The 142,923-nt window shown below is 40.8% G+C and overlaps 8 protein-coding genes and 2 long non-coding RNA genes across 17 annotated transcripts; 5 read left to right on the plus strand and 5 right to left on the minus strand.

Annotated features, from left to right (window-relative positions):
* Positions 1-2,151: 2,151 nt before the first annotated feature.
* LOC121713021 (TLD domain-containing protein 2-like) lies at positions 2,152-20,379 on the plus strand. 2 transcript variants are annotated; one of them, XM_042097271.1, is made up of 6 exons: positions 2,152-2,194; positions 16,764-17,006; positions 17,742-17,894; positions 18,263-18,358; positions 18,543-18,616; positions 18,746-20,379. In XM_042097271.1, the coding sequence occupies exons 1-6, from the start codon at positions 2,171-2,173 to the stop codon at positions 18,879-18,881; spliced, it is 726 nt and encodes a 241-aa protein (XP_041953205.1). In that variant the 5' UTR covers positions 2,152-2,170; the 3' UTR covers positions 18,882-20,379. The 2 variants fall into 2 exon arrangements, with proteins under 2 accessions (XP_041953205.1, XP_041953204.1); XM_042097270.1 differs by lacking the exon at positions 2,152-2,194 and adding an exon at positions 13,590-13,823.
* Positions 20,380-21,364: 985 nt separating this feature from the next.
* kcnk15 (potassium channel, subfamily K, member 15) lies at positions 21,365-24,949 on the minus strand. The gene is made up of 3 exons (XM_042097279.1): positions 24,880-24,949; positions 24,252-24,550; positions 21,365-23,897 (listed from the first exon to the last, which is right to left on the minus strand). Exons 1-3 carry the CDS (start codon positions 24,900-24,902, stop codon positions 22,873-22,875), a joined length of 1,347 nt encoding a protein of 448 aa, XP_041953213.1. The 5' UTR covers positions 24,903-24,949; the 3' UTR covers positions 21,365-22,872.
* A 9,809-nt stretch (positions 24,950-34,758) lies between these two features.
* Positions 34,759-41,054, plus strand: ogfr (opioid growth factor receptor). Of its 2 annotated transcripts, none has more exons than XM_042097244.1 (7): positions 34,759-35,123; positions 36,465-36,533; positions 36,648-36,729; positions 36,822-36,900; positions 37,474-37,540; positions 37,764-37,912; positions 38,476-41,054. In XM_042097244.1, exons 1-7 carry the CDS (start codon positions 34,998-35,000, stop codon positions 39,587-39,589), a joined length of 1,686 nt encoding a protein of 561 aa, XP_041953178.1. In that variant the 5' UTR covers positions 34,759-34,997; the 3' UTR covers positions 39,590-41,054. The 2 variants fall into 2 exon arrangements, with proteins under 2 accessions (XP_041953178.1, XP_041953179.1); XM_042097245.1 differs by lacking the exon at positions 34,759-35,123 and adding an exon at positions 35,461-36,370.
* A 392-nt stretch (positions 41,055-41,446) lies between these two features.
* On the plus strand, positions 41,447-65,231 carry col9a3 (collagen, type IX, alpha 3). The gene is made up of 32 exons (XM_042097240.1): positions 41,447-41,776; positions 42,738-42,806; positions 44,188-44,223; positions 44,437-44,508; positions 44,831-44,884; positions 47,871-47,906; positions 48,446-48,469; positions 48,641-48,694; positions 49,916-49,969; positions 50,274-50,315; positions 50,666-50,722; positions 50,834-50,887; positions 51,881-51,934; positions 52,382-52,435; positions 52,954-53,007; positions 53,171-53,224; positions 53,321-53,374; positions 53,514-53,567; positions 53,681-53,734; positions 53,937-53,981; positions 54,653-54,706; positions 54,934-54,987; positions 58,621-58,674; positions 59,117-59,188; positions 61,266-61,301; positions 61,474-61,518; positions 61,656-61,688; positions 62,557-62,703; positions 63,041-63,095; positions 63,205-63,387; positions 63,593-63,670; positions 63,882-65,231. Exons 1-32 carry the CDS (start codon positions 41,711-41,713, stop codon positions 64,064-64,066), a joined length of 2,037 nt encoding a protein of 678 aa, XP_041953174.1. The 5' UTR covers positions 41,447-41,710; the 3' UTR covers positions 64,067-65,231.
* On the minus strand, positions 62,665-63,298 carry LOC121713030. Its single transcript, XR_006032721.1, has 3 exons — positions 63,158-63,298; positions 63,021-63,075; positions 62,665-62,797 (listed from the first exon to the last, which is right to left on the minus strand). It is a non-coding gene; the product is annotated as an uncharacterized LOC121713030 (long non-coding RNA).
* A 479-nt stretch (positions 65,232-65,710) lies between the features above and the next one.
* LOC121713013 (transcription factor-like 5 protein) lies at positions 65,711-79,423 on the minus strand. Of its 3 annotated transcripts, none has more exons than XM_042097247.1 (7): positions 79,271-79,423; positions 77,471-78,163; positions 77,238-77,394; positions 76,980-77,151; positions 76,661-76,853; positions 75,390-75,531; positions 65,711-66,250 (listed from the first exon to the last, which is right to left on the minus strand). In XM_042097247.1, exons 2-7 carry the CDS (start codon positions 78,160-78,162, stop codon positions 66,128-66,130), a joined length of 1,479 nt encoding a protein of 492 aa, XP_041953181.1. In that variant the 5' UTR covers position 78,163; positions 79,271-79,423; the 3' UTR covers positions 65,711-66,127. The 3 variants fall into 3 exon arrangements, with proteins under 3 accessions (XP_041953181.1, XP_041953183.1, XP_041953182.1); XM_042097249.1 differs by lacking the exon at positions 79,271-79,423 and adding an exon at positions 79,049-79,070; XM_042097248.1 differs by lacking the exon at positions 79,271-79,423 and adding an exon at positions 78,599-78,870.
* Positions 72,300-74,705, plus strand: LOC121713031. The gene is made up of 4 exons (XR_006032723.1): positions 72,300-72,365; positions 72,949-73,001; positions 73,553-73,645; positions 73,918-74,705. It is a non-coding gene; the product is annotated as an uncharacterized LOC121713031 (long non-coding RNA).
* Positions 79,424-79,643: 220 nt separating the features above from the next.
* On the minus strand, positions 79,644-97,087 carry si:ch73-181d5.4 (death-inducer obliterator 1). Of its 2 annotated transcripts, none has more exons than XM_042097239.1 (16): positions 96,960-97,087; positions 95,023-95,068; positions 94,028-94,884; positions 93,020-93,329; positions 92,579-92,818; positions 92,223-92,406; positions 86,315-86,747; positions 85,852-86,011; positions 85,555-85,671; positions 85,323-85,469; positions 85,091-85,220; positions 84,508-84,997; positions 84,220-84,373; positions 83,915-84,004; positions 83,633-83,828; positions 79,644-83,502 (listed from the first exon to the last, which is right to left on the minus strand). In XM_042097239.1, the coding sequence occupies exons 3-16, from the start codon at positions 94,867-94,869 to the stop codon at positions 80,255-80,257; spliced, it is 6,741 nt and encodes a 2,246-aa protein (XP_041953173.1). In that variant the 5' UTR covers positions 94,870-94,884; positions 95,023-95,068; positions 96,960-97,087; the 3' UTR covers positions 79,644-80,254. The 2 variants fall into 2 exon arrangements, with proteins under 2 accessions (XP_041953173.1, XP_041953172.1); XM_042097238.1 differs by having other exon boundaries at positions 85,091-85,223.
* A 914-nt stretch (positions 97,088-98,001) lies between these two features.
* Positions 98,002-103,473, plus strand: sike1 (suppressor of IKBKE 1). Of its 2 annotated transcripts, XM_042097275.1 has the most exons (6): positions 98,002-98,058; positions 98,319-98,481; positions 101,259-101,364; positions 101,775-101,917; positions 102,181-102,294; positions 102,480-103,473. In XM_042097275.1, exons 2-6 carry the CDS (start codon positions 98,323-98,325, stop codon positions 102,588-102,590), a joined length of 633 nt encoding a protein of 210 aa, XP_041953209.1. In that variant the 5' UTR covers positions 98,002-98,058; positions 98,319-98,322; the 3' UTR covers positions 102,591-103,473. The 2 variants fall into 2 exon arrangements, with proteins under 2 accessions (XP_041953209.1, XP_041953208.1); XM_042097274.1 differs by having other exon boundaries at positions 98,034-98,481.
* A 7,382-nt stretch (positions 103,474-110,855) lies between these two features.
* On the minus strand, positions 110,856-120,801 carry slc25a33 (solute carrier family 25 member 33). 2 transcript variants are annotated; one of them, XM_042097254.1, is made up of 7 exons: positions 120,613-120,801; positions 116,894-117,067; positions 114,634-114,711; positions 113,366-113,466; positions 113,182-113,248; positions 112,291-112,571; positions 110,856-111,857 (listed from the first exon to the last, which is right to left on the minus strand). In XM_042097254.1, the coding sequence occupies exons 1-7, from the start codon at positions 120,651-120,653 to the stop codon at positions 111,655-111,657; spliced, it is 945 nt and encodes a 314-aa protein (XP_041953188.1). In that variant the 5' UTR covers positions 120,654-120,801; the 3' UTR covers positions 110,856-111,654. The 2 variants fall into 2 exon arrangements, with proteins under 2 accessions (XP_041953188.1, XP_041953189.1); XM_042097255.1 differs by lacking the exon at positions 120,613-120,801 and adding an exon at positions 117,659-118,744.
* Positions 120,802-142,923: the final 22,122 nt, after the last annotated feature.

The following is a 142,923-nucleotide window of genomic DNA, read 5'->3' on the forward strand; positions in this document are numbered from 1 at the left end:
AACAGGATAAATGAGAAGCATCAAAACACAGAAGATCCAGAAACAGCAGGTATACCTTATACCTCTCCTCTGTCGGTACATGCACTCAAACGCTCTGGTGCGCGGCGCGAATGTGTTAGCATGTTGCTATGCTAGCGGGCTCAGACGTAGCCATAGAGATAGGAAGATAGCAGTAATCAAAAACATCCATGTTTTCCTTACTTAAATACAGTTGTACGAGTAGTTGAAAAAAATGTGTAAGGTCACTCAACATGAAACTTGCCGATTTTCCAAGCGAATAAACAGGAGAACTACAATACAGTATGTGGCGCAATAGCACTTGGAAGTACTTCGACCTAGCGTAGTAATATTAATTAACACCTAATTGTAGATCCTATCCACCACAGTTTAGAATTGATCGACCCCTCAGCCTCCCCCTCCCCTCTGAGCGAGAGAGAGGCACACACACAAGAGATGCGCGGATGGGCTATTATTTCAACCGCAACCAATTTTCAAAACCACACCCGCCCGCCATCCGCTGGTTGTTTTAATGTATATGGGTGATGCGACGCTGCTGACGTGAAGCTAGAAAGCTCTTGCCTATTCTAGAAAGACTGATCCAATGCAGCAAATATATGGCTAAAGTCCTACATTGGCTATGTTGTAGCCTATCCCCAGAATATCAGCAGCAAACCCAGTCTCTGCCTCACAAAACAGTCTCCAAATAAAATGCACATCGGCCTGTAGCCTACAATTTTATCATTGTAATAAAAAAACGCAATTTGGCCCATAATTTCAACATGCTGCTATTTAGCCTACTAATTAATGCCTATTGTGATGTTCTGAACTAGTAATAAATGAGGAGGACAGAGGTACTCATTTCATGAACTTTACTGAATCGTTCTTTATGCATCTACAAATGGACACTTGATGGTAATCTGTAGTCTGATTGTCTCTGTAGCGCCACCTAAGGTGTTGGATATGCAACAATACAATTATTAGAACATAACACCTATTGTACTTTATTTTTTGCAAAAAGAAAGAAATCCTTGATAAAATAACAAGTCATTCACATTATAGGCTACTTTACGCAGTCATGTCAGGGTGACACTATGACAAGCCTGTTCTGAAGACTCTCATTCATTTTGACTGCATGGGAAGAGAGCGCGTCTTTTTCAGACAGACAGCGGAATTCATTTTATACCAGCAGGCCGATCGGACAAACTATGGCGCCTCGATATTAAAGAAACAACGACCCCATTCATTCCGAAAGTCCACCGCACAACAGTGCAACGTGCATGTTCACATTTTTAGTAACAACCGCCAAACTTGCTTGCTTGCCTTACACATCTAAGTTTTCTGACTATTTTTCTTACCTTCTTTTTTCCGCTGTGGATGTTATTGAGCTTGTAGAAGTTTTAGCTCTTACGTTCTGAACATCTCGCACTGCCATTGCCCGATGTCATTTCTGAGTCACTCTGAGTCACTGATATTACTCCATAATCTGTCTCTCTTTTAAATGCCTATTCCCTGAATGGTAGGCTACAATTACTATGTGTTTTATATCGAAACAAAATAACCCAGGCAGTCCCATCTACGAGATGTTTACACACACACACACACACACACATTCACCTCCGTAAATAGAACCAACTTGACGTTGACTTCAACCTGTGCTATATCCTAGATGAGACTGCCTGGGTTATGAATGATAAAATTGTAGGCTAAAACTTTGGTGTGAATGGATGATGAGTTTTGCTATGCAGTTACGGTTGAAATAGCCCATCCGCGCATCTCTAATGTATGGGCCTCTCTCTCTCGCTCAGAGGGGAGGGGGAGGCTGAGGGGTTGATCAAGCATGGATTCTAAACTCTGTGGTGGATAGGATCTACAATTAGGTGTTAATTAATATTACTACGCTAGGTCGAAGTACTCCCAAGTGCTATTGCGCCACACATGGTAGTTCTCCTGTTTATTCGCTTGGAAAATCGCCAAGTTTCATGTTGTGTGACCTTACACATTTTTATCAACTACTCGTGCAACTATATTTAAGTAGGGAAAACGTGGATGTTTTTGATTACTGCTATCTTCCTCTCTCTATGGCTACGTCTGAGCCAGCTAGCATAGCAACATGCTAACACATTCGCACCGCGCACCAGAGCGTTTGAGCACGTACCGACACGGGAGAGGTATGACTCAACTCGTGAAAGTTAAGGTAAGAATAGATATTACTACTGACCTTGGGTGGCGTGTTCCTTTAAGTCTGATTTAACAAAATTGGCTTGATTTGTTCTTCAAATGTTTTTAATATATGTAAATGGGTGATGGAACATTTAACACTGTTCTCCTCTATGCTTGATTAGTGTAATTGACAAAGGTGTGAATTGCTGCCAATTGCGGCCAATTTAAAGGCTGTAAAAATGTATGAGGACTATGTAGCATGCTGTGAAGTGTCCTTCAACCACTTACAAATGAAGACAAAAACACATTTGTAATTCTCTCGTGTCTGTCCACCTTGATGAATATATGTAAAGCAAAGCCTGATGACTGGAAAAAGAAACTGTCGGGGGGCTTTTTTGTAAACTATTATATTTGATATTCACTTCAGTATCAATACAGTCACTCATGAATAAGCTTTAGACAGCAATGAGGCATTTTTTATTTTAATTATTCCAGTAAGTTTTCTGCTTCAATGCACACATTTTGAACTATTGCCTTCTGTTCAATCATATTATCCCGCATGTAGCCATATTTCACCGACAAACTGATGAAACATTCTGGAATTAATGCAGATTAGAGAAAAAATATTATGAACCAAGCATTTTGTTAATTACCATTCAATTAACTGACCCTTTTGTGACGGGAAACAATATTTGGCAAAAGCAAAAGAAAAGGATTAAGAAAGTGCTGAACACAAAGGAAAGGAAAGTCAACTGATTTAAAGGACACATGGACTTGCAATTAACCCACTGAGTAACCCTTTAGTTTTTTTCACATGGCTACACTGATCACTAATTACTTCCCCCATAAGTCACATGGAGTAGGCTGTTGGTCATTTCAGTGCAAACAAAGGTGCTTTTGAAAATAGATTGTTGCCTTTTAATTAATTATAGGTGAAAAAATGACCTACATGACTTTGACTTTGATTAGTACCACATTATGGGAGTATAAGTTTAGACTAATTAGTGCATCATTTCCCAACCTTGGGGTCGGGACCCCTTGTGGGATCGCCTGAAATTCAAATGGGGTCGGCTGAGATACAGGGATCTTACAATTGACCAGTACATTACATAAACATAAACATAAATTAAAATATATTTACCGGTACTAAAACCGGTAGTTGATCCTTTTTTACAATCTAGCTGAGTAAAAATAATGTTAGACAGCCCATATTTGATTGACAGAATTATGCTTGATCAATGTTTGAAACAAATTAGCAAAACAACCAGGAGCGCAAGGACATTTGGGGAAAATCAAAGTACCGCTTTCGTCTGGATGTTACAGCAGAAATGAGTTGCGCTCTCACAACATGTCAATGATTGGGGTCACCAACATTTTGTGACATGAAAATAGGGTCACCTGCCAAAAAAGCTTTGGAACCCCTGGCTCCAGTTATATGTGTTTTATTTCGTCATGCCAAAAATCACTAGGATGGGGTAGTTTCATGAACATGCAATCCACCCTTGATGCAGCTAATTAATCCATATTGGTATCCACATGACTGAAATGTATGAGCAATGACTTGAAATTCTGTAAATCTCTCACTTTTCATCAGGGGGTGTCATTACGGACCTCTTGTAATGAATGAATTCCATGGTCTATAATGGAGTGCATTCCCACTCTCATGTGCCACTCATAATGATGGATACAAAGCCATCATCCAAGAGCAAGCATGGAAATGTGCTGGAAGCAGTTTTTCTCATTTTAAAGATGGCTTAGTTTAAATGTCATCTGCTTTGTCAATGCATAGCCTGGGCTTATTATTATGAAAATTCCAAAACTGGTGATGGTTATTGCAGCACCGAATGATCCTTTAACAACTCAAGCTGCCAGTCCTGGCAACCAGAGGCGGACAGAGTACACAGCTGCATTACTTGAGTAAAAGTACAGATACCCTTTGCTAAATTTTATTAAAGTACAAGTAAAAGTACAACAGTCAGATGTCTACTTAAGTAAAAATACTAAAGTACTTGTTTTTAAATGTGCTTGAGTATTAAGAGTACAAGAGTAGCTTACATTTTCTAAATATTGCATTACTACTGTCACAGTGCTTACATTTATGTACAGAAACATCCTACATGGTCCCATGGCTTACATTTATGTACAGAAACATGGTCCCAATAAAACTGAAATAGTCTGGCGAGGTGAGGCCACAGGTTGGCACATTCCCGGGGTGGACCTGCTCCTTCTTCATCCATTGTTTCGTCCATGGTTTCGTCTCTTATCTAAATCTGACCATGGAGTTGACTTTGGCGGAAAGCTGAAGGTGATTGCTGATAGGCTGTCCCAATCAGTGGCGCCTGCACAATCCAGTCACGTTTGAGAGGGAAACAACAAATTGAGGGTTTCCAAGATTTTTCTTTTTTCCTTTTTTTTAGAAGTAGTAACGGGTACTCACGGTTATGGATAGAAATGTAGTGGAGTAAAGAGTACAATATTTGCCTCTCAAATGTACTTGAGTAAAGTCATGAGTACTCTCCAAAAATGATACTCGAGTAAAGTACAGATCCCTCAAAATTTTACTCAAGTACTGTACTCAAGTAAATGTACTCCGTTACTGTCCGGCTCTGCTGGTAACCTATCCAGTCTTCCTGTGCTGTGGTAGGCCTAATAAATGTGTCCAATGTATCAAAGTCACTCAACCTCAGAGGAACTGCAATTATTGATTAGCTCAAGCAGATCAGTCAGTTGTAAATGGTTAGTGCAACTGCAGCCGTCACACTGTTGTCCACAGAGTAGAAATGCGCTTACCTTTAGATAAACTGAGCAGTAATGGCTCAATCCAATTATTGCTTAACCATTTGCTCCGGGACCAAACCACAACATGTGTCTGTAGGGTCTGTGTGTGCTTTAATTACCAGGTTTTCTTTTGATGTTTTTGCTTTGAAAGGCAAGGCTTACTTAAGAAACAATCTCCAAGCCAATATCTGTTTCTGGTTCTACATGAATGAGCAGCTTCAGTCTGCGTGAGAGATGGAAGACGAGAAGAGAAGATGAGGAAAATGTGGTGGAGAGACGGAAGGGGGGAGGTCTGCATATGTAAGCAGCAGAGGGGTGAAATAAATAAAGTGAGAGCATGCAATGCGGGTCAGAGCTCCAGAGCTGGGGTGTATTTCTTTCACTTCTTGCCTTTTTTAAAAGCTGAAATCTACCCCCATCTACAGCTGTTAGCTGCATTCTCTACTCTATTCCCTATCTGACCGAGTCCCTGCACCATGAAGTCACAGAATGCACCGATTGCGAGCTGCTCGGGAGTTGCCCGCAAACACAAGCCAGAAAGTACATCACTGCCACCTATAGAGCACAGCACGTACTGCGTACCCTCTGTCAAACTTTAATTAGCCATCTCTTCCCTTTGCGCCTGTACAAACATTGCAACAACAAGTACAGTCGTCAGAACCAATTACTCTCACATCACAGACCCTAAAACTGTTCAATGATATCTAATTACCTGTAAACCCTCACAACTGCGGTGCATATTACAGACAGAGAGTAATGGGAGCAACTGAATGTCAAAAAATATTTTCAACCTTGCAAGTGAATGAGGGATGCATCTCACATGCATTATTAAAAGGATGTTTGAAAAGAATGTACTGTACATGAAGATGATAAAAAAAATAGTTTGATACTATATCAGCCTCTTACTCAGATGTTAAGCTGCTGTCCATTACAGATTAACAATGCTAAATCAAGTCTGTTTTGCCTGCACTATTCACTTCAAGGTCCTCCCATAAAAGTAAAAAGGTAATCTTAGCACATTAGCCATGATTGGATGACCTCTGATATCCACAGTCTGGGTTCCTGTCAGATTTTTTTGTGAAGATAAACACAATGGTCTGACTGGACAATAACAAACTCCTTATTTTACCAATAAAGCTTCACCAGGCCCCTGTAATGAATTGTAATTTGAGGTTACTCTGGCATAGGTCTAATAAAGTGGTGGGAACAATTGGCTTATCACCAGATTGGAACTGATTCTGGTGATGGGTAGCAGGCTGGCTTGTGAGCCCTTGAGGAAAGTGAAACAATCAGATAAGGATTTTTATCTCACTACTGTCCCAGGTAGGAATGCACTCTCAGCCGTAAAAACATTATTTTTATCGCACATTATCATGGGCCCTCTGAATGTATATGCCTATTAAAAAATCGGTGAAAAGAACTAATCACTCGTTGAACCCTTGGAAGCAACTTCCGTCAGTGGAAGCAACTTCCGTCTGTAGTGATTTTTTCATGGAAAAATGTACCTTAGGGACACAGTAGCTTTATCTATGACGCCATTCCACCGTGGAAATTGAAACAAAAGCCGCATATCTTATCTTCTGTGGAAAATTACAATGGTGTTATGGCTTCCTCTCCATACAACCACATGCTGTGGTGAGGCTATTTACAGACGGAGAGCTCTATATTCAATAGTATGAAGTACCATTGAGTGTGTATGGGTTGGTTGAAGAGGAATGTGAATAAAAGTGTATGGCCTATCAATTCCTGCCTTCGTAGTCAGTCATAGACCTGGGGAGGACTCTTGCACAAAATGTGGCAGTCTCCATCCCTGGAGTCAAGGCTTGGAAAAGAACCAACAGCCACAAAATAAAATAACAGTAATTTCTGTTTGACCTTTTGTCAAGTATAAGTATACTCTTTTGATCCCGTGAGGGAAATTTGGTCTGCATTTATCCCAATCCGTGAATTAGTGAAACACACACAGCACACAGTGTACACACAGTGAGGTGAAGCACACACTAATCCCGGTGCAGTGAGCTGCCTGCATCAACAGCGGCGCTCGGGGAGCATTGAGGGGTTAGGTGCCAGTTACAGGTCCGAAGTGCTAACCAGTAGGCCACAGCTGCCCCAAATTGTCAAGTACAAATGGAAGCCAACACGCCCATTGGATTATTGCAGCTAGCTTCTGTAAAGCTTTCTTTGAAGGAAGAAACATTTCCAGCTCAATTATATCCATATTACAGATATCATTGTGGCATACTGCTTGCTTGCTACATGAAATTCAATTATACTACCAAATAATTACTTTTTATGTATTCACCTTCTTTTCCAAATAAAACGATAAACACATCATTTTCACCCTGGCAAAAGTTCAGCTTGAGTGTGAGGGCCTCGGGGAGGCATACATAAGTTGCCATCATGTCATGTTGCCCCCCACCCCTCCAGCTCCATGGGTAATGAAGCACATCTGTGGTGCCACACCAAACGGTGTCACGGCGGTCTCCTCATCTCCTTCAGAATCATCCCCCCGCTATTCGATGTGTTCCTTTAATGCAGATGCTGATGTCAAACATATGCACACACCCTTTCACTGTTGCCTGTGTGTTGCTTCTCTCCACACATACATAGAGTATACAGTATATACATATACAGTATAGCTTTTCATCATTCTTTTAGTTGTTTTTTTTCTTCTTGTACCCAAACTCCCAGGATAGTGATAATGATAGCACCTTCATAGCCTGGGTGCCAGTTCGAACTTAGTCTCGCCAACAACATTTGAGGTTTGGTCTGGCATTGGTCCATTGAGGACCAACTATGCTCGCCCTAGATCGGGCGGACCAATCAAATCGAGCTTTACGATGATGGACAGGTGACCAACAGCGCCTGATCTATCACGTCATCTGAGCACGCTTAGATTAGGCCTATGTTTGAAACAAAAACGCTGTGGCTAGAAGGAGACATGGCTTTTAAGACCCCATATATTATTTAATGAGGTTTTAATCACTGAAAACGATTATTTCTGAAAACTTTGGCCAAAGTTGAGATGTGGGAAAACTCGTGGTTTCACTTTCATCAAGGGAAAAGAGCGCTGTTGCATTGTGACATGTTGTTCCCTCGTTCGTTTAAAATCTCTGATTGACCACCTGTTCGAGGGATTTGCGACAGCCTTTCCCAGCTGTTTAACATGTTTGTAGCATATCAATGTTCAACAGAATTATTTTTAAAAACAGAGGGGATATAGGCTATCAGTTTTTTTCTTAATAGCCTAGCCTACCCTAGTACGTAGCCTATCTCTTAGATTTCGCTAATGAGTGTTATAGGAGTTATTGACGGCATTAACTTTTACGAAAGACCAGAAAACAATGTTAAGGCATTTGTGGAGTAGAAGGATGGTTCATGTGTTTTCTTCCTACACCTCACGGTAAGCTATTTCGTTGCTCTAGGTCTATCCAATTGAGTGCAGAGGCATTCCCCCCCTGTATCGGTTGAAACACGCCCCATAATTACGTCCCAATGGAGCAGTATCACCTAGCGTTCACGGGCATCGGAAAAACCTTTTTCCCAGTGAAAACATCATCATTCCGCATCATTCACGTCACGTAATGTGTGAGTCAGAGGTCGGAAACTGGGGCTAGATTTTGCTAACAGAGTTGCCCAGTTAGGCGCTAGTCATCACTTTTGTCATCACGTTGTAGTTCATTTGTAGTCCATGTGGCCTTTCATGTCCAACAGTTTTAATGTGAACTTGGGAATTTGCTGTTTTTGTCACTTGAAAACTGCATATATTTCTTTCACAAGCGCCTTACACTATATAACACTATGCAAATACAGTTGTTTATTTATTGATTAGTGAGCGTGTTTTAACCTTTGTTGTGGCATCCGTGTTTGTCACACATTCCGAAGGTAAAGCACATGAACACTTGCTGTGGGAAAAACAAAGTAATCACAGGGGCGGTCCTTGTCATTCCCAGGTGCCATGAATGCACCATTAGACTCATCTTCTGACTAGAATTGAGTACGTCGGGCTAATACCTTCAGGTGTGACATGAAAGAATTCATCAAAGTTTTTTCTGATCGCATAGTAGAAAAACTCAAAACCCACTGTAGCTATTCCCACTCAATTCATGAGAGGTTACACAGATTCTTTATTGAAGTAAATAAAGATGTTTTAGTTAATATTTTATGTGAGAAGGGCTGTAATTGACAACTTATTAGTACTTTCAGGCAGTGGCGCCGCCAGGCGTAATCCTGTATGCACTGTGTGTATAATTTTTCAACGCTTTATTCATGAAAATCATTCAATATTACAACAATAAAAATAACTTGTACTGTCTTAATTGAAACATGCTTTGCACACAAATGATAGCCTATGTTTAGGGCAAAGAGAATGGACATTTCAGCGGTACAAAATATGAACGCCGTCCCAGTCCAGCACATGTTTTTCAACAAAAATAAGTCATGCTGAAAGGCATATATGATTCTAACTGTCTCACTGAATTGCATTATGCACACTCAATTCTCACTGGTATCTGCTAGACAACAAGTACCAAAACATGATTAGTTCATAGATTTCACATGTAATATACATTTTATACAACCCCACCCCCATCTTGTCTGTTCATAATTCTGAGAAATTCTTGAATTGTGTGCATGTGTGTGTGCATGTGCATGCATGCGTATATATGTCTACTGTGTGAGTATGTGTCATACGTAGGATTACTGTGAATGTATGTGTGTGCGTGTGTATCTGTTTATGCACATGTGTGCATATGGAATGGGTTTACATGACCCCTGGAGGCAAACATACGCAAAAAATTGGTCATCCTAGGCCCTAAGGTTCTCAAGATATTCACAGAAAACTGTGTCTGCCCTACCCTTCTTTCGGGGAGTCCAGTCCAGCGGGGGGCTACAGATCAAAACGAAAAGTGATGGTTCCATGCTATCCATGTGGGGTTACATGCCCACCAAGTTTCGTGTACCCCGGTCTTTCAGTGTCCCGGGAATCCTTGTTGGTGTACGGTCACTAAATGTACACATAAATTATTTTATTGTAAGGCCCCCCATGAACAAAAGTCCACGAAACTTGGCATGCATTCGGAGGGTGTCATAATGATCCTACACTTTCAATTTCGTGCAGTTTTGACCATGTCAGCCAGAGATATTGTGATGAAAACACCTGATGTTTTGCTTTTTAATTTTTAACTAGGTGGCGCTATACATGAAATAAGTGGTAATGGGATAGGTTGACATGCCCCCTTAAGACCAACATACAAAATAAAGGTGGACCTCCTAGGCCCTACGGTTCTCGAGATATTCACAGAAAACTGTCTCCGGCCACCTACAGGCCAGTTGGTGTATAGTAACATAAATTAATTTATTGTGTGGCCCCCCATGAACGGAATTCCACGAAACTTGGCGTGCATTCAGAGGGTGTCATAATGATCCTACACTTCCAATTTCGTGCAGTTTTGACTATGTTAGGTCACAGATACCTGCGATTACAACACCTCATTTTTATTTTTTTGTGTTTAACTAGGTGGCGCTATACATGAAATGAGTGGTTATGGAATGGGTTGACATGGCCCTTTGAGATCAACATACAAAAAAATGGTCCTCCTAAACCCTATGGTTCTCGAGATATTCACAGAAAACTGTGTCTGCCCTACCCTCTTTTCTAATCTCAGACATTTTTAAAAAGCTCGAAACACCTCTATGTGTAGGGTAGCCCCGTTCTTTTTTTTTTTTTTTGGGGGGGGGGGAGGGGGGGAGGGTTAGCGTCCCGGGCCATGGTGCGCACTATGGAATACAACCCTAGCGGCGCCCCTGCTTTCAGGAAGCATCAGCAAACATGAAGTATATTTTTAAATGAGGAGGTTCAATGAGTATATTCTAGTTATGTTTCTGTCTCATAAATTATTACATCGCTAGACTGGTCTCATTTCCTTGTTAGTAGAAAACATGGTGGTTTTGCATATTTTCTCATTTTGAGCACATACATTTGTGCAATTAGAATTTGGAATAAAGCAAACTGATAAAGTGCATCTGTTTTCTGTTTGTTTGTTTTGCAGATAGGGACAATATGGGCATAGAGTATCAACATGATGAAAAACCAGCAGTCAAGATTCTAAGATAAATAGTCTGTATTATGGCAACAGTACATGGCGGCAGATACCACAAGTTAGATTTTGGTACTACAATTTAATAATAATTGGAATTGCAATATTTAGCTTTGTGCAATGGTATTTCAGTTAAAACAAGTTTATGGCACCATTAATTGCAGGCTAGCGAAGTTGTGTCAAATTGGGCTCTTTTTAAACTGGGGTACCTGTATTAAAAGACTCTTCTCTAATCAACAATAATGCTAGTGAGATATGCAGATAGCCTAAGCATTGTAGAGTGTGATCATGCAACCCATTTGTTTCTGTCCTGCAGCTGCTTTCGATTATCCTGGAAAAAGGTGCCAACCCAAACATGGTGCTGTGTTCTCATGTTTGATTGTTTCTGCAGGTTCACAAATGGGGGAAGGGATACTTGCAAAAAGGTTCAACAGTTCAACAATCAACAAATAAACAAACAAACATCAGTGAATGACTTAACAAGTTCAAACAACGACTTGAGAATTAACTAAAGCTACAATATGACCCTAAATTAACCCTAATCCAAAACCTGTGTTAAATCTCCTTTGTCAACAGTTAACAGACAGTTTGCTGATTGTGTGTGGTGTCCCAGTATATTCATTGTTACTAAAGCCGATAGCTAATTACACATACATGCGGTAGTATGAATGTACTACTACCTGGCCAACACCCCACACAGTAGTTACACATGGAGTCTTACTCCCTTTAAAAGTATGTGATATATGTAGAAGCCTTCAAATGCTACTCTAACCCTAAAAAAAGAATAATAGGAATCGTATAATATTTTGAGACAAAATGTTAGTAATATTATAGGAATACCAAAGATCCTTAATATATATAAATCACTTTATATAAGGGAGATAAAAGGGAACATTTCACAAGATTCTGAAGTCAAAAGAGAAGGTTAAAGGTTTTGTCTCAGTAATGTCTTCTTCATACTGACACTGATCATTGCATAAGCTATATCAGTAAACACAAACTTGCAATCATTGCTGTCTTTGGCAAGCATATTGATTTGTCAGCTGTCTGATAGTTCGATAACAATTGACCGATCCCAAGCCCCGCCTCCCATTGTCAGTGCCATAGATACACCTGGTCTTCAAACCCAGAAGGATCTTTATTTACAGAGGTTGCAGGGTATGCAGTGATAAGTACGGTACATTAACCGATTTATAAAGGTCAAAAGTGTTTCATGTCGACTTTTGCCCTTTGTGACCATACCTAATTGCTGCAAATCAATGACAATGGATTAGTTATATATTTGATAAGTATATCAATAAGTACCATTGCCACATAATCAGGAGATTGGGAAGTGGAGCCATGCATCAGTTGTGTTGGTTAAGCTTGGCTTTACACACACACGCACACACACACACACACACACACACACACACACTAGACACAAATGTTGACATATCGGCACATACTGCAGAGGCTTTGCATTGTATTGCTGAAGATGTCAAAAAAGATTCTCCAAGAACCAATGATTGAGCAAAGGGACTACTAAAAGACATGACCCTGGACCAAGAGACAGATAGAGAGAGAGGCTGCCATTCTGCCCCTCCATAACTTGACACATCCCTGTAAATCTGCCCGATCAATACACCAGCACATGGAGCAACATGCCGTAATAGAGCACAAAGGGTTAGCAGAGTGTGCAGCCACCTCCCAAAGCCCACTGCGGCCCTGTGCGCACCCACACAAACCCCAACAGTCCAATCACTCACATACGCAATCGCACACACCAACATACCCTTTTAAAGTACACACACACATACACACACACACACACACAACAATCACAAACATGCACAACAGACACCAAATTGCACCAAATGGCCCGGGTGGGTGTTGAGCAGACAGGCATTTTTGCTTGATCCCCCTCGCCTTCCCACCCCACCTCACACACCCGAGACCCATGTGTCACCTCGGCCAGACAGCTGTGTCCATTAAGCTCACCTCCATTGCCGGGCAGCAGGGAGCGAGACAGGGGAGAGAGGGACGGGAGAGAGAGAGAGAGAACGCGCAGCGTTCATACCGACAGTCTGTCGCCAGCAGCCCCCCCCCCCCCCCAGCCTCCTGTATTAGCAAAGCCTGATGACCCGCCGCATGACGGACGGTTGCATGGAGGAACGGAGCTGATGTATTTCTGCACTTTTCCTACGGCCCTCTCCTCCCTCCACCCGATGCCACGGCGGAGTGATTTATGCCAGGAACATGAGTACATTGCCCCGGCAAAAGCGGGGCCCTGGAACGCCGCCACACGACAGCAGGGGGCCATTTGTCTGCGGTTAGCTGTGTGGATTGCGGTAGAGGTTCGGCTCAGTGCATCAATTCCTGTCGCCATGGCTATGACCCCGAGTCCCGGGCTTGCACCAATCAGATTAGTTAGGCGGCACAGTAGCAGGGCTCCATCATATAGTTTGTCTCAGTTTGGAGCTGGGTGTTAAATCAGCCTTGACTGCTGCCCCCTAGGGGACAGCAAACTCTTCAAAAAGTCCTTTGATGAGTGTTGACCCTCAATCTGGAATATTCCACACAGAATGCTGAGGACGATGACTGAGAAGAAAAAATGTGAGGCCGAGAGGGTGTGTCCACCTTCCAGGTCTTCTGCAGGTAGAGGGCTGCGTCTCATAAAGGGGCAGCAGACAGTCATTTGGACTCATACGCTAACAGAGGTCAAGTTCCCATACACATAGCCACAGTTCGAGATCAGACCTGCTCAACCATTCAGAGATGCTGAAATCTTTCTGCTCACAATCCCTGGTAAGTGTATCAACTTTACAGGCCTGCCTCAAGGTTTTTCTAGTACAAGGTTTTAGTTTGAAATGCTTTAAATGGTTTAAGACTAAACCCACACCATTCCAAGCTGTAAATCCTTCTTAAGAAAAATAATTCCTAAATCATGATGATACTTTACTACAGCTATGGTTCTAGTCAAAGTCATTGTGGTTATTTAGGATGTTACAATAAATAGGATAATAGAAGATATCAGTAGTAGATACTGAAATATAAGATGTAGAAATTGTGTCTTAGTTCAGTGATGAGATTAGTTCTCACTCTTTCCCCTTTTTCTGTCTGTGTGTTTGCCTGTGTGTGTGTGTGTTTGTGTATGTGTGTGTGTGTATGTGTTTGCTTGTATGTGTGCATATTTGCATTGAACTTTGCCCACAGCACTGTGGAGAGAAAATAGAGGTGTCTATGTTTGCTCCCGGTCTTTATTGCATACATGTACACACCGACCTGTTCCTGTAATTTACAAAAACAACAGTGCAGAGCCTGGTAAATCCCCAGCATGTGGAGTTGGCCTCTGGGGCTCCTGTTGAAACCCTGTTCCATTTTCTTTTCTATTTGTCCCTTATTTACCAGATAAGAACAGATGGCGGAAACAGACTTAAATTAAGCCCCGCTTTAACACCACGAATGATCAGATTAATAGAGGATAAAATGCTAGTGACACTGATCCCCTGCTTGGCATAGAGAGGAGATTCAAAGCTGCAGCCAAACTTGTAGATTGTTGGGCCTTGATACGGAGACGGCCTAATTGCTGATTTTCATTTGTTTCACAGTTGACTGTCTTTATCTTATGCTTGCTTAGGTTTTTGTGTGGAGGAGTGTGTGATAGTGGTGAGTTAGTGATAGTGGTGATTCTAGTGAAGTAAGTGGCCGTTTTATCTACTAAAACAGATAATAGCCGGAGTAATGTTTGGTCTTCTTGAACCTGCGAGTACTCAACTTGTGAAACAGAAGTTACTTCAAAAGACCTACTTCAAAGCAATGCATTAGATCAGATTGTTAGAACTCCTTCCAAGATGGTTGTCTCTCTCATTCAGATTAAGGTGACACCAAGAAGCATGATTAGATTGATAGATATGAATGCTACTTGATTGCTTGATCACATTAGCTGCTTTGATCATCTAATGAACCAGAGTGAGTGAACAGGATTAAGGGATTTGGTTGGGCTATAGGAGCACTGTGGGGACTCTGGGAGGGAAGGGGAGCGCTTAGGTTTTGTTAATGTTCTTCTCTTGAGTAGTTAGTTCTTTTAAAAGTGTACAAACCAGGAGAAATAATGTGGGGTAATTAAACTCATAACAATGCAGTCGTGAATTCAGATTGTGTAAGTATCATGCAAAAAATGATTGCCCATTACTCATGGTGCCAGTCTAACAAAGGATGACTAATGTCTTGTCAAGTCTTTTGCTTAGTAATATTTTTTCCCATGCCTTACAATGGCTGTTACACACAATGTTGCTTCCAACCCAGGTTTATCTATGGAAACAATTTTTGAACAACTATTAAAACGAAGTTTTCATTCTCATAGTGGCCATGTCATGTGAATGCATGTGTTGGGGGGGGTTCTGTTTCTGTTTTATAATGGGTTGTTCATTAGGCCATTTAAAGAGCACAAACCATCTGATAACTCTCTGTAGACCACCTCTCTCTCTCTCTCTCTCTCTCTCTCTCTCTCTCTCTCTCTCTCTCTCTCTCTCTCTCTCTCTCTCTCACACTAGGAGAAAGAATAGAGGCAATGCAAGTTCATTGGCAAGCATCCACCTCGCCATGTCAGCCTCCCGTCTGCTGCCAAGAGAGACATATTGTGGCTCTAAATGAGCTGGATTGCTGACTGTGTGATGGGCTGGAGCGTCTGTCTCTGTCCGTCCATAACAGCCCCCCACCACTCCACTCTGTCTGCATGGCAAATGGGCAGCGCAGTTTGTGTAAATTTGCTCAGTATGGTGGTGTTTGCAGTGTGTGTTTTGGGTGGGAGGTGTGTGTATGTGTGTGTATGTGTGTGTGTGTGTGTGTGTGTGTTTGGGGGGTTGGGTTGGTGGCGTCTCGCCAACCCTTAAACCCTTCCCTCCCACTTATACACTTCTCACTTATCCTCAAGCAGCCATTTTTACAGACGTGATTCATGGTATGGATTATACGCTTGGGCTGAGGAGGCCCTAATGTGCCCCAATAGAACGGTGTGTGAGGGGGCCGGGGAGGAGGGAGAGGTGGAGAGAGAGAGAGATCAGTTCATATAAGTGAAAAACAAAGCTTCACTGCCAATCCATACTGGAGGCCATTTGCAAGCAGTTCCCCAAGGGGCCCACAAAGCACACAGCCTGCACATTCAAAGCTGTGAGTGTTCACTGAAGGAGGGATTTATCTCTTATGGCTACATCCGCTTCAGGATCTCTGAAATTTACCCTCTCACAATCCACCCCCCCCCCCCCCCTCGCTTTGCCCCCTGCCTCAGAGAGTTACAAACATGTCTCTCAGGGGTGATGGATGTGTGTTTTCTCTTTACTACTGGACCATAAAAGGGAACAGACTCTCACACAAACCCATTACTGGGTCCCCGCTGCAGTAGAGACCTCACAGGCAAATCAAAGGTATTAGCAGAAAGGTTTTAAGGCCTATCCCATTTCCTGGTACACACACCTCCAGTGGCACAGGAGGAGGAGAGAAAATCAAAACAGAGAGACAGACAGACATAGAGAGAGAGAGGAACGAGGGAGTAGTCATCTTCCAGTGTTTGTCCAACCTGTGGTAACAGGTTAATTGCTCTGCCACCGCAGGAGAGAGTGAGATTCTGGAGGGTGGAGATGAAATAGAAATGCTGTGATTTTGAGTAATCGTTGCACTCTGCTAGGGTCTTCAACTCATCAAGCCCCCCCACCCCACCCCACCCCCACCCCCTGTCTTGTTTCTCAGGTCAACCTCTTCCGAGAGGTCAAGGCCCCGTCCTACAGGTTGGTCCGAGGGGACAACGATGACGATGGCGACGAGGACTTCCACATCCTGGAGCTGGACGACATGGAGAGGCTGCAGGGCTCTCTGGAGAGTGCCAGCTCCCCCTGGGACTCCGCCCACCAGCCAGGCCAGAACAGGGCCACCTCCTTTGAGATCACAGTGGCCGACCAGAGCCAGCTATTCCGCATTGATCACATCCAGCAGGTACTGCCATTACCAAAACCTTTAGACATCAGGCATTGGCCCACAAGGCAGGGTTGTGCTGATCCTGAACAGCCATTGAACTTAGTTCAGAATGCAAGTGGCTCTTTGGATGTTGACTTTCTGGTTGTGGTGAGACCACTGAAGGCAATAGCTAAATGAGAGGGAAATCATTTTAAATGAAAACAATTGAAAAATGGAATTGGAATCTGGATGTTTTTGAACTTTAAAGGTATCCAGTGCAGTTTTGGGGGGAAGGAGAGTTGCTACTGGGCTTCCCCCACAGTTGCAGAGAATTTGTATTTTACACAACTGTTGTAAATATCACTCGTGGCTCACACCCTTCCCCCGGGACACAGTACATGTGGATTTGTTTACAAACCGGCAAAGATAATCTCCGAAGAGCCATGTCGACTGAGAAGGTAAAAGTACATGATTTCATTCAAATAATAGGCTATTACACACCTGCCGTAAAGCTTACGCAACTGCCGTAAAGTTGTGATTCTCCGAGTCACAGAAGAGCAAAGTTGCAAGGCTGGTTCTTCGTAGACGGGAAGGGTACGGCTGTGAAAGGCACATGATTCTCCCTATTACATATTAGTTCACCATCAAAATGACCTCGAAGCTGTTATATTAAGGTGAACACCATGCAAAGGATGCCTTTAAATGCTTTGAAAGTTAACATTGCTATTATCCGAATAATCATGACTGTTGTTGTTTCTGTGTGACTTGTGTCAGATCTCCAGACACCTTCCTGTGGCTCTGACGGTGTGCAAGTGGGCACTAGTCTACTGTACGAACAGACACGGCCGAAGTCTTGGTACACTGTACAGGAACATGGGGAAGTGGGACTGCTGCATGCTGATCTTCATCAGAGACAACCGTGGACAGGTAACACAGCAGACAACAGATTCACTTCATAGTCAACTGTAATGTTTGGATAATGAAATGTTCATGATATGTAAAAGGTAATTTTATTGGTTATGCTATGGCCTTATTACACATCGTTGTTCATACTTTTTGAGTGTACAAGTGTACTGTAGTGTGAAAATTGTGTTTCTAACCCTATCTCTCTCCCTCCCTCCCTCTCTCTCTCCTGTGTGTGTGTGTGTGTGTGTGTGTGTGTGTGTGTGTCTGTGTGTGTGTGTGTGTGTGTGTGTGTGTGTGTGTGTGTGTGTGTGTGTGTGTCTGTGTGTGTGTGTGTGTGTGTGTGTGTGTGTGTGTGTGTGTGTGTGTGTGTGTGTGTGTTTCTTTCCCAGGTGTTTGGTGCCTTTTGCACATCTCCTCTCAAAGTCAGCTCCTCCTTCTATGGCACAGGCCAAGGTTTCCTGTTCTCCTTTGCCCCGTACCTGCAGGTGATTCTCTCTAATTATAGTTCCATGACGTGGAAATGTTAAGTCAGGTCTCCTCCAAGGGGCAGCTCTAGAGGATGTCACGTTTTGTTTTGACTTCAGATTTAAATGTGTGTTTTAAACTTTAATTTTATTTTTAACTTAAAAGTTAATGGAGCATTTGACTAAAGTATGTTTCTTTTTCCAGGTTTATAGATGGACATATGCCAACTCCTACTTCATAAAGGGCGGCAAGGAGTTTCTAGCATTTGGTGGAGGAGGGTGAGGCAGACACTGTCACACTGTGTTCTGATGTCTCAAAGAATCTGTGAAATATTGTCCACGGCTCTGCTCAGCGCCATGCCATTAATGGCTCATTGTGAATAACGTTTTCGCATTTGTCTTTCCCAGGGGTCGCTTTGGTCTCTGGCTTTGCGGAGACTTGATCCGTGGACGGAGCCAGAGGTGCGAAACGTTTGATAATGATCTCCTGTCGTCGACCGAAGACTTCTTTATTGATGAGCTCGAAGTCTGGGCCCTTGTCTGACCCCGGCGGATGATGAAACGCCACAACTACACGCCACCACGAGGCGGCGGTGACGGAAGACGAGAGTCAGGAAGCAAAGCAGGCAGCATCAAGGCCCGCCGCTTTTAGACGGTGATTATGAGATTCGCCATTCTCACTGATAAATGAAATGGTGCTCGCTGATAGATGGCTTTCTGCTGAATCCTCAGACATGTTAAATTTGCTGGAAAAGTAGTTTCACCTAAATAAGCAAGCCAGTCTTGGCAAGACTAGTAAGAATGGAGAGCTTTGTGTTTGGGACAATACTGCCTCCTTCTGGTTTAAATTGAAAATGACCCATCAGCAGAGTGGGAGGCATGAGATGAGTGAATCACCACTAGAGAGAGCTCTTATCTCATGCTAGACATAAGTTGTGTGTGTGTGTGTGTGTGTGTGTGTGTGTGTGCACTCTACTCATCTGGCTACTCTTTAGGCTCCTCTGCTCTGCTTCACTATGATATTCTCTGGATCAACACCCACTCACATGAGGGGGCCTGAGGACCTGAGGATTTGTCATTGTGCATTAATCCTTTGAGAAGAGCTGAAGGCGTGACGCTTCGAACGAGCCAACACCACTATCATACACTCATACATAATAACCAGCATTACCACACAAGCAGCGCAAACATATATCATTATCTCTCCAACACCCATCTGTTTTTTATTTAACACACATTCCTGCATGGTTGCGCTTATCTTACACACCTTCTCGATCACTCGTACACACCATGCATGTCATACAACCTAGTGCCGTTAACCTAGGAGTTTTGTTGCCAGGGAAACCAAGCTGCAGTTACTGCATGTGCAGTCATGTTTCATTTTTTAACCGTCACATGGCAGGACTACAGCATGTTTACACTTTAAACAGAACAGTTCAGTGTTTGCTTCCTTGCGATATGAACAGATGGAGACCAACTGTAAACTGCCATTTTAGATTCTGTTCCTTGTTATTCTTACCATTTATGCATGTAAAGTACATAAATTGTGATTAAGGAAAGCAGATGGCTAAGACCGACTGCCCCAGGATAAGCTGATATTCTAGGGCTAGCTAGGCTATATCATGTGTGAAAAGCTAAATGCTGAGAGGTCAGTCTGACTTGAAGCACCTGTTGCTATAGATATTGTGAAGTGCCATGGATGCACTCCACAGAAGACATAGACTAGAGAGTGCATGAATGTGTCACAAGCCTCAAATTTGCCCCTCTGAACATTGAGACTTCAGGAGCAGAATTTCAGGGGAGGCCATGCTCGTTCTGCGCCCACCAGTTTCTCTGCCTCTTCATTGCTATTGTAGATAGTGTAATCAATATGATTTGTTACATCCTCGATGAGAAGTCAATAAGGAGACTGTCCCTCTGTCAAGTTCATAAAACCTCCATCTGTAAGAGAATAAATTGCTGTCATAAAAAGCCTCGTATGGTGTGGAGAGGTACTTCTCTGAAATGAGCTGGAATTTTCAGAATTTAAACGGAGGACTATTCAAAATACAACGAGTATGTGCTGGTAGATTCAAATAAAACTGGGTCCCGTGCCTATGTCAATATCTCCTGGTTAGTATGTGGCAAGAAATGCCCTAACACATCTTTTGCATTTATGTACATAAAAGGGAATGGTATGAGATAAGAGAGAATGATGTGAAGGAGAGAGAGAGAAGAAACATAATGAAGAGAAATGGAGGAGAGGAAGAGATGGAATGCTGAGCACCATCCAATCTCATTGACTTGTTGTCTCTCTGCTGAAGCAAACCAGCCATGCAATCTGCCGACAGGAATGTTTCATTTAGAGCCATGCACAATACAATTTCTCTGAAAGATTTATTCAGGTGGGATAATTGTACAACGTATTCTATTTTTACCTACACAGAGGTAAACCCACACACGCACACACACACAAACACACACACACGGGGGGGGGGGTGTCTTCCCTTTTTCTAAATCTAGGTGTTGAGGAAAAAATATATCACTCTTGAACATACAAAAAGACTTGTTCTTTTTTGGCAAATGAAGAACTTGAATTAGTGGTAATTATTAGAGTTACTGTAAGATCCAAATTAGTATTACTGGTGATTCATTTGGTTTATTTTGTTGTGGTGGTGCTCATAAACACATGCTCTCACTATGCCTACTGTAATCTCCAAAACATAAACCTATATGTTGACAGAACAAAAGGTAACATTATTGATTCCCTAAGTCAGAGTGTGGCCCAAGAGTTTAAAGGAGCAATACATTGTGTTGTGTCTGCAAACACAACAAAACTATCATTCTCTATGACCAATAACATGTGGCAATATCCCCGTACATTGTGAATCCTACATCTTAAGTCTGAAACATGTATTTTTTTAAAAAGAAAATACTGGAAATAAAGCATCCTCCAAGAATGCTGGAAAATATTGGTAAATTTGAACTTCTCCAAATGACATCATTATGGTTGCTCTCACTAGATATTACATTTTTTAACCACAAAAAACGACACATCAAACCTTTAACTCCCCTTGGGGGCACAATACTTGGGGGTATTGTGCTCCTCCACTACGCCATCTCATTATGAAGTTGTCTGCTCAGTCCTACACACCTCTCCCTCACACACACACACACACACACACACACACACACACACACACACACACACACACTCGAAACACAGGTTGAGGCTCCTTCTGTGGCTCTTCAATGTCACTGGCGCAGCTCGGGGAGTTGTTAGTGCCCCCTCTCTCATTAACATTTCTCAGCTAGTGCGGATAACATGGCAGGTGTGCCACACAGTGCCACACAGGATGCCCAGTGCCAGCTGGTTTAGCGTGCCAGCATCATCTGAGGAGAGCACAGGCACAAGCATCTCTCCCCTGCTGAGCAAGAGCGTTCTATTCTTGTCCGGATGTTTACTGACCGCTGTTATTTTAATTCGTCCGAGGACAGTTTTGCGATATGATCAGCCTCTCGTTACAAGAGGTGTTTCATTTAAACAGCACATGACATCTATGGCATCTGTGTTTCCGAACTGCTACAAGCTGCAAGGCTGCTCTGAAGATTGGCAGGTTTTCTATTTGCAGAGAATATGTTAAGTAACGTAAGATGTGCTCACATGTGTGGAATCTAACATCAAGCACATGCAACATTTGGTCAGTCACAAACCAATCTCTGAAAGTACATTAATGAATAGTGCACATTAATACATAGTGAGGGAGAATGTCTGCATATGACCCGCTGATCAGTGCTAGAGACCACGGTAACATGCAGTGCTGAGACAGGGCAGACTTCACAACCAATGAAAAATTAGAAGACAAGATAAGTTATTAATTAGTGCTTAGAGTGGATGGTTAATTTAATGCCAGTGACCTAACTTCAATATTCTCATAGAGTCCTCTCATAAATATGAAAGGACATTTCTGACAGGAGTGTGCAGCATGGTGATGCAGTATGTCTCATCTTTTTAGCCCAAATAGGAAGACTCTCCCCAGTCAGCCCCTGTTAGGGCTTGTGCCAAGGAGATAGAAACACTATGGAAGAAGCTATTCTTTTGGTTGTAATACTAGAGTTTGATCTCTCTATTGCAGCAGGGTGCTGTCGATTAGCATATGGTACTGCCATTGCTACCATTTGCTTATATTGTTATTTCAAAATTGAAAGGCATGTAGATTGATATACAATACCCATGTTCACCCAGGACCGCATTTAACTTGTGTAAAATAAAGGGTATTTTGTGTCCATGACATCTATTTGAGAGTAAAGAGTAAAGCATAAATGCATATTTTCATGTATGCAAGGAAGAATACATTTGGCTTTTGGAAGAAAAGAAATACTGTCAAATATTCTGAATACAGCTTGATGCAAAGTATTTGGCTGTTTGTGTTCAGCTGTACATAGATTTCCATCCGTTTCTGTTGCTACATATTAAAAATATAGTGATATGTACAGTGCAGTATGTAAAATATACAGTATGTACACATACACATAAACAACACTAATGCAGTGAGCTATACGGACTTCCTGCGTGAGCGGGGGTACTCCCTGAAGCTGTGGACCGGGGAGAGAGTACTACCTGGGGAAGAGAGCCCCGTGTTGTCCCTGGGGCTGGGGGTCCCACTCTGGATCCTGTAGGAGATGGAGTTGTAATAGACAGAGTTGATGTGTCCCCCTGTGTGCTCGTGTGGTGAGGGCAGGGGGCTGTCGCATATCCCCAGCTTGTAGCACAGGCAGGAGCAGAGGGAGCCCTGGCCCGAGCGGCTCCGGGCCCTCGGGAGGGCCAGCGGGGGCGGCCGCGATGGCGTGTGATGGTGGTGGTGGTGGTACAGGTGGAGGCGCTGGACATGCTCGGTGTCGTTCTGCTCCTCGGCCGGAGAGGGGATGAGGTTGATTCGGCTGGTGCCCTCCTCCATGGGCAGGAACAGGGTGCTGTGGCTGCGGGCAGCGTGTCCATCCCGACCGTCACCGTCACCACCGCCGCCTCCACTCCCTGCGGGGGGACACATGTCCCCCTGGTGGCCCCTCTTGAGGGAGGCGCGCTCCCTGGCGTCGCGGCGCTCGTCCTCGGTGTTCATGGTGAGGAAGCGCAGCACCACCAGGTTGAGGAAGGCCCCGATGACAGTCAGCCCCACCAGGATGTACATGAAGCTGAAGGCCACGTAGGGCGTCTTCTCCTGCAGGTCGCCCTTCTTCTGCAGCGCCACGAAGTCGCCGAAGCCAATGGTGGTCAGCGTGATGAAGCAGTAGTAGTAGGCGTGGAAAAAGGTCCAGCCCTCGAAGTAGGAGAAGGCGGCTGCGCCGAAACACAGTGTTCCCAGGCACGACAGGAAGCCCACGAACACCATGTTCTCCATGGAGACCTCGGTCCGGCGCATGCCTAGGCACCGCTTGAGCCGGCTCAGCAGGTAGCGCACAAAGGTGTTCATGCGCTCGCCCAGGCTCTGGAACATCACAAGGGTGAGAGGGATACCCAGCACGGCGTAGAACATGCAGAAGACCTTCCCCGCATCAGTGCCTGGGGCCGCGTGGCCGTAACCTGCAGAGAGATGGATCACCAAGGAAACAATGTGTTCGGCTCTCGCGCTTGGCTGGGGGCACATGTCAAAAGCCAATGGATCATGTATCAGACAAGCCAGTGAGACATTGTAGAAGGAGGGACCAAGCATATAAATATGATCACAGTTGTTGTGGACATAGAAACACATTTTCCCATTTATAACATGCATAATACTTGTATTGCACAAAACATATCCTAATAATTTACAGTAAGTACTTTATATTTATTGTCAATAACTGAAAAGTCAATACTTGTCCACACATGTTATGATTGTAAACGGCTGTTAATTGCATTACTTCAGTTAAAATAACCATTTAAAGAAGACAAACTTGCCTATGGTTGTGATCACGGTTATAGCAAAATAAAAGGATCCAGCAAATTTCCACTGTCTGCCGGCGCGGTGAGGCTCAGCCTGCAGAACCACTCGTTCGATCTCCCGGTAGTCATCTTCGGAAAAGCGATACTTCCTCTTCATTTCGCTGCGTTTTTGTTCCAGGATACGCTTCCTGGAGCTCTCCGACTCGGACTCCAGCGCGTCGAACACCGCAGCCCCCACGAGCAGGTAAGAGAACATGCACAGGATCAAAGACAGGGTCCGAACGTTCTGCTTCTTCATCTTGCGCTCAGGAACGCTTGGAGTGCATGCGGGGAGAAGGAACGAAACAAATTAAAACAAAAAGGTTGGAGTTCTACTCGAAACAGGTGGTGCAATTCACTGCATCACTGCCCCTGACGCGTTCAAGCTGCCACGGGGACTACACTCAGTGGACCGAGGAGAATACACAGGTGATGTCAGAAAATAAGCAGCAAAACGGAATTCATTCTTACGCGATTCTCGGTGCCTAAAATATCAGACAAAAAGACACATTTTCAATCAGAGTTTAGAGATAACTAACAGAAAGGGTGGTTATGATTTGCGTTTAATCAGATATCATGGTGCAATGACACTTGTTGTACTCACGCTGAACTACGCCACTCCTCCATGTAGTTTTCCCTTGTAGTGGTGTAAGAAGTAGCCTATCACAGACTGGTCCAATATCCGATGTTTGAAAAGCTAAACTTCAATTCGAGAAAGTAGTGATATTATCCTTGTTTGTTACTCCTGTGAAATATAATAAGCGGAATCATTGTTCAAATGAGAAGGGTTATGTAGTGTTATGCAAAAACATCTAACTCTACTACACAAACCAGCTTCTTAGTAGGGCTAGAAAAACACCCCCCTGTTGAACAAAGGTCTTGTTTGGACCCCCAGTTTTGGACCCTTCCTTCTATTAACTCTTCCTTTTACATATCATATAATTTCCCCAGCAATGCTACACTACATAACACATTAGATAATCGAGGCTGATTTAACAATACAAGTAATAAATACTATGTTTGGCGAGCATGGCATGACGCCAGTCAACCTTTTCCATTGGCCACTCAATTTATTCGGATGGCACAAATGCCGTTAAATATGCATTTCTAGTTAGTCAAGCTCGTCTTGTCTTCGTTTTTAAAACAGAAACATGTCAGACATTGCAGGTGGTGCCTGCAAAGCCAGTGCGCACCCGTGTGCTCAAGGCGGCTGCGCGCCTTCATGTGTCGCTGGCCATGGTGCTGATAATTCTCACATGGTGGGTTCGTCAGTATTGAGTGCAAGCAGTCATGTGGCAGCTCATTACTGTAACTCAGCCTTTTTATGTATCGTGATCGACTGAGGAGTTATGTAACTCTGTTCTCCGTGGATATTTAGGGTCACATATGGGCCAGCTGGGGTTAACGACTGGTGAACGTTTTAGTTTAGTTCTCAGGTTTTAAATGAAACAATATATTTTATCAGAGCAACAGTTCCTCACTTGGCCATATCATAGCACATTCCTTTATTATTGAAAGAGAACTGTTACTATAATTTTGCATGGTGCAGCTGACATGGTGGGTGACAAAGTCCCAGAAATGTCCCTTTAAAATGTCTTTCAGAGGTAGGAATTGTAATCCTCTTAAACCTCACAAAAAATCTCCATGCCTACCTCATCCTACTGACTTCAACACACATCAGTGGCAACCTACCATTAATCCTTTCTTTAAATGTACACGGTGCCATGGATTGCCTTCAAACCTTAATCTGGCTCACCTATGAAAATGTGACAGAAGGCTCATTTATCTGCAAGGTGACACGTTTTGCATGCCTTTATGCCAGGCTATGCCAACACTATTTATAAAATAGCGCAAATCAGCATTGAGAGAGGATGAAACAGGTGGTTGCATCCTCTATACCTTCTACCATCTATCTTGTGCAAAAAGTGAGTAATAGTTTACAGCCAAGTTATTGAAAAGATGAGTAGTGAGGTCAGGTATACTTTTGATTGAGATATTTTTTTCTCCACTTGCTACTTTTTGAGATACTGAAACGTCAAGGTAATATTTAAGGTGCTTTGCTCCCATGGTTACATTATCATTTTGAACTAGTTTTCCATATAGGCCAGACGACCTACACTGAGAGCCACTGGCAGTGCTATTTTAGAACTTAAGGACACCCTCATCATCCTACTTAAAGACAGGGTACAGAAATACTGAAAAAGTATGTGAGAATAAAAATAGATTGTGCTAAAATTCAGAAAGACATGCTATGTCAAGTTTCAGTTTTAGCTTCTTATTTGGGTCTCACAGCTTTAGTTACACACTGTCTCAAACACACTGTCACACACACACACAAACACACACACACTATTTAGGAACCCAGTGTTAACCGCAATATCTCTTTGTAGTGTCACTAATAAGTTGGATGCTGGATGGACAGAGTGTAATGTTCACAGACCGAAGCTATCTGAAGCTATCAGCTGTGTTGCAAAAACAAAATGCTAAATTTATATCACAGCAGGCATTTTTGGCTAAGATGGATGTGAAAATAGCAAATGTAAGACTATTATCGATAGACATGTTAAATTGTTTTTTAAAAATTGTCACCAGCTTTAATCCCTCAGCAGTTCTTTCAGGGAGATGGCATCTGGGATTGTTCTCCTGTCTCCTTTTGAGTATGGCTCTCGAGCACCGCCTAATCCTCTCCTGGGCTTTTTATGTTCCGTGCTTAAGTGCCTAATGATGAGCACTTGGGCCTGTGCCGTGATCCAAACCAGCGCCGACTAAATCAATTACATCTCGACTGATAACTGGCGCTACCTGCCACAGTAATGGCCATCCATCAACCCCCCCACTCTCTCTCTCTCTCAATCCACATGTGTGCCTGTGAACTGGAGAGACGGAGCCGTAAGCAAGTGCGAATAAGATCTCATCCGTCCACAGGCCAACAGGAGCACCGAAGAGAGAGTAGTGAGGGTGCAGGGAGGGAGGTTGTGTGGGGGCTGGAAGAATCAAAGTGTCATTAAAACAGAGATGCTCCATCAAACAGACACAAAACCAGAGGGGCTTGCCAGCAGCCGCAAACCTGGACTGGTTGTACTCGTGCCCCGTAAATGATCAAAAGGCAATCGATGGACTAACTGCGCCTGTTTGTTTAATGAGAAGCCAGGTAGAGGAAGAGCAACAGGAGAAGAAGAGGTTATTGTGTCCGGCCACAGGTAGAACAGAACATTTTGCACTCCCGGCGGGTCTAATAAATCTTCCTTCCACTGCTCCGTATCATGCCTCATGGTCATCAGGCTTAGCTCAGATGCAGTTATTCAAACTTTAATAAAGCTTGCCTCACAGACAAGGACACATAAAGTCTTGCCGTGCATCATATCATTAAATATGGATCACAACCAATCAAGTGCCTCTTTCAAGTGCCATTCTCTGAGTTTAAAACAGCAAAGACAGTGATGATGAATACACTCTATACAGTAGCTGGTCATTTATAAGTAAACACAATCTAGATGTTTCCACCCTGCAGGACTTTCTGCAAATGTCTTCAAAGGATATACCACATTTAAAAATCATACCAAATACAAACATTCATATCAGTATTAAAATTATGCTATGCTATGTCTAAAACAATTCAACAACTACATCTCATGTTTTCATTTTGGATTACTCTGCAGTATTTTCAGTGGATGCCCACTGACACCCCCCCCCCCCCCCCAGAGCTAAGAGTCCATTGGCACCAGACACACAGGAGGGTGAGAAGCACGGCTTTATTTTCCTCCGAGCAAAGCTGATCCACCAACCTTGGATAGAAATGCAAATTTCACGCAAAAGAAAGTGCTTTGAAAATTAAGCCCCCTCAGAGCATTCTAACCAAATTAGAATGTAGAGTGGAGGAGGATGGCAATAGCAGCATCTCGCCAGAAAGAAAGAAAGAGAAAGCAAGAGAGAGAGAGACAGAGAGAGAGAAAGAGAGAGGGGGTTATGGAGACAGACACACAGAGAGAGACAGAGTAGAGAACATCTGCTTTTGCACATGTCTCTTATGACTCATGTCCTGTAATTATCAGCTTCTACTAACATATCTGTCTATCTTACACACACGTCCACTGCTGTGGCAGACTGAGGGACTGTGGGGGGAGGTGAGACGGCGTGTGGGCATATTGACTTTGATTTGTTATGACGTGTGTCGTTAAAACCAATAAGCCATGGGGCTGCCTTTGCCATTAGATGGCATTTTTAGCCCCATCAGAGTCTTATGCAGAATAAACTCTTGACCTCATATTTTTCTGGTGTGACACATACAGCACGGTCACACTACACCTTAGCGCTGGGTGTCAAAGGGATGATGTGGTCAGGCAGAATCTGATGTATATTAATACATACTGTGTACCCCAAAAATTCTATAGTTCCACTTTACTGAACGGAGCAACATTGCTTCTCAGACAAGCAGCATTTTTTCCTCTGTGACCACACAAAAAAAACTGAACTGGTTTACTGAGTCATATAACTGCAGAGTCATAACTGTAGTCTTACATGTTGCATTTTCCCAATCTAGTTTTTTGCATCACATTGGCCTCTGTTTTTGAGGTAACACAAACTGTGGTCATCACTGTCCTAACTGTTGTCACTGCCATGGGAGATAACTGGAATAACATTCCCAAAATGTAATAAATATTTTAGATTTTTCTCAAATAGCCATATATTTGTCCTGAGGACTTGGAACACATTTTTCTCTGATTTGTAAAGGAGTTTAATTTAGCAGCTGTCATACTGCCAGAAGAAGAACCCCCCAGAAAGAACCCGCTCCACACACACACACACACACACACACACATACAGTACACACGCACGCACGCGCACACACACACACACACACACACACACACATACAGTACACACACACACACACACACACAAAATTACACTCCCCTGTGTCTTTGAAGTGGAACATTTGCACAGTCTCTGGAAGCCTTAACATGACAACTGCACCAGCACATCAGAGCTACTTACATGGGGCATTAAAATAACACTCACTTCACCTAGTTTTGTTTGTGTGTCTATTTACACAGCCATCGTCATGGGTTCTATACTACATAAGTCATGTTATGCTCTTTGTTTCCTTTCAGTTCAACTAAACCAATAGCCCTCTGGTTGCCATGAAGGACCAGAGATTTATAATGCTAAATCACATAAATGTCACTTGGTGCACATGGTCCAGATACCGATGAGATTCATGAGAACTGATTTCTGAGTTTGTTGCTTTGGGATTTATTCTGTTCCAAGTCATAACTGACTTTGAGCATGTTCAGGGGTAATACCTATATTACCCCTGAAACACTTGTCTGTTTTATAGTGCAGCCCTCAAATAGTGAAATATCACCATAATCAAGCTGACCTTGCTTTGCCTCTATAAACAGAGACTGAAAATATTTTATATATATATCAGTTATTATAGCAGTTATCTTATTGTGCAAATGCACATTTGGGGATTGGTGTCATATCAGTGGTGATCATTAATATATATGATTGAATATAGCAAATGTATGTATTACAGTAATACTGATAGCACCACTGATACATCAGGAAAGGTCACATTAGAATACATTCATGGTGGATGATATGAGTCTGCCATGATTCAGATCCAATAAACATCATCCTTTATATTCTTCCCATTTTTCAGTTCAGAAGCTCCTTTGATTTATCTCACAGCATTTTGCTAAAGCTATCATTTATTCATCTAGCAGTTTTCCACTTTCTGATTTCGCCAACATCTTTTATTCTTTGCGATCTCAGGCTGGACTCACTCATCCCATCCTTTCTCATTTTCTTCCATAAGCAGCATTTTTCTTTAGAAGAAAGAAAGAAAAGGAGGCTGTTTAATCTTCACTCTCAAGGGCAGGGGGGAATCAAACTCTTTAGAGGCACTTTGAGTTTGTTCTCAAATCAGATTATGGTGTAATCTCATCATTCAGTTGTGCCCAACCTCCATGGTATACTCTGAAGGTTTCCCAAAAGAAATTTCTAAAAAATAAGGGAGTGCATAGGTCAGAAGACTTTGCTCTATTTCCTGAGGTAAAAACTACATAGAACACAATAATTATGCAGTGTGTTGTTCTTACTTTATAAGTCATTTCATATTTCTAGCATAAAAATATCATGCTCATACTTTGGTGCAGTGTGTACAGTCTGCACTGTGTACATGTACTTGAATGTGTTTGTAGCAGTTGTTGAAGACAACATCCAGAAAGTGATATTCATTGGAGAATGGTGAGTAGGACCCTTCATTTGTTTTGTGTGTCCGCTGACCTGGTGTTCGAGAGCAGTATAGTCCTCCTCAAGCCCATTACTCTTGACAGGTATAGCAGTGGTGTTAAAAGCCTTCTTGGAGCCCTCAGCCTTCCTCCCATAACCTCACACTGACACATCATTGGCTGCCAAACCAGGATGGTATCTAGGGCCTTCACACCCTCATGGCTCCGGAGTGAGTTGTATCATGTTGTCTATGACTAACTAGGGAATGGAGAGTGGCTCAGACTGTAAACCTGCAAAGCCCCCTTGAGAAAACAGGGTGAGAGAGAAATTCCACTCCCAATCCCAACAGCATAACATACTCATCATAAACAAACAACCACCATAAGAGAATCTTGAGAGAATACAAAGCCGGAAGACCATTGTTTTAGGCAGCATTTGTTTTTTTTTAATATATGTAAATGATGGAACACATTGGGAAGCTTCTTTGCTCCAATGACAATGGGTCAAGTTGAAAGAAAGATCATCCCAAAACCATGAGAAAGCAGCGAGGTATTTTATTTTATAGGCTATTCCATTTAGTGTGTATGTTCAGAGTAGAGGGCAGAGGAATTTGGAGAAGAACAGTGAGAGGAGTCAAAGATGGAAGAGTGATAAGTGATGTCTCCTTAGAAAGGCAAAGGCATTTAAAATGTACTACTAGGCTATACTTACCATTTGCAAGGTAGGCTTTGCGTACAAATCTCCTGGTAGGCCAAGTAAAACTACAGTAGCTTAGAGAATAGGATCTAGGCTACTAAATCATTATAGCAACTGGCACAACTTTAACCACACCGCTTGACAAAAGTGGACAATAAGATGTAAAAATGTGGTTAATGTTATGTGAAATGTTAAATACAGATCAGATTAAAAAAAAAAAAAAACATTTCTCCCTAAGGTACTGTGATAAATATCTTGACTAGACCAGATAGCACATCATAATAGCACATCATAATAGCATCGAACATTTCTTTTTTTTTTTACAAAATTGGAATATACCTTTAGTTGAAAAACATACCTACAGTTAAAACAGGGAAGGATCACATACCTTACATGCCTCCACCCCCAATAGCTATAAATATAGTCATCTACGAGTAACAGTGACGTTGACAGTCATTTAATCACATAAACATAAACATAAAATTACATCTTAAAGCAGTCTAGCTTCATGAAGTTACAGACTCTGCCAAGAAGCTCAGCTGCAGTGATGGTAAAATAAGTTCCTAAACAGGGAAGGCTGGTGTCCCCTCCTCCTTACCCCACTGTTTCCACGGAAACTAGAGTTAAAAATAGAAACTGAAAGCAGGGGGGCATTCAACATCACAGTCCCCTTGATGGTGAATGATGCTATTTATAGCCTTTCATGGTTCAGCCAGCACATGTAACATGAAACATGGATATACTTTCTCCAATTAATGTCACAAATTGACAGAATGTATGCCTGTGTTCTGAGAGGAATCCAATTATATTCTCACACCATATTCTTTTTGGATAACTCCACTTCTGCCCTTGGTCATTGAAGTGCTATCTTCTAAATCCATTTGTTAACCTGTTTCTCAGTGCCTTATAGCAGGCCCGAATACCATCATCAGCAGAGAGTGTTGTCAGCTGAAAGTGCTTGCTACGCAGTCACTCAGGCGCTGAAGGCCTCCTGATGATGGGTTTTGACAGAGTAAGCGCCATGCATCATGCCTTGAGTGATATTCTGTTCCCTGTGGTGAGGGGCTGGTTTATGGGGAGTGTCCATAGCAGAAGTAGCTATCTTTGCTAAGAAAGAAGATGAAAGTTTGAAGGTGAGCACAGATAAACTATCAATAACTGTGAAATCTTTGAATATCAGTGTTTTCCCTGAAGTATGACATTTATATTTGTGTTACAATATTACAGCTGGCTCGATAATGGTTGCAAAGATATGTAATAACTAATAACAATAATAATTAATAACTTCAGAATAAATTAAAAGCTTTTAAATAACTACAGAGAAAGTATACAGAAACAAATGAGTCAATCATATAATAAATATCAGATGGTTCAGTAAAATTGCAGCATTCATGCCAAGCTCCAGGAAATTATAGTACGACCAACACAGGCTTATACACAAAACTTAATGTTCTACAAAGTTATCTTTTTTGTAGTAGCGCAGGATAGGGTTTCTTGTTATCAATGTTCAAGGAAGAATCATCAGGAAGTGTCAAGGTACGAGGATCAATGTTCAACTTCAAGTTCATGTTAACTTTCATATTTTATGGATCAATATAAATTAAATTCAATTTAATTTAATTACCTACAGTAAGCCTATTTCAATTCTGATGTTCTTCTTCTTGAGCTCACTGACCATAATGAACACTGCATGGTACTGCTGAAACTGCCTTTAAGCAGCATATAAGATGCAGCTTGCAAAGTATAGGGTACTGGCATTTATACTATGTGGAAGTTCACTTCACTGATGCCAAGAGCCATTGGCGCTGTTCAGGCCAAGTGCATGTGGCCATATTTTCCATTTGCTGCTTAGTTTTAATTTGCTGCTTAGTTGGCTGCATTAAAGTTGGCTATTTGTTGGCTGCGTTCAGTGATGAATTTTTTGCCATGCGCTCAACTTTAATTGAACATTGCGCCTACCGGTGTGTCAGTTAAAGAAATTGGTGTGGTCTGATGCATGATCCAAAAATCACTATATTACACCCTCTAAAACATATTATGCCACTGACCAAGAAAAACCTGGTCTAAAACAAAGGGGTCATAAAGCTGTCACCAGATGTAAGCAGTAGCAACAAGTCCTATTGGCCTACTCGTCTGCAGAATAAATATCATTATGATTTTTATTCAGTAATTCGGACATCATTGGGGTAGGCCTAAGTGTTGCTTTTTTCAGGAATTGTTTTTTTTTTTTTTTTTTTCGATTGTAACCCCTAGTCAGTCAATAATGAAATCAAATAATTGTGTAGAACAGTTCTGTCGTTGCCTTTGAGTTCAAATAATAGGCGAGTGCAGATGCATGTAGATTATAGGCCTACTCTGTCACATACAGGTTTAGTAAAGCAAGGTTTAGTGGAGTGTTGTGTAGGCCTAGGTCTTGAATGCAAGCAGATTCCAAATAACTGTCAAACTGACTGGCAAAATAGACACTTTGTTGATGTTGCTTGCTGTCAGATGTCACTCTTATTGGTTTAAGGACGTCCAAAACACACCCATGTGTGGCCTAGTCGTCCACACGTACCAAACCGATCTTTTTTTCCTCCGTCTTCCCTGGAACCGTATCAAGAATATTTTCGTCCAAACGGATCCATCTCAACACGACTCAACACGTTACTTCATACCCCAGGCCTATAGGTGGCACTGTGTCTTTACAGAAATTCACCAAAACTTGCAAAACTTGCGCTTTAAAAACAGACAGAATAGGCTACGGCGAAATGGCTAGTGCAAGGAAACCAGAATTGTTTGTGTGGACTGATGGTGAACTGTCAACTGTAGTCAACTGTAAAACTAATAAACTTTATTTTACGGTTTGTGAAGGGTGCAGTCCCTTCCTTTATTTGGCTAACGCAGGTAGGCCTACTGATCACCTTTACTTTCCTTGGTTGTAGGATAGTCCGTGATTCACATTAGTTTTGGCTATCACCGCAATTAGGCTAGTAAACGCAAGGCTTACCCAAGTTCTAGGCTATTCTGTCGCCTACGGGCTACGGTTTCAGATTTCTCCACTCTGGGACCAGGTTTCAGAAAAGTGCGGTTTCGGGCAGTGCGTACAGGATTCGTTTGGACGCTCGGCCAAGACGAAGCAAAACCTCTGCGTTTAACCTAAAAAGCGTCTCCGTGTGGACAGGCCCTAAGAACAACCCTTTTGAACAAGTGCCTTGAAAAAGGTATAGTAACGAAATTACCTGTCAAAAGTCTAGAACATGTAGTCATTGGCCTAGGCATACTTGCAGTAATCTCTGATGACTGCTCATCTCTAGTGGATGTGCAAGTGCCAGACAAAAAATAACGTCATGTAGGCCTAAGGGGTCAATTTAATCTTTTAAATTCCTTAAGTGCACAATAATAAGGCGCGAATTGACCCGACCGTTGTGGTCATCTAGTTTGCATGTGATATTGAAAACCCCCTGATGAATTAATTCTGATTTTGCCTACTTAATATAAAGGCCAGGCAGACTAGACGTTGCATTAACAATTTTACATCCTCTTTAAGAACCATGTGACAAGAGGGCACCCACTCTGGCCATGCTAGCGCTAATTTAGCAAGCATTAGCCACTGTCACCGGGCCCACGTTCTCTCCTGCATCACTTTTAGCCTACTCTGTGTCCATTCGGCTATGGAATTTTCGGGGATTTGTTGCAGAAGGACCGGGTGGTCATTTTTCGCCTTTAGAGCCAGGAGTGGATCGTCCAAAAGTTGATTTTGCGCATATAAGCAAGTTTCCTGAATTTATACATACACTGCGCTCAGTGATGGAGGACGATTTGGTTTGCGAGTATGATTCGACCTGGGACACTGAGAGCGATGGAGATGACTTTGGAGAAAATACAACGCGGCGGTCAAGCCAGGACAAAACTAAAAAACCCAAGACGGGCTTTGTATGTCTTTCGATATTTTATCTTCATATTGATACGATCTGTGGGTGGTAACTTGTGGAGATTTGTATGAATTGTTGTGGTCATTGGCGTATTCTTAACATTAGCTCTAGGAGATGTAGGTTTCACAAACTAATATTACCGCAAATGTGTGGACCACCTTGCCAGTTGAATTATTGTTTATCAAACCGAGAGGCTTGGTTATATGCAGATATCTAGCTTGCTAGCAAGCTAGTCAGATAGCCAAATGCTAACTCGCTATAGCAACATTTTAGCAGAGAATGTCTATTAAGGGCTCTGGTTTTAGTTATTGTCTGGTCAGTCAGCATTTACACGGGATCTTATTTTTGCTAAACCAGTGTGACATCTTTAATTCATCGTAAAATTACTTATCACGCACTGGTTAATTAGCCATGTCTTCATCTGATCTGTTAGCACACTAGCAATTAGCCACCATTGCCACTGGGAGTTGGTGGCACTCGTTACCGGAAGTGTTCAATCAGCCGAAAGCAAAGCTGCACGAAAATACTTTGTAAATCATGCAGGGTTCCATGCGTTGAGTGTTTCAAGACTAATTTTTTAAATAAGAGGAATTCCTCTGGCTTCTTAGGTCATGATAACGGTGTTCGTCTATCTGAAGGCTGTAAATCGAAGCGCTGGCTAGCTAGTGACCTAGTAGACATAGTATTACATACACATCCGAACAGGAATTGAATTAACATCTTATAATTTCCACGTCCAGTGTTTGGAATCTAATTATGTTTATCCCGCATTACCATCGCCAGTCTATGTTTTAGTAACAGCGTTTTGACACCTTGTGTCAATCAAATGCCTCAATGCAGATGCTTAAAATGGGAAAGAATAGATGGAAGGGCTCTTATCGGCTACGTCATGTTATATGCGCAACGTCTTGCACCATTTAGGACTACCTAGACTCTGTGCTCATGTACTAGTGTCAAACTTTATAGTAAGTTGTTGTGTCTACTACAACTGTCAGCTGCCTTGTTACTTGATCAGTGTGGGGTTAGAGAGGAAGACTGCAGGGCCTCCCCTTCTTATAAGTGGGATGGTGATGGAATGTCCGTTACCCTTGACTCTAGAAGCCATGCCAGAAAGAGAAATGTAGCACTTTAAGAGGAGAATGATTGGTATGGGCAAATAGTGAGGAGTTTAGTTTACTTCCTGTAAATGCAAACCACTGTGGGCTGGCCAAGCATTGGATTTGCCATACGATTTAACCTGGACAAAATGTATGACCATATGCAGTTTTTTTAAAAGTTTTTTTATGAAATACAAATGTTGAGAACTAGCTTTATTATTAATGCATTGTTTTCTCCACTACAGTGGTCTAATTCTTCCTCTAGAAACCTGAGGGCAGCTAAAGATATGCAGAACTACCGACATGGGTATCCAGTGAGTCACACATCTTTAAATCACTGTGTATATTGTCTCTGTCCACCTGTCAACAATAGAATGTAAACGTCTGTCGCCCCACTAATGTACTACAACTTGTTTCTCCTTCCCTAGAACATTAATGATGATGAATGCCCAGAAGAAAGGATGACAAATTTGAAATTCTATCTAAATGAAATCTCCTCTTCTCCTGACGGTGGGTGCTTTGGTTTTAGGATGTATTGCATTCTCATAGAGTCAGCTGTTGGCAAAGTGATGAGTGAATGCTACTCTGATATTTTTTTTCAGATGTGTCAATAGAAATGTTTCATAAAGAATGGAGGACGGACTACAAGAGACTGGAAAGGGTGCATTCCTATATTCAGTGGTAAGTCCTCTGTGTCCTTAGTCCTTACGCCCTCGGATGCATAATTTGAACATATAAAATTACCAGTGCAAATATTGTAGGCCTAAATGAGTTTTGCAGTGTCTGGATACTGTCTTACTGAAGGCAAGAAGTATAATTTTCCACTGTCAAGACCAGCATTATGTTTAGTCTCTTGTCACCTTTGAGAACTTACTATCATGGTAGGTGTGGATTGTTGCTAGTGCATACTCAGATGTGCCACAGTGGAGGCACTAGAACCGGTGGTGCTCTAGATATTCTCACATTATAATCAATCCTCTGTCCTTGCCCAGACAGACAATGAGTCAGTTTGTTATGGCTAGCTGGATCAGTTTAACCTCTGCCCTTTTCTGAAGTGTTCATCTGGGTCTCCTGCTTAGATGGGAACTTTTAACACATATACAAGACTTGACCTGAAAACACTGGTGCAGAGAAAAAGAAAAGTGCACTGGTTTTATCCTCAGTATATCTGTATGAACTGCAGCTTTTTAAAGCAAAACTGTTGAATTATTGTATTATTATAAATATAATTATATTGCTTTCCCCCCCTCTCAGGCTGTTTCCGTTGCGTGAACCAGGGGTTAATTATATGGCGTCAGAACTCACAAAGAAGGAAATACAGGTGGGTGAATAAAACTACCCCCCTGAAAGACATCAAGACTTTTTGGATATCATATGCTTATTAATTACTTATTACAGTTTATATACTTTATACATTATATATGATCTGATTGGATTGCAAATTAATGAAAGGAAGTGAGTGCATTTGTGTGTGATTTATATGGCCTTGAGTGAAATAACTTTTCTACTCCACACACCCCCGCTCCTGGTGGCGATTTCCGCAGGCGTTCAGGGAGAGCGAGGAAGCCAGGGCCAGGCTGGTGGAGTCGTACGAGCTCATGCTTGGCTTCTACGGCATCCAGCTGACAAACAAGAATACAGGGGAGGTCAAACGCGCTGACAACTGGAGAGAGAGATTTGCCAACCTTGAGCGGTTAGTCCTCATCTACTCCGACAGTCACAATAAAGAGTAGGAGGACAAGGCTATTATTAATATGTGAAAAGACACTGCAATCAAGATCTTTTCAGATGCACTGCTGTCGCACCATGTACGGCGTGCCAAGGCCAGCTGATGTAGAGGCTGAGTGCATCCACCACTTTTAAGTTTGCAGGCAGTTTTTAATCAGTTCTGCCTGCTCAAAGGTTCATTTTCATGCACTATGCTGACTGAAAGACATGAATTAACTGGTGGATGCGAAGGTTGAGACTTTCAAATGTATGCTTGGAAGATCCACCCACAAATCTTTGTACACATCAGTGCACATATGTTGGCTTTCCATTTGCAAAAGAGATACCTGTGTACCTGTTAATAGACATAATACCACAAGTCTCTGGATGAAGTTGGCTTGCAGTAGGAAACTTCATTAAGTGTATCTATTCTCTGTTGCTCTGGAGTAATCACACTGATATTTTCTTGCTGATGTGCATTTTAGATGAGAATATACTGAAATGCTTTTGGTATCAATAATTAAAATAGCCATCTCTCTTATTCTCCAGGAATATGCACAACAACTTGCGCATTACCCGCATCCTGAAGAGCCTCGGAGAGCTGGGATTCGAGCACTACCAACCCCATCTTGTTCGCTTCTTCCTGGAGGAGACTTTGGTGAGGAAGAACTTGAGCAGTGTCAAGCGGAGTGTCCTCGACTACTTTGTGTTTGCTGTCCGGGATAAGCGCGAGCGCAAGAGGCTCATTCGCTATGCCTACCAGCATTACGAGCCGAAAGACAAGTTTGTTTGGTGTCCCAGAAAGGTCCAGAAGCTCTTCAAGAAGAAGTCTGAGAAGCGGCAAGAGTTGGCTGCAGGAAATGGGGAGAGTGCGGTTGCAGACGAAGGACGTTCGAGAGGGAAAGTGAAGGACACAGAGCTGGGCAGGGAAGGGAAGCAGATGGACAACGCGTCGGACACACAGAGTCAAATGGAAGAGGACAATTCGATGAGTGTGGATGCAGAGAGACCTTTGGAAGGGTCTCTGGGCGAGTCTGTTCCTGACAAGTCATTGTCGGGGAATCCTCTCCCCAATGGCACGAAGAGCAACAGCGAGAATGGCGAGATGGAGCAGTCCAGCTCCTCTGATGCTAGTCCTGCAAAGGACAAGGAAAGCAAAGACGACAAACTCAAAGACAGCGGTCAGCTGAAGGAGACGCCCAAAGAGCCTAGCAAGAGCAAGCTCGACTCTCAGGAGATGGCTGCGTCAGAGCCTGAGCTTGAGAAGCCACTGAAGAAGAAAAGGGAGAGCGACACAGTGCCATCTGGCAATGGGGTCACACAAGAACCGCCAAGCAGTCCCCACCAGAGCAAAGGCCCCTCTGAGCCCGCAGACGGTCAGCCCAACCAGGGCACCCAGTGTTTAGGGGAGGCATCACCTGCCAAACGCGTCGGGAGGACTGTGGACGAACGAGCTGAAAAGCAACCCAGGACAGACTTTAGCAGTACAACTGATGCAACAGACAATGGGGAAACGACCTCAATAGCGAGTGTTGCGCCTGCGACGCACACATCTGACAAGGAGCCAGAAGCCAACCATCAAACAAATGGAGCTGATGTACGGAACAGTGAGGAGCCGATGGACGTTGAGGTGAGCGGGACTGCTGACCTGCAGAGCTCATGAGCGCTACTGAGGCTAACAGAGGACTCCATATGTACTGTATGCTTATGAGTTTACCTGGATGGACTGCTATTCTCATGAATTTAAAGAGAAGGCCTGCAGTGTTTTTTTCCCGGTCTTATTTATTAATAGACTGCATTGTAGTTGAACTGCTACATGTTAATGTATTTTGTTTCTTAATGTTCCACAAGCAATGGATGAACTTCATTGTCATTTTTTTTTTTCTGTTTAAAAAAATAAGCTGTGGATAATGCACCAAATTTACAGGATGTTATGTTTTTTTTTTCTTGCTGTATTTGGTGACCTCTGTTGATTCTACCTTTTGGACTTTATGGAAAAGTTCTCTTTAAATCGGAAGGCAGTGCATACCTTAATACCATGAAGATGGCTGTGGTACAAGACGACATGTTTTCTCTTTTGGACTAGTGGTAGACTCCCCATGGGAGAGTCAGTGACCCCTCACTAAGCACTTCTTTCAAGTCAGTAGTGCTTAATGATGCATTTCCTCCAAACAGTTCAAGTCTAAAGAAAGGGACAGGAGTCTGTCCATGCCTGGGCAGTCAACTGTGAAGAAATATGCCATTTTAGGGAAGTGTAGATACTGAAGGCCAAGTTCAGCACAATGTGTTTTAACATTTCTTTGTCTCACCATGGAACCAATTGGCATTGAGTTCTTTTGGTCTGTAAAGGTATAATGAAATTGCTGTAAAGATAACTTAATCTTACTAAACCCATCTCTGTAGATAATTCTGTAAGATAATACAATGAATTGTATTTTGATGGTTTTGTTTGAATAGAGTTGCACAACTTGAAATTGATTTTGGTACTGAGGTTGTACAAATGGAGACAGCCATGCCAAAATTAGAGACTCATTGATTGTATTGAGAGTACACAGTATTGAGTGAGGGGTGATCTCTCAATCAAGGATCAATTATAGTCAAGAGTGGATCTTTTGAGTTATTGATGGAGTCAGGGCTCTTTAGCAGCCTGACATATACTTGATCCTTTTGAAAGAGACCACCTCAAGCTTTATAGATCAGAAATATATTATTGAACAACTTGTTGCATTGTGATTCAACATTTTGCTTATAAAATAAGGGGAGTTGGGGTTGGTATTTAATTAAATAATTTTGTATAATTGTTCTCAGCATTACTTTTTTTTTTTTACTTTCAATGTCACGTTAATATGTTGATAGCCATTAGCCAAAGTGAAATCCCTACTGACTTTAGCTCGTTCTCAGGAACGAATGAATAACTTCTTAACTTTTGCCATTGTTGTATTTTTGTTGTTTTCCACGCAGTTCATAGATTTACCTTGAAAGGAATGAAGTCACAATGATGCTTCTGCATAACGTGAAGTCCGGTGTCTCCAGTAAGAGTTTGGGGGATGGGGGATTCCTGTGCACAGCTCCTGTTTCAAAATCGGAAAAATGTTCTACGACAAACAATAAAGAGTGTGCCAACAGTTGATACTTGTTCGTGTTGTGAGTAGTGACAGTACTCACAAATACTGTGAAATTCTAATTGATGATCATTAATCGATACAGGACGATATTTTCATTGTCCAGTCCTGCACCTGCATATGCCATTTGGAAGTGATGCCTTAGCCCCTGCATCTGCTATGTGTTTTGGTTTATAATGCGGCAAGTTGCTATCCAAGGTAAACAGCCAGACTTTTGTTATGGTAGTTCTGGAGCTAATGTATTAATTTATGCGTTAATATATTTGGGGGTTCTGAGAGTTCCAGCACTCCCAATCGTCTCTGGTTTCACCCATCCTATTCGTTAGTCGGCTGTGACCAACATCCCCTGTCCTCGAGCGCGTCCTACTTTTCACTGGTCTGTGCAGTCCTACACCCTCCGCCTGACTTCCCACCTCAGTTCCTTTCCCCATCCTCACCCACCCCCATTCTCCCATCGACCAGGTAGTGCCCGACTGAGTTCAGCCCCTTCGGCTGGAGGCTCGGGTTTATCTGGAATCAACGTGAATCTCATTCAGGAGCCGCACGCCGTGAAGAGAAGGAGCGGTCCCGTCACAAAAAGCCGGGGGGGACAGACTGCGACTAGGACAGGGAACGGGCCGACTTTTTCACCATAAATCGGAGCTGAGGGGAGGACGGGAGCCATGGCTATGTTCTCAGCTCTGGGACTGCTTTTATTATGCCAGCTTTTTACATCATCCCTTGCCCAGGTGGGTGACGGCCTTTCGAGCCCACAGTACTACTGTTCAGCGACAGATAGAGCATAGCTGATTGATATGTCTGACATGGTTTTTCGAATTACGCAGAAGTAGCGCACGTATTTCGAGTTCTTGTTAACAGGCGCGCGTTGCAATAATTCATAATGCATTGCTCTGTGTCATCTTCAAAGTTTCGGAGACCTCAAGAGGATTATCTGATCATATTTGCCTATTTAACGAGTATTACGTTTGATAGTAATGGTACTCCTATGTATGATTGAGAATTATGTGCGTTTGGTTTATCTCAATGTAATGTTTCTTTGCCATAGGCTAATTTCGTTTTTATTCTGGTGTTTTCTTGATTTGTGAAAGTGCAAACGGATTTAAGGAATGTTATGCGCAGGAGATTTTTGGCCTCCCTACAATGACACTATTGTTCCCTCAACCTTCCGCCAGGAATGTGCAGGGAAACACCAAAGCGATACCAATTTTAACGAAATTCCATTAAGCCTTTCCAAAGTTCATATACATAACAAGTAAAAAGGACTTCATGGTATAAAACTTTTTTTAGCAACAATTGTGTACGTTTGGTGCGTGCGTAATTTGGCAACCTTTGGCATCACAGCTTGGGGTTTCCTTTTAAAACTGTCGAAAGTATCTTTATATTTACACCTGTGCTGTCACCAAACATGTTATTTGTACATAAACAATTTAGTGTATCATTGATTTCAATACACAGTGGACTCTGCTTTGGTTATTTTATGTATTTTGGCAATTCTACAGCATTAAATTCGGCAAACAGCACATTTTTGCACACATTTTAGAATGTGCTCATGGAGTTTGCTGTTTTGGAAATAAGAAATCTATCAACTGTCTTAGCTGCTATTAATAATAAATCATTTAAATTATTATGACATTTTTTTTAAATGAGAATTTGCCATTCAATTGTATTTTTTGATATTTTGTTTTTCAGAGACCTGGACCTCGAGGGCCAGGAGGACCCCCAGGGCCTCCAGGAGCCCCAGGGAAAGATGGCATAGACGTGAGTGGCCAGTGGGAGCCTTTTACAGGGTTGGGGAGAGAGTTTTAGAACAGTCTGCCGTTGTCTGTGATGCCCCCTGTGGAAACATCTCAGAAGTCAATCAGCACTAGATAGGAAATTTACTTTATTAAATGCACCCACACCCCCTGAGAGAGAGGGAGAGAAAATGATTATCTTGATCAGATGGTTGCCAACATCCTTGGTTACTAATTAAATATAATTTATTTATGTTTAGCTTATTACATTAAAAGCTGAGCACCAACATCAGATGAAAATTAATTCTAATCTGAAATGTCCAGTTACTAAGCGGAGAGTTACAGGCAGTTAGACACAATTATTTCTCTGGTGTCGGTGATCTGGTCAAATGGACTGCAGTAGGTCCAATTTTATCCAGTCCAGTGCTCCTCCTTTCTCAGAACTTAGAATGCTCCACCCCTACCCCCACCTGAGGCCCCATGGCAACCTCATCAAAGACTAACTGTTGATTGGTGCAAGAGGTGAATCGAATCACTATAGTTGTATTACTGGTTTTAGGATGGAAAAAAAAGTCAAAACATCCAAAGAGGTGTGAGAATTACAGTTAATTTGGTTATGTTAACTAGTGCTAAACTGATTATCACATATCCTTGTTTGCTTTTGTCAAAGGGGTATCATACTACAGAGTTGCAGAACGCCAAATATTCTACTTCTTTCAATAAGACTAGTGTGTCCAAAATTGGAGACCTACTGGGGAATCCATAAAGAAAACACAGTTGGTGTTGCTCCAGCAAATTAAAACCATTTCACCCAAATGTGAATGCTTGGACTCACAGAGGGCTCATTCATGCAGTCCTGAAAGCCAAAAGGGGGCCTTCTTAAATTTCTACCCCCACCTTCCCTACCTCTCCTCCTCTCCTCGCTCCCGTCCCTCATCTCCTGTCCCAGCCCCTGCTCAGCACTGCAGGTTGGCTGTGGCACTGTTTGCTTTCTTCTACAGCCTGCCTTTTTCAGAGAACTTTAGAACACAAACCCCTCCACCTTGTGTGTCCAAGCCCTCTTCAGGGCTGTGCATTATTAGCAATATACCACACAGGTGTGTTAGTGAATGTATATAATTCCTTTCCATTGTACCTATTGTATCATCCTGGCCAGATTTAATTTGGTTTTCATTTATACATGAGGTGATTTTTAGGATACCAGGTGGCCTTTTGTCTGAGGCCACTCTAGTTGTCGGGGAGGGATGCATATAGAGTAGGAAAAGTAGGCACTTACGCTCTCAAGATAGAACATAGAAAAATAACAAACTTCAAGACATCAAAGCATGAAAGAGATCTGTACTCTTGAGATTCTCAGATGGCATGTTTTAAAGCTACCTGTCTTTTCTTCTGTATTCTGATAACAGGGAAAACCTGGTCCAGCTGGGCTTGCTGGAAAGCCTGTGAGTATCCTCAGCTTAGTTTTTTGTTCTTAATACATTTTTCAAAGAAGAACATGTATTGCATTTTAGTGGAAGAGAGAACTACAGCATCTATTTATTTTCCTATTCAGACCAGGTGATGCAGTAATTATATACACACAATGCAAGTGTAATATCTTATTGCATATCCATTATAATATTAATTGAGCCCTTTCAATCTGGACTGTCTCCAAGGGGCCTAAAGGTCAACCTGGAAAGCCAGGGACAGCTGGAAGCCCCGGACTGCCTGGTCTGCCTGGAGTGGATGTAAGTGATCGTGAGAAACAGATTATGATGTGACAAACTCTGCATGACAGAAAGGGGGATCAGCCAAGAAATTAGAAAGAAAGGAACACACACACACACACACACACACACACACGCACACACAGACATACATATATGTGCACACAACAACTGTCATTTTACAGTGAAATCACAAGACCAGTCACATGCCCACTGTAACTACTGTATCAAGTAGCTGTTGTGATCTCGTTGTACCTTATGTGATTAGCTCTGCCATAGGCGTATATGTAGAGCATACTGTGAGTGTACTAATGTTCCAACTCATTCTGTTGAATGTTTGCAGGGATTGACCGGTTCTGATGGCCCTGCTGGCATAGATGGACCTCCTGGAGAAGTAGTAAGTTTCTCATTCTCATTACGTCTATCATTGATCCACTTTTGAAGCACTGTGGTTTATAATGCCTTGAAATGCAGTCTTTCTGCCATCTGCTGCCTGGAAGCTGTTTAACACGCACACGCACACGCACACGCACACACACACACACACCTCTTGGCATTAATGTCATATATATGAGTAATTACATACATACACACACGCACACACCATTTGCATGGTCCTACCCTTTCTCATATCACAACTTTATAAACCAGTCCAGTGTAGGCCATGACTGGCCTACTTATAAGAAGAGCAAATGTGTCTGTATTAACATCAGAAGCACAAATTCTCCCTCGTGTGCCTTAAGTGTAGGATTTTCTGGAGGTCCTCTGAAGGTTTGCTCCTCGAGTCGCACAGTAAGGCTGGATTGTTGAACACTTTTTGTCTGGCAGTTGTGTATTTCATCCAGTCTGTCAGGCTGGATTTGTCGAGCTTCTCTGGGCTCTTTGTATGGGAATGCTTTTAATGAGGAAGCGTGTGACTTTTTTTAGTCGGATTGATCTTGCACTGGAAACAGCGCTCCATAATCTTGTATGGAATGCTGAAGCTTCCCTGCATGAAGCTAAGCTTGAGCTGTGGAAGCCAAGGCAAGGCATCGCTTATGAGGAGTGTGGAAATATTATCCCATGAGGATGAGATGAGGGAAGCGATTTAGATGATAATGTATCTGTCTGCAAGGGAGGATAAGGGAACAGGTGGATTCCTTTACCTTGTTGACAGATATTATTCTAATCCTTTTGCTTTAGATTTTCACAACCATTCCAGTTCAACGCCTCACTTGTTAAATACAGTAATATCTCAGAAGAACAAACAACAGATTAACAGAACATTGTGGATATTTTTGCTGTTCCAATTTCAGGTCAGCAGGGTACAGACACCGTACAGGGGCTAAAAATCTCCTAGAGAGGGCCTGATTAGGGAATGGGTGTTTACACGCTCTCTTAATTAGATGGATTAAATTCTCCTAGCACAATTAAACTGAATCAGTTTGATACCTCTTGGCTGACATTCAGGCTCTTATAAGGTGGGTATTAAGGGCCAGGCCTACCCTGTGACACAGATGTTAAAGTGAAAAGTAGTTTGGTAGAGGCAGACACAACAAAAAAAGAGTTCTGGGAAAACACAGAAAACATGAAGTTGACATTTTGTAAAGCTATATGACTACTGCTGTAGGTGTGTGTGTGTCAGGGTTGTTTGTGTTTGTGTGTGTGCCTGCTGCTTGCTCATTCCTCAATTAACACTCCAGGGGCAGAGGTTGCCGTGGCACTTCTGTGTTATGTGCCTGAGAGGGTCTTTCTTCCTCTCACCACACAGCCACTCCAAACACAGCTGACAGCAGGGTAGGGGGTCTGGGGGGTGGGGAGGAGGCCAGGACTAGGGCCACCTTGGAAATACACCTCTTATCACAACCATTCTACTGTAGCTCATTCAATTGAAAGAGGCTACATAGCAAATAAAGTGTAAAATTGCTATTTCAGTTTTCATCAATGCTGAAAACTAGTGTTACTCAGGCAAGGCAGCTTTTATTATACAGACTGACAAATGGTCTAAAAGCACTTTAATGCATTTGTAAGAGGATTGCAAACCTATTCATGTATGATTATTTATCATATTGTTTGATATAATAGTCACAATAGTATACTTTTGCCATTTTACTATCGGTGGTGTATATTCCTCTGAAATACAACAGAGCAACTGTAGTCAATAGTAATATTAATGGTCCTTGAAAATTAATTAATGAATTAATTGTCCTTGAAATACTGTACTGCATAAAGTGCACTACAACACTGCACTGTTACACCGCAAAATACTCAGACAATAGTCACTGTTTCAGTCATTCAGTCTGTTGGTGCCTTTAATTAACCTTGAAGTTCATCAGTGTTGAGCGTGAACACATTTGCACGTTTGGCTTTATATTCTGCTATGCTTCAATGTGGACTATATGGACTCTAACTGTGTGGATCATGTAATATCCCTGTCTAACACATGTGCTTTTTATAGTGGATTTGCATGTATTTTAGCACTGTTCAGTGTGCGGTGACCCAGTATGCTTCTTCTAATGGTTCATGTCAGGTCACTGCAGCATTACGCACCATCATGGGTCATTTTCATCAAATGCGCAGCCAGTGAAAGGACGGGCAATCACAAAACCAGTGCATCACCAGCCAATGAAAAAATACACAAATCTGTGTATGACTCGGGATGCCTCAAAAAGATCAGTGTACTAAAGGAAACACTGTTGTGTTATTTGTGTGGTTTGGATGGCCATTGTATGGAGCCCAGGAGGTGTCATTGCAAGATATTTTTCCATATTGAGAGAATGTGCGCTCATTTCACTAAATTGTGGTCTCATTTTACTAGATTGTGCGCACAATTTAGTATATTGTGTGCATGATTTACTAAATTGTGCGCTTATTTTACAAAAATTAAAATGAGAGCACAATTTAGTAAAATAATAAAAATAATAATACATTTTATTTATAAAGCGCCTTTCAAAACACCCAAGGTTGCTTCACAAAAGGAATTTAAAAATACAGACAATTTACACCACACAACACAAAATAGCCAGATGCCAGACAGAGAGGCGTACTAGCACAGCGTTCCTGTAGGCACAGACATCAAGACATAGACAAAAAAAAATGAGCACACTATTTAGTAAAACATGTGCACAATTTAATATATTGATAGTACAGTTTAGTAAAATGAGCACACTATTTAGTAAAACGTGCGCACAATTTAGTAAAATGAGTGCACGTTTGCTGGATATTCACCAAAAAATATTTTGCAATGACCCCTCTAGGGTTCCGTACCATTGAAATCCTAATTCAATCCAAATTGAGGTTCATACAAAGAAATTGACTTAATGCAAATTCTTTGACAAATTCTACTCACTCTTGTGTACTGCACATTTTTCTAAACGGATTATTTGTATTTTTTGTTTTCTTAGGGGGAAGCCGGACCTCCAGGACCAGCTGGACCACCTGTAAGTAACCGCTCGTTTGGACCTTCAGTCAATTGTTGAATGCAGTGTTATCCCCTGCGCAATACTTCCCCAAACATTGCGGATGTAGGTTGTTGATGTTTAGGTCATCTCTATCAAAGCCACCTGACCTGACTCCTACCTGTATCTGTTGAGCTCCTCTAATGTCTCTCTCCACAATGAATTTTTCATTTTGGTCCATTTTCCAGGGCACACACTCAATATCATGGATGCATTCATTGTTATTCATTGTTATCACAGACTAACACCACATCAATGTTACGACAGCAGTTCTGTAACCAGCTTTGCTTTGAATGCTTATTGTAGATGCCTAATGCATTTTCAGATGCATTTTCAGCACTGTATATAATGATATCACTTGAGGGTAGAAAGAAGATCATGGGGTTGCTATCCAACCATAACACTATCAATATTCACTGTTACTGATGCTTTCGTATGAAGTTTATTGTATAAAACTCTTGCCAGTCTAGCTTATGTTCCCTTTAATGCTTTTCTCATGACCCTTTCCATGTCTTCCGTAGGGCAGGGGGAGACCAGGAGCCCCAGTGAGTATGCACTCCTCACTTCAATGCAGCAGAATGGCATTGCTGTGTTAGACAATGTGAGATTATGGAGTGAACAGGGATGGCTTTAATCGTGTCTGTGTCTGTGTGTGTGTCTGTGTGTGTGTGTCTGTGTGTGTGTGTGTGTTTCCATGTCTCAATTGAAATGTTTAGGGGCCACCAGGAGCTAATGGATTGCCAGGCGGAGTAGGACCTCAGGGGCCAGCAGTAAGTATCTGAGTTTTGACTTAAACAGCTCTGTGCTGTCTGGTGTTCTCTCCCATTTAAACTGGTTTCCATTCCATTCATTCTTTAGATATGTGATGGGCTTTATACAGTGACAGACAGAGTTGCACACAACCAATAGCTGGGCTGATCATGTCAGTTTTAAACAACACATACATGTTTTTTTTCTTTAAAATGACTAAACAACTACAAGAAAGATGTCTGCAGCTCAGAAATTGTTAAGTAAGGGTGTAATATACCGACTCAAGGTTAATTTTACCACTGGTTACACCACTTGAAAAGTCGAAAGTGAATTGCTAGCCAGGTTAGCTACTGTCATTATAATCAAACTCATCAAAACCCTATTTACTGTATTTTTCACCAGTGACCTTAGTTAAGAATAACAAGTGTAATTATAATTCCATAATGTAATTGACTACAAAACAATGCTGTTGGTTTCATTGTGGCGTTGGTGAGCTGTATGTACATCATTCATACTGTGCTCCAAACTAGTAGTGACACCCCAAAGCAAGTGTCTGTTGCAGAAGGGGGGGTTTCGGCTACCTGATTGAAGAGCAGTCATCCCTCCTCCATAAGAGATGGACACTGAACAATCACAGGAGCTTAAATATTCCATGAGTGCACTGGCATACAGTCATGGTTGTAAAGTGAGGGAGGGAAAGTCCCCCTCCGAGAGTCAGGGCTGATTAAATGGGGTCCTGAGTGACCGCTTAGCATGATTTCACTTGAAGCCCTTTCATCAAAAAGCAGAGGAGAGGAGTTCAAAGGTTTGATTTGGCGTGATTCCCCCTTCTACTCTTGTGAAGCGTAGGCGTGCATTCATTATTCATATCGGAATTAATTTTAATATAATTATGTGTAAATGTTTAATGTTTCACATATAAGGGCAATTTATTGATACCTGTTGTTTGTTATTGGAGTGGTGAAGCAGTATAAAAGTATTTTCATTGTCAATGATTTTTGAAATTGCAAGTGTAGAAAAAACGTGCAACATCAAGAAGGTATTATTTATCAATATTAGGCATGCCAATATAATTAGACTATAGCTAATACACAGTTGCGCATCACACACACACACACACACACACACACACACACACACACACACACACACACACACACACACACACATACATACATACACACACACTCATGTGGTGTGTTAAATAAGATTTTAAGACATTATTGTTTGTCTTCTTTTAGGGACCTGAAGGTCTGCCAGGACTTGCCGGCCCACCTGGGCTTGATGGACCCCCAGTAAGTTTCAGGCAGACGCCATTTTTCTGGTACCACAGCACTGAGCAACATGTATGAGGGTACACTATTTCCAGAAGACACATAGAGTGTTGTTATTTTAACAACGGTTTTATGATGACTTAATCCCAGTTTTTCTGCGTTATTAAAAACATGTCTGACTCCACTATGGTACTGCCATCTTGTGGATAAAGATCATTTCAATCCAGATGAAGTAAACCATGCTCAGTTTGGTGTGACCTAAAAGGCAATTTGGGGTAAACAGGCACTGTTCAATATTCCTCAATTAATAACATCTTGTTTTCAGGGTCTTCCAGGGGCTCTTCCCGATGGTAGCGGTGATCTTTTGGTGAGTTGTTTTGTATGATTATATCTGATTCAACTTCAAGATATACAAGTTGGTTGCTCCACATCACACTGGGAATGACGCATACCGTGGACACACAGAAATTGATAAAATACAGTAGATTAGTCTATACTAGTCCATATATTAACCTAATTAGTCTACTATATTAAGTCATTTTGGATAAAAAGTGTCTGCTAAATGAATAAATGTAAATGTAGATTACCTGAACCCTCATTTTGCATTGTTTGATTAATTTCCCTTCCTCCTCTCCTCTGTTCATACTCTCCTCCCTTCCTCCTCTCATCTCTTCCTCCTCTCCTCTGTCCACCGTCTCCTCTCTGTCCTCTCCTCAGTGCCCAGCTATTTGTCCCCATGGCCCATCTGGTCCTCCTGGAATGCCAGGGTTCAAGGTACCTCTCCACTCTCATACGCTCTCATCCTCATTACTGTCAGAACAGACACCAGTGATGAGTCCACTGTTATCAGTCGGATGAAGTGACCTTTCTGTTTGCTTCCTACAGGGCCACACTGGTCACAAGGGAGACAAGGGAGAGCTTGGAAAAGACGGGGAGAAGGTGAGATTGCCGAGGTTGGGAGATGAGTGAAATCACCAGGGGGATGTGAGAGACCTAAGGGACTATTCAGCTTTATGAGAAACTCCTCTAGCCCTGGATCTATGGACAGTCCCCCCCAGCCTGCAGTGTCCAGACTGTTTGTGCAAACAGCACATGAACCCAGTCAAAAGACATTTCAGCTCAGCAATATCTTTCACTTGGCACACGGGATATTGCCTCTCAATTTGTGGGAATTATATGTGACCCGTGGTGTGACCGCCGAACAGCAGTTGTATCTACAGCTCTGTGTCTCCCTAGACATCTTCCAGTGGAACACAAAGGATATAACCACTCTTCCTCACACACTGTTGTGTGCTGGTCATTTCAGGAGAATATAGCATTTAGAGAGGCACACCTCTGTGCCATGCCCCCTCTTTGACAAATGAAAGGGGAAGGGAAAGTGTGTTGAGGGTCCTAGAGCTGGACTCTATATTTTCTGGATACACTCACTCCATAATCTCACTGGACTCACCAACAACCTTGCTGTTTTCAAACACAATATTTGTCTTCTGTTCCAAAATAGAGGACACCCCCATTTGCCAAGAGATGAATGATTTTTATTCAAAATGTCTAAATATTTTTGTCCTAGTCAGGTCACTTTTAAGACAAATTGCTTTTGGTGAGGAAGGCACATAATCTTAGATAGCCTAATGTTCATTAGCACATCATAGGTTGTGTGTATATCGATGTGTATACCGGAATACATTCATAGTGCTATATCAAAACAATGGACCCTTATTGATTTATTATTTTACCATGTAAATATCTCATCTACACAAAGTAATACAGACTTCACATTTTAGAGTAAATGTATGCTCACATTAATTTCATTCAGTGCCTCCATCTTTGTCAAGATTTTGTGGCACCAGAGGATTTCACATTAAGTACCATGATCTTTCTCGCCATTCACTTTCTTTTTTTTAACAATGCTCGTCATCACCTCTCTCCTCACAGGGTGATCCCGGCCCTCCTGGTCCTCCAGGTATTCCAGGCACAGTGGGTCTCCAGGTATGCTTTTTTCTCTCTCTCTCTTTCTCTCTCCTCTCTCTCCTTCTCTTTACTTCTCTCTCACACTTTCTCCTTCCCTTCATTGTCCTCTTGCTCTTCAATGACAATAAATGCCAGAGCTGCCCTTCAGCCAGAGTGCTGTTATTCTCTGTAGAGCCTGTCTAGACGGCACAATCCACAGGTGTTCTTAGCTCGGATGCAATGCGCCATGCACTCACCTACGCACAGTGAGTGGAATGACAGGACCGTCGTGGGCAGGCCTGTTGAGAACACTTTCGGTGGCCTGTATCATTATCTTCAGACATGGCTTTTTAATGGCTCTGTGTTCTGCTCAGAAAAATCCAGACGGATCAATCTGTGGGCTTTTTGCCATGAGTTGGTATTGGATGGTGATGATGGTTTTGCTTTTTGTGATAAAGCTCAAAATCTAACGTCTTGTCTTTTCAGGGTCCAAGAGGTCTGAGGGGACTGCAAGGCCCGGTGGGGGCTGTTGGAGACAGGGTGAGTTCAGATCCACAATATGGCTCCTCATAATTTGCCACAATATAACATTCCAGTGATCTCTTTAAACGTTTAAGTATAAGTATATATACTCTTTTGATCCCGTAAGGGAAATTTTGGTCTCTGCATTTATCCCAATCCGTGAATTAGTGAAACACACTCAACACACAGTGAGCACACAGTGAGGTGAAGCACACAGTAATCCCGGTGTAGTGAGGTGCCTGCAACAAGAGCGGCGCAGTGAGGGGTGAGGTGCCTTGCTCAAGGGCACTTCAGCCGTGCCTACTGGTCGGGGTTTGAACCGGCAACCCTCCGGTTACAAGTCCGAAGCGCTAACCAGTAGGCCACGGCTGCCCCCCAATATGGCGTTTGACCGCCATATTTCCATATATGCTATGATAGCTATGCTAAAAATGTAAATGTCAGTGTTAAGGTCAAACTTGTAGTGTATCTTTTGAACGGGATGTGTCATGTTGACGCTAGGGTTGAACTGTGTATGTGCCTTGCTTTTTTCATAGGGATATCCTGGCTTCAGAGGCAAGCCTGGCCCTCCTGGAGTCATCGGGAAAACAGTAAGTGTTTGCTTGTGTTTGCTATTTGTGGTTGTTTTCTTTATTTTACACAATGGGTATTAATGGCTCACAGTGGGTAATATTGACATTGCATCAAGTTTTGTGAAGGTTTTGCTTACTCTCAGCAATAAAAAGCAGTGGGTCTGTCATTTGATGATTCCAGGGAGATGCCGGTGAGAGAGGGCCAGAGGGTTTCAAAGGACCAAAAGGAGAGATTGTAAGCATATGAAATGGGTTATTTGAGTCCAATTGCATTTATGTCATTTTGTTTAAGCATAACCTGCAAACATCCTTTTCTTGTTCCCCTTTTCAGGGTAAAATCGGGCCTAAGGGAGTCCCAGGGCCAGCAGGACCCAAGGGGGAGCCCGTAAGAACCTCCAAACCTTTCAGTTACTTAAAGCATAAGCAAACATACAAACAAACAAACAGTACGCCATTTCCTGTCCACAGAGAATAAGGACTTTTCCTTTGCTCAACCCCACTCCCCCCACCTTCTCTTTCTACAGGGCATTCCCGGCAGAGACGGCAAGGACGGCACACAGGGATTAGATGGAGAGAAGGTAAGCTGTGCATTTTTCCGCCTTGATGGAGATGCAGTTCAAATCCTCTGTTGTCTTTCCCAGTGGAGTCTGGTTGATATAACAATCACAGTGCTTCTTCTGTGCGTTGCCAGGGAGATGCTGGAAGACCTGGGGTGCCTGGTGAGAAAGGCCCCAACGGCCTGCCTGTAAGTATACCTAACTGTATTTTTACCACAACCCCCCTCCAAAAAACAAATCATTTAAGGTTGATGGTTAGAGGTATTCTTTCCAGTGGAAAACACTGATGTGACATGGACAAAAATCCTATGTATCTCTTCTGTTGACATCTTTAAGGATGTCTCTGTATGTCTTTGTATGTATGTGACGTATTGTCATTCTATATTACAGGGTTTACAAGGAAGGGCTGGAGCAAAGGGAGCCAAAGGAGGAGTTGTGAGTTATAATCATTTGATCAATGTTATTTGGTCATGTATGGATAATCACTGTCAATGAGTGCACAGAAACCAGAGAAGCCATGACATTTGTGATAGTCGCCACAGAACCATTCTTAATAGAAAAATACTAAAAATATGTGTGATCTTGCTCTTACTGAGAGAAACCTTTGAATGTTTCTTAGCAAATAACAAGCTGGAAATAATTGTATAAAAGTCAAATTTATGCTATTGCCTATTCTATATTCAATTAGCATGGCAATGTAATGACAATTGGCATCATGCTCAGAGATGCTTTTGTCCCACGGCTGCTTCAGATGATATACAGTAGTGTGAGTGAAAATTCATGTTTGAGGTAAATGATAAGTAAGAATTCAGTCAGGAGCATAGAGTAGGAGATATTGTCACAGTGCCAGTGAAACATCACAATCAGATATGACCAAAACTTAACGTGAAATGTAACACATTTCATACACCACAATATGGCCACAAAAATGATGTGCAAAGCATTGACACTAGCCTGCTGACGCTGCTGCAACATGGAGACGGATCTGACGGAAATGTCCTAATAGCGAGAAGAATAAATAAGTGGTTGTGGGACTAAAATATCACTAGTCGTGTAGATGCGGATGTGGCTGCTGTGTCTAACCCCATCCTCTTCCCTCGTGGCAGGGGGACTCTGGAGAGATGGGAGAAGCGGGACCCTCTGGAGAGCCAGGTATTCCTGTATGTATCTGATGCTGTAGGCGGTGTGGGTTTTAATATATGCGAATGGCTCATTTGTAATGATCTCTTGTCATAATTGGATTTGCAATGTGTACCCTCTTTCTAAAAGCCTGTAATTCATTAAACTCTGAATTATAAAACTACCCAGAAACAATGTGATTCACCAAGCCACAAGCATAATATGTTTCCTATCTGTTAGTATATTGATACGCTAATTTTTCCCACAGGGTGATATTGGAATTCCAGGAGAGAGGGGAGAGGCTGGACCCAGAGGTGTGGCAGTAAGTATGCACAGAAGCCAAACACTCAGCCACAACATCCACAGTAACCTGAGGCTTCAGCTCCAAAAACATGCCACCATAGCGTCATTATGGAAATTTGAAGTCCAGGAAGCTTTCACTAATATAAACTGCTCTCTTTAAACCTTTGAAGTGTGCACAATAGTTTGTGCCGTGTTTCCACAAGAGTGTAATCAGTGTCATGAAATTGTATAATTCAAACAGTATTCTGAGAGGTCATCAGGTTGTTTTTGTCTGGGCTGGCAGGGCTAGGGGTCACATATAGGCATATACAAGTTTGAGTTGTATGGTGTGGGCACACTGACTAAAGAAATACAGTAGAGTTTATAGTATAAGTATTTATTATACGGCTCTTCACAATGCAAGTAGAATGCTCCATTGACTTGAATGGGATTTCCGAAAGTTCTAGCGGTCATTATTTCTTGGGAAAGGACCTCTGAAAACAAGAATGACCGCTGTCAATGGCAACGGAGTTTGCGCTTGGAATTTCATTCAAAAGTGAAAGCAGACGGTTGATCAGCTGTGTTCTAAAGAATGTTTGATTCAAGTTCAGCGTGTGTTGCGAACTATTTGTTTCTCAGCAGAAGCCACGACGAAACGGTAACAAATAAGTGTAAAGAGACATATCATGGAGTTTATTTTTTCGTTTTGGCAAGTAGCCTTATAATAAGCGGGATAATGTATAGAACGCCGGTCATTATGGGAAAATAAGTCCCTTCAGGGCGAAACAAGACCCCTCCGCTGGCGCGTCGGGGTCCTGTTCGCCCTGTCGGGACACACTCAGCACACAGTGAACACACAGTAAGGTGAAGCTCACACTAATCCCGACGCAGTGAGCTGCCTGCTACAGTGGCCCTCAGGGAGCAGTGAGGGGTTAGGTGCCTTGCTCAAAGGCACTTCAGCTGTTTCTGCTGGTCAGGGTTCGAACCGGCAACCCTCCAGTTACAAGTCCGAATCGCTAACCAGTAGGCCACGGCTGCCCAGAGAGGGAGTCAAAACCTAGGCGTCTTTTTTAGAAATATAGGTTATACTTATACTTACTAAATGGCAGTAGCACAGTTATCTTTGAGTGCAGTTGTATATATACAGAGTGAGTCTATTGAAAATGTTAATTTGTTCTTTGGGTATCTGCTTTCTGCTTTTTAATTCAGTGCTATAAAGGCACCTATCTAATCTACCATTATTATTCAGTGCTATAAAGGCACCCATCTACTCTACCATTGTTATTTACGGACACGTTTATGATGTGTCATCATATGGCTGAGATCTTCAAGCCTCCCTTGAGTATTTTCAACCTATTGGATTATGCTCTTGGATGAAATTGGGCTACTCAACTGAAAGTCTGACCATTAGTCAATGTGTAAACAGTGCAAAAAGAGTAAGATCGACCATAAGAACATGATACATTCTTCACAGAGAATCATGAATTTTCAACATTTCTCATGCATCACTTAAGTGACTCTATCTTAGATTTTCACAATAGCATAGAAAAATAATTCAACAATAAAGATCCAATAGGATGCAAATACTGCTGCACAGTGTGAGTAAGAGTGTGCCTTGCTTGCACTGTGCAGTTTACTGCACACAGCAGTTACAAGTCAACAAGGATTCAATATTTAGCAGGCCAGGAAGTGCATAATTGAACTGAACACTTCTTATATCTATGGTGAGACCATAACCCTGTTTTCAAAATGCTGCACAAATGTAACAATATCCTTAAATCCGAATCAGCTTTATTGGCCAGGTTTGTGTATACAAACAAGGAATTTGACTCTGGTTGCTCTTTGCTCTCAAAGTACACAATAATCACTTTACATATAAGAATAAAAACAGAAAGGACAGTAAGAGTCAGAAATATTTAATATACACAAATACTGTTAAAAATATACAATATACAATAACACTACAATAAAAATATAAAATAAAATATGAACATTTTCAGCTATGGATTTTCTCCATTCCTTTATGATGGCAAAAGTTTCATGTTCTCATGTTTAAATTACATTTCCAGCAATCTATCATCTTTTACACTTAAAGGGATATTCCACCATTTGGGGAATTACACTCATTTTCCACCTCCCCTTGAGTTAAACAATTGAGTTTTACCTTTCCCCAGTTCATTCAGCTGTTCTCTGAGTCTGACAGTAACACTTTTAGCTTCAGCTCATTGATACAGATTAGACCATTAGCTTATAGGAGAGATGCTAACGGTCTAATCTGATTCAATGAGCAGGAGCTAAAAGTGCTACTGTCAGACTCAGAGAACGGCTGGATGGTAAAACTCAATTGTTTAACTCGAGGGGAGGTGGAAAATGAGTGTATTTCCCCAAATGTTGGAGTATCGCTTTAAGTGCAAAAACGTAGTAGGAGGGTAGTGCAAAAAACTTAAACCCGAAGTAAACCCGACTCAAATGAAAGTAAAATAGATAATTAAATATTGGAATTCTTTGCGCTACTGTATCAATATAATTGCATTCATAAAATATTGCGATAATGAACAGGATTTTCTCCACCACCACTACAATGATGACGTGAGTTTCAGTGGTGATCTGTGTTTCTATGTTTAAAGATGAGCTTGAGTGTGTGAAAGTTATTTTTCTGTTCATTGACATTTTTCCATGTCACTGAATTAATTTTCAGGCCTTTTTTTATCAAATATGTTCAATTCAATACAAAATGACTGTGACTTGCACTCATCTACAAGTCTTAATCATTCTTCTTTGTCTCTACCATCATAACCGACAAAAGAATAGTGTGTGCTGTTGCGAGATGAGACAGGATTAATCTATGATTAGTTTGGTGTCACCATAAATAAAGGACTATTGGAACTCAGCCCATCCAGAGAGACAATTAGTCTTGATTAGCTTCATAAAAAACTACTCTTTGTGATCAGTCATAAGATGGGTAAGAACTTAAATTGTTGCCTAGCAACACATGAACATGATGACATTCTTAGGAGTGCTTAGTGCTGTCCCCTAGCACATTCATGCATGCATGCGCGCGCGCACGCACACACACAACACACACACGCACACTTGTGTATACACATAGGGAGAGAACTGAGGAGGCAGTCAGATGAAGATAAAACACTTCCGAGGCTGCTGTTCGCACAGTGACAACCAGCAGCGAGGCCGCTGCTGCCTCGTGTTGACATTTTCAGACAGAGCTTCCATCAGTCTATGCACCCTTATCTCATTTCAGCACTAGGCTTTCATTATCATAAGTAACTAAGCCATGCCACATGCAACATTCTGATGATGGGACCTTGCTGGGTAATAAAATCACCTGGCATACGAAAGGCTGTTCTTTTATTAGACTCGCCGCGTCACATGGACCAGTAAATTATAGTGGTTAAGCAAAGCTGTTATGAGCGAGCTGTTGGGTGTGAGGATACATCCACATGGAGACAGTCAAAGAGCCACTTTTGATAATTTGTCTTTCATCCTGCCAGCCCATTTGTGAAAGCCGGAATGATGAAAAGAGAATTAGCTGGCAGCAGAGAGAGAAAAGTCAGATGCCTGGAAGGGTGGCGTGAGTTAATGAGGGAAAGTGGTTGATGTCTTCTCCTGTCCGTCCATGATTAGACCTCATAGATACGCCTCATCTGTCTTGCAGGGTGGCCTTGGACCAGTGGGAAATGCAGGACCTGAAGGATCAAAAGGCTACCAGGTAAAGTCAATCAGCTGTGACACATAACCACCATTCGGCTACCAGGTAAAGTCAATCAGCTAGCATGCCACACCCCACCGTCCTGTTTAATACTACCAGGTAGTTAATCAGCTGTGACACGTCCCACCACACTGTCTAATACTATGACGTGTGTTGGTGGGTAAGTCAGGTGTCCTCTTGTGGTAGTGTTCAAATGATAAAACTGCAATGCAATAAAACCACACTAGCAGAATTAATTTGAAGGCTGCAGCTTATTACCTCTATGGTCACTTCTCGTCACTTTCTCATGACCTAACACGTTACCTTACTTGTGACTACTTATTCCTCTTAATCTTGGATGGAACATAAAGCTCCAACTAGCTGCCTCCAACTTGCACTAACCTCATATAGCTGAGTTTTTTTTCTCTTTGTATTACTCTATAAAATGACATTTAATTCACAGGGTGTTAAAGGAGCTCTTGGAGACCCTGGCCTTCCAGGGCCAACAGGAATCAGAGGAGGATTTGGTGAGCGGGTGAGTTGCCAACTGTGTTGGATCTGTGATGAGTCATCATAACTTACACTACCGTTCAAAAGTTTGGGGTCACTTAGAAATTTCCATTTCACTCCATTATAGACAGAATACCAGCTGAGATCAGTTGCATTGTTTGTTTGTTTTTTAAATCAGGGCAGCAGTTTTCAAATTACATTATGTGCTTACATAATTGCAAAAGGGTTCTCCAATGTTTTCTCAGTTAGCCTTTTAAAATGATTAGTAAACAGAATGTGCCTTTAGAACATTGGATGAATGGTTGCTGCTCATGGACAATGTAGATATTGCAATAAAGATCAGCCAATTCGTTCTGCAACAGTCATTTCCAACATTAATGATGAAAACAAGGACTTCTAAGGATTTCTAAGTGACCCCAAACTTTTGAATGGCAGTGTATAAATATATATGTCACACAATATATATGACACACACACACACACATATATATATATATATATATATATATATATATATATATATATATATATATATATGTGTGTGTGTGTGTGCATGTATGTATGTATACACACACATAAACACATGTATACAGTATGTATTGCACTATAGCAGTACATCAGCAGTACAGCAGTTTAGTTATCATGAGCGTAAGAATGTAGGTTTGAATGCTTCATACTTAACAACTAGCCATGTCATGGCCAGCCAGACAACCAAAAATGCTTCACATGTGAAGAATCAACAGTGAACTGGCACACAGTAAATAATTGATAGATTTTTATTATAAGATAGACACATTTTGTTTATATCCTGCTAATATCCAAGCTTCTGTCTAAAGACCATAGCACTTGTTTTGAAAATGATAAATTGTAATGAAGAGAAGCGTTACATTAAAACGATGAAAATGATGACATATTGTTCTGACACATATGTGTTAGTATCACTGACATGTCAGAGAGAAGTATACTTGTATACACATTTCACGATGTTCAATTCAGTGGGTATGCTAATAGATTCATTATCCACACAGGCACTAATTACTGTTGTGCCAATCAACCACTGTGCTGAGAACCAACCTTTAATGTGTCTCCACTCATCTTACTAGTCAATTACTGTAGCTTCCCTCCCAAAGCACTTTACAGGACTGTGAAAGGACATTTGTGAAATCATCATCAGATATTTAATTGGCCACATTTTAGAAGCAACATACATTTGATTGCATACAGCTGTGTGTTTAGAAGTATAGTCTTGGAAACAAAATATTCTATAAGAAAAAAGCAGTTTTCCCTGCCCACATACAAAAAGGTCAAAATAATCAAAGACAACAATACAATCTCAAACAGATAAGAAGTCTTGATCTTAATCAGGAAAATGAAACACTACAGCCATACAGTGTGTAATGTCTGCATCCTGAATATTATAAATGCTGTAGTACTTCAGATTTTGTAGAATATGAGCTGCACAACAAATGTTTGTCTTCACTGAGCTCTGTGGTATTCGGGTTGTGTGCCAATTATTTATTTATTTATTTTTTTTAAATCAAACACATTGCTATGGAAATGTGCCTGTCTTCTTATAACAAAACCCTCGCAATCGTGCACTGAGTGTCTGATACTTGATATAGAGAACAGGACAGAATGGGGAAAAAAGATAACATTCAACCACATAAATAACTACTCCAGATATACCCACACTCAGACAAACATGGCAGCTCAACCAGAGATCCAAGACACAATGGCAGTGATAACATATCACACGTAGAGAGTGTAGAATAGACACAAAATAAAAAGACAAGCGCCTCATCTTCCTTCCCCTCTCCCTCCCCTCCCCTCCCTCCCTCCAGTCGTGTACCCTGAGTTGTTTTCATAAAGCGCTCGGAGGAGAGGTAGCCTTCTCTCAACAAAGCCTCCTCCTGTTCAGGGAGCTGGGGCACGAACAAAGCCCACCTTTATACGGCCTGCTTCAGGGCTCCAGGGCCGCCGTGCTCCCCTCTCTACATACACACGGCACACAACCGGCCCGACCACCACCACCAGGAGCAGCCGCATGTCTGGCTCAAATGTGTTCACTATTTATTCTCTCTCCCTCTCTCTAACACCTAAAGGGTCCTGTTGGAGCATCTGGCCCTAAAGGAGACATGGTGAGGAGTTTATATATATATATTTTTGGTTTTGTGATTGACCTCTGTCTGACCTTAAAGTGAACTTTCTGTGAAGTTAGTTTGTATGAACCAGGGATGGTTCATCAACCCTCTGGTCTAAAGGATTCACACACTTTGTATGAACTCTGTGAAATCTGTTTTCCTGTTTCAGGGTGTGGCCGGAAGTGATGGTTTGCCGGGAGAAAATGGCGAGCCTGTAAGTTAGACATTTGTTTGCTCTCATCAACTGAAATTTTGGATTTTAGACTTGGCTAATGTTATTAGTTAAAGGCAATGAATGGTCTAACCCAAGAGCATATGGTGCACTAAAGCTTTAATTTCTCACTATTTCAGGGTCCATTTGGCCCGGTTGGACAAAAAGGAGAGGTGAGTTTTTCACTCACATACATATCTCTCTCTGTCACACACACACACTTTTCATGTCAAGCACCTCAGTCTCAAAAACACACCGATGTGGTCTCTCCTTGTACACAGTACACCTACAGCAAACACAGCAGCCCTATTTAATGGAATATTAAATTACCCTCAAACGTGTGGATATTTAACAAGCTCCCAGTCTCTTGCCTTCTCTCTTCAAGACCCTACTTTGGGAAGTCATTCACTGAGATTCCAGGGCACATTCCAGGTTTAACTGGATTAAATTATCCTAATGGATTGCTTCTTTAGCTTTCTTAACACAATTTCATCAGGGCCCGTCAGGGGAACGAAGCGAGAGAGAAGAGAGGACGGGGGGATGTGGGGAATCATGCAATATGGCAGCGAAGCCTTCTGCTCAATTAGTGTAATTACAGCGAGCTCTCTGATGTGTCTTGCTCGCTTCTTTGCTCTGTCTCGCACTGTTATTGTTCACCTAATTATTCTGTGAGAAGTGCTGCACGCGGCCACCCACTCCTGTGCCGAGGAGCCGCAGAGCGACTCGCTCATGGGCTTCCTGTGTAGAAGAAGCTTCCCGCTTCTTCTACACTGCCAAACAAGTTACTCTCCTGTGGAGCTTCAGTATGAGAGGGCCCAATAAAGCAGCTGCTGCTCTGACGCTTGGCAATGTGTCCGAGATAACATTACGTCCAGGAAAAGAACAATGAACCCCCAAAAGAGTCACATTTCATATTTCACATATATTCACACATTTCATGTTACACATATTCACTTGTATTCTGGTCTGCTTTGAGTGGGTCTGAAGGAGGGATCTGAGGTTTTTGTAGTTTGTGATGTTGTGGTGCCGTCTGATTGGCAGTCTGGGAAGCGCGGTGAGCTGGGGCCGAAGGGCGTGACTGGACCCCAGGGGGAGATGGGAGCCAGAGGACCCCCAGGAAAGACTGGCCTGATGGGACTGCAGGGAGAGCAGGGTCTGACCGGCATTGCTGGAAAGTCAGGCGTGCCCGTGAGTTATCCAATCTCAACCAGCATCATTCTGTGTCAATCCATCTTTTTTTATCTGCTCACTGTGTAGATGTTTGCATTGTGCAGCTGAAGAACTGAAATTATCGCAATTCATGTTAATTTTATAAAATTACCAGGTATGTCAAAATATTGGTTATAGAAATGGATACCTTGTTCTTATTATTAACCATACCCTTGCCAATCACACACACACACATAGTTCTAACTATGTCTTAAGAAGATAGACAAGACTTGGAGGAAAGATAGATAGCCATAAACTCCTTCTTTAAGACTATAGAGCAAACTCATTCCTTTTACCTCATGTCCTCCTCTTCCAGGGAAAGCTGGCTAGTGAGCAGCACATCAGAGAGCTCTGTGGATCAATGATTGATGGTGAGAACCCTGCATTGTTGTCCAGCAGCTGTAAAACTCTGTCTGTTTAAACAACAGCTCACCTCCTCACACCGACTGATTGTTTGGTTCTGCTCTCTTTCTCTCTCAGATCAGATTGCGCAGTTGGCTGCCAACCTGAGGAGGCCACTTGCTCCAGGAGCAGTGGGCCGCCCCGGCCCAGCTGGCCTCCCAGGGAAGACAGGAGAGGTTGGATCTGTAGGACACCCAGGAGCCCGTGGACCCCCAGGATACAGAGGCCTTCCCGGAGAGCTGGGCGACCCTGGCCCCAGAGGTGACCTAAAATATGGATCCAAAGCAAAACAGGCCTAAAGACTAACCAAAAAAACTCACATGTATTCAGTGTAGCTACATGCTACTGATACTAATTAAACAATCAAAGCAAAACACATTCCTGGGATCCATAATATTCATGTTGTGGTGATTTTCAGGCTTAGTCAGTATTGCTTGGTAACTTTGACCTATGTGACATTCAACAGGTGATGTTGGAGAGCAAGGAGACAAGGGAACAATTGGCAAGGCAGTTGATGGGCCACCTGGTGACCAAGGAGAGGAAGGTTTGTCAATGCCCTGTGTCTTTGCATGACGAGCACCAATGTAAAAGGCTACCTAACCTAGAAATCATAGAAAAATATTGTTTATAGGGACCAGATAGGGACAGCAATTAATACATTATCACAGCAGCTGTTCAGTTTAACTGAGGCAATGTAGCGAGTATTTTGTTTTGGATGGGCATTTATGAACTTATCCTTTGTGCCTTGTGTTTAGGTTTGCCAGGAGTGAATGGAATTGTTAAAGATGGCCGCGATGGCGCCCCTGGAGACCCGGGAGAGCCAGGAGAACCAGGCCGAACGGGCCGCACCGGACACCAGGGCCCATCCGGCATCTGTGACACGTCCGCCTGCCATGGGGCATCCGTGGCCGGGAAGAGCCACAATCCCAAGAACCATTAGACAAATACTCGACCTCATCCCTCCCTCACCCCACCCCAGCCTGGAGACGGCCTATCCCCCCGGTTGGGAGTGGAGAAAGCTGAGTGAGCAAGATCGAGAAGAAAGACAAGAGGTCACTGCGAATTTTTTTATGATTTTTTTTTTTTTAGCCAAACAGGAACAATAAAAGAGGAGATGAGAGAAATTATTTTTAGAATGTATTTTTTAAAAAAGAGTGGGAGAAGATCATGGAAGAGCAAACATCATGGCAGTTGGAAAGAACAGGCCTGGAAAAGTGAGACTTGAAATGGAGACACCATCGAAGAATAGGACAAAAAAGATAGTCCATCACATCAGCGGGGCGAGAGTCCATCAGCTATGCTCTGAGTGACAGCACAAGTTTACTCCACACAGAAAAGACAACTCTGCAAAATGGAGAAGTGGTTACTAACCATTCCAATCCCATCACCGTGTATATGTATGTGTAAAAAAAGCAAAACCTGAAAAAATATTACTTTATTCCCTTCATCTTATTATGCCCCGTCCATCTGAAGCTCCTTTGGAACTTCATAGCTGTGATTGTTGGCAGACTAACTCTTCACCAAGGTGCTATGAAAGTAAACACGTGCTTCAAAGGTTTTTTCACTTCAACCAGAAGAGTTTACCTCAAAGCATGGGCAAATACACAGAAACTGGTCAAACATAAGAGTGACAATGTACAACACGTACATTAATGAGCCCTGCTTTGTGTAAAAACATGAAGAAATAAGTGTTCAGATATTTTGTATATTACTGCACCCACCATATTTTTCATTGAGTTAGTTTAGTTTTTTAATGAAACAAAACTAAAGTGTTTTTTTTTTGTTGTCATTGTTGTGTTTTTGTTTTCTTTGAAACATGTTGGAACAAACAACCCCCCTTTCAAAATGGTTCCAAAATAAAACAAGGAAGTGTCTTTGCAGACGCTTCAGAATCTGTAAGTACTGTAAGTCATTGGCGAATCGTGGGCTTTTTCACTTTTTCTGGCAATTTTCACCATCTCCACTATGTACTGGTGCTGTAACTATTAAATATACATGATTTTAAATACTATTTATTATTTGTGGGTGACTTGTATGTACAGTAAGACGCTATAGCACCATGTTGTAAGAAATATTGAATAAAGCCACTTTTCAGTAAAACAGTACTCTCCTCAAGTAATCAAGTCTATCGGCTGAACTGTATCCATCAACAGAAATAGTTTTTGGCACAGATGACTAAAAGAGATTTATTTTCAGTTGTGAACACAACAATGCAAATAACATGTGTGTGAAACATTGAGTAATAAACAGAAGGAACAACTGCTTGAATAGAAGAGAGCTTATCCCTGTTGATATAAATACAAACACATCATTCAAACTATTTACAGACAGTGGAGGCATCAATGCTTTCTAAACAAATATGTGCATTCTTATTCAAAAAGATGCATTTTAACAAATTAGATCAATGAATTCAGTAAATACAGGTTCATAAATTAGGATAAAAGATATGATTTCAGTGAATAATGATGCCAGTTTCTTTTTAGCCACAGAAGGTGTTACTCCATCACAGAGGGAAGGAAAAAAATGTATTTCTATGGAGAAATACTGCCATCTATAGATCTTTTTAGGAATTTTCTTCTCTTCTACAAAAAAAAAAACGTACAAAGTTGAGTAAAAAATATGGAAGCCTGTAGACTATTCACAATCATGTACAGACATAAAAATGACAGCTGTCTCCTCCTTCCATACAGAACTTCATCGGTACAAGGGTTTTTGGAGTGCATAAAACTAGAAAGGAGGCATTTTAAATAACAAACCACATTTAACCACAAACAATATTGCCACAATACCTCTAAGTCTGCCCAGAAGAAATTAAGACTTGATACTAGTTACAAGATAGAGCACATACGAATAGATTGTTGGGCAACAAATAAATTACAAATAGATTATATACAAATAAGGGACAAGTTAGGGACAGATAAGTAGTCTATACAGATCATTGGCCAGTATTGTTAGGTAACTTCATGTTGGTAGACACTGCAGCTGCTGCATTTTGAGGCAGTCATTCATGTGTGGGTGCACTGTGGTGCTCTGCCACGGTGTCAATAAGCTGGTGCAGGACCGTGGTGGTAGCACTGGGCTTGATCCGCAGTCCTGTCTTCCCACAGAAGGTGCTCTGGAAGTCCTGGGAGACCAAGGGTGACAGATGGACATGAGCTTTGTTGTGTCAGCTGAAGCTACTAACTGTACTAATTTTCTACATGCTGAATGCATTTTTATTGTTATTATTAGGGCCCGAGCACCGAAGGGCGCAAGGCCCTATTGTTTTTGTAAGGATTATTATTCTTTTTTTTTTATTAAGGCCCGAGCACCGAAGGGCGCAAGGCCCTATTGTTTTTGTAAGGATTATTATTAGGGCCCGAGCACCGAAGGGCGCAAGGCCCTATTGTTTTTGTAAGGATTATTATTATTATTATTATTATTATTATTATTATTATTATTGTTATTCCACTTTTTTGCTTTCCTGTTTTTGAGGTGGTTAACATGGTCGAAAACTCTTGAAATTTGGCACACATGTCAGGTGGCACGCAACGCTGTTAGGTACAAGAGCTTGACCCCGGGCGTGGCCCAGGGACTCGCTAGCGCCCCCTTAGGTGACTGATCCTGTGGTTGGCAAATATTTTGAGGTGGTTAACATAATCGAAAAGTCTTGAAATTTGGCACACACATCAGGTGTCACACAAAGCAGCTAGGTAAAAAAGCTTGGCCCCGGGTATGGCCCAGAGACTCGCTAGCGCCCCCTTACGCCTCCTTAGATGACTGATCCCGTGGTGGGCATATACTTTCAGCTACACACACCAAATTTGGTAGGTGTCTGTATCTCCCCAAGATGAATGACTTTCGTATGTACAATGCATTAGCCACGCCCAACAGGAAGTGAGGTATTTGGGATTTTGTGCAGACTAATATGTGATGAAATATGTGATGAATCATGATGCCAAAAGAGGTTCTTCCCATGGGTGGCACACACATCAAGTGATACAGTGAATAGACAGGGATAAAAGCTTGGCACCGGGCGTTGCCCAGGAACTCCATAGCGCCCCCTTATGTCACTGTGACTTGTGGTTGCCATATAGTTTTAGATACACACACCAAATTTGGTGGGTGTATGTAACTCCCAAAAACAAACAACTTTTGTATTAACATGCCATTAGCCACGCCCACAGGAAGTGAGGTAATTGAGATTTTGTGCGTTGTGGACATGATCAATTTTAACGTACTCCTCCTAGACGGTTGCTCCGATTCATGTCAAAGTTGGTATACATGACGCCGAGATGTTCCTGATGATAAATTGTGAAGCTTTTTTTTGATATGTTGTAATTTGACGAAATGGCGAAATTATTAATTTTAATACCCTTCCACATAAACAATAAATGTGTCATAATTCACCATGCATGGCTTGAAATGTTTTATATTTCACTGGTCATGGAAGACCATGTTAATGATAATATTCACATGCCCATAATGCATGTTTGGCATAGCGCCACCAACTGACAACAGAAAGAATGACAATTATACTGATGTCACATGATCAATTTGAACATACTCCTCCTAGACGGTTTGTCAGATTCATGTGAAATTTGGCAAATATGATGCCAAGATGTTGCTGATGTTAAATTGCGAAGGGATTTTTGATATGTTGTAATATGTCATGATTTTAATATCTCACAACATAAACAGGAAATGTGTCATAAAGTCACAGTGCATTGAATGAATGGTCTGAAACTTCTCAGGTTAATAGATATTATGATTATGATGATATTCAGACACCCAATGGGCCTGTCTGGCATAGCGCCACCCCTGGCCAAGTAGGAAATGTGCCAGAAATGGACAATGCCTTAAGTGACTGATCTGAAACTTTATAAAATATTGGATATCATTATTGTGATGATATTCACACATATAATTCATATGCATAGCATAGCGCCACCATCTGGCCAAACAGGAAATATGCCAGAAATGCTCTATGCTTTGAATGAAAGGTCTGAAACTTCTCAGGTTAATAGATATTATAATTATGATGATATTCAGAGACCCTATGGGCCTGCCTATCATAGCGCCACCACCTGGCCAAGCAGGAAATGTGCCAGAAATGGACAATGCCTTAAGCGATTGATCTGAAATTTTACAAACATTTGGGATATCATTATTGTGATGATATTCACATGTGTAATTTCCAAGCCTACTGTAACATAGCGCCACCATCTGGCCAACCAAAAAGTGTATCAGAAATGTTCTTTGCTTAAAATGAATGGTCTGCAATTTCTCAGGTTAACATATATTATGATTATGATGACACCCAATGGGCCTACCTTGCATTACGCCCCCACCTGGCCAAGCGAGTAAATGTGGCAGAAAATAAAATACAAAAGCAAATAGCACATGCATCAAATATGTACATTTCACAAACGCACCACGTCGGTGCTTTGTTGGATTCCGACATGTCACGGGTTGCGGCCCGCAGGTGCTCGGGCCCGCCATTGCCGCTTGATATGTTGTAATTTGACAAAATGGCGAAATTGTTAATTTTACTACCGTTCCACAAAAACAATAAATGTGTCATAATTCACCATGCATGGCTTGAAATGTTTTAAATTTCACAGGTCATTAAAGACCATGTTAATGATAACATTCACATGCCCATAATGCATGTTTGGCATAGCGCCACCAACTGGCAACAGAAAGAATGACAATTATCCTGATGTCACATGATCAATTTGAACATACTCCTCCTAGACGGTTTGTCAGATTCATTTGAAATTTGGCAAACATTATGCCAAGATGTCGCTGATGTTAAATTGTGAATGGATTTTGGAATGTTGTAATATATTTGATATGATTTTAATATCTCACCACATAAACAAAAAATGTGTCATAAATCACAGTGCATTGAATGAATGGTCTGAAACTTCTCAGGTTAATAGATATCATGATTATGATGATATCCAGACACCCAATGGGCCTGCCTGGCATAGCGCCACCACCTGGCCAAGCAGGAAATGTGCCAGAAATGGACAATGCCTTAAGTGATTGATCTGAAACTTTATAAAATATCGGATATCATTATTGTGATGATATTCACATGTGTAATTCACAGGCCTAGCATAGCGCCACCTTCTGGCCAAGCAGGAAATGTGCCAGAAATGCTCTATGCTTTGAATAAATGTTCTGAAACTTTTCAGGTTAATAGATATCATGATTATGATGATATCCAGACACCCAATGGGCCTGCCTGGCATAGCGCCACCACCTGGCCAAGCAGGAAATGTGCCAGAAATGGACAATGCCTTAAGTTATTGATCTGAAACTTTATAAAATATTGGATATCATTATTGTGATGATATTCACATGCGTAATTCACAGGCCTAGCATAGCGCCACCATCTGGCCAGAAAGGAAATGTGCCAGAAATGTTCTATGCTTTGAATAAATGGTCTGAAACTTCTCAGGTTAATAGATATTATAATTATGATGATATCCAGACACACAATGAGCCTGCCTGGCATAGCGCCACCACCTGGCCAAGCAGGAAATGTGCCAGAAAATGGGCAATGCCTTAAGTTATTGATCTGAAAGTTTACAAACATTTTGGATATCATTATTGTGATGATATTCACATGTGTAATTTTTATGCCTAACATAGCGCCACAATCTGGCCAACCAAAAATTGTATCAGAAATGTTCTTTGCTTAAAATGAATGGTCTAAAATTTCTCAGGTTAATATATATTATGATTATGATGACACCCAATGGGCCTGCCTTGCATTGCGCCCCCACCTGGCCAAGCAAGTACATGTGGCAGAAAATAAAATTCAAAAACAAATAGTACACACATCAAATATGTACATTTCACAAATGCACCACGTCGGTGCTTTGTTGGATTCCGACATGTCACGGGTTGCGGTCCACAGGTGCTCGGGCCCGCCATTGCCGCTTGTGGCTATATTTATTATTATTATTGTTATTCCACTTTTTTGCTTTCCTGTTTTTGAGGTGGTTAACATGGTCGCAAACTCTTGAAATTTGGCACACACGTCAGGTGTCACGCATCGCAGTTAGGTACAAGAGCTTGACCCCGGGCGTGGCCCAGGGACTCGCTAGCGCCCCCCTTAGGTGACTGATCCCGTGGTTGGCAAATATTTTGAGGTGGTTAACATAATCGAAAACGCATGAAATTTAGCACACACATCAAGTGGTACAGTGAATAGACAGGGATAAAAGCCACACCAAATTTGGTGGGTGTATGTAACTCCCAAAAACAAACAACTTTTGTATTAACATGCCATTAGCCACGCCCACAGGAAGTGAGGTAATTGAGATTTTGTGCTTTGTGGACATGATCAATTTTAACGTACTCCTCCTAGACGGTTGATCCGATTCATGTCAAAGTTGGTATACATGATGCCGAGATGTTCCTGATTATAAATTGTGAAGTTTTTTTTTATATGTTGTAATTTGACGAAATGGCGAAATTATTCATTTTAATACCCTTCCACATAAACAGTAAATGAGTCATAATTCACCATGCATGGCTTGAAATGTTTTACATTTCACAGGTCATTGAATACCATGTTAATGATAATATTCACATGCCCATAATGCATGTTTGGCATAGCGCCACCAACTGGCAACAGAAAGAATGACAATTACACTGATGTCCGATGATCAATTTTAACATACTGCTCCTAGACGGTTTGTCAGATTCATGTGAAATTTGCCGAACATTATGCCAAGATGTTGCTGATGTTAAATTGTGAAGGGATTTTTGATATATTGAAATATGTTATGGTTTCATATACACAGGAAATGTGTCATAAAGTCACAGTGCATTGAATGAATGGTCTGAATTTTCTCAGGTTAATAGATATTATGATTATGATGACATCCATTCCAGACACCCAATGGGCCTGTCTGGCATAGCGCCACCACCTGGCCAAGCAGAAAATGTGCCAGAAATGGACAATGCCTTAAGTGATTGATCTGAAACTTTATAAAATATTGGATATCATTATTGTGATGATATTCACATGCATAATTCACAGGCCTAGCATAGCGCCACCATCTGGCCAAGCCGGAAATGTGCCAGAAATGCTCTATGCATTGAATGAATGGTCTGAATCTTCTCAGGTTAATAGATATTATGATTATGATGATATCCAGACACCCAATGGGCCTGCCTGGCATAGCGCCACCACCTGGTCAAGCAGGAAATGTGCCAGAAATGGACAATGCCTTAAGTGATTGATCTGAAAGTTTACACAAATTTTGGATATCATTATTGTGATGATATTTACATGTCTAATTTCCATGTCTAACATAGCGCCACCATCTGGCCAACCAAAAAGTGTATCAGAAATGTTCTTTGCTTAAAATTAATGGTCTAAAATTTCTCAGGTTAATATATATTATGATTATGATGACACCCAATGGGCCTGCCTTGCATTGCGCCCCCACCTGGCCAAGCAAGTACATGTGGCAGAAAATAAAATTCAAAAACAAATAGCACACACATCAAATATGTACATTTCACAAATGCACCACGTCGGTGCTTTGTTGGATTCCGACATGTCACGGGTTGCGGTCCGCAGGTGCTCGGGCCCGCCATTGCCGCTTGCGGCTATATTTATTATTATTATTATTATTATTAAGAATTGAAACACTTGCCTTAAGTGAAATTAGAACTACTGTCAGAAAGTATGCAGTTGTAGAAAGTTTCATATTTAAGATACTCTGGGGCCGTATCACAGAAACTTACTATCTAAAGTCTTAGGTTAAGACAGGAAGAGTATAAGGTTTTTTTCTTCTTGATTTCGTATTACAGAAGCAAATCCTAACTAACTTTAGGAATCCGATCTTATCTTAGGTTAGGATGTCCTAAATACTCAATACTCAAAAAATCTACTCCTAACTTTTATGCCTATTACCTGGCAACCATTAACACAACTTTTCACCAGAGCCATACGCATTTCTCCAAAAAGAAGTGTGCTAAGTAGCAGATAAAGGTTAGCTTCTACACTCTTAAAACGAATGTGTTAAAAATCAACACATTTCTTGCGTAATGGTGATTTCAACAAATGTGTTAAATCTCAGCAATTTTCTGAGGAAAACTGCACAGAAGTTCTAGCCTACACAAAAATGTATTAAATGCAACGGCCAATCAAATCATCAGATGAGCCAGATTGCTGTATCCAGATGCGTGAGAAGAACCTGCTGCCTCCTCCTCAGTTTGATTTCTTTACGGTAAGTGAAGCTGACATTAACGTAACAACGTTTATAATTTACTACCTGACCATTTACACTGCTGTGTCGTAAATGAACACGAATATATTAGGTTTAGACCTACTATGTTTTTGCCGTACTGGTGTAACATACTGAGAACATAGTGTTAATCGTTCAATGACTGCACGCTAACGTTAGCAAACTAAAGGATGTTAACGTAGATATAGCTAGCTTCTATCCTACAAAAACGTTGAGTTTCACCAGGCGATAATAGGGCTGTTATAATACAACATTAAGGTTGCTCATTTACGAAAGTAAGCCAATGACACTAATTGATAAACCTATTCAATTTAATGAACACGTTTGTTAGTTTGCTTTCGCATGCCTTGGATGCTAACTAATTTTACTTCAGTCAGTAATGATGATGTACTTGTGTCACACTGCTAGCGACATTTTGTTGCCTTGACATTAGTCGGCTTTACTGACTTTAGTTCGCATTAGTTCGGTAAGATAGGTAAGTTAATGTAATGAAGTTTGGCCAAGTTAGGATGTGTAGGCGATTTTTCACAATACATTGTCTTATGAATACATTTGTCTTTTGTAGGTGTATTTTTTACAACTTGTTGGCGGCGCCATATCGGGACTTACACAACCAAGGTATGATGTATTTGCAAAGTGCATTGCCTTATGCTTAAATTCGATTTTGTTAGTATGTAGGTTAAATGTATTTTTTCACGTTGCCTTGGATGCTAAAGTTGCCTCAGTCAGCAATGTTATACTAGTCATGCTGATGACTTGCATTACTTTGCCAAAAAAGCCAAAGTAACTTGGCTTGTTAGTTCAATAATCCATAAATTAACTGTTTTGAAGTTTGGCCCAGTTAGGACCAGTTAGGGTAACGTCACTTCTGTTGATGTTCAAACCAAGGGGGTAGGCACTATGGGCAGCTACCGTGAGATGAGGTACGAAAAGAGCCATATATGTCAATGTATTAATGCAAACAGGAAGTTGATAGGGTAGTAAGCACAAACCCAAAATTAACTTGTGCATAGAGTGTATTAATTATGTTTCAATGTTTAATGTGTCTTAATTGTTGCTAAAATTTGGAGGAAAATTGAATGTAAAGCTCTGAAAGGGGTGACGGGAACATTAGAGAAGCTTAAATAATCTTATTAGGCTGTCTGGTTTATGTGATTTTTTCTCTGTAGAATCAAAGTGCTTTAGAGGTCTCAAGATGCTCACCTGCCCCTGTGAAATGCAGCGTGAAGTCCACTCTGTCTTACATCTTGGAAATACAGCCAGTAAGTTAACTTTAATGAGTCAACTTTAACTTTAATCAGTCAACTTCTAAAGATTTGTCCTTCTGTTACATGGGATAGGCATGGGGCGGTGGTGGCGTAGTTGCTAAGGAGCTGGACTAGCATGCCGTAGCCTGAAAAGTTGTAGGTTTAATATCTGACTTTCACCGCTGTGCCCTTGAGCAAGGCACATAACCCCGAGTTGCTCTGGGAACAATGGCCTGCGTAAAGTAAGTAAGTAAATGTGTGTTTTGTCTGCCCTTTGTATTTTTCAGACTGGAACAAGCATCAGTAATCTGCAAAATCCTGAAGCCCAGACTGGAGAAAACCAACCCTGCCTTGTCAGCTTAGGACATCCCAGCACATCACCCCAATATGTCATCTTGCCTAGAAGTGATCGCGTTGCAATTCCACTTCTGGATGAGGGCCTAACGTGCAGTCTGGACAAACTGTTTGAACTGTATTGGGTATGCAACCTGGCCTATCCTGTGCAACTTGCCTCAGTCTTTGGGTTCATGCAGCATGTTTATGGCCTGCCGATAACCTCTGGTGGGAAGAGGTCCAGAATCATGAAGCTTGCTGCAAAGCTCCAAGTACTGTGAGTGAAGTTGCCATGTACATTTGTCCAAATGTGAGACAGATCTGGACAATTTTGACTGTACCACTGTGGACAATGTGGACATGTCTGTGTGTGAAAATGTACTCCTCATCAAACACTACACTGACTGACGTTCAAAAAAGTATAACTTGCACCAAAGAGTTGCTTGTCAAAACACTGGACTGCTTAAAAGAAGAAAAAATATATATTTCTGTGCTTAATATGTACTGAATTTGAAAGTAAAGAGGTGCTCATGTTTCTCAGACTACTAACCGTTAAATATTTTGAAGAGCACCTCCACAGGTAATAGAGAAGAAAGACAAAATTTGAGAGATGTTGCAGACATTTTACTAATTTATTTATTAACTTATTTATTTAATAGTGATTCTGAAATCCACATAAATGAGATAAAAAAATGTCATTGTATGATTAGTACCATTACTAATAAAAAATGATGGTACTGTATCTGGTTTGTTTGTGATTTGTTTTCAATGGTAGTAATTATAGTAATAATTACAGTATTGTAGTAGTAAATTTAGTAATTCAAGTTAACACACACGTGTTGATTTTTTGTAAGAATAACGCAAAAGTGTGTTATAAAAAATTACACAAAAGCTGTGTAACACAATGTGACACTAGTGATGTGTTAGAAATAACGCAAAATGTGTTGTCCCTATCTGGACACAGAGATGTGTTAAAAAACAACGCAAGTTGTGTTATTTTCAACACATTCGTTTTAAGAGTGTACCACCAAGTTCGCAAACATATAGCCTTGGAGGCTATAACATTATTATGTGGTGGAGATGAGAGATAAGACAGCTTAATGGCTATCCGAGCGTTTCTTTAACATTTTGGGAGGTTAGGGTGCTTCTGTAATACATGTTTCTTATCTAAAGTTAGGATAGGAAATGGGCTTAGGAATGGTCCTTTTGTAATGTTTTTTTTTTCTTAAATCAGATCCTAAATGCACCAAGTCACCACAGTTACCAAACAGTTAAGATAGGATTTTCAAGTCTTTTTCAGACTTCCTTGGACAACACAAGTTTTTAAAAAATATGAGTTACTCGAAGGAGCAAATCTTTTTCCAAATCCTACAGAGTAATTCTTAACTGAGCAGTTTGTGATGTTAACTGTGCGGGTATGCTATACCTGTTTAAGTGAATCACCATAGATCTCTCTGATGTATTTGAGGAATGCAGTGGTCCACTGTAGGGTGGTGGCCTTGTCCGTCTCGGAGGAGCAAAATGGCACCAGCAGATTGAGCTCATCACAGCAGACACGGATCCGTCTCCTATGGATCAGAGAAAAGATATGTTTTACTGAAAAAAACACAAGGCAGGTACAGGGATGGAAATTAAATATTTTTTCTACCTGCCACTGTGGCTGGTGGATTCCAAAATCTACCAGCCACTCAACTTTTTTACCAACCACTAGAGAAACGGCATGAAAATGGCTACCCAAAATGATCACGGTAATCGGCATTATTGCAATACGACTAAAATGTGCTGAGTTTTGCCCTAAACCTACCAGCTGTCCTCCAAGCACAGTAGCAACAAAACTAAAGGTCAACAGAACCACATTCATATGCTATAGTGTCTTGTCATAAAAGTGGTGTGGCTCCTTTAAGACTCTGTTTGTGTGAGTTCTGGAGCATCCTATAATCCAACTCTCCAACTTGATCTAACTATAGTGTACATCATCTGATTTAAATATTTACAGGTATCAAGGCTATAATTAACTCATTGAGTGCCAAAAACGTAATATTACATTTTTAGCTTTTTTTTAAAAAAAAATTACGAAACTAGACACTCTAACACACCTTATATGTGATTTTGGGAACTCTGTGATGAATGGAAATGAAATATATGACGATCGAAAACTCATGAAAACGCACAATCTTGACATTTTATCTGGACATTTTATCATTACTCGGTTGCCGCTTTGGGTCGAATCAGTGACGCATGCACGTCAGCTCAAAACCAGGCCATTTTCGTGGGTCTATCACTAGGTGGCAGTCTCGCCAGGTCACTTCCCGGAAACTTTACAGGCAACACTTCATATTTCACGAAAGACGTTATATCTCCATTTCTAGAAAAAATACAGCGATTTTGATGAAAACTAGCCGCTGTTTAGCTTGGGATTTCTCAGGAACAGAGGCTACATGATCCCTACAGACACTTTCTTATTTTTTACCGTCAATAAGTATGAAAATTAGACCGGATCTGACTATGTAGTATGCTAGCTCTACCCGCCACAGTGGCTGGTTAATTTCCATCCCTGGGCAGGTATGAAGCTTGGAAATAAATGTTTTACTAATGTTTCTGTGAAGTGTTCCACATGTATGTATAAGACAATGTATCTTTTCAGCACTAAGTGTATGTTTAAAACGGTATTCCCATCCATGACTTGTGCCCCGTTACCTGCGGTCCCTCTCCTTGCTGTTATGACGCTCCCTGCGCTGAGTGCTCTCCATGGGGGGACCTGTCCTCCTTCCAGGCTTGCCTGGAGCCACAACCTTGGGGTCTGCACCATGCTGGATGATACCTGGGCCATGGGCACGGGAACCACGAGTCCTCGCCCGCTTCAGAGTGTAGGGCTTACCCACTGTGCCATCTGAATTGACATTTAATGGATAAGAATGCAAAATGATGGCAAACATGACAATACAACATTTTAAGAAGACAGCTAACAATCAAATGTTGCTATCAAATAAAAGACCACAGCTATGTAGAGACGTACTTTCAGGCTTGACAGGAAGTTGGGCCTCTGAGGCGTCCGTACGGACAAAGCATGGGGCCTTTGCTGTGGCATCAGTTCCTCTTTCATGTCGATAGCTGAAGGTGAAGTTCTTGGGGATGATTAGCTCTGAGTGCTTATTACCCTCATGCATGTGTGGGAGGCCTCCAAGACCCTGTTGAATGAGCAAACTTTATCAATTATAGTTTTATTTTTTTTATACGTTTAACAACCCCAACCCCCCCCCCCCTTATTTTTTACCTGACCACGGATGTTTCCCACCGCATTGAAAAAATTCCCTCCATATGGGTAGGGAGACTCAATGGTGGGATTCCGGTCTGATTTAATCCACTTGTCTGCCTGTGAGTGCATGGCTATTCCAGTGGCTTCAGTAGAATGCTGCAGCATTGTCAAAAGCCTTGAAAGACACAATGTCAAATAATAAGAAAACTTGTAACTAAAGATTAATTCTGATATTCAATCAATCAACTTACGTGTTCAGAGCTGCTGAGTCCTGCTGTCTGGAAACATCAGATGGACTGCAATTGAACCTCTTCTCCAGGCGGACTCGCGCAGGTGGATTAGGTCTGGACTCCAACACTGGGGCACTTCTGTGATCACACTTCTCAACATGGTCTCTGGATGCCTCCATAGCACATCTTACTTTAGCTAGCACAGAGCCTGGGACTTCACCACAGCTGGTTGGTGTCCTCTCTCCAGTGTTGACATCATCAGCAGGATCACTGACCAAAACCATTTTGATCTCTTGGATGTCCATTCCTCCTTCTTGAGATATTCCTGAGATGGTATATCGTACATCAGAAGATGATGGCTGTGTGTTTGCCTGAGATATTACTGCTGGGCTGGATGATGGAGAGTTGGCTGTGTAATCAGTCTCGCTGTGATGATGACTGGAAGCCCTGCCCTCACTATAAATGGCTGAATTCGTCCTGATCTCACCAGATGCCTCCTGCTCAGCTGCTTGTGCTTCTATGTGAGACTGAATGATGTGCTGAAGGTGTGTATACTCCACTTCTGTCATTTCCAAGAGGCTGAATTCAGAGCTCAAAACCTGGCCTTGCTCATTGGAAACACATCCATTTTGGCTGACAATGACACTGACAGGGTCAGAGTACTGGCCACTAGGTGATACATGAAGTGCTTTGCAAGCCACAGATGTGGTCATTCTGCAAGGGGGGCAATAGAAACACTTAAATCAATTTGAGAAAGACAAGATATGTCCGTCATAACCATTGATCAAAGCTAGCCTGTAAAAAAATGAACAATGCTTTAACGTTACAATACTTCGATTGGTCAACTAGTTAACGTTGCAGGTCTAAAGTTAAGTACACTAATTTAGTATTATTGAGATCCTGACCTGACAGTTCCCATTTCTGACATTAATTTAGCTAACTGTAATCTAACGTTAACGTTAGGCTGCTATCAACGACTTTAGTAGCAACTGGTCTGGGGGATTTGATCTTGAGGGATCTGTGAATCTTGACATTGACTTACGTGAAATTAACATTAGCTAATCATTAGAGATGAAATGTCAACATTAGCCAGCTAACAGTGCATTACTATCCCTGATATAAAATTAACGTCAACGTTAAATAACTTACTTGGACAGTAGTATCTAAGGTTAACCAAAGCTTGACGTTATCTTAGCTGGTTAACATTACTGTTAGCAGATAGCAGCTACTTCAGTTAACGTCAACTTAGATATTAAGTGAATGTTAGCACTACCCAATCTAAGTCGCCAATCCTCTCAAGTCTGTTTTTGACAGACTTTTCATTTTTCGATAGTCCTAATTGATCTTTGTTCTATGACCCTTGCTACCTGAGCAAGTTAAACATTAACGTTATCTCTTCAAATTCATTTTCCCGCTCCACAAAGAGCCTCGCGCAAAAGCTAACCTCAGTGGAAAACCAGCAGCTGAGGTCGAGTCAACACGAGCATCAAGTTGGAATTTTGTCACCAGATTTATGAGAATTCTTCCTTATTGAATAACATTAAATACATCAACCAATCTATACGTACATGCATTGTAACGTTAATTTAACTAACTTACACAAAAACAGCCGTATAAACACCAGGACAACCAGAATTTACATACAACTGTACTAACGGTTAGCAAGCTAGCTATTATTAGCAAATGGTAACGCTATGACGACCAGCAGCAACACATTTTGCAAATCCCCTCAGTTAAATTTAGCAAAGGTGGGTCTGTTTGTAAACAGAAATTAAAATGACACTTGATAACCAATCGTTGATGCCTACATGAAAGCCTTACCTGGCAGACACTTTTGGTCGGAATAAATAAATCAGGGTGATTAAATTCACGAACAGCAAAAAAAATCAAGGTGTTTGTCAGTATTATACCATCTGATGAAAATAACCCAACTGTCACTTCTTGCTGAGGCGAAAGGAGTAACTTTATTGAGGTGATGACGTGAATGTTGCTTTCAGAGTTCGGGATCTTGCAGTAAAAAGTTACAAGTTTGATGCCATATTTGGAAAATAATACAAGAAAACAGATGTACACCATGTAATCAGGCAAATTAATATTAATTGTGTAATTTCAGTCAGAAATAATTGTTTTGTTTTCATCTTCAGGTAAGTGTATGCTGAATAATAAGGGCCTAGATAAGAAGACAGTGAAGAAAGACCATTAATCATTTATTAAATGTTTTATTTTTCAGCAATGAGTTCTCTGATTTCTACAGAGGACACAAAGTAAAGCATAATGTTCAAAGCTAGTAATGTTTTGGCTCCCTATAAAACTATTTTCATGAACCACATGAACTACAGTATATCCAATAGACAAAACACTTTTAAACAAACCAAATTAAACCAGTATGGTTTATAACACTTCCTCATAGAAAGTACAAATAAAACATGTACTTTTTCTTAGTTTGAAAATTGACTATAAAGATGAATAACAGAACAAAAGTAGTCTGCAAATTACACATAAATGGTCAACATAAAAGGTACATTGATTCTGTATGCAACAGTTTAATTTTTAATCTTGCATATTGTTCACTGCACAATAGTTTGGTGCTGCTAAATTCTTTTCACAAATGCATTATTATTGCAACTTGTCTGACACAAAACAGGCATCTTTAAAGAATCAATGTTATAAAATGAGTACACAAGAGGTGAAGAACTCAAGAGGTATCAACTGATATTTAAATGTATGACAAAACAGCATTAACTTCTACAATGCTCTTGTTATATCTTGGCTTCTCCCATGATCTGTCTTTGTAACTCAAGATCTTTATCTATTTCTTTCTCTACCTCTGCTCCCTTTTCTACCAAAGCCTTTAAACCCCCCATCGTTTTGTCCTCTCCTTCCTGTTCTCTCATGACAAGATTGGTTCCTGTCCTCTTGACTACTACTGTGAGAATCTCTTTCGCGGTCCTGGTGCCTGTTTCTTATTCTAGCTCTCTTGGCGTAATCTCGATCTTGTCCACCCTTTAGCCTCCTTGTTTCACCATCACTCTCTCCTGACTCTCCTCCTTTACCCTTATCAACCCCTCTCCCTCTAGAGAGAGACCTTTTCCAGGCTTGCTCCCTAGGCCACAGCCTCCTGTCTCTCTGTCTAGGCAAGCTGCCATCAGACATCCTCCTCTCTTCTGACCGATCTCTGGCGTTTTCATGTGAGTGGTAGGGTGAGGGGTCCTTATTCTCTCTGGGATTTTTTGCATTATCTGATCCAGAAGTCTCTCTGTCAAAACCTGTTCTTCCAGGTGGGTTTTGTGGTGGCCAAGGGTTTTCTAGGCTTTGAGGAGGATGTTGCATTGTGGGATTAAATGGTCCGGTGGGACCCCCTGGAGGGGTCGGTAGCAAAGGGCCAGAGTGTCGTCGAGGCAGTGCATTAGACTGATGATCTGGCTTGTCCGAGCACAAGCTTGGTTGGCCTTTATTCCCTAAAAATGGTCCTGAAGCGGGATCTCTTGGTCTGGGAAACGGGGGGCAGTCTCTTGGGCTGTGGTGATCAAAATGATGAGGACTTTGCTCTTCGAAGGTTTGTTCGTGTTGAGGTGAACCTGATTTTGGAAAACGATGCAAAGGTGCTCTTGGATCTAAAGACATATCTGGGGGACCAGGGAAAGAAGCACTCCTATTCTTGATAATTTCTCTGTTTCTGTAGTTGTCACTAGGGCCTGATCCGCAAAACCCTGGCCCAACCCTTTCTGGAGTATTACGTCGAGGCTGCTGGTCAAATCTGTTTGGAGTAAAATGTGTTCTCTGCTTGTCCCATTCTAAATCTCCGCCCCTATGCATTTCAGGTTGCTCAGTGGGGGCACCACCGAAAGAAAAGTCTCCATGATTTTCTCTGAACATGTGTGGGGGAGCAGGTTTGTCATCATCATGAAAAGAGTGACAATCATTAAAGTCACTGTTATTGTTTGATCTCCATGGAGCATCAACATTCAGCATCCTGGGACCATGGCTGACATTAAACTGCCTGATAGGAGGCCCTGGTGGTCCAGATCCTGGAGGTCTGGGGCCTCTGTTTTCAAACAGTCCTTGAGGGGGTTGTCCAAATGGTCCTCTTGGTCCTGGGTGATACATTGGTGGATGAGGACCATCATACTGGTTTGAGTGAAATGGTCTATCGAAAGTGTGCTGTGTTTGACAATCGGGGTCACTGAACTGTCTTGAAGGGGGTCCTCTTGGTCTTGTATTTTGGCCGGAACCTCGTTCCTTGAACTTATCCTCTGGGGCAGAAAAGCTGGCACCTCTTTGTGCCACGTCTGAAATTGTCCCAAATTCTCTTCGTCCTTCCCATCTCGGTTGCCCTCTACTTGTTTGTTTACTCAATGAAATGTTCGAACCTCTGTGCTCAAACTGTTCTCGGTCATGATGCTTGTCATTTTCACTTTGTTTGATACTGACTGGTGATGGTTGGGAGGGCTTGACTTCATGACTATCACTTGAACGTTGCCTTTTCCTTGGTGACACATCTTTACTATCTCTTGGGGATTTTCGGCGTGATTTACAGCCAGACCTATGTGAATGACGAGGAGCTTCACCAGATTGCGCTCGTGTCTCTGTTTTGAGACTATTTGCTTTTGTATGTGTATCTGTCTTTGTAAACTCTTTAACACCACGTTTGCCACGTTTGCCAACTATTTCATCTACTTTCTCAGTAGATGACATTTTTGTTTTTGTTTTCTCTGTGCTTGTTTTGTTCTCAGTAGATACTGGAGTCCCTTGTTTAGCTGTCTGTATATCAGTCGTTAATGGGTGCTTCTCTGGTTGAATGGCTTCTGACTTTGATGATCCTAAAGGGGTATTTTTGCTACCATGCTCACTCTCCACTGGCTTATTATCTACACACCTAGATTCTCTTTTCTGCCGTGGGTCCCTCCTCTGATTAATAACTGGCCTATCAACAGTATCTATGGTCTGCTTTTCTGCAAGTTGTAACAAATCACAGTTTGACAGATAGGAAGTTCTAGGAGGAGAAAGTAAAGCATCTGAGACAGAAAAGTGAGCCATTGACATCCCTGCTGCTGCTCTTTGCCGAGACAATTCTTCTTCTTGTTCCTCAAGCTGACGTTTTTGCTCCTCAATCTGCTTGTTCAATTCCAGCAGCATTCTCTGCTGTTCAGATACTACTGTGCCACTGGCTCCAACTGAATTTCCAGCAAGGTCAGCTTGCATCTCTTCAAAGAAAGTGCTGTCCTCTGGGTCATAGGCAACATCATCCTCGATTGTGGGCTGCTGTGCTACAGTTTTATTTTCAAATGTTTTGACTGGACTTATGGGGTTATCATAACCCATTGCTGGATCATACTCCTCTGGGTCATAAGGTCGATCATCATCATTATCTATCTTCTTCATCATTGGGATTGTGCTGGTCTGATTTAACATCCCATACTCAACTTCTGGATCATACTCAACTTCTGGCTCATACTCTTCTTCTGGATCATATGGTCTATCATCATCTTTGCTTATCTCAATATTCGCTATTGGTCTGTCTGTGGAAATATGTCCATACTTTTGAACAATCAGATCAACCTCTGCAGTATTTGGGGCTGGGGATTTGATGTCTACTGAGGAGCTTTGTTTAGGTGAGTCCATTGCATTGGCAGAAGGTTCCTCCTTCCTTCCAAACAAAGTTTTAAGAATGGTTTGCAGGGGATTTTTGTCAGCTGATACAGAGGGATCTGAGTTACTTATTGGTTTAGAGCTGGCAGCAGTAGGTGCTTTAATGATGGACAGGACAGTATGGGCTAAATCAGACGGAGATGACACAGAACCTGAGGAGGAGGAGTCTGGAGATCCAGGGGGCGTTGTGCTAATTGGGATCTCCGGATCATAGGGTTGCCAGTCATTCGGTTTCGCACTAGGGATGGCTGATTTTGCAGTAGGAAAACCACCATCAGACGATTCTGAAGCAATCAGTGTTTTAACTCTCGTTTCATTAGCCTCTTCTTTCAAAGCCTCAGGTGGCTTTGGTTTCTGACATACAGCCAGGCCAAGCAGCAGATTTGGACGCTTCTGCTCAAAACCTGTGAAAGACAAAATGAAACAGCAATTTAAAAATGTGCTCGTTACTAAATACAGCTTCTGTCAATTACAGTGAAAACCAATAACAAGGTTAAAAGCCTAAATTGGGAGATGATCAAATTCAGTGTCTACCTGGTCCCTCAAGTGGCAGAAGTAGTGAGGGGACAGATTCATGAGCTCCAAGAGGAATGAGGTAGAAGTCCTTGATATACGTGCAGTGGTTGGAAACCACACCAAAACGCCTGCGACTGTTGAAATACGAAAAAAGAGACACATATGCCACTTCCTCCTCATCCGTCGCTGGTTGGAAACGGATCAAACACAAATCCTGAAATTAAGGGAAGAGAATGTATTACAACAGTGTTCAGAAAGTGTTGATGAAAACAGCTAGAGAGCAAAAATTGGTGCACTTACTTTAGAGGGAGATGCCTTTACTCTCTCCACATACTCCCACACTGTTTGAGGCAATATCCGACCCCCGATGTGAATAGTGTCAGGTATGTCCTAAATGACATGACATTTTGTTGATAATGTATACTTTCTACAGAGACACATACTGACATTAAAATGTAACAACTATATTGTGTAATCTCATTAATCTAAATTGTATTAATCAATTTCAATTTATCCATATCAGTATGTTGAATTTTCTATGTGAGAAAAAGAGAAACCTTCAAATGAACGAAATCAACAAATGAAATAATGAATTGTGGCCTAACCTCATTCAGGTATTTTGAGGATCCTGAAACCAGGTAACCCTTTGTGACAAATTTAGCAACTGTTTGCATGTTCAGAAATCCTTTCCATATAGTCTCCTGCTTTAGTAGAAAATGACGTGTGTCCTTGTCCGGAGGAGGTTGAGAAGACACCGCGCTGATTAAAAATGTAAACAAGGAAGATCACAAACATTGTTTGCAAGTATACAGAGTAAAAGGGACCATAAAGTAAATTGGCAATTATACACTTTTAGATTTTTTTTGTTATGAAGACAGTGTGAGAGCAAACACCTTGTGGGTGTCCGGGAGGTAGAGTACAATCTGACAGATGATCCAGTGGGTTTCATCAGGATAGATTTCGGGACAACAGGTGGCGGTGGAGGAAGTGGTGGTTTGACTGGTTTGGGCGCACTGATTACAGGTGTGGTGGGTGGGGATGGAGCGATCGGTGGTTGGTGTACGCTGGGTTTAACAGCAGGACGGAATCCAGCAGTGCGCGGATCCTGTCTGGTGATGGACACAATGGACACCTCAGGTATAACAATGGGGGTGAAGTCTGACGACTCCTCCCCAGCGTCTGGAATGTCCTCTGGCACAGGGGACGCTGGAGATTCCATAACTGGCGATTTGACACGTGGCACGATGGGTGCTGTCCTTCTCTCTGTGCCACGGCTCATCTTAGGAGGCCTCTCCTTGTGTGATGTCTCCTGCTTCTCCTCTGGTTCAGATTTCTTCAGCCTCTTAGCTCCAGGCTCATCAATATCATCAGCTGATATCTGACCTATACATGGCCAATAAAAAACATGGAAGAGGTGTGTTGTTTGTAAAATCAGCAATATTTAGAGTATTCTTGATTTTTGGGTAATTTTCTTACCTGTGCATATCCTGCACTTCAGATCAAAGAGATGGGTTTTGTGCTCTGATGTTGTATCCTTCAGCATACTGCTGATGAAGTCTGGAACTGACGGCATTTTGGTTGGTTGATTTAGCTTGATTCCAGAATACTGCTGTTAAAAACAAACAGAAAACATACAACACAGTGTTTACAGTGTAACTGGATCAAAAGAGTAGGAATAAGAGAGAAAGAGAGAAAGAGATACACTCACAGAGGGTGTGGAGGGCGGTGGTGAGTCCTCTGACTTGCATGCTGCTACAGAAGACAATTGTGTGGTTTTCTCTGTTACACCACTAGGGGGCGACTCCTCTTTCACATCTTGCTTTATCTGCCTCATCTCAGGACTGCTCTGGTGAGCCTAGCAATAAATGGTGAGAGATCGCAATCAAAGGCAAGGCCATCACTAGCCAAACAAACTTTTTCCTCTAAGGATGGCAATTTACCTCAGGCGGTACACTGACGTTTGGAGATGATGGTTCCCTGGCCTGTAACTCATCTTGACTTAGTCTGGTTAGCTTTGATGGTGAGATTTCTCCTTTGATCACCTGATAGAACAGCACCTGAAAATTAAAATAAATATCAGTGATAATGAAACGCTTTGTCTACACCTAAACAACCATTAGAATTCTACAATATACGTTTTGAAATATTACATTCCCTGTTATGGTCCAGTTACATACATAACACAACACAGTTCACTAGCATAAACAAAATATAAACAAAAGCAGTACTAAACTGACCTTATTTTTGGGATCTTTCAGGTTGAACATGATCAACCTGTACTTGTTCTTGTATTTACCATCAGTTGAAAGGTACATGTTGTATATCGCCTTCTCAATGTTCACGGCCAAATTCCCAACTTCACTTTCTGACAATGCTAAATCATCACTGTCATTTACCCTGATAAAAGTAATATAAAGGAGGTTAAATTGTAACACGATTCTAATGACTGCTGCAATGTTCATTGGGTTTGATTAACAAACCAGGTCATGGAATCAAATGCATTCAGTAACTATGAAGCACTTTCCAAACTTTAAATTACCTTGTCTAGTGTATATGCATATGTAACGGTATGAATGTGTTGGCAACATTTCTTCTCTGATGTTATTGTTTTTTTTATTTCCATGTTAAGGAGTCATAGGAACATTGAAAGATAGGTAGGTGAAGAATAGGGCATCTTATATGTTTTCAGAGTTCTCTTACCTTTTCCAGAGAATCTCAGTGAGGGAGCGGCGGATATTTAGCCTGATCTGGATGTTAGGCTTCAGCTTTTGCTCTGACGGCATTTGGGGGACCTGAGGTCCCTGCTGAGAGCCGGAGGCTGTGACTGGGACAGATGTAGGGGAGGAGGATGTGGAGGGAGGTGACTGTTCAGGTGATTTTTTGGGCAGTAGAGACTTGCTGATGCTATGTGCAGCCGTAGGTTGTTGTCTGGACGTGGTCAAGTCAGAGTCTGAAGCCAACTGTACTGTTGGTTTGGAATTCAGAGGCAGCAGATTGAAATCTGCCTGTATGGTCCGGTTTGCAGGTGGAGATGCGGTGTGTCCTGGTTTGACCGTCACCTCTGAGGGTGATTTGGATCTCCCAAGGTCATCTCTTTCTGTTTTACTGTCTACATTCTGAGCTGTTTTTTTATCTGTTGGAAAACAAAATAAAAGGAAACCTCATGGCACCACAAAACACCAAATTCAGATTTACTGCTTTGTGATATTTAAAAGTAATTAATGCATTCATTAATGAATAAAAAATCAATTGGAAAAAGTTAAATTTTGTATCAGAAGTACCTGTCCAAACATGTTGCTCAACAGAAATATTAAGGCAACACATTATTTTCTGCTCCCATTTTTCATGAGTTGAAATAAACGATTAAGGACTTCTTCCATACACCCAAAAGGCTTATTTCACTTACATTTCCGAAGATCCGTATTAGTAAGCACTTCACCTTTACATTCTGTTCACAGCTAGCAGCCCAGGTGGACATTCCTGCAGTCAGCATGCTAATTACATGCCCCCCACCCCTCAAACGTGTGACATCTGTGGCATTGCATTGTGTCATAAAACTGCACATGACCGGGCCAAGGCACTTCTGTGTAATAATCACATGATTTTTCATCAGCATCTTTTGATGTCACATACGTTGGGTGGATGGATTATGTCAGCCAAGGTGAAGCACTGACAAATACAGATTTGAAGACATTTATGTAAAATACTGAGAAATAAGCCTTTTGTATGCATATGAAAGCTGACATTTTGCTTCAGCTCATGAAAAAATGGGAGAAAATAAGGCTAAAAATGGGGCAGGATTTATTCAATGACAGACGGTTGATGCGGCTTTGTACTCAAGCAGTGACTACCCCGACGGGCTTAGTATTGAACATGGACTTGTATATTTTCTCAAATTGAGTAAACAACTGCATTTAAACCCTGTTACAAGACCGATACTTCCAAAAGTATTCACTAAAAGCTTAAAGGTTGTATCAGCGATGGCGGGGTAACGTCACTTCTGTTGACGTTCAAACAAAACCAAGCGCTAGCTCGCTACTAGACGACCTCTGCCTTCACAGTTAATTTCTTAATTTTAAGGAGCAGCACTCATATTAACAAACGAAATGTGCAGAATTTTTTTTAATTTGTATGATGTGATTTCCTGTATTCTGGTGGATCTTGGGGATGGCCAATACTTTAATTCAATTAGATTCATAGCCTACATCCTGATTTGTTGATATTGAGGCAATGACTGCATGCAAAGGCTTGGGCTTCAGGGCCCCCTGACCCCTTGGGCCTGTGCAGTAATCCATCCCTGCTCTCACTGATCTAACTATGCAGCCCCTATATGAAATCATATGGCCAAATACGCAGTAAAGTGTTGTCACCAGATTTTGCTGATTCAAGAGACGGTAGATAGATGCGTTCAAGAGTGAAAACAAATACTGAAGATTAGACAGTACAAATTATGAATGCACAGAAGTGTATAGTTTGCTGTCACCATTTGATATGCATCTCAGAAAGAGATTTGTGGGTAGGTCTCTGAATATGTTAGTTATGGCTATATAGTGACATTTTGTTGATCCAGTGCCTGTTACCAGACTATAGAAACAGGGAGCAAAGCTATTTAAATCCCAAAGGTATTCAGGTATTCTGGCATGCCACAGTATTTACAAAGATACAATGATTCTTGTCTGTCTACTTTTCACCAACCCTTGGACTTCTCCAAGTGTCATGCGATTTCAAAATAAGAAAATAACCGCCGTGTAGACATCTATGTGGATTAAGCATGTTTGCTTGGTAGTACTTCTGTAAAAACCAATACAAAAATGTGATGACAAGTAAACTATGATATTGCTGACTATCTTCAAAATTAAAAAAAAAAAAAAAAACTAACATAATTCAACAAATGTGTTAAGTTTTACGTGGGGATCACATCTGAATTTGCTGACTATAACATGCAGAGCAAAAAGTTTGATATTTTGTTTCAAATATGAGCTTTTTGGGTCAGAGGCAAAAAAGGCAGCAAAAAGGTAACCTAAAAATGACCTATTTGATATGTGCTTTACCCATTAGTGAACATAAGCCTGGCTGGCAAATGTTATAAATTTCCACATTCCTAAAATTGGTTGTTCCAGCATTGGACACTAGGTGGCAATCACGAATAATAATTCTGTGCGGCCCTTTAATTGTATCTGTGAAGTGGCATTCCCGCAGTTGTGGAGAAGTAATTAAAACAATGAATGTAACACCAGTGCTGGTGCATGTTGGTTTAACAAAACACAAAAAAGTTCCTCAAAGTGAGTGTGTGTACACATACATCTTGTTTGTGTGTGTGGAGGGGGGGGGGGGGGGCATGTGTATGGAATTCTAAGCACAAGCTCTCTCTCTGGCATGAGTTGTTTGGAAACCATCTCATTTTTCTGAAGAAATCACTTTCCAAGGTGTCCTCATGAGACACACTGACATCTGGTGACATTCCACATGTGCAGGCCAGGCTCCACTGACAATGACTGTGTGCATTCCAGGGAAATTCTGTTGTGTGCATAGTCACTCACTTGTTTGATCCTGTGGGGGTTTTGTGGGCACTTCCACTTTATGGTATCAGTCAACCTGATACTTCACACCTACAACTAACCCTAACCCTTTTAAGTCAATTTTGCTTCTCCATTTTCTTTATGGGCATATGTATGTAATTCTTGAGAATATTCCTTTTCTTTTCTTTTCATAAGGGTCCAACAGGTTAGCTCTTTTGTATCAGGCAATGTTCCAGGCCTCGACTGGGTTTCCAAACATGATGTCCATGTAGCGGAAGTCGATCCAACTCCGTGTCAGTGCTAGTCAGTGATTTGTTTTTGAAATAGCCTATTGACAATAGTGGTGTGTGGATTCCTCATTGACAGCAAATTCCTCTCTTCACGGTCAGCTGTTGTCAGGTAAGTGTACCTCCACATGTCAGTCACAATTACTGCTTGCCATGTCTGACACAGATAAGGGTTTGTCTTTTTCTGCTTTGCTGTTCATCCATACAAAAACAGATTGATTTACCCCCCACAAAAACTTTTTTTTGTTGTGAAATGTGTGATCACAACTGCTACGTGCTCTTGTGAAACTACCTACATTTTACAACTTTTTTGCAGTTATTTCCCCTCAAAATTCTATTTATATCAAATCATGAGGATATTTTGTGTAGATCCACAATGCAACTGGGGGAAGAGAATCAACTTTGAGGCAAACTGCATGAAGTCCAGTAGTCCAGTGTGGGAAAACTGAGGTTTCAGTGCAAAACAAACTTGAAAGATGATCAGATGCGGACCAAAGTTGTGTTACAGCCGAGACACACATGGGACAGTGTGGTATTGAATTACACACCATTCCATAGTGTACAGACAAAATTGTGTGCAAGGAAAACTAGGGAAAGAAATACTGATAGCTGCAGACTTGATGCCAGTTACCTTAAAAACCTAACCAGGGATGCATACAGGTAAAAGGTAAAAAAGGTGAGAATAGGGGAGTCGTAGCACAGGGGTAGAATCTCTACCACGATCAGTACGCACAGGGACCCAGGTTTGAGCCCGAGGTCATTTACCAAACTCATTCCCCAACCCTCTCATTTCCTGACATTTCTACACTATCTTTTCAGATAAAGGCTAAAAATGGGGCTGGCTTTATAGGACAGGACAGTTGGCACCACTTAGGTATACAGTATGAGCATAATGTGCAATTTCAGTTTCAGAGTGTCCAGACCTTATCAATTGAGAATCGGTTTGGTGTAAGCCAGGATTGGGGTCAGACCCAATCAGAGGTAGTGTTGGGAGTCTACTTCTTAGTTTTCTGCACCCAGGACCCCCAAAACAAACAAACAAACAAAACACACACACCTCATCAGATGTGACCTATTTTGATATCTAAAGTCGAGTCTTAGATTCTGGTGATGGGTATGCCGATGTATTGACTGTGCTCAATATTGAGCATTATAGCACTGAGCTGCTACATTGTCCGAAGTGCCAAAACATCATTAGTAAAAGGTTCCTAAAGTTTCAAGACCACATTTCTTTTACATTTCTACTCTATGGTATCTAATGAGGCAGTGGTATATCACTATATGACACACAGCTGATGTATAAAATACTAGACAGATGATAGTGGTGGACTAATTTCAAAAGTGTTACATCACATAGAAATTATTCTACCATGAGCTTCTAAATGTCAGCATTTCAAAAGGATTCCAGATTCTGACATTTTCCTGACTTCTGTCTGAACAGTACTGTCAGTTGAAGAAATCATGCAAGGGCTGATGCACAAGAGGGTGTACATGTGTCAAAATAAAAGACGAGCTGACGGCAAAGAACTTTATCACCTAAGGCACCACAGGTTGAGCTTTCTTCAGTGTGGAATAGCCAGACTTAAAGTACTGTTTTTACAGACATTTGTTTTGGAATGACTTACCACTTTGCATTTTCCATGTTAGTTAGTGAGACTTTGACATTGAACCCAGAATTTTTGCATGTGCTAGTTACATTGTCAGAGTTCAATGTTATTTTGGAACTGCGCTAAGTAGTTGCATTTTTGTAATTTTATCTACTAATATTTTATTATTAATTTCATATTGTCATATGAATTGACTATGCACTTATGGGATACAGTCATGTCGATTACATGGCACAATACAGTATATCTGTGAGAGCAAGTCAACAAACCAATCATATAATTATTGATGGCATTCATTGCAACTTTTGATGTTGCAGTTTTGACAGAATCCAGTAAAATTCTGTCAGAAGACACTTAAGTCTAAATTTGTCCCATTAGGATATCATCCCATTAACGTGTAATGCACAAAATAACTGGTTGACAGAGATGGCTGTCACTTTGGAAGTGTGAGTGTGAAGATAGCTAGCCTATGCAGAACTGATATTGTAGGGGTTTTGCCAGCTCCTATATTGCCAGTTGTTGAACTAACTCTTAATCACTTATTGGCATGAATTCTGAAAGATAAACTTGTAACTCTTAACTCCTATTGTTCACAATTTGTATCACATTTGCAAGCAAACAAACCTTATAAATATATATATATGAGGCAAATGTGTCCTTTTACCAAAAGTTCAAAGCCATGATAATGTGCCATATTTGATCATGCACATTCATATTAGTAAAAAATCTGCATGACAGAAATAAAAGATGCCCTCAATCCACTGCTTCAAACAGAGGATAGATGACCTTTTCATATTCAAAATGTACATAATTTTATTGCCACAAAGCCAAAGCTGGTGGTTTGTGTATCTGAGTACTTGACAAGACAGTCCGTTATCAAGCTTTAATAAATACTTACCTGAGGAGTTAAAATGTATAATAGGTAGCCTGCCAGAGGAGTACTTACCTGTTTTTGTCTTCGGTTATATGCAGTGTGTTGTTATGGGTGGATGCGTATTTTCATATATGACCTTACTTGCCAGAGATGTGAAGGCCATTTACCTTTGTTGTAAATTCTAAGTGCTGTGTGTCTACTTAATGAATTTGTTATATGAAATCAAACAAATGTAGTTAAGAGCTGTCAAATAAAATGTAAGTGATTCGGACAGAAAGCATCTGTAAGTGTGTGGTTTGGGAACCATTTGGCGATACGTACTGGACTTGTAAAAAACTGACGAGTCTATGGCAGAAGCCTGCTGTGCCCTCACTGCCTCAGTTTGGGTGCTGGGCAGCACAGCAGCCTCTTTCTCCTTAACTGCACCATGATCCTCCACCTCTCTTTGCTGTCCTCCAGATGACCTCTTCCTGGCCACCTTCCCGAGAAGAGGCTTCATCTGCGCCTGGAGGCAAGCATGGACAGTCATCAACACAAAAGCCACAACGTGTGGTCCATTTCATGTCATAACTGAAAGAGTGGTTCAGAAAAGCAACTACCTACAAGCTAATCATATTCCTAAAATTAACAAACAAGATGTAACCCCAGTCACCCTAAACAACAGGACTATAGATTACCTTCAGTGCTGAGAGAATGGTTGGTTTACTGAGTGCTTTTGGTGTGGGGTGAGCCTGTGGTGGTAGAGGCTCCAGCTTGGGTGTTTTTTGCTCAGAAAGAGACTTCATGGTTACCGCAGCATGTCGGAGGATGCATTCATGGCCGCAGTACACAGAGTCAGGTAGAGCACTCTTAATGCAGCCTGGCCCAATGCATTTTGGGAGAACCTGTTCCTCCTCCACAACAGCACTCGTCACTCCCTGTTAGGAAACTTATCTAGTTATTATCTAACCCATGGAAAAAACATTCATTCAAAAATGATTTCCAACCACTGTTTTTAAGAACATAACATGATACTGAGGAAAGACATAACAATTTTGTTTCCCCTTTTCACTACCCACATTTACCTCTAGCAGTTGACATTTGTAAAAGAAACACCAAGAGAATAGTAACAGTTTTACCGGATGGAATAATTTAATTTTCTTCTTCGTTCCTTCGCTGCTAGCTTTTCTAATTTTTCCTTTGATGCCTTTATCTTCACTGGGTCTATCTTCACAAGCAGATGACATGAGACTCTCAGAGGAAGAACTCATCCCAGTAGCAGAGAGGGCAGTCTGCACTGTCTGGACAGGTACAGGACTTGCGCAGGGGCTACAGTTTGGGCAGATGTAGTCCTCCCTGTTCATCTCCATGAGCCGCCCACGCTTCTCCGAGATGCCGACACAGTCACCATGAAACCACTCTTCACAGCGATCACAGCAGATCATAAACCTAAACGCACACCATGAGTTCATGAATGAGGCAAAAGGATCACAGTGGATACAGAGACTAAACATTTAAGAGTGTTACTTTGCAAACTGTTATAGAAAAACCTGATAAACTGATTCAAACACTTGACAAGGCGAGAAATACTGAAGATTTGTAGCTTTATTGCAATCCAGGACTGAAAATTGGTTCATGAAGCAACAACCCTGACTTGTTGCGTCACTGCCTATATACAGTAGATCCCATATGTAAACTTTACGAGTTCTTGTGAAATTATTTTAGAATTTGGATTGTCCACCCATGTCTTACTCCAATCTAGAGCCTATAACCAAAATAGGTAATACTTAGGCCTCCTTTCTATTTTCCTGAACTCTGACCCAAGGTTAAAGGCCTTCTAAAACAGGCCCTGATTTGTGCTTACCCTTCAACTATTTTGGTTTTCTAACTGTCACCCTTACTGAGTGACAACAACAGGTTGTGGCTTCATAGCCTCTCTCCCCAGTCCATCTTTTCTTCATAGTGTAATGATAAAGGCACTACAAAACACTTGCTATTGTTAGTACCATATATTAGTTGAGCTAGAGTTTGTTCTTTTTTTCCATCCCATGATCATAATGGTAGGCAGACAATTTTATTGGAAGTGAGTGACATTCTTGATAACCAACACAGAAGATCATTGGTTCAAAAGTTAGGTACATACATACCTTTTGTTATGTTTCTGTCGACAGATGCAATACACAGCATCTGGGTCAGTGTCCTCACTCTCACATTCTTCTGGTGATCCTTGTCCCTCCGTTTCATTCTCCTTCCTCTCTCCCTCCTCATCCTCAGTGTCTGGAAACTTGGAAGCAGATTTGTGCACACCTCTGGCTGGTTTCTGGCTCCTTTTGACCAGCATACCATCTTCGTTGTTTGCACAGACGGGGTGTAACGATCCAGCACTGACCAAAGACCTTGCTGACGGCTTACCTGTTTGTCTAATGGCTACTTCCTCCTCCTCTGTTGACGTCTCAATCTGTATAACCTCTATCATTTTTGCACCATTTGCTTTGGATTTTGCTTCTGCTTCTGCCTTAGCAGCAGTCTTTTTGTCCTCCAGCAGCTTGCGTCTTTTAAGCCTCTCTGCGTACTCATGCAGACTTATCTCCTCACTGTCTGTTGTACCCTCACTCAAAGGGTGGTTCTCAGTAGGCACGGTCTTTACAGCCCCAGCTTCACACATTTCTGATGCATGTAAGCCTGCAACCTCACTGTTTGCCTCAGTAGTGGTCTCAGCGCTGACAGACGCGAGAAAGGCATTAGGGGAACTCTTCCTGCTCCCCCTGCCCCGCTTACTCGTCGGTGTTGGGGTGGTCTCAGTGGCTTGCTTGGCCCGGCCCCTGCCCCTGCCCCTTGGCTGGCGAGCACCACGGCGACAGGGCACTGGTTTGGAGTCTTCCATAAGGTCTCCAACCTCTTCCAGGAACTCCCGACGGGCGATAGTGGTGCGCCGAAAACCCCAGGTCTTAGTACGTTCTGTACTCGGCCCGTCCTGACCGTCCTCCATGTTCAAGTCTGAAAGCTATAGACAAAGAAAGAAATCCACATATTCTAGGCTGCCACAAAGTTACAGTAAATTCCTTTACAACAACACATCAGGTGAATGCATGTTTGTGCGTACTGTATGTATGAAAGAGGTTTTGAGCAATTATATGCATACCTTTCACACAGCGGTCATTAGAATTGTAAGAACTAGCAAGTTCTTTCTGAGGGAAGAGAACAAGGAGATAATAAATTCTGATAATGCCGTGCAACTGTGATTAAATAAGTGACATTTACAACTTCTTTGCACACAAAGTTAAAACATGGTAACAACACAACAATGTTTACAAAATGTAATTCCCTTTAGCCTAGACCAAAATAAAATTGCAGCAAAAATAAATATTTGCAGCAAAAGGCTCTATCTGCAAACATAATGCAATACAGGAGATAATGCACTTCAAAGATTTATCCCGGTGGTGTGGATTTGTTAATAGTGTTCTAAGTGATACTGGGTAACGTCACTTCTGTTGACTTTCAAACAAAACAGAGAGCTAGCTCGCTACTTCCTTCCCCCTCCCTCCCTCGCTGCTCCCGTGCAATTGAAACTGTCCTAAACACGCATCTCGTGATTTGCTGGAACAGTTTGTTATGTTTTTATGGACTAGGTTTGCTCAGGTTGTTTTTGTTTCCGTTTTTGGAGCCTGGGCTGTCCACAGAGATCGCTTTTTTTACAGTATATTCAGGGCACATACTGCTAGCGTTTGGTTAGGTGATGTTTGCAGTAAGTGACATAAAATATGTTAGCCTAAAAAGCGTGTGGCATCGCTTAGAGCACCTTTAAGCAAAGTTTGTGTTATTTTTAGAGATTATTTGAATTCTATAATTTCATATTAATAAGAGGCATTAGATGAAACAGCAGAAATGCATTCTTGACCAAATGATCAGACCCAATCAGTCTTACACAATTTCTCCCATGGCACACACAGGCTATGCTCTTCACAAACACCACCAAGCAATAATTAATGCAACATGCATGCAGAACAACCCTAGCAATATAAAGTGTCATTTAACTGCCTTACTACTTGATTCTGATACTTGTAACCTACACACTAAAACAATAATGAAAGCAAAAATAAAGCTTGAATGCTAGATCTCTCTCTCACTCTCCCATTTCAGACTGTCAACAGGAAAGCCTACACAATTGAAATTACCCACGGCCATCTACTAATCCATAAGCTCAGAGGAATTTAGCTATTATTCAAGACTATGACATTTGTTGATTTATTCATACCTAGCCTGATTTGATCAAGATCATGGTTTGCTTCATTTCTATAACACGGTCAAAGATATACGTAAATACTCAAGCTCATGTTTTAATGCAATCAAACTTCGTATTATGAACTTGAATGTCATGTGCATGCATGCAAGAGGTGGGCAAAAATGTAAAAGAACTTACAGGGCAAATCGATTCAAAGTTTACATCCTTTATATTTTATTTATCACCTGTTGTTTTATTAACAGAACATTAATCTGGTTTTCGCCTCTTATGCGAGGCCTATTTCTGTATCTGCATCTGTAGACTCTGGCATTTCGACCCGCTTTTGGAACCAACGTCATGAATTATTCTTAAAGTGTTAATTAAACGAGGCAGACAGTAGCCAAAGCGTATCGACAACAGAAACTACTGATCTGCACTTGCATGTTCAGGATGGTATCCGATTTAGCTGGCTAACATAGCCTGAACAACACATAGCATCTAGCAGAGACCAGTGAGTTAGCTTCCCCAAACAGCTAACAGCTAATCAGACATTATGTGCACGTTAAGCTGTTTAGATACTTAAATGTATGACTGTGCTGTGGGAGTGTAAAATATAACAATTAAACAACGAAATCGACAACATTTTAAAGTATGAAAAATTAGTATGACCTCGGATTATAACATTAGTGCCATTACCCGTCTAGCTAACTTAGCCTGAATTAGCTAAGAACAAGTGGGGCAGTCCACACCAAACACTTCAGTTTCGTGGTCAGATACAAAGCATTGCACTCACGTGCTCCACGTGGGGAAAAGTGTGTGTTTGCTTGTTTGTTGTTATATATTTGAAGTCGACTTACTTTTATTCTTTGAAACGTTTCTCTACTGCATGCGGATAGTTAAGTTACTTTATCATCAGCCTTCCATGTTGTTTTGTCCAATAGGTGGGCGTGGTTACAGAAAACTGCGCGGGAGCGACACGGAAGGCGTGGAGGAACTCCTGAAGGCAGGCTGCCCTGGCAAAATCTCAATCTTTTTCCAGTGGGTTGAATTTTGATTGCACTGAATCTGGCCATTGACTTACATACAATTGCCAAAGCTAAAACAAAGCCCATAAATAAAATGGTCTTTCATGGTGACCCATTGACAAACTGCTGGTGATATTGTTAGGTCTACAATATAATTAGATTAAATTAGATTAGATTCAACTTTATTGCCATTATGCAGAGTTCAAGTAATGGCCTCCTTACACCAAACAACTTTGACAAGCTTGGGGAAAGATTCTTGAAAGATTGGAGTCTTTTGAGTAAAGCTTGAATATGGGGCATTAGTTAAAAGACTAGGCTACAATCTTTCAAGAATCTTTCCCAAATCTTGTCAAAGTTTTTTTGGTGTAAGGTGCCATTAGCCAACGAAATGCAGTTTGCGTCTAACCAGAAGTGCAAGAAAGCAGAAAAGTACAATGTGATATACAAATTACAAAGTATAGACAGGTGGTGCATAGGCAGGACAAGAAATATAGTGCAGTGTAGACAGTAATATGTAGTTGGTTTACAGAAGGTGGTTTAGAGTAATATAAATTAGATATAAATATGTGCAGTGTATTAGCAGTTACTTTATAAAATAATAATAAATATGGCTATGTGATATGAACAGTGTATGAACAACATGAACAACATGTACAGATATGTGCAATGTAGTAGCAGTAACAATATAATAATAGATATGCAGTGTATTAGTAGAATATATTATGAGGAAAAAACAGAATAAATATGGATATTCAGTATGAACCATCATAGCTGCTAAGATAAAGTGCCTCTTTGCATTTTAATGGATGTATATTTTTGCATTCCTAGGCATCGAGTTTATAAAGCCGTCTCTGTTGAATGGACCATGTCAAGAGCAAGTCGGAAGTTGCGTTAACAGAATGCGCCTTGACGTCAAAATAAAGTAGCGGAGGCAAGTCAGCTTGGACAGCTCTCTTCAAATAAACAATCCTTAAAACAAGTTTGCATGTAAAATATGTAATCTTGGGAAAGCAGCTCTTCGAGTTGTTTCAGATAACAGTTATCGTTACATATCGAATATTTGTTATTTAGGCAGGCTAACTTACTGACAAAGTTGTTATGCTGTCATTGTTAACTATGCTAATGTTGTTTAGCTAACATCCGTTTAGTTTATAGTTAAATAATTACACCAGAGGGTTTCTTTGTTATTAGAGAAATGGCCTGCACATTAGAAAAGGTACTTGGTGATGCTCGTACCCTACTGGAGCGGCTGAAAGATCATGACACAGCGGCGGAGAGTTTAATCGAGCAGTCGGGAGCACTTAGCCAAAGGGTCCATAGCATGAAGGAAGTCAGTAACACACTCCCAGATAAGGTAAACGCTTCCTTCTCACAGTCATTTTTACAACGGGTCTGGGGTTTTCTGTAACTAATTCTGTAACTAAAACAGTATTCAAAGCATGAGCTACGATTCTGAATGAGCCGCAATTGCTTCTGTGAGGCTAAAACAGTTTCACTGCGCAAAGTTTGTATTTTCTCACAGACATGTTCTTGTACACCAACCGGTGGGGGTTGACAGTAAAAGATGGGGGTAGCCTATTCCTTGAAATCCCATAAGTCCCATAGAGTAGGCTACAACAGTTTTCATAGCGTTAGCATTTCTAGAGTGCTTTATCGGGTAAATATATGTATGTATGTATGTATTTATTTATTTATTTATGTATTTATTAGAGCTGTCAATTAATTAAAAAAATAATCTAATTAATTACATACTCTGTGATTAATTAATCGCATATATATTTTTTGCTGTGAAAGTATTTTAAATATTTAAATTCAAACGAATCATTGAATAATCAGCAATAGTGAGATTAAAGTTCAAAAACTCTTTTATTATTATTTTCACTGTTCAAATAATTGCCATAATAATCTATGATATGACCTAATATGCTGAGGAAATAAATTCAAAAGTGCTTCGGGAAGAAGTTTTTTTTCACATACAAGGCATTTCAGGCCACAGATATAACCTAGGGGACACAATGAACATAAATTAACACTCCCCTCAAAAGTCAAAACTTATTTCTTTGCATTGATGTGCGACTATAGAGTTGATGAACTCCGGTAATATGCAAATTCCTTGCTGCAGACATTACAGAGGACTTTATTTTCAACACTTTATTTTTTATGAACACCATCAGGCCGTTTTTAAAAAGTAAATGTTCCAATCAATGATCCAGGCAGCACATTTTCTTCTCTCTCCTTCATTTTACAGTCTAATTTTTACAGACTAGAACGGCTCGGGGTCAAAGGTCATACAGAATCGATTAATCTGCACTCATTTTTTTAATCAGTTATTTTTTCTCAAATTAATTAATCAAAATTAATCAGTTATTTTGACAGCCCTAGTATTTATTTATTTATTTATTTAGTCTGCATCAAATTAAATGTGCAGAATATAATTTATACAGGTGCAAATAATATTAAATAACAATAGGCTACATTAATACTTCAAATATGTTTTGGTAAAAATATATATAAATACAAATATATATCAAAATATATGTAAAACAATAATATATGTCAAAATTCCCAAAATTGTCATTCAGTTGTGCCACTTTGATTGTATGGTGACCCTTCATCATACCTAGAGATTGGCATGGTTTTATTTCAGTTAGCCTATTAGCTGGTTTGATTTGCATTGTGAGATGCTGTTATGGAAAGTACCCCATGCCAATCGTGAGATAAGGTGAAGGGTATGTGATGTGGGGCTATTTTAATTTCAAAGGCCAAGGTAACTTTATCAGGATGCGTAGTATCCTGGATCCATGAAATAACTGGCCTTTAAAAATAAAAAATCTGCCTGCCTCTATGGGAATTTAACATAGGGGTATACTTATGAGCACCTGTATTTTAAGGAAGAACGTTCATTTATTTGGGATACATTATTTATTCACAAAGAATTTGTGTCCTTAAAGGTTGGATTTTCCTCATTGTTTTAATAAAGGCATTAAGATCAATTTCCCAAGGATGATTTTTTATTAGATGGATAGATAGATAGATAGATAGATAGATAGATATTGTATTGATCCCCAAGGGGAAATTCAAGGGTCTCAGTAGCATACAGACATCACACACAACATGCACTTACAGCAGAAATGGTAAACATAAGTATAAGTATAAACATATAACTAAACTCCACTGTACAATAAAGACAGTAGAAGATCAGAAAACTAACACTATATAAATTAAATTTAAAAAGTCCAATGTGCTTGAGGGTGATCAAGCATAAGACGCTTGTAGTGACAGGGTCGGGACTGGTAAGGTGGTCAAGGGAGTGAGTGTCATGGTGAAGGTGCAAAAAGTAGTCCAACCATAGTCTTTTAGTTATGTGTGCATGGCAAGGTGCTCAAGAGAGTAAGTGTCATGGTGAAGGTGCAAAAAGTAGTCCAACATTAGTCCAACAGTGCAAGAATAAGGTCTAGAGACCAGCATAAATAAATAATATGGACAAAAATCCTCTTTTTAGTCAACTTTAGCATGTGTATGCTAAAGATGTAAACTTCTGGTTTCAACTGTATATTTCTACAAGAAGAGTCTCAACTCCCTATGTCACATTTTCAAGAGAGACCAATTCTCAACTAAATACTCATCCTCATAGCATGCTATTTATGAAATTATTCCTAATTTATGACACAAAGGTTACGTTACACTCATGTCAAACATTATATATCAATGTCAGTTGCATTAATATGTGTTTAAGCTGTTAGAAAAAATGCTAGGGTGCCTTGTAAATCCTGATTTTTTTCAGCAATCAGGAATTTGTTTTTACACCTCTTCTGTCTTTCAATCAGGAATGGTATTAATGAAGTAATGGCATAGTTGTATTATTTATTTGGTATAGTTGTATTATTTTAATGGCATAGATGTATTCTTTTTTGACGCTTGAAAACCAGTTTTCGTATCTGGTGAAGGTAAACAAAGCAGCGCTAGCTTGCCATTTTCACACCACTCTTGCTTACAAAGACAGTGTGTAATCTACTTCTATTGATAGTAGGTTGCAAATGACACTGGTGTCAGTCATGGGTATTTTGGTTGCAACTGGCTATCAGATGATAATGCACGAGTACAGAACTGGTGGTCTTGGTCTTGTTTCAGTACATAGAGGAGACTTCCGAGTTGCAGGAGTTGTCAAGATACAAGCCACACGTACTTCTTGCTCAGGAAAACACTCAAATCAAAGAGCTGCAGCAGGAGAATAGAGGTACGATGTGATTCTTGCATCCTGCTTACGTCTTTTTTGTGGTAGAATGTTCTGGTTATTTCTGAACTGTGCTTGTTGTGTGCTGCTGTTTTTCTACGAATTCTCTCATTAACCAGCATGTTCCTGTACTAACCAGTAGCCTTGTGTAGGGCTGCCTAATTATGGCAAAAATCATTGTCATGATTATTTTGTTCAATATTGAGATCACGATTATCAGTGATTTTGAAACTATCATTCATTTTCAAAATTGATTAAAATGAATTTGGTTAATCGATTAATTTGATTGATTGTACAGCCATAGCCTTGTGTGAAAGCTGGGAAATCTTCATGGGTGTTTTCTTTCCTGTACCTGGTTTCCTGGTTATTCTTTACAGCAACTTTTTTTTTGCTTTTCTCTCTATTTCCAACAGAGCTTTGGCTTTCTTTGGAGGAACACCAGTATGCACTGGAACTTATCATGGGTCGATATCGCAAACAAATGCTTCAACTGATGATGGGGAAGAAAAAACTTGATCCAAAACCTGTGTTAAGTCTTCATGAGGACCATGCTAAGGTCCGTCTGTGCTCCTTCCATCTTGTTTAACCAATTCAGTTCAACCATGTCATAACCGCACCTGTGTATTAACCACAGTGCCTAATAGCCCAATGAATTAGAATCAGATTAAATCATAATGAAGAATAAAGAAAAGAAACACATTCCCATGTATAGCCCACCCCTGTGTATTAACCTCATAGCTGACAAAATTTTGCAAAATCAGGGTGGGAAATTACGGTACTTCGATCAGTTCAATCATGTAATTATAATTTTAACTTCAGGAGGTGCAAGGCCAGCTGGAGCGGATATGCGAGATGGGCCAAGTAATGAGAAAAGCTGTCCATGTGGATGACCAGCACTACTGCTCTGTGCAAGAAAGACTCGCACAGCTCGAGGTAAAACATTTGTCTAGTAGTATTCTCAAAGTAAATCAAAAATCAAATATACATGTATTAAGTTGCTTGTGGTAAATGCAAAGTCATGGAGGCACCTATGTGCCCAAATGGCTAAGCCAAGTGCTAACTCATTGCAGGAGCCATAATGTAACAGTTTCCCTTTTATGATTTCTTTTGTCTACCAGATTGAGAATAAGGAACTAAGAGACCTCCTTTCAATCAGTAAGAGTTCTGTCAAACCACAGAGAGAAGTAGAGGATCAGCCAGAGCCTGGGGCCAGTCCCTCTGCCCAGTAGAGGTCATACACAGGTCATTTCTGTGGAGGCAGAATTCCAAACTGCCTAAGACACCTGCTTAGAATAGAATTCCGGGTTGAAATTCATCCACCACAGATCTGAAATGTATTGTGTTTGGATGTTTGTTTCTAACGCCTTAGTGCTGTTTCATTTGGATTTGAGGTACTGGTACATGTCTGACTTTTTTGTTTCTCAGGTAATTAAATCTCATTCTTGATGGTCAAACCACTGACCTTTGGCCAATGTTGATACAAATGCATTGTTATTTGTCTGGGTGTTTTGTACTCTGTTTTGACTTTAGTTATCCCCATACTGGTGTACTGTTAGTACCTACAGTACTTCTTCTTGAACCTAAGATTACTTTACACAAACATTCACTTGTAGCCTGAAGTTGCTTTGACAGATGATTTACGAGACTGCCACTCAACATCAAATTTAAAACAAAAAACGCCACTGAATCAGTGTGCATTTATAGATGTAATATACTTGTAAGTACAGAGCCACCTGGCCAAAAGATTGATGATTGTAGACATGTAGACAAAAAAATGTTTCTCAGTACTTTGAATCAAGCATATTAATGTGTCGTGTAAAGCCTACAGTTTTTTACATCGGTGTAATATCCAGGATAGTTGTGTGTGTGTGTACTGTTTTTTAATAGACAAATGGATGAAAGTGATGTATGTCTCATCTCAGGAATGCTGATATCATTCACAACATTAACTGCTAGTGTGGTGTTATGAATAATTGTAGTTAATGTGCAATTAAAGTGCATTATTCATAGTAAGCAGGACAGAATATTGAAGGTGAAAGCAAAAAAAAAACACAAACCTTTACACGTGTGTTGTACATTATGATGCAAATAAACTTATTGATTGACATAACAGATTATGTTTCTTAAATGTGACCGGTTCCTGTAGTCACAATCTGACAAGCAAAGTGATCTCCATCTCTTTGAAGCTGAGAGTAAGATACAATACAGATAGATCACTGGATGTTCCTGAACCAAAGGTAATCTCCCCGACAGATGACACAATAACAAAAGGGATTTGAGAGTCTGGTTTTTGGCCTCATTTTAAATGGAAATGGATTGACCTGTGAGGTGCTCACACCACTGCAATAAGGCTGTTTTTGTTATAATGTGTAAGGTAGGTTGGTTTGCATGTTAGTAGCCAATGATAAAACAGATAATTTGATAGAAAAGAAAAAACAATTCTCTGCCAAGTCTCCTCCCCTCTCCCTCCCTTATGTTTTAAAATGGACATTCTGCGAGTAACCAGTTCCAAATATTTGGCCAACTGTTTTGTTCATATTGGGGGAAGAAGATTAATCTCTGCTTTTCTGTGGAGTAAAGTTATTGAGCTTATTGACAAGCATTGTATTTCACTTCATTAATTTTTGTGCAGGCAATGGAATCTGCATACTTACACATGTATAACCTCCAGGCTGTTGATGCCAACCCACATTTGTTGAGGTGAAATGAGAGTGAGGTAAAAAAAATAATATGATCTACTGTAAAAAAACAACTAATTTTTACTATCAGGCACTGCAGTACCATCTAGTGTTGAGAAACAGGTGTAGGGCTGTGTGACGACATACCTGGTCAAGACTTCTGTAGCTTGACCTGCTAATGAGAATGAATCAGGCACATCAATTGGAAAGTACTCCTAATTAGAACAAGATCTAAAGCATGGGTTGGCATATAACTACAACAGATCCTGCCAACCCACTTTGCTCTTTGTACTAATGGCATTACATGTGTTAAGATGTACTGCTACAGTTATATTGTTCACAGCTTTCAACTTAAAAACAAAAAAAATAGAAACAGTTTCTGGATGTTTTACATTGCACATCTACGTGTGATTGAGGGATGTCTTTATTTTCAAAAACTGCTTGAAAACACAGCTCTACCTTTCCTATCACCACTAACAACCTAAAACACTGAACTTACACTTACCATCACCTCTATCCTGTCTATCCCTTATTTACATCCCTTGTAACTAAACTCAACTCTGAACCATCATTCTATTTCTTGCAAGGTAGTTATTATTATACTATCGTCGCCTATTCACACTGTACCTTATCTCCACTTTTTTTGTTTGACGCTTAGGACAAAAGCGTCATCTAAATCAGTAAATGTTAATGTAAATCTATGTCTTCATTGCCAGTTTTTCTCTGGGTAATTGTGGACACACACAGCTGCACATGATTCTTTGCGATTTTCCTTTCCCTGAACTGTTTCTGCTACACAGGGACACCGTGACGGTGGACAGTGTTCCATTGTGTCACGGTGAAACTTTACAGACACAGAGGCATTAGGCTCATCAGGAGAGGACCTGGACACTTTGAGGCCCAAGGCAAAGGATTCAGAGACCCCCCCACACACACACACACACACACCACAACCCTAAAACTAAAACACACTTTATTCTGTAATAATGGGACGCTGAGGCATACTCAAATACAACAAACATTTTTTGCCATAGATGACAATCAAGAAACAGTAGTAAAAACCTTTGAAAGTATTACTATGAATGGTGTGTGTGTCTGTCTGTGTGTGTGTGAAAGAGAGAGAGAGAGAGAGAGAGAAAGTGTAGGCTAGGGGTTTGGCGTCTCTGTGTGTGAATATACTCTATGTAGCTATGTACTGTATGAGAGTCTGTCCGTGTAGGCTATGTGTAGAAGAGAGGGAGAGAGTGAGTGTGTGCGTGCAAACTAAATGAGGTGTTCGATCTTCCAAAAAGCCGACATCCAAAACAATAAGCGTATGCACTGACCGAATAAACTAGCCATTTTCTGTTTATTTTTTCTCCATTTTTCATGGTCATGTAATAATGTTCAACCGTAAATCGTCTGGGTGGTTTATCTGCATTTTTCAAAGTTATTAATTTGCACGGGGCCTTTTTTTAACGATTTCAACTCGCTCTGCATCTCTTACGGTGTCTTGCCATAATGCAGGGTCGTCACTGATAACTAGTGCTAGGTATCGTGTTAGGGCTTCTCACGTTACTGGTTTCGTTGCACCCAAAGCTTCTGCTATTGTGTCCGTAGCAGCACCAGTGCGGACTTCGGCAGTGACAGTGATCTTGTCCCTCACGACTGTTTCACTTAGATCAACATCATAATCATCATCAGTAGAAGAATATGTAGTGCAAGTTGCTGGTGGTGGTGCATCAGTGCCACAGCTGCTGCAGCTAGCATTAGCTACACCACCCAGCTCAACAGATGTTGCAGATGTTGTTGCATCACTGTCCAAATTACTTTCTTCCGTGGAAGAATTCTTCGACTGGAAGAAGTTGGTTAATTTAGCCAATTTCTTTCTAAATTCTTCCTCCTCCCTTTTTCTTTTTCGTTTATCTCTTCACTCTGGAAACGTTTCATGTCTGCTGTCAATCGCTCAACTCCACACCTCACCAAGACCGCGTTCAGACTAGCTAGTTGCTGCTATGGTGACAGGAAACCGACCTGCACTGCAGTCATTTGACTTTATGATGAGTTTATGAGCAATCATGAGGCAAAATATTTTTTCTAATCTTTATTATGGATTAGAATATATTGTTTGGATGCAGTGATCATTTATTTAAAAAAAAAAAAAAAAAAACGATATGGGGATGACGAGGCCCCAGGCAATTGCCTGACCATGACTAATGGCAGGTCCGCCCCTGCTCATCACCTCTTGCGGAATCAGGACACTAGTAGCACAGCATAGTGCTAGCTGTTAGAGTGGAGCACAAGAGAGTTTTAATCAGCTTGGAAGATTAGCACTGAAACACTCAAGACAAACCTCGAGGTTATATCAGGGGCCTGTACTACGAAGGGAGCTTAACCTACCCAGATGTAAGGGTTACTTTGTTACACCGGGGTTGACAAAACCTTGTTATCTTAAGTGGTGTAATCGGCACTACGACGCTGATTATGAAGTTGATTTGTTGAGCCGGGGTTAACCTCAGTTTGTGCGCGTTCACATAAAAGGGGCGGGTTGCAGCGCAAATCACCACTTTCAGTGATGACGCGTTCATCTTATTTTACGGATGAGGAATGCACAATTATTATGACCGCCGCTAGCGAAGCGGTCATATAGGGATTGTCAAAGTTTTTTTTTTTTTTTTTCGTCATCTACTTCCTGAATTTTTGGTCAACGATACCCGGGACACCGAACCACCGGGGCACATGAAATTTGGTGGGTATGTAGCCCCACTAGACTTTTACGGAAAATTTTTGTTTCGTCCCCTCACACTCCCCCCGTGCTGGGCCCCCCGAACCGCAAAAAAAGCAGTTTTTCCTAAATAACTACCTGAACCGTGGCACTGAGGATGAAGAATCTTTTATGGTATGTTGGTCACATCAACCTGGCCCATAATCACTCATTTGTGATTTGTGATTTACCCCCCCCCCCCCCCCCCCCCCCGCATTGAAAATGCAATATTATTCTGCTTTAATCGCCCCTATCTTCAGTTAAGATGTTCAGAACTGCACCAAATTTTATGTGTATGATTGACCTGGCATTCTCTGGGGGTATGCCAAGTTTCGTAGAATTTCATCCATGGGGGGTCTAAAAAAATTAGGTTATGTGTACATTTAGTGACTGTACACTCATTGGCCTGTAGATGGCGGTGTACACATATACACATGCACACACACACAGGCACCCACATACTATCGGTATTAGAACGGCCGATACATAATTACAAATTCAGTAGGATTAAAAGAAAGCCAAAATAAATATTCATCATCATCATCATCATGGCTGCATTTCCAGTATTGGCGATAAGTAGGCCTAGTCGTTTGTCCACTAGATGGCGCATCGTTGCAGTGAGACGTAATTTTGTTAAAAGTGGGTTGGAAAAACAATGGACGCTTCCTACAAGGACTGTATTTTTACTGCAGAGAACGTCTAATAAGGATAGGACGATGTTCACATGAAATGTAGGCTAATTCCCATTTCTTCTTGAAGCCGAAATAAATCTGAGGATGTTTATCGGACATGCTTGGTTTTTAGGCTCCTGCAGGTAGGCTACGTTAATCTTATAATATCAATAAGGACCTAGGTAATGTTACCGTTAGCGTTGGTTGAGTGATGGAGGCCAATTTGATTGATTGCATTTGTAGAAAACTATAAATGCGGTTATACCAAGCAAATTAATAGCAGCACTGTAACTGTATCTTTCGACTGTCATTTGTTGCACGTGCTACAAAATCATTCTGTGCAATGGAAGATTTACCAACGTTACACCGGTCTTGCCTATACATGAGTGAGACTGAGACGCCTGTTTATTTTGTTTTAAGTGCGTGCAGGGTGTGAGAGGGGAATCGATGTGCTTTGATTCCAGCTTGGTAGTTGTAGTCTGTGAAATTAAAAAGCACGTGTGTGTGAAGTATCCAAACAATGACACCTTCATTTCATTATGGCTGCTTTAGCAACACACCTTAAGCTACTGTGTAGTGGGTCCCATTTAGAAGTGGCTACTTCATTCGCGCTTTCCTTGACTCATGGAGCTGCATGAATTTTATTACAACTTTTCGCCACGATATGGCAGTTTAAGTCCGCTTGATGGTTTCCAAAGGAGATTTTATTTGTGTCGCCAGCATAGCCTATTGACAATTTATGTTGTAAATAGGCCTACCTTATAAGCCTACCAGCTTAGGGAACAGCTTTCTATTAGGATCTAGTTTTTTAGTTACAGTTTTGTCATAACTCCCTGATGCATTTTTGCATTTAGAATAGCCAGAGCGTGGATATCTCAATCGGAAAATTAAACAATATCGGGTGCCTATGGACTAGGCTGGGTGAACCCAGCCTGATCTGCCCGCTATTTATTTTTTGATTTCTTAAAAGATTGAGCTTGGTCTGGTGAAAGGCAGACTAGCCATGGACCCCAGTTACAAAATGCAAGGGAACATGAATCAGCCTATTTGCACGAACAATAACGGACAACAGCTCTTCAACTTTGGCCCGTTAAAATGTGTATGAACAGTCTAGCGACGCATTTCATCAAGGCCTATTTGGACATGTCAGTTAGCCTATTTGCACCACTGGTTAGATGTAAAACAGCATTTCGTTTCAGACTACTGTTACTTAATTTGTGCATTGACAATAAAGTATCACATGAACTAAAGATGACTAAAATCTTATGTAGAAGAAGAAACATTCACAAAAAATCCATCCATCCAAAAATGACCTTTGTTTTTGATATTGAAAACGGTGTCACCCGCTCTCACCCAGCAGGAATCGAGCGGAATCAAATCTCCCCTGGAGTTGAGCCTGTCACTTATCAGCCAATCAAAAATAACGAGAGGGGCTACACAATAGCCAATCAGAAAATAGCACTATTGTATCTGGGTAAGATTTAACGCAACAACCAATGAAAAAACGCGTATCCTGGAATTGTTGAACGTGAATTATTGAACGCGAACCTGTTTCGTTCACCTTGAAGCTTCGAGCATCAGTTCATGGTTTCAGCACAGAGTAAGTCATCTTTTAATGTTACAACAAATCCACAACTTGTTTGACACAAACAATGACAACGTGACTGCTAGAGAATGTTTCCCAGACAATTAGCATCAGTTGTTCATGACTGTCTCTAACTTAGCCAACAGTTTCACAGCCTGTTCATTGACAACACTTGCTCAGAACAAGTAGCCTATGCCTAGTCATAGCCTACTTTCGTTCACACGATGACTGACATATTGTCACATTCTAAACATCTCTCACTCCAAATAGGCTTAATCATTTTATTAGCACTAAACAAATTAAAGTGTATTGCATAGCCTAATAGGTCACTTTTAAAATCATCATATAATTATAGCCTGGCCATGGATGCATTAATCATTGCATCTGCGTTCAAAAATGTCAGGTAAAAAGCAATTAAGCATCCTCTCATTCACCCTGAGAAGAAAGCCCCCTAAAAGGTCCAGGTTAGTGGATGCTCAGAGGTGGTGAAAAAGCCCATTATTGAATTGTCAGTGCCATGTGTCAAATCTTTTCTTTTGCAAATCTGAGCAATTATAAATTATACTTTTGCCCCATGTTGACTTAGGAGGGCATTGCTCCTACATACTGTAGCCAATAATCAATTTTGGAAAGCTGAGACACTGTTGGAAAACAATTAGAATAACTGTGTGATGTAGCCTACTGACACAAAGTTACAAAGGCTAGATTATTATTTTCTTTTTTCTACTAACAAGCATCTTTGAACTGACCACATTTCAGCCCTCTAGGTCTTGACTTGATATGACTTGAGTCCTAGCATTAGGTCTTGTCATGCTGTGTGCAAAAGTAGATCAATATAGAATGACAACATGAGTACTTTAGACCATTATTTGCCAAGATATGCTCATGCATTTTGTAAAATGCCCTATGAAAACTCCCCATAGGACTTTGGGTTATCCAAAATACATACAGTAGGCTACTGGCAATTAAATGCCTACTGCATATGAACCCCTTATAAGCATAATCTTGGCCTCAAATGAAAGGTAATACTCTGAAGTTTCATGCTTGCATTTGGATTGTTGGCTACTTCAGGTTCTGATATAACTACACTAAATATGGAATAATTACAAAAAATACAAATCTTTACAATTTCTATTTCAATTCAATTGGTGTGTATAAGATGGGCTATATTTCTGCACAACTAATATTGGATCAACTGTTGACCGACCTGGGGCTGGTGTATGCTAACTGGTGATGCTAGTTGCGCGTGTAAATCCTCACACCCCTAACCTTAAAGGAGAATTCCGGTGTGATATTGACTTAAAGTGTATTGAAACATGATACCGAGTGTGAACGTATGTCTCATAGCCCATCTCGGCTTGTCCCCTGCACTCCAAAATCTGGCGCTTGGGCTTTTAGCTCAGTGGTTAGAGCGCTCGACTCCCATGCCGGTGTGTTGAGGTGGCGGGTTCGAGGGCCGTGAGCGGCGGACGAAACAACCTCTGGAACATCTGAAGGCATATTATTAAACAGCAACAAAAAGTTGTAGTATTATTCACGAATGAACCGCATTTCATACATCGGATGTTGTTGAATCTGTGTTGCATTCAAGGGAAGAGTAACTAGTTGTTGGAACATTGTGTTCTTATTTACGATGGTTGTTTGCTGCCAATATGTAAACTATAAAACCCTCCTCAGTGCACCACCACACCTATCTCCCCACACTGCACGGTTAATCCCTAATGGCTTCATTATGGAGCTGTGAGCAGGATGGCTGAGGACATTAAAAGTTAACACAGGTGCCAAGAGCTCAGGTCACGAATGCAATAAAAAAAATGAAAGTTTGACCAATGTGTTTTTATTCAACCACTGGTTAAATATGCATTTTTCTGTAAAATAACTATTGATGCTGCTCACAAACAAAATATACAAATGACCTTGATTAACTTATAGGAAATGAAACCAGTTAATCGTTTAACTGAACTCTTGATCTATGTAGGAGCTACCAACTCCAACATGATGTGGTGAGTGTGTACATGTCTGATAGCAAGCAGAGTGAGACCCTTATTTAAGCATCCTATTCTAAAGGTCCACAGGTAAAGTGGTCAAAACATTCTCAGACATTACCACTGATAGAACGACAAACAGAGACAGAAATAAGAGACAGCAACTGGTAACAATAATGATATAACAATAATTTAGTTAACTTAAAAGTTCCATATTTTCAGATAACCTATTACCTCTTTCTGTACAACTATGCAGTAGTTTATTATCCACATGGAGCATTCACACTCTGATGTACCATATGCAGTCTTTACAAACTTAATTTCTCGCAAAGTCCTTCTAGATGCAAGTCTCTCACCAGTAACATCTGATCGTATGCATCCATTGAAATAAAATATAATGATACAAAAAAAACAAAGAAGGCTGTAAAAGTCTTTGGGAAGCCACTCAAGCCTACATCCCACGCAAGCAAAAAAAGAAAGCCTGTTACAACAGGATGTACATTCAGGCCACCTCATCTGCAACGTCTACAGTGTCTGGCTTGTTCCCCTTGTCTGGTCCGGGGCCGTGGGGAAAAGGGGGTTGGGGGCATGGGGTGTTAAGGGCAGGGGTAGGATGACGGGAGATTGGCCCTCAGTTGGACGACTCCTTTAGCAGGTAGACAATGAGCTCGTAAGTGGACAGCGTAATGGCCGTGTTGGGGATCTGTCGGATGAGCTGTGGAATGAGTCCTCTGTAAAAGGCAGCGTAACCCTCCTCCACCGCCACCAGACGCGCCGTCTGGAAAAAGTATCTGTACTTGCTGCCCTCTTCACGTAGTCTTGTTCGGATGACCTCTGTGAGCAGGGCAAGGGGAGAAAAAAAGGGATAATCTTTTAATCTTTTGATGGAAAACATAAAAACTAAACCATAAAATAGTTTTGTTTTCTAAAATGGGCAGTGACTAAAGCTGGTTTTATTTCACTGATATATTATCTGCTTTTATAAGCAGTACACCTGAATTTGAATATGTTGGAGACTATCCTGCTGCAGTCTAATTCCTGCTGCAGTCTTTTAAGTCAATTTACATTTATTCATTTAACCCACATTTCCATCCAAACCCATGGAGTGCAAATGAGTGGTGCTTTCATCAGGTAATTTCTCCATGGGACAGTCTAGACTCAAAAACCAAAAGACCACAGGAAATGACAGGAGCACTGCTGACTAAACATGTTGAGCATGAATCCTAGTGGAGCAGAGTTGACATTTGGCCTGAGACCATAAGCGTACCGTGTGGATATGCTATGCAGGAGGCACAGCCCTTGGCGAAGGCTGCTGCCGCCATGAGGCCCAGGAAGTCCGACACTCCCTTGTTGGCCTCGGTCTTGGCAACGGTCATGCGTTGCTCAGCCATGTGCTTCTTCAGGGACTCGTAGATGAGGAAGCAGATCATGGTCTCGGAGATGCCGGCGTATGATGCAGTCAGGCCACGGTAGAAGCCGCGCACCCCCTCAGTGTGATAAACGTAGCGCGCGCACTGCAGCGCGTTCATCTTCCTCTCTCCTTTTGCTCTGTGGGGAAAGGGCAGCAATGTTTTAATAAGAACAATTTCAATAAAATGTTTTATTTAACAGCGTCAAACTTGTTCGGACATGCCCTCTTTCGGAAATTAAGTTTAAACCAACCTCTAGTCATACCTTTACTGCTTATGGCTATTGGAGGGGTTATTCTAGAACACAGAGGGAGGGTACTATACAGGAAGCCATATATTTGAACACAGATATGCAGGCCTAACGACCTCTACACTTTGCTGAATAAATATAGATTGCCCGGCAAGGCTCTTGACAGCTTCAAGGTGGGTATTTATATAGCAACGGCACTCATCACATGCTAATGATGATGCAAGTTGTATAAGAGAGGGACAGTCCTAATAGGTTTAGCACAAGCCAGGCGTCGTCAAAGGGTAGGGTTACACTGGTTGAGGTTAGAAGGGGTTGAGGTTAATCTGCACGTAGGCACAGACTTAGGTGTGAAGCCAGAGGGAACAGTTGATAAATATTTGCTTTCCCTTCCCTGACTAACATGACAAGTGCTTCGGCAGTGAGGGAAGACAAGATTCCTTCCTAGGAAAAGGCTCAGGTATACGTCTGAATGAGAATGTCACAATGGGTGTCTACTTACTTTTTCTCCAGCTGCATTCGTGTCTTGACCATCCAAAGAGGGTTCATCAGGGTGTTTGTGATGAAAGCTGTTTTGGGAGGGAAGAGAAGAGGACAATTGAATGCTTTTGTGATTTTTGGCTATAAATGTAGGTTTAGAGATGGAAACAGAAAAGGTCAAGAGAATTCACAACGTTGCCACTCACCTGCGAATCCTGCTGAGGACATATGTACAACTCCACTGTTAGGCACAAAAATGCCATTGAAAGTCTCTTTTGACTTGGAATAGGCAGCAAAATACACAGCTCTGAAAAGAAACCACAAAGAGAAGATATAACGACAAATAAGAGACAACGTCCAAAACCAGACACCAGTTGGTCATTGCCTTGCCTTCGGCCGTTTAATTCAAATTAGGGGGTTTAGTTCGTTTTCTGAATCACGGCCATGTTTACACAATTGTCCTTGTGGTCAAGGGATACAGTGTCCAGAGCTGTCTGTTCCACACTGCTGCCCTCCTTTTGATGTGCTTCTAGAACAGCCTTCTGGTGTTCCATCACCAGAATGAGCTGAATAAGCAGCTGGATCTAGATATGCCCATGCAGTCTCTCTGAACAGCCGTGGAAGCTGAAGGACACAGCAATAAAACGGCCAAAAAAAAAAAAAAAAAGCGCACCAGCCACAAAAAGAGCCCTTGTTACAGTGCAGCTCCACACTGCTGCTCTGCTCTGACACAGCTGTGGTCGTTTCCTCATTCCACTCTGCTGAAATGGCTGTTTGCTTGAACGACTGGAAGGGCTCATGCTGACCAGTGACTGTGATCGAGAAGGCAAACATTTTCTTTTCATGGAACTTCCTATATTGTTGTTTGTTATTTAAAGTGTTCTGAAAGGAGACCAGGTTAAAGTCTCAACTGTGCCTTGTCAATTTTTATCTAATCTGAAGTTCAATGGTTCACAAAATATGACTGTTCTTTGACAGTATTTTGGTGGGGGTGGTTGGTGAACTTGTAGGTCCATGTTCTCAAGTAGGAAGTCACCCATGACATCAGTGTGTTTCCTCAGGCTGCTTTTGCAATGTGCCTATTGCTCACGTGGCGTGTTTGACATAGTGGAGCACAGTCACACTATGGGTGTTCATAGTACATCATGGGGCCGTGGTTTTCCCAACAACTATCTTGGGTATTCCATTTCAAAAGACCCCAAAGAACAAAAGGACAAGTGCCAACAAGATACTTATAGCCGGTAAACATTTCATGAATATGTCAAATGTGGTTCACATTTTTAAAGCACATATAAATAGGAGTGTCAATATATAAACAGAGTGGACAAAAGTGGGAGCTGGAGCGCTACAGGTATCCCTTGGATCCTCTGGTGCTCTTGGATGGGTTAAAAGTTCATGAATCAGTTTGGAAAGAGATTCCAGGTCCTTCTTTTTCCAAACTGATTCATGATATAAATGGAGTGTTTGTAGTTACCTTGAAGGTGCAACTCCAACGAGGTTTGGACCTAGTCCCCTGAAGAGTGATCTTGGTCCCTCTTTTTCAAGAATTGACCTAAACACAGGAAAACACAGACACACAAACCATCAAACAGGTTCCCTAATGACAGGGCTGTGCCAGAATGGCATTTCCTCCCTGTGGAACATCACTCTTCTGCCGTTCCACTAGAAACCACAGGCCGTCATTTCCTTTTTACTTTAAGTTTTCCCTGTGTTCAGCGACAACTCTCCCAGCTGCTGAGGTCCTTTTTCGCTTCCTTGCTGGTGATCCCTCCCCCCCCCCAGGCCCAAACATCCAGCGCTCAGCCTGCTATTTCGGACAGGACAAAACCAGTTGCTCTGCCCGAGGACTGAGTCCATGAACTCTCTGCTCTCTGGACTGCTACTCGCAGCCAAGCCTGTAATTATTACCCGTCAGGAGTGCCCTTCATTCCACTTACTGCAGAGAGAGAGAGGCTCCATTCAACACTATGAAAAAACACACCTCTCCACAAGGATTTGATTTAGTGTAGTATTTTCCTGTTAGACACAGGACATGTTATTTTTAATATCTAACTGTGCGGTAGCCTACATATAATGGAACACTATATCCTAACCAATTAATAATAGACAATAACAAGTGACAAAGAAAACTGTAGTTGACACTTCAGAGATGAGGAATGACATGTGTCAAGCATACCTCTGCAAGGTAGAGGCCCTAGCTGTGTCATGAATACAATTTTTCCAAATTCACAACCTCTTAAGCAGACAAACCAAGAAAGTAACCGAAGCACCCCATTTGTGGTTATGCTAAGGTGTCTGCAAAACAGCAAAAGCTGTGACGCAGATTTTAGCTTTAGGTCAATCATCTCTAACATGCATTGGGCAGCATGTTAACTACTGTCAGTGATAAAGTAACCATGCACTGGTAACATCTAGTGGGCTCTAGTGGCCAATTATGCAATTAAAACAGTTGGATGCACAAACAAAAAGAGGTTATACTCTTCTACAATAAGTAAAGCCGTCCAAAATAACTAAGGTGGAGATGTGTAAACAGGAAGTGAATTGGCTAATGGCTCACTGGGACAGACTACTCGAGACAAAAACATTTACACATTAAAGGCGCTCTAAGCGATGCTGGGTAACATCACTTCTGTTGATGTTCAAACAAAACAGAAAGCTAGCTCAATATTTCCTCCCCCTCCCTCCCGTGCAATCGAAACTCTCATAAACACGCATCTCGTCGGCGATTTGCTGGAACAGTTTGTTATGTTTTTATAAGCAAGGTTTGCCCAAGTTGTTTTGTGGCCGTTTTTGGAGCCTGGGTTGTCCACAGAGATTGCATTGTTTACAGTGTATTCAGGGCACAGGCAGCTAGCGGATGGTGAGATGATGTTTGCTGTAAGTGACAAAAAATGTTTTAGCCTTAAAAAGGCATGACATCGCTTAGAGCACCTTTAAGTGCACAGAACCAGCCATTCTCAGCCTCCCACTGACAAAAAACACAAAGGGGGAAAAAAAAAAAAAATCTTCACAACATACAGGACTCATCTCATTCTACTGCCCTGGGCGCAGACGTTAGCACAAGGACATCCTGTTCTGGCCTGGCCCAGGCGAAAACTGACACTGTGCCAGGCTGCTGCAGGAGTCACATCAGAGCACAGACAGTAGCGAGGGCGGCACTGGTGGCAGTTTCCTTCTTCACATGATCCGCCTTGCACTGATCTGCTTGATCGTGTGCTTCAGCCGCGTGCTGCCCAAATTAGGCACCCTCCACTGACAGGGGCCCTAACCTTGTTCCTCCGGCAGCGTTACTGGGGCTTTATGTAACATTGTCGCAGTCTCCCACGGGAGAGAGAACATATCTGTAAGCGTCAGCTGTCTCCCTGCACCATGCACGTGTACGTGTGTGTGTGTAGGGGGTTCTTACTGCCAAAGGGAGGGCTTAATCTCTGCTTTTTAATGCAAGAGATTAATGCTACCCTGGATATTGGATAACCATGTTGATACACTTTCTTAAACAAAATTTTGAAACACAGCTTCAACTACAGGTATCAATGTAATGTTATTTTGGCTCCAATTCACTATGGCATCTAAAATGGACTTTGGAAGCAGTTGGAATCAGACACCTCCGATGCAAAACAAAGTTTAGCGATGTAAACAGCACTTTGAGACATAATAAGGACTTCAGCCTTTCAAGCACTGTGCCAAGTCTGCAATGCCACTACATCTTCCCCTCACTCATTGCATGTACTTACCGTAAGACCTGTAGCAGGCTCGGCGTGACTGCACCTGGCCGGAGGACGCCTGTTCCATTGACTGTACCCAGCTGCACTTGGAAGACAGGCCTGAGCGATAGGCCCGAGGACTGCAGCCGCGTCTTCAGCACCTCCAAGGGGCAGGTGACGATGGCACCAACAGTACCGCCACACCTGCACAAAAAAATCAATACAATTTACTGCCAATACTTCAAACCACAAGCCATGTCATCAAAATGACAGCTACTGTTGTATTTTGTTAAGTATATAATGCTATATCTTATCAGAAGAAGTCGATGCTTAAATAATGTTAACCCTGTCTTAGATATGCTTCTAGCCTATTGTGATACTCCTAGCATGAAACATTTGGGCTTAATGGCTTTGTGGACATGATCTATGATAATCAAAATCAAATGTCCCACTGATATGGATGGAAAGGATCTCACCATGGCTATGCTCACTCAAAATATATTTTAGCATTCACAGGATCCATTAGTAAACAGCAGTAAGTAATCCTGATGTTATCAGAATCAATAGGCTAACTCTTTTGATCAGCCACTGGCTGAGGTGTTTGTGACAAGAATTGAAATGCACTCACTGCATTAAAACACTAAATAAGGCCTGTTATATAACAATAACAAAACATGCCTACCAGTGTTGACACAACAAATAGGCCTACCGGTTTATGCTGCTATCAGAACAGATACAACCATTTCCATGAATTATACTGTAATGCATGGCCTAGGCAGCTCAGTAGCTTTTCACCTGCAATGTTGCATCACAGATGTCAAGGAGAGTAAACTGTGGTGTTACAGATGTCCAAGAGCTGACGTACACAGACAAAAATCAATGAGATTTACAGACAACAGCTTAGCCAATTTCCAAAGGAAAACAAACAGCATGGTCTATTTTGTAATTCAAAGTACCAGGCAGTTCATTCATTTTGTGGACAAAAAAAACAAAACAACAACACCTTCAAACCCAGTGTCTGAACACATGACATCTTTGAGCTCAGCAGACACTAACAGTGATGCCAGCAGAGGATAAAGTCGCAGCCCAAATCAGTCTGAGAGGTGCTTAACATAATTGGCTGAATATTCAACCTGAAGGGCAATCCTAATACAGAGTCAAGCAGAACTCTCCATCTAGAATGACTTCCTCATTTGTACATGCTTCAAAAAAAATGTTTTATACCAACTAACTGCCCAGTTTCACAAGATCTGTCCCCATGTAGTCCATAGACTAGGTGACAGTGTGAAAACAGACAAGGGAGTGGTTGCACAACAAGCACCTGTTATGCAGAAAGAGTGAATAAGGATAGCAAATGCCGATTCAGGTGGTGAGGGAAATGGGGATGAACCACTGCCAAATACTCATGGGAAGACGTTGTGCTGCAGCATTCATGCCAAGTGACTTGCATGACCTCAGCAATTGTCCAGCACAAGATGAAGCCATCCTGCTAAAACAGGAAAACTGTAAACCAGTCACACTAGCCTAGCTGCATTCATTAATGGCAAAATTGATGGCAAAAATCCTCAGACATCTTTAAGATGGAATATGATGTGAAAAATGAAAAACGAACAGGACAAAAGACAGCTGGACTAAACCTATGCCAAGACTTGGGCAGGGCAACCACCAAATAACCTCAAGAGATCCAGTCCTTAATAATAAATTATGAAAACTCTGACCGTTATATCTGAAATCATGTATACCTCAGCAAAAGTATTTAGTTTAGACCAACGAATCCCTTCATTCCGAATTCAAAATACCATTTACAGCCAGCAAGTGACCTTGAACATCCCTATCAAAGATGACCTAACCTTCCCACTGCACATACATGGATTTCTATGCAATGTCACGAAAACATGCCTGCGCAACCAAGAGGCAGAAAGCACCATAGAACAGCATAGAGCAATGCAAAAGAGCAAAAGAATAAAATGAGTTTTTGTGCTGAAAACTGCACCAATTCGAAATCACGATGGTTGAGAGAATGTTAAATATATGTTCAATATTCCTAACGGAATAAATGTCTTCGTCAAAAATGACAAAATACGATGTTATATTAATAATGCAAATGAACGGCAAACTTTGAAATATAGTCTGAAATGAGATGTTATTACCATTGAGACAACAGGGGTATACAAAAAAATCCGATTGTAGCTTACAGCAGCCGACTATTTAGGTTAAGTTTATAACGTTGTGGACGGCCACCAAGCGTCTTCTGCCTCACGGCTGCGCGCGCAACTAGTTTTGTTGGTAAACGGGAAACCCGTGCTTGTCCTGTTGTGAACCTACAGAGATTCCAACCCTTATTCTCAAAATATTCATTTTGGGGGATGGGGTGTGGGGGGGTGCAAGTATGCAAGGAGGAGAATGCAGCCATAATACATTGTTGCATTGGGTAGTCTAAGTATAAGAAAGATATAACCGGTTAACATCTGAAATAATAACAATATTAATTTTAAAAAACCTATGTGGCAAGCTTAAGTGTAGCAGATGTTTACGTAAGCAGTCACGTGAATCTTCATGTCATTGCGGCCGTCTAGAACAAAATGGTCGCTGGTTGAGGATGTACCGTTACCGGGCAAGCCACAAATTGTCACTGATATCTTGACACATGTAATTTTGCCAGAACATGATAACATTATTTTCAAATTGTTGAAAATAATTTACACGAAGTAGTTAGCTGCTACTGTAGTTTTACTAGCATATAGTGTTAGCTAACCAAGGCTCCGACAAAGTTACAATGTTATGTAATGGCAACATGGGAAGCATATAGGCTAATAATAGATGTTACTGCAATGAATCAACGTATATTCAGATAAACATCAGCGGTAACGTTCCCATTATAAGCTCAACAGACGGTAATAATGTAACTAGAACTAGCCACCTAAATATCCTGACATTTAATTTAACATTAACGTTAACACTGACATTGACCTGCCTAGCTTGGCAAGCTAAAAGTATGCAACGTTAACGTAAACGTTACGTCTGACACAACTACATTACCGCAAGGGACATAACTACAACAGTAAAATAAGTAAATTGGATTGGGCAATGTTGTGGTGTACTACACTGCAAGAATTAAGTTAACGTTTTGACACTGACATTAGTTCAGACGTTACGTTAGCATACATTACAGCTAGCCAACCTGCTAATGCATAGCAATTACGTTAACGTCCTTGAATAACCTGGCCAGGATAGCGCTAATTATAGAAGAGGGACTTAGACATTTGTCTACAATTAAGATTGCATGGGTAATTGCAAAGGGGTGTTAGTTGATCCATACTTTTGTGAAACACGCGCAAGACTAAGAACCTCGTGTTAGATGTTCGCAATATTTGCTACCCCCCAAATTAAACAATGCAGAGCTGGCTAACTTTGCGATTCTAATTTCACCGGCATCTAGCTGCTAGCTGCTACTGTGAAAAGTGGTGACGAGACACAGACTTAAAATTAAAAGCAGCTAGAGCCAACAAAACGTTCACGTTACTTGTAAATTGATGTCAAGTCTACACATTGTAGCTCATCGAGGAGCTGTAGCCTCGGTGAACAAACTAGCAGCTAAACGTCAGTTGAAAATCTAGAACTAGGTTTTAGTTTAGTTCGGAAAGTTAGACCGCTAAGTGACCATGTAGGCTACGTTATCTTAACTTACCCTACTCTTACATCGAAGATAATAAGAGTTGAAAATACATTTCTACAAGAAGTTAACTTACCCCCCAGCAAAGAGATGTAAAAATGTGTCCCTCTGTGCCATTTTCAGATCTTCATTATAATTTGCGACAAAATATGCACAGGAAAATGATGGTATTTTTTGTCTCTCAGGCCGAGTTGACAGCCAGGCTTCTCTTTTCCAACCCGGCTTGATCTGCTCAGATTGCAAGCTTGCGCAGAATCGATAAACGAGCTGAAGCTCATGAATAAATTGACGTCAGGGAGGTTGGCCAGGGGTGTTGTCCATGACGTAGATTTATGTGTACCAGCGAGCAATCAACAGCATTTGAAATAGCATAGGCAGCAAGCTACGAAAATATCCTGTTTTCTTCATGCTGCAAACCAATAAAATAAAACATTTATATTTAACTTGATAATTGCCAAATGCAAACATTGGTCAAACAATGGAATAAGCCTGGCCTAATGGGCCATACAGACAATAGCATGCAATCTCGATTACATGGAATTTATATATGTAGGCCTAGGCTATGACTAGGCTACTTTAAACTGTTATATCGATGTTAAAGGGACACCAGGCAAGCCTGATGCTTTTTCTCTACGAAACTCCCCCTCGCTCGGTCTGAAGCTCTTTTCCTTTTCTTTGCGTCTTCTGTCAAGGGTTTTCGCTACTTCTTCGCAGGCTCTGCCATTATACACACGTTTGCAACAATCTCTAGCGTTTTGTTAGCCTGCCTCTGTGCTGTAAACTGATCCTGCTTCGGTCTGCGGGTAGGATACACCGAACTTGCAAGTGGGATATTCTTCCTACAGGCAGTAGGGGCGGGCGAGAGAGCCTTCATTCGCCCCGTAATGAGTCATTTAACCATATACCGACTTACGAAGATGATTAATTAACACGAAAACGTTGCCTGGTGTCCCTTTAATATAATGTGTTTTTATGTCATTGTAAGTTGCTTTGGACAAAATTGTCATCTAAAGCCATCAAAAATATGACTAAATATAATTAGGCCTTAAAAAAACCCAGATATTAATAGCCTCAGTCATATGCAGTTATTTTGCTTGAGACATTTTCAGCTGAAACTACATGTGTATCCCATTTTGACTCCCAGTTGTGCACTTTAACTGTGACATTCAGATTGAAGTTCAGCCTATTAATTTCCAAATGAGCACTGTGGACCCGCACTCACTTTCTGTGAAACTACTGGGAAGCAAACAGAAAGCTTGTGTGCATGAATAGTATTTGAAGAGTTTGGTTACACAATTATAATCTCCAATTTTAAAAACATTAATAAGTCATTAATTGTGTATTTCAGGTAATATCAATACAATTGCCATTTTGCTGTTTTGAGTGAGTAAAGATAGGCCTAAATCAAATATCAATAACCTAATTACATTTGCACTGACATTACCTGGAAAACAAAATAAAATAAAACATGTTTTATGAAAATGAATTAAAATTAAAGTGTTAAGTCAAATAAAGTATCTTATATTTATTTCCTTTATTGATTGTTGTTTAAATTAGCACCAGTAAAGCATGCTACTGTCTCTAAAATAGACATAGCATGTTTTGAATGACAGGGATATTAAAAAAAAAGGAGGTAGAACAGCCAGTTGGTCAGGTCTGAATGTGACACCATGACAATGCACTGAAGAGGCATCTAGAGAGGTGTCACATGATTTGAGTAGGTATGTACAGAGCAGCCTATTGGGAGTGGGGGCTTGTCAAGTGGGTGGAAGGGAATTAGAGACGCAGATGACAGAGATAGCCTATCTGGGAGCATTGAGCAGCGATAGCTGGGCTATACCACATCCATAACTTGTTTACCTGAAGAGCTGCTTTTGTCAAGGATCAAGTGAGAATTTATGACAGGAGTCCATTTTCCAACTTTTCGTGGTCCACATGAGACAAACTGTAGGCCTAATAGCATGCAACAGAAAGTAATTTTGTTTTATGATTTCAGATCTAGTGTTTGATAAAGGATAATAAGGTGGCAATGTTATAATAAAATGGTTAGGTAAGCTCTACTAAACCTTGCAGATGGGTACAACACATTTTTGTTATGTTCAGATATAAAACATTGGTGTGTCCTGGTGTAAAAAACAGCACACAGTGTAATAGCATGGATTGAAAGTGAAAGGACAGGAAGTTACAGTACCCTTACTGAGCCTATTTGTAATTATTACTTGATTGCCAAGTTGTGAAGATCAAAAGATCATACTGTGATAGTGCTGCTGATCATACTGTGATAGTGCTGCCAACTCCATGTGACTTGTGAGATAGTAGAGGTCAGCATAGTAACAAAAACAGTCTTGGCATGGAAGTAAATATATATATATATATATATATATATATATAACAGCAACAGTTCATAGACCCTTCACACCCTCTAGAGACTGACACAACACCATTCCAGGGGTTTGAACTAGTCTGTAGTAAGTTCTAAGACTGCTGTGTATATAGCCTACTTGAGGCCTTTATAATCAGCATTTATGTGAATAATACAAAGGTGATATTAAGGCTTGTTATTAACAATAAAATAAAAGTTTCCTTTAAAGGACATTACTCACTTTACAAGAGTTCTCAGTCAGACCAGACTCTGGTTTACCAGAGAAAGCTATTACATTATACCTCATGCACTGAGCACCTGGGAAAGCATCTAGTCTAAGTAATTATAATTCATAGACGACTTGATTTAGAGTGGGGTGGACATGCGTCAATGTTGACATATACAAAGCCATGACAGAGAATCTGATACTCACTGCCCTAATGAAACCCTCCGTAGAACAGACAGTGTGTACATGGAGCTTAGACAAGAGCTAAAAGTGTCCAGGGACTATCAGGAGCAGGAATCCAGTCGCACCAGATGGTAAACTCTTAGAGAAATCATGTTACCTCCAATGAGCCAGTATTTTGATACATGGTGTGGCTACTGTATTTTTTAGGTTATTTTGATAGGCCTACACTTAAAACTATGGAATTTTATATTTTATTTTAAAATACATGTTGATGTATTTTTGCCCATCCCTGATCACAGTCAAAGTTGTTCCAAAGTTCTACCAAAGTTCCACCAAAAAATAAGTGTCCCTACCAAAACTGAGACAAAACCTACGCCCTTGGTGAGCAACCTACACGTTACTCATCTTGCACTGGATCAAATCTCCTGAATCTTAATATTCTGATCAGTCTGATTCTGACCAAGTCTGGGCAAATTACATCACCAAAAGTATTGGTTTTACCAAAAATATTTGGCAGTATTTTTAAGCTACAAAAATACACATATATTTTGATACAAAATATACAGCCATTTTCTTCAACCCAATAAAATACAAATGACAAAACACCATTTTGTATTTGAAATACATATTTTAAATACATGTATTATAAATTCTGCCCATGCATCCTTGCATGTATCCATAAGACAACAGTATAAGTATAGTATATACTCTTTCGATCCTTTGAGGGAAATTTGGTCTCTGCATTTATCCCAATCCGTGAATTAGTTAAACACACTCAGCACACAGTGAACTCAGTGAGGTGAAGCACACACTAATTCCGACGCAGTGAGCTGCCTGCTACAACAGCGGCACTCGGGGAGCAGTGAGGGTTAGGTGCCTTGCTCAAGGGCACTTCAGCCGTACCTACTGGTCGGGGTTCAAACCGGCAACCCTCTGGTTAAGTCTGAAGTGCTAACCAGTAGGCCATGGCTGCCTCATTACAGTTAGCTAGTCATGTGCTTATAAGGGCATGCAGGTCAGTAAACTTTGTGTAGATACCAGAGAAGACATGTTTTAGGCACAATGTACACAGACAAATGTGAGGTGGAGTAAGGCCTACAGTGCAACCAGAAAGTTTTCAAGGACCAAATGGTCACTATGAATGAGATCCAGAGTTCCTTTGAGAAGATGAGAGAAGCGTAAAGAAGGACAACCATCAGTGCAGCACTCCACCAATCAGGCCTTTATGGTAGAGTGGCCAAATGGAAGCCATTTTTTGCCCGAGAGTTTGCCAAAAAGCACCTCATGAGAAGTAAAATCATCCGGTCTGATGAAATGAAGACTGAACTATTTGGCCACAATTCCGAATGGCGTGTGTGGAAGAAACCAGGCACTGAGCTGCACTGATGGTTGTCCTTCTTTACACTTTTCTTATCTTCTCAAAGGAACTCTGAATCTCATAGTGACCATTGGGTCCTTGGTTACCGGTCTGACCAAGGCCCTTCGTCCCAGATTAATCTAGGAAGACTGTTGGTTGTTCCAAACTTTTCCATTTGAGAATTATGGAGGCTACCGTGCTCTTTGGCACTTTCAATACTGCAGAAATGTTCTTGTATCCTTCCCTAGATAAGTGTCTTCACACAACCATATCTTGCAGGTCTACGGACAATTCTCCCGGCTTGGTGTCTTGGTTTTCACTCTGACATGCACCATCAACTGTGAGACCTTATATAAAGAGATGTGTGCCTCTCCTAATAATGTCCAGTGAATTCATTTAGGCACAGGTGTACTCCAATCAAGTTGTAGAAGCATCTCAAGCATTGATAGAAGTGGGATGCACCAGAGCTCAAATGCAAGCGTCATAACAAAGGGTCTGAATACTTATGTAAATGGAATATTTCAGTCTTTTATTTTTTTTATAAATTTACAAAACACTGCAAACACCTGTTTTTTTGTGGACTGTTTGATTATTGTGTGTAGATTGATGAAAAAAAAAATGAATTGAGTCTAAAACATAACAAAATGTGGAAAACTTGAAAGGGTCTGAAAACTACTGTAACATAAAGCCTAGTTGTCTGTGTGATTTGTTTGTATAACATATAGGGAACCTATGCTCATTTGACAAAATCCTGCACTCGTTTTACTAAATCAGGTACTCATTTTACTGAATCGTTTGCTTGTTTACAAAAAAACATTGTGCTCTTTTTAATAACTATGAATAAAGTGATTTTTCTACTAAAAGAGCAGCCACATTGTAGAAAGCCCCTAAACACTCATCCTGACAGACAGCTATAGCCTACACTGTTAAGCCATTTGCCCAGTTCTTTGAGTTTGATTTTGTAGGTTGTAGCTTGTTGTCTGCCATAATTATGTTTGGAAAGAGATATTGTTTGTGTTTTAATAATGACTCGCTTCTGATTGAATGATCAAGACGAACTGCGTATTAGGTCAAGTTTGTCTGTTGTGCTGGCCAAGGTCCTGTAAATATGGGAACAAAATCATTCGACGGAGAGCACAATTTAATAATAAAAAAATCACATGATTAAACTTACTTCGTAGTAAAACGAGTACATTTTTGTAAAATGAGCACACATTTGAGTAAAACGAGCACATATTTGGGCTCCATAATACATGTCTGGCTGATAATTAACCTAAGACTTAACAACAATGACCAAGGTCTAAGATGTTAAGTGTGTGTTGTAGATAATATAAATATAGATTTGGTGAAAATTATAGGAAAATTAACATAAAAGTAGGCTACACTTTTAGTGCAGTCAGGGATTTTGTGCAATTTCAAGCCCATAACATTTTTGGTCACATTTAGCAGTCATCTCCTCACGACTGCTAGCTGCCCATTCCATGAGTTCACTGTAAAAAAAAAAAAAAACAGTCTCTATGGACCCTTTCAAGAGAGTTCCATTATCAGCATCATAGTTGGCCCCACAAGACTTCCTTTTTAACTTTCTATATGTTATCTTAATGCAGAGGAAGTAGATTGGGGCCCAAATAGAACGTTCAAGCATTGTTTGTGTTTACCTTGTTGTTTGGGGGCAGCCTGCCCCCAAACAAAAACAAAATCTTGCGTGAAATTTCTCTGGGAATACTGAAGGTAGGGGTGAGCTACCTCTCTGGCGTGTTTCGTTTGGTCCTTGGTTAAAATATAATGTACGTTTTTTTGCACAAAGGCGTCGGCTAATAAACATAAACCCAAACAAACACGACTTCCTACGACATCCCTAACTTCACCTTTAAGTTCAGAAGTCAATCAGGAATTTTCAGAGAATAGTGCAAAAAGCATGCAATAAAATGCTATTCTTTTGAATTATGTTGAAAATGGTTTCTAGGGGTGCGAACATTTATTTGTAATCTGCATTTTTTGTGATAGAGTTTTTCTTAATATTATAGTAGGTGTTTTCACCTTAAGGCATTCTTTATTTAAAAATATATATTAAAAGTACATTGGCAATGTGCTCAGGTTTTCATCTGATTTGGACCCTTTGGAATTGACTGTTCTTAACGTCAATAAAATGCATTTATCTTTTGACAGGGATGTCATCATCCTGGTCAAGTTCTAGCAGATTGGTCACAACCCAATTCATATTCAGGAAAAACAACTGATAAAAGAAGAGATAAAAGCTGTGGTGGAGCAGGGGTCAACACACACTATCATACACTGAATTATGAGGCAAAGCTCATTTCTGTTAGGAGCTGAGGGACCAATCATGCTTCTGGAATTTGAAAACATATATTGAGTCAATGTCAGTATTGTTATCAGCTCAAAGGCACTAAACAGGTTTGTGGTCAGAAACATACGTATTGTATATAGCTCAATGTAGAGCACAAAAGTGTAGCTTTCCAGCAAAATCACATATATAGCACAATGACCACCAGAGGGCCACACATTCTCCTGATAGTAGGGGGGCCTATGTGTCTAATTTGGGGGCTTGTGGGATTCGCATGTTCATTTTTGGAAAGTATTATATCTTTGTTCTAGGGGTTCTTAAGAGTAGAAAAAAACATGTCTCCATTTTTTTTGAAGGTTTTGAAGGACCCAAATCAAAGGTCAAATTCAGAAAAGGTGTTTTGTCCATAAACCTCACATTGCTGGTATTATAGCATAGGGTTTGGTGCTTAGAAGATATTCTACAAGGTAGTGTGCAAAAGTGGACCACATAAACAATACAACATTATAAAACGTTTTTAGGCTGATAATTGATCTCTTTAACAAGAAATTGTGCCTAAAATTCTCGAAATTTTATATTCAGAGCACAAAGTGCAGAGATCTATGTTAAATCAAGTTTAATAGACTTTTACATAGCTAGTATCAGCTGAGATCTGTAAGGCCTTCAGTAGCCTATGTAAGTGTAAAGAAAAGAAAGGGTAAAAGGATCAGATAGACAAACAGACAGGTGAGTGTGTGTGTGTGTGTGTGTGTGTGTGTGTGTGTGTGTGTGTAAGAGAGAGAAAGAGAAAGAGAGACACTAGCAGTGACAGTTGGCTGTTTAGCTGGCAGTTATAGAATTTAGAATATCGAATAACCTGAAGCACATAGTGCTCTGTTCTTCATGGTTGGTGATATTAGTGACCTTCTAGCCTTCTACATTTGAGCAAGCACATTTTCATAGTTCATGGTGGCACAGTCTAGTTAGGTTATATTCTGAGGTGTGTCTTTCTGTTAGTCAGGTGATGGCACACATATTCTAAAAGAAACAGATTTTGGGCTATGTATCCAGTGGCAGATATGTGGTGAATGACCCATCACTAGAGACATATGCCAAATTTCTTGTTTTTGTCCATGAGAGAGTATGGAGATTGGTGATCACAGATCAGCCAACGATTACAATGTTACAGTGCAGTTATTTACAACAGGACAAAGCAGTTTGGCACAGGAACTGCTACAAATCCACCTGGAACAGTGAGCATCTGCAGTATGCTCTACTAGAAATCATGTGAAGGGCCCCAGCAGTGGCACGACTGGCTGGGGCACCTGCACCGTACGCCGGCGACCCGGGTTCGATTACCGCCCCGTGGTCCTTTCCGGATCCCACTGCGACTCTCTCTCCCACTCACTTCCTGTCAATCTCCACTATCCTATCTAATTAAAGGCATAAAAAAAGCCCAAAGAAATCATGTGAAGCAGGCAGGACTCAGTGTCTTCAGAAAAGACGTGGTAGACCATCTTCTGAACCTGTAGCAACACCTCCAACTGCATCAAGTCCATTTAGAGGGACTTTGTACATTTGTTCAGCTGCTGCCAGCATAGATACAGTAAGTGCTTCTTCCGTCAGAAGCAGACAAAAGAGCAACCAACCAAGAGATATAAGTAATATTTTGAAGTCAATGACTTTTAACAGGTAGCCAGTGTAGAGATGCTAGGATGGGGGAAATATGTTCATATTTTTTGTGTGTGTGAGCAGCTGCATTTTGTATAAGCTGTAAGCTCTTTAGACAGGTATTATTACAGCCAGCGTAATAGCATTGCAATAGTCTATCCCTGAGGTGACAAAAGCATGGATTCATTTCTCGGCATCTGGTAAGGATAAGGACTTTCTTATCTTTGAAATGTTCCTTAAATGGTAAAATGAAGTTTTGGTGATCTGTTTTATGTGATTATTTAGTGCTAGGTCCTGGTCAATTATAACTCCTAGGTTTTTAACACTTGTGGATGAGGTCAGTGGAAGATCACTATATGTAGCCTGTGATGTGGATAGGATATCCCTCATCTTTTTAGAACCTAAAACCTTGACTTCTGTTTTATCTGAGTTCAAAAGCAGGAAATTATTCGTCATCCATGTCTTTATATCCCTTATACACGTGTCAAGTTTGGCTAACAGGGTTAATTCATCAGGTTTTATGGAGAGGTATAGTTGTGTATCATCTGCTCAACAACAGGGGCCCCAGTACTGAGCCTTGAGGCACTCCATATTTTACCATAATCTGGGTAGATGGTTTATTATGGACCTGTACAAATTGTTGCGGGTTAAGGAAGGTATGATCTAAACCAAGCGAGTGCTGAGTCTGATGCCTATCAAATTTTCAAAACTAAGTAGTATGTCATGGTCTGTGGTGTCAAAGGCAGCACTGAGGTCCAGAAGGACCAGTTTTGATACAGGGCTAGTTTTTTGAGGGGGGGCTTAAAGGAATTATCCGGAGTAAAATGCACTTTAGATCGATTTACGGGTGATTGGGAGTACATACGTTGAGTTGACATCCAAATCATATCATTCGGATGTGTTTTGAGAAAGTTCGATGTTACCGTTTGCAATGTAATGTTAGCGTGAAAGTGAGAAGGGCCTATTATTTCGCCGCTACAAAACGCTATTTTTATGGACCCTTTCAAGAGAGTTCCATTATCAGCATCATAGTTGGCCCCACAAGACTTCCTTTTTAACATTCCATATGTTATCTTAATGCAGAGGAAGTAGATTGGGGCCCAAATAGAACGTTCAAACATTGTTTTTGTTTACCTTGTTGAAAGGGTCTATACCTCTTCTACAGTTCCAAACAACATTGCACTTACGTGGTAGTGAGTAGAGGGTCCCTAAAGCCAAACCGAAGTATCCCGAGGTCTTTATGTGGTCGGATAGAGAGTCCAGAATGAATTTCATCAAGCCAGTACCTTTCCGGAAATGTTGCCATCTTTGCTGCTGTAGGAGTCGATTGCCAAGTGTGCTCTGGAAATTCACAATTTCGTCGCCGTTTAAAAAAAAAAAAAAACCATAGTCCAGTATTTCTTTTGAAATTGAAATGAAGTTGTATGGACTGGACTATGTTTTTTTTTTTCATATTTATTTATTTCGTAAGTGACCATGGTATAAACGGGATAATGCCCTTCGATGCGTCCATTATCAGAAATAAATGGACTTCGCGGAAGCAACCGTCCTCCGCTTCGCGTCGGACAGTTCACGCCTCCGCGTCGTCCATTTATTTCTGATAATGGACACCTCGTCGGGCATTATCCCTTACATAATCTAGAGCAAAGCATTATCCAGGAAGGGGAGAGCAGTCTTAAGAAGGTGTGTAGGAATAGGGTCTATCTAGTAGACTAGTTGTAGATTTTGATGAGGAAATTGTGGAGGTGAGATCTAATATGTTGTGTATATGTAAATGAATTAAATGTTGTTCGAGGTCTCATCTGTGATTCTGTTATGTTTTTGCTATCTTTCAGCAATGGAATATGTGTATTTGGTGAAACTGATTGGTTATTGATCTTATCTCTAATTGTTTGACATACAATCATAATACTGACATACAATCATACTGTTGAAAATAACCGTTTTGCTTTATTCAACATAGCCAGTGATTTAGGCGAAATTTATGGTGTTAATTACAGTGAAATATACAATTAAAAAAAATAGGGTTGAAACAGGTAAAAAAAATGGAGACATCATTTTTCTCCATGTTCAATGAACTCTAAAGACAGTCCAACCACTCTCCAAAAATTAACATTTCAAACCCACAGAAACCATATAGGCCCCCTGACTATGAAGCCAAAAATCAAGGCAAGGCAGGTTTATTTAGTGCATTGCATGCACATAATACTGTGTACATATTTTATTATTTTATATGGTATAACATTATTCATACCCCTGGCAGAAACATGGAATCAAAAAAAGAAGTGTTTTCATTTTCTTTTAACATTTTTATGAAAAATGGCACGTCTGAAATGATTCAAACCGATTTTAAATAATCAATATAATAATAATAATAATAATAATAATAATAATAATAATAATAATGGGATGTTTTTCAACCAGTGGGACCTGGTGACCCTATCAAAGTAAATGGTAACACTAAAACAAGGGGTAAATTAAGATTCTGGTGGAACAGATGAGGCAGTCTGCCAAGAGACCTGCCCCAATAGGCATTAGACCATTAAATCACAGAATGTTCCAAAACATCAGATTAGATTAGATTAGATTAGATTAGATTAGATTCAACTTTATTGTCATTGTGCAGAGTATAAGTACAAAGCCAACAAAATGCAGTTTGCGTCTAACCAGAAGTGCAAAAAAGCAGAAAAGTGCAATGTGATATACAAAGTATAGACAGGTGGTGCATAGACAGGACAGAAGAAATATAGTGCATGTAAATGTTTAGGAACTGAGGAGACCAGTTGCTAGAGTTTTGAGAGTGAAATGTTGTCCCATTACTCCCCTTCGTCCCGATATACAGTAGGATTTCAGTTGCTCAACAGCATGGGGTATTCTTAGTCATTCCATTATGCACCTAATTTGACCAATCTGGACTGCAGACAGGCCATTTTAGCCCCTGGACTCTTCCTCTGTGGAGAAATACTATTTCAATATGTGCAGAATTAATTTTGGCATTGTTTTCCTGAAATATTCAAGGTCCTCCCTGGAAAATACATTGCATGGATGGGAGTATATGTTGCTCAAAACCTGTATACATAATTCAGAATTGATTGTTCTTTGCCAAATGTGCAAGATGACCATGCTGTAGGCACTAAAGCTCCTCCACACCATCATAGATGTTGGGTTTTGAACTGAACACTAAAACAAGTTGGATAGGTTGAATACTTGGATAGGCCCTTTCCTTATTAGCCCGGATGAGTCCATGATTTTCAAAAAGAATGGCAAATTATGATTGGTATAAACACAGGGCCTTTTTCCATGTTACCTCAGTCCATTTTAGGCCCAGATAAGATGGTGGTATTTTCTGTATCATGTCTCAATACAATGTTGGCTGTTTTGACTGTTACAATCTTGGCTGCAGTTTTTGAATTGAGTATCAAATTGTGCACATTGACAATAGTCATCAGAGGTTTTCCTGAGCCCCAACAATGACAGGTCTGGAAACAGGTCTGGTGTTGATGCAGTGTCATCTGAGGTCCAAAAGACCATGGCCATCCAATTTGTTTTTCAGCTCTTTCCCTTGTTTGCTAAGATTTCTCTGGATTCTCTGAATGTTTTAATAATATTATGTCCTGTAGACGATGAACTCCCCACATACTTCACAATTGCATCTTAAGAAACAATAAAAATACATTGTTTCATCATTTGTGCACACAGGTTTACACAGAGTGAAGAATACCCCTACATCTTTACTTCTAAGGGACCCTGCCTCTCTGGGATGCTCTTTTTCATATTCGATTGTGTTGCCAGTTACCTTAATTTGTTGTGAAATATTCCTCCTTTTGTTTTCTTTATCATTACACAACTTTTCTAGCATTTTGTTAGCCCCGTCCCAACTTTTTTTGAAACATGTTGCTGGTATCAAATTCGAAATTAACATATATTTTCCATGAAATAGTCAAATTTGTCATTTTCAACATTTGATATGTTGTCTGTGTCCTTTTTGCAACGAAATATGACTTTAAGAAAGTTCAATTGGTTCTTATACCAAGCTCTCCATGTCTCTACAATGATTTTAAACCGCACCTTTTTAGCAGCAATCCGGGTTTTGAGGCAGGAACTATTCTTTGCTCACTTTTTTTGACGGATTGAGGCCTTGTCTCTGGCTGGGCCACTCTGAAATGTTGATATTGTTCGGTAACACTTTACTTGACAGTATCGACAAGAGTGACATGACACATACACTACATAACCCTAACCCTATACTTAACCCCATTCCTAACCCTGTTATGACAAAAAACGAATGTCACTTAATAACAGAAGCGTTCTGTCATAAACATTTATGACTTGTTTATGACACGTTCATGACTGTGTCATGTCACTCTTATGTCGACACTGTCAAGTAAAGTGTAACCTATTGTTCTCTGTTAACTATTTCTTGCCTTGTTTGTCTTATGTTCTTTCCTGCGACTGTCACCTACTGAACTCTATGCATCCCGGTGACAACCAATCCCCCATACTATCCATCCTGCACATAAACTTATTCTTAATAGTCTTATAATGTTACTGTATCTGCACTACAATGGTACTGTAGCTGTACATATCTGTCTATATGGTTCATACTGAATATCTATATTATATCCAGCGTTATCCAAAAACCTGAAATGGAACATCTTCCAGACGCTCAACCACTCTAGAATTGTCTGGGACCCCAAGTCAAAGCCTAGGGGTATATTAGGTGGTCAACTGAATGTAAGAAGTTGTCGTGGCCTTTATTGACATATATCCTTTAGTTTATATATATTTTATGTAGTATCTTTATTCTGTGTAATATCATTGTTTTGTGAAACTGAAGTCTGTAGTATGTTCAGTGTGGGAAAGGAAGACTGGTTTAAGTGAAAGAGCAGGCCTGGCAGAAAATGGCATAGACAAGGTTTGGTGCCAGGAAATGTAAGCAAAACCTAAAGAATGGCACAACCTAAAGAATGTAGGAATAACAGGATGAGAGGGCAAAGGTGAAGTACCATATATTACTTGGTCAGTTATCTGTAAACATAGAGGGTCTTGTCTGGGATGACTTGAAGGGGTATAAAGGCTGGACAACAGCCAGAGGATGTTATCTTACTTAGCTCACTTTGCTCACTGCTCACTTTCTTACTTTGCTTTCACTTACTTACTTGCTTCACTAATGCTCCGGAGTGCATTAAAGCCATCATCTGCAGTATACATCCACGGTGTGCGGACTTCTTTTGATGTTGTATTATTTAATGTGGATTTGACACCACATAATTGGCGAGAGCCAGCCAGGAGTTGGAAAGGACAATATTTAGGCATCATCTCAGAGTCCAGGGTTTGGTCAGGGGAGAGGCTGATGCGCAACTTAAACTAAGGTGAGCAACTTTTGCTTAATAGCAGCTAGACTCCTCTGATCAGGCTGTACACTGAGTTATGAATACTTGTCTAAAACGTCCTCCAGTCAAAGAATCTTGCTAAAACAAAGACCAAGGGATTAATACTGCAGATTATGGTAAGCATTTGTGTGTACACTAATGGAAATGATTTTGCATGTGGAAAATCAAAAGAAATCAGAAGTTCTGCATGTGGAGAACTAGGCAAATTCCTGCATGTGAAGGAATACTATAGCCATATCAAAGAAGTTTTGCATGAGGAAAACTTAAAGTTCTGCATGAGGAGAACTAACTCAATTCCTGCATGAGAAGGAATGAGAGAGATAAAAGTAACAGTTTTGCATGTGAAAAACTGAAAGGTCTGCATGTGAAGACCTCAGGTCTGCATGTGAAGACCTCATTTCCTGCATGTGGAGGAAATAATACTAACAAGTTGAGTACAGCTGATAGCTGATATCAGGTCTGAATAAGTTGAAGTTGAAACACTCCAAGAGCGAGTGGATGGCCAAGTAAGGCACCTGGTGCCCGGAATAATGTTTAATAATGTTGTGTAAAAGTTGTGGATGTAAAGCTAAAAGAGAATACAAAGAAGTGTTGAATGGAAGTATACTTGATTTTTAGTATATGTTGCTGGTAGAATTAGAAGTCCATGGCAGAGCATTGGTAAAAGACGTCATATATTTGCATAACGTGTGATTAAGGAGAAGAGGCTGTGTGTGTGTGTGTGTGTGATACCAGGCAGAGGAGCTGCTGGTTGAAATAGGAAAAGGTGGGGGCTTGTGTAAACAGAGCAAAGGTCTGCTGGGGACAAAGGATGTAGGTCTGAGATGGTTAAGGCATGTTGAACTGGGAAATATTGGAAAATATTTCATTTTGAAAGATTTTTGGGGAATGTTTAATACTGCAGTGTTGGGTTGAATGTTTTGGTCTTCCATGATCAAAATATTAGTAATGGTTGATAATGACAATGTGGTAGTGGGAAAATGGTTTTGAAAGGTTGGTAACGCCAGAACAGAATGGTTCTGAATTACAGTGGGCAGTTGTCTGCAGAAGTGGAGTGCTGCTTGCTGAGAATATAATATTGCCATAATAGGTAGGCAAGGCAAAAGAGGAATAGCTTCATTGCTTGACACTGAGGCGGTCATAGTCACTTTGACCTTTTAAAAATTGACTTTGCAATAATGAGAGAAACAGAAACAGTTCTGCTAGTTTTTGATTTTCTTTAAAATACTCTACAGTTCTATGTTAAAAGATTTTCATGATACTGGATAAAGGCAAATTATATTAGTGTTTACATACTTTAGTCATTTAGTTTATGTGTATAAATAATTCACTATGGTAGTAGTCCCATAATGTATAGTGTATTGGTTGGTTAATAGTCTCTTTAGGTTTCTGTTATGCTTAAAAGGTCATTTAAAGTTAGCCTTGTTTATAATAAGAGTATTATTAGATAGAGAGAGTTAGTGGGAAAAATCACATCTGTGCTATGCTGTGGATGAGTAGACCAACTGACAGATGCATAAGTAGGCCCATCATGGTTAAATATAGAGTTTTAAGATCCAGGATTTGGGATGAATGCTGATGGCGGTTCCAGGTGTTGGAAAAGTGTTGTTGTGTCCAGTGTTGACTAAGATATATTATGTATTAGTAGTAGTAGTATGTTGACAATTGATAGGTTATATTAGTGGTAGCCTACTAATGATATACAATATATTAACTTATCAGTAGGTGGTAGGTTCAACTGTTAAATTAGCATTGTTAAGGATAAGATAATTATGATAGTAGTATTAATAATATGTCTAAATTAAATAGCTTAGCTATTAGCATGACTAGGCTAGGTTTGCATAGTATTATTAGGCTCAGATAGCTGTTGGCATTATTAGGCTAAAGCTGGGTCAGCAACTGGCATTACTACACTGGATAGCAGTATTGAAGTTAATTTGGTTCATGGTAACATTGTTGAAGCTTAGGTATGCTTTAGAAAGATTTTGTGATGGATTATAGTTCATGGAGCACCACAGTGTTATTGGGGGAAAAATAATTGAATTTAAGCATCCTTTGGATAATGTTCTAGACATATATAGGAACTCAATAAGGTTTATCAATAACTCATATTACTGTATATGTCTGGTGTATTGTGGTATGTGTGTCATGAGTATGTGTTTTATGAGTAACATCCTACCTTGTGGTGTTATGGGTGTTAATATACAATAAGATCAGGTATTGTTTCTATGTACATTTACAGTTAAAGGTACAGGTGACTGTTTAGCTCTGAAGAGGTGGTTTGGGCAAGGTCATTTGGTTTTAGAGCTGTCCTGCTATGTGGAAAAGGTTTATGGCTATAGGCTATGGTTATAGCCTTCCCACATAGTCCTGTTTTTGTTAAGAGTTGGAAAAGGGGTTTTGTATTGTCCACATCACTGGTTGCATAAGCCAAGATCAACTGACATATGATAATAATCAAAAAATGGTTAATATTTGAAATAACGGCGACACTGAAAAAGACTGACTCTGACTGACTTAAAACGTTTTGGATTACTACTTTATATGTAACAATCTAGATGATGGGGATATTGATGGTTTCAGAAGATCTCTGGGGATATTTAGTTTCTACCTGTCAAATGGGTTGAAGAATCATATGGTATAAGGCAGCAATTGTTGTTAGCACTGAGGGGTTATTTGATGGAAAGTGGTGCTAAGCTGCTTGGCCCTAGAGTATCATTTGTTATTTGCATAGCTATATTATAATTTAGATAATACTGATATAATTAAGTGGTTATAGGGTTATATGGGGTGTTAGTTCATTTGCTGTTGGGGTTTTATGGGGGCTCAGTACAGAGGGAACTGAGTAGTGACTCCCTTAGCAAACTTAGTTTGTGAAATGTACTGTGGGTCTATTTATTTCTAACTAAGAATATGCATAGCTTAAAGTTTTTGTGTAAAAATCATAGAAATGGGAAATTGATTTGTACTTGGTATACATAAAGGGTTTTAAGTATATCTAGCCTACACTTATGCTTAGATTTATACTTAGAGATTGTATATGTAGTATAGTATATTTCTACTGAAGGAAAGGTTTAAGGATACTTATTTACCTACAGTATAGTTAGAGGTTGGATAGATAGATGGATGCTTTATTGATCCCAAAGGGGAAATTCAAGAATGAATGTTGAATGTTGAGAGGAGGTATGATAAGGTATGATAAAGTTAATTTCATAAAATTCATTTAGTAAATTTTAATATTACACTTTTGATAAAGTTACAGTGCTAAAGGATTTTAAAATACATAGGGACAATTAACTGGAAATATGTTTTGGTGGTGAGGAATGGCATAACATATTAGACCATTCACTGTGGAATGCAGCATATGGACAGTAAGAGCTTCAAAGTTATAGAATTATATAAGATAATTACTCTAGTAATGTTTAGAGAAACTGGGTAAGCTGACTAATGGTAAAGGGAATGCCATGGTCAACCAAGTAAGTATGGATATTTGATAGTCACCTATAAGGTAATAAGTAGTGTTACAGAAACCCCAGGCTAAAGTAAAACGACTTAGTGTAAAGTGCAATTCTCCATTCTGATAGCTAAAGAGACCAAAAGGGATCAGTTGGTAAACAGTACAATGAAAAAGTGTTGCAGAAAAGTGGTTGAGAGAATGAGGAAATATACAGATTTATGGCCTATACAAGAATTAATGGATTTAGCACTGTTACAAAGGTCAGGGATTACATGAAAATTGACAATAGTGGAGCTATAACAAGAATAGGTCAGTCATAGTGGAAATAGTAGAAGAAAGAGGTATTTAAAATGTTCAAAAACATCTTGACATCTTGATAGATTAATACAATAGGAGATAAGAGGCAGAAGTAAGGAGATGACTTGGGAGTGAGTGACCATAACTGTAGGAATAATAAGAGATGCAGATGTTATAGGAAGATATAAGGGATAAAATGTACAGTTAATGGTAAATTACAAAAGGGCAAGGTAAAGTAGATGATAGATAGAGAGTAATCTAGTAAATACTACAATCTGCCTGCAGCATGATTTCCTCATTCCCTCCAGCTAAACAGTAAATGTAATGCTGCCTCTTATATCTAAGGGGGGAAAGGCTCATTACCAGCCGTGTGAGGACATGCTGATGTGCAGGGGTTAATCCAAGTACTCCCTGTCCTGACTGAGTTCTGAGCAAGTTCAGCACAACAGTGCTAAGCGACAAACTGAAAATAGATAAGGACTCTGAGGCCTTTGTTAAGGCAACAGTGGCAAGCTGGAGAGCAAAGAGGGAACTTGGAAGTGCAATGGAAGCGCTTGCAGCATCAAAAAGACAATACAGGCACCTATGGTGACCTAAGGCTTCAAGTCTGGGGAAACCAGTAGCAGCACCATCCTCAACACTATGGCAGTAGGAGCAACCATCACAGGTGTTCCCAAACCTGTCAGTTTACTGGCCTATGGATACCTATTATAGTGGGCACAGTCAAGCCCATGGCAGCCACAATCTCCACGTCAGTGGGGATGGAGACTCAGACAAGATGGGAATAACTAAGGCAGAGTGAGAGGAAATTACAGAGGAGGCATCATGTGAGAATGGACATCTGAAGCAAGACAATCATCAGTTTGTTTTGACTGTCAAAGACGTGGACAAAAGAAACAGGACAGGGAGAGGGAGGAGAAACCCAGGCACTGAAGGATGAGCCCAACGAGCATGCCTTCCTCTTCCCTTGTGAAATAGCATAGTTTTAAGGAGGCCTAAAGAATTCTACAAGAGAAGGGGTATACCAATACTATCAAAGGGAGTTGATGAGGAAACCATGATGAGGGACTATCTTATGGGTGAGCCCACCTGATACCCAGCGATGCCCTGACTAGGTACAGAGAAGGTAGTTAAGACATCTCAGGGTAAGTAGGTAAATACTTTGTTAAGCAAATTTAAAGTATGATTACTCTTATTCTTACCTTTATTATATTTTTATTGTTATTTTGAATAGAAGTAACTACTATTTAATCAATTGTAAATGTAAATGTTTTGATCAAATTAAGTGACAAAGTGATAGCACTGCTATTTCTAATGTCAAATGACACTCCATTAATTTTTCAGGATAGGTGGTGGTGTAAGTAGGTAAGACTAACTTGACTATGTCCTAGGGACTGTTACATATTAAAATATTACCTCTAGATCATGGGAGTTCCCTAGTGGTCACTCACACTCAACAAGTCTAAGGAATAGAATGATTTAGCTTTAATGGGAAAAATAAAGTTTGTAGGAATATTGAAATGATGTAATATCTGCTTTACATGTAACTAATGTGAAGCCAAAAGATCTTACGTACTATACTATGACATTTGATAAAGAAAGCAATAGATAAAATAAAGAAAGCAGAGAAATAGGATTGATAGAATAAGAAAATAGAACTAGGATTTACTAATAGTTTAGATAGCCTAGATAAAGTAGTATAGGGTTAGAATAATTAGGAATAGAGGTAAGCTTAGTTTTTGAAGAATAAAACATTATAAAAGTCTATGACATGCAGAGAAAATTGGAGTAAGGTATGTTGAAGAAATGATGAGATTACTGTATGTCCTAGAATAGCTAATTAATATAGCTTACATAATAACCAGTCTTAAGTCATAATAACCAGTCTTAAAGTAGTATCTCAAATTGACAATAAATAAAATAACAATGCTTATAGGGAAATTTGTTTAATCTCTATGCAAAAAGAGAATAGATGGAATTAGGATTATTATAAGTCATTGTCAGAAGATTAAAATGTTTTATTATTTCAGAAATAGAAAAGCTGGTGGAAAGATGTTGGTCTTCATGGAAGGAATGGAGGTCCACCAACTCTATTCTGTTAATCACAGTAACAAAGGGGGGCGAACCCCTGGTAGAATGTTAAATTGTATGATTTGTTACATTTGTTACCTTGGGTTACAGATTTTTATAATTTTTCACTGTCATTATTTGATTAATGTTTTATTTGAATGTCCCTTTGGGGAAAAAAGAGTCTGCTGAATACCATAACTGTAACTCTAATGGTTAGTGGCATTTATATGATACTAACCAGATACTTTCCCAACAGATACAGTACTTGATATGGTGCTTTCCTTTGCGCATATTTGGGATCTATGCGCAAGGGGGGAGTAGGAAAGAGGAATATTTTTATTGAAGGATTTTCATAGTTACAGGAAGTTATTGATGATAGTCTAACAGATGTCATGTGTATAGTCATAATATCAGAAAGTGATAGTGTTGTCTAAACCATTAGGTCCCAGAAGGATCATGAAAACACTTAGTTATTGATTACATTGATATGATAAAAATAAGAAACTTTGGTAGTGGTGTGTAGGGGTTTTCAGATGATAAGGGCAAATGACAAGTTAAAAGGGAGAATTGCTAAAATATGTGCCTCAACAGATTTAAACTAGTTTGATGCCTTACGCATTGCTTCGATGCAAATAAGGTCACAATAAAACCAGAGTAATCACTTTTTGCATTTAAAGATAAAAACTGAGAGGTCCACCAGAGGCCCACCTTTGGATCAGCTCCAAGGATAAATGAGAAATTATATGGAATAATTGTCATTAATTCACAGAACAATCTATAAGCAGGAAAAGGACTTTCAGATGGACCTACAGGAAAAGAGTCAACAACCTACAGTATACTGCCTGGGGACAGAAATGATCCTGGCAGAGGTGGGTATAGTGTTTTTGGCATGTATGTTCCTGTTCCCCTGTTGAGGGTAGACTTTCAGGCAAGGAATCCAGTGAGGAAGGGGGGACATTGTCCCAGCAACATCTGCCCTGATAACAATCAGGGAATGGACAGAAAACGGCAGAGATCCCAGTCCATGACATACCACCAAATCACCAGGAAATGAGCCATTCAACTGTTTTTTCACAAGTGAGGCTGACAAAGAAGACTCAGGTAACACAGAAATTATTGACTGACAAAATCTTATCAACCACCAGGAATCTGGAATATTGGTGAATCTTCCAATATGAACGCAGTCTGTTATGTGCTTGAAGCACTAAGAGAACAGGTGGCTGCAACCTTCTGGGTAGCTATGCACCACTGGATGATGTTGGATCAGATATTAGCCAAAGAAAATGGAGTGTGTGTCAACGTAGGAGTATATTGCAGTACTTTTATTCCCATAACATAGCTATGGCAAAACTAATAATGATAGAATGCTAGTTAAGGGGGCATTAGGAGGATTAGAAATATGGCTAGCACAAATAGGAATAGTTGTAGGAATAGGTTTGCTTGTATTTGTGCTTGTTTTCTCTTTGTTTCTTCCTTGTTTGAGATCCATAGTGCTTAAAACAGTGGCTGGGAGAAATGGATCACTGCTGTTGATGAATGAAGCAAATGGCAACCCTAGTGGAAGGAGATACTAGTGCCAGGACAGATGACAAGGAAATGGAAACATGACAGTGATGCCAATGATGCCAGAACTGATGCTTCTCATAGAGGATTGGAGAAAGGAGGAAATTAGGATACAGTATGCTGGTTGGAAGCAAAACCAGCTCTTTCATTGATGAAGTGGGATTGGGTGTGGACTCCACTCCGCCCAACAGCCAAGCCACTAATGTTCTCAGAGCATATGAGATGGGGTGCAGAACTAAGACAATGGCTTTTGTTTTTGTGAATTGCAATATTCGTAACATACCTCACACTTGAAGCGCAGCATCCAACATTTGCTAATACATCTGCGTTTGCATTTACACTCTGCCATCTCCGAGGAACAAGCAATGGACTAAAAACTGTGTGTAATGAGAATGTATTATTAATAGTTTGGTGTTACCCTCTTCTCTAAAAACAAAGTAATTATAGCATGTAACCTATCTTCATGTAGAATCTTAGAATATTATAGGACTAGCCCTATCTGAAAACACCCATCAGGAATTCTGATGTGATCTGTTTGCTCATTTGATGAATTTTTGGGGATGGAAAAGCATATGTGTAGATGAAGGAAAGTTTCTCCTCTCGCTTGTTGAAAACAAGTGTTGCTGTACAAACAGGACAGTAGAAGAGTTTCCCTTATGAAGGTTTTTTCCTCTAAAAACAAAGAAGAAGAAAGAGGTTTTCCCTTAAGGGTTTTCGCTTCCACCGAGAGGATTTGAAACTTGCCATTGTATTTGATAATAACACTACACTATTGGATTTGATTTAAGTGAGGGTTGGTTCAAGGGTGTAATAACAGTACTAATATAAGTGTTTTATGTTTAGCAGTGGTATTGGGGACAATTGCTTAAACTCATAGTTGCTGCTGTGTTGACTGGTTTGCTTAGCTGACTGTTTGTAGTGTGACTCAGCTTAGCAGCAGTATTTTCTTGATAGTAGGGGATATGTTAAAATAGTGATAAATGTTTGATGTTGCTGCATAAGTGAGCACTTCATGCTCAAAGGGGGGAATGTCGTGGCCTTTATTGACATATATCCTTTAGTTTATATATATTTTATGTAGTATCTTTATTCTGTGTAATATCATTGTTTTGTGAAACTGAAGTCTGTAGTATGTTCAGTGTGGGAAAGGAAGACTGGTTTAAGTGAAAGAGCAGGCCTGGCAGAAAATGGCATAGACAAGGTTTGGTGCCAGGAAATGTAAGCAAAACCTAAAGAATGGCACAACCTAAAGAATGTAGGAATAACAGGATGAGAGGGCAAAGGTGAAGTACCATATATTACTTGGTCAGTTATCTGTAAACATAGAGGGTCTTGTCTGGGATGACTTGAAGGGGTATAAAGGCTGGACAACAGCCAGAGGATGTTATCTTACTTAGCTCACTTTGCTCACTGCTCACTTTCTTACTTTGCTTTCACTTACTTACTTGCTTCACTAATGCTCCGGAGTGCATTAAAGCCATCATCTGCAGTATACATCCACGGTGTGCGGACTTCTTTTGATGT

Source organism: Alosa sapidissima, chromosome 7, assembly GCF_018492685.1.
Source record: "Alosa sapidissima isolate fAloSap1 chromosome 7, fAloSap1.pri, whole genome shotgun sequence".
In the NCBI taxonomy this organism is placed as follows: Eukaryota; Metazoa; Chordata; class Actinopteri; order Clupeiformes; family Clupeidae; genus Alosa; species Alosa sapidissima.

Bases quoted from the DNA above. Each gene is read 5' to 3' on its own strand.
- col9a3 (XM_042097240.1), top strand. From the start codon at position 41,711: ATGGCTATGTTCTCAGCTCTGGGACTGCTTTTATTATGCCAGCTTTTT. The intron at 44,509-44,830 runs GTAAGTGATCGT...GAATGTTTGCAG, and splicing joins CTGGTCTGCCTGGAGTGGAT to GGATTGACCGGTTCTGATGG. The intron at 53,225-53,320 runs GTAAGCATATGA...TCCCCTTTTCAG, and splicing joins AAGGACCAAAAGGAGAGATT to GGTAAAATCGGGCCTAAGGG.
- sike1 (XM_042097275.1), top strand. From the start codon at position 98,323: ATGGCCTGCACATTAGAAAAGGTACTTGGTGATGCTCGTACCCTACTG. The intron at 101,365-101,774 runs GTACGATGTGAT...TATTTCCAACAG, and splicing joins GCTGCAGCAGGAGAATAGAG to AGCTTTGGCTTTCTTTGGAG. The intron at 101,918-102,180 runs GTCCGTCTGTGC...TTTTAACTTCAG, and splicing joins TTCATGAGGACCATGCTAAG to GAGGTGCAAGGCCAGCTGGA.
- kcnk15 (XM_042097279.1), bottom strand. From the start codon at position 24,902: ATGGAGGAGTGGCGTAGTTCAGC. The intron at 24,551-24,879 runs GTGAGTACAACA...ATGCACTCCAAG, and splicing joins GAGGAGTGGCGTAGTTCAGC to CGTTCCTGAGCGCAAGATGA. The intron at 23,898-24,251 runs GCAAGTTTGTCT...ATCTCTCTGCAG, and splicing joins AACCGTGATCACAACCATAG to GTTACGGCCACGCGGCCCCA.
- si:ch73-181d5.4 (XM_042097238.1), bottom strand. From the start codon at position 94,869: ATGGAGGACGGTCAGGACGGGCCGAGTACAGAACGTACTAAGACCTGG. The intron at 93,330-94,027 runs GTATGTATGTAC...GTGTGCGTTTAG, and splicing joins CGACAGAAACATAACAAAAG to GTTTATGATCTGCTGTGATC. The intron at 85,224-85,322 runs GTGAGTGTATCT...TGTTTTTAACAG, and splicing joins CACCGCCCTCCACACCCTCT to CAGTATTCTGGAATCAAGCT.
- ogfr (XM_042097244.1), top strand. From the start codon at position 34,998: ATGGAGGACGATTTGGTTTGCGAGTATGATTCGACCTGGGACACTGAG. The intron at 36,534-36,647 runs GTGAGTCACACA...CTCCTTCCCTAG, and splicing joins ACTACCGACATGGGTATCCA to AACATTAATGATGATGAATG. The intron at 37,913-38,475 runs GTTAGTCCTCAT...CTTATTCTCCAG, and splicing joins AGATTTGCCAACCTTGAGCG to GAATATGCACAACAACTTGC.
- LOC121713013 (XM_042097247.1), bottom strand. From the start codon at position 78,162: ATGACCACATCTGTGGCTTGCAAAGCACTTCATGTATCACCTAGTGGC. The intron at 77,395-77,470 runs GTAAGTTGATTG...GTGTCTTTCAAG, and splicing joins GACTCAGCAGCTCTGAACAC to GCTTTTGACAATGCTGCAGC. The intron at 75,532-76,660 runs GTAACGGGGCAC...TCTGATCCATAG, and splicing joins AGCAAGGAGAGGGACCGCAG to GAGACGGATCCGTGTCTGCT.
- slc25a33 (XM_042097254.1), bottom strand. From the start codon at position 120,653: ATGGCACAGAGGGACACATTTTTACATCTCTTTGCTGGGGG. The intron at 114,712-116,893 runs GTAAGTACATGC...TCCTGTGTTTAG, and splicing joins AGCCTGCTACAGGTCTTACG to GTCAATTCTTGAAAAAGAGG. The intron at 112,572-113,181 runs GTAAGTAGACAC...CTTTCCCCACAG, and splicing joins CGAATGCAGCTGGAGAAAAA to AGCAAAAGGAGAGAGGAAGA.
- LOC121713021 (XM_042097270.1), top strand. From the start codon at position 13,794: ATGCTGAAATCTTTCTGCTCACAATCCCTG. The intron at 13,824-16,763 runs GTAAGTGTATCA...CTTGTTTCTCAG, and splicing joins CTTTCTGCTCACAATCCCTG to GTCAACCTCTTCCGAGAGGT. The intron at 18,359-18,542 runs GTGATTCTCTCT...TTCTTTTTCCAG, and splicing joins CCTTTGCCCCGTACCTGCAG to GTTTATAGATGGACATATGC.